Source organism: Apus apus, chromosome 21 (genome assembly GCF_020740795.1).
Source record: "Apus apus isolate bApuApu2 chromosome 21, bApuApu2.pri.cur, whole genome shotgun sequence".
Lineage (NCBI taxonomy): Eukaryota > Metazoa > Chordata > Aves > Apodiformes > Apodidae > Apus > Apus apus.
Genome location: NC_067302.1, coordinates 3609834 through 3745113, shown reverse-complemented (window position 1 = coordinate 3745113; position 135280 = coordinate 3609834). Strand labels below are relative to the sequence as shown.

Sequence of the window (135280 nt, the reverse complement as noted above, 5' to 3'; positions counted from 1 at the left end):
TATGTAATGAATACCAGGGTGGATTTCTCTCGGTTGTTGACCTCTTCCTTCCTCTGGCTGGGTGGAAAAATCTGTTTGGAGCTGCCTGCAGCAGAGTGCCACTGCTGGTGGCCAGGGACTCTGCCAGGCACCACTGATGTACCTTAGATAAGGCTCCAGGGAGACCTTGGAGCACCTTCCAGGGCCTGAAGGGGCTCCAGGAAAGCTGGGGAGGGACTTGGGACAAGGGCAGGGAGGGAGAGGACAAGGGGGGATGGATTAAAACTGGCAGAGGGGAGATGGAGGTTGGACATGAGGAGGAAATTCTTGGGTGTGAGGGTGGTGAGAGCCTGGCCCAGGTTGCCCAGGGAAGCTGTGGCTGCCCCATCCCTGGCAGTGTTGAAGGGCAGGTTGGATGGGGCTTGGAGCAGCCTGGGCTGGTGGGAGGTGTCCCTGCCCATGCAGGGGGTTGGATCTAGATGATCTTTAAGCTCCCTTCCAACCCAAACCAGTCTGTGATATATATATATACACATATTTACATATATATACACACACACATATATTTACAACATACAACCATAGTCTGTCCTTAAAAAAAACAAATCTGTAGAAGATAAAAAAATGAGGCAAAACACTCATCCCTGTGCAGAAAATGGGTGACAGAGAAATCTCTGAGCTGCCAGCATGACTTCACCATCATGTGCTGGGGGGGGGGGGGGGATCTGCCTTTCTCCTATTAATCTCTATTTCCAGCCAATTATTTTTAGCGTGGTTCTACCTTCCCCAGAACTCCCAGATGCTCCACCACCCTCCATCCCTTCCATGCTCCCTGATTTTTGCCCTTGCACTAAATCTCTGCCTGCTGGAGTTTTTCCCACGCTGCAATCCCAACCAGGAGGTGATTCCCTGAGCTGGGGGGGGGAGTTTGGTGCTAATAGCAGCTTACAGGTCTCAGCCAGGAGAAGAGGCACATTATCCCTCCCCAGCTTTCAATTAATAGTATGAAATGCACAGCTTGGGCTTAAATCCCTAGATATTTTTCCTCCCCCCTGTCCCTGGTGATTATTTGCAAATCAGCTTTTGACCTGATTAGAGCAGAACCTACTTAAAGGAATTGCAGGGAAAGACCTTTTAAAAAATTAATGATAATCAACTCCATGAAACCAGTAAAAGCCCAAATCATTCCCAGCTCTTCCATCTGATGGTTCCTCCTCACCTTTTGGTCTGGAGAGGGTTATGGTCTCATCACACTCTGTGTTCCTGCAGTCTCCTTAGCTGGAACATGACATCCATCCCAATTCACAGGTTTATTCTCCTTTTCCTACTGGATTGGGGAGGCTGGTGCAGCTGGTGAGGACGGGGGGAAACTGGTGCAAGGGCAGGGATTGGGGTCCCAGGTCCTCTCACAGCTCACTGCAAATCATTCCACATTTGGTGAAATAAGGATACCCACCTGCTCCAGGTGCCCAGGGCAGGACACAATTGGGATTTCACAGGATGGGGAAAGGTGGTTGGGGTCTCCCAGGGCAGTTGGGGTCTCCCAGGGCAGCTGGGGCTGGTCGCCCCCCTTCACGGGGAGGGCAGCTGTGGCCACATCTGGGAGCCAGCAGTAAGAGCAGCTCCCCAGGGTGATGCTGGAGGGAGATGCCATGCCTGTCTCAGGAGAAAGACTAGAAATCAAGGACAAACTAACCAGAGGGTTCCCAGACTGCTGGTGGCCACAACACAGCTCTGGGATTGTCACCACGGGGGAGCAACCAACACCTCCTGCATCCAGCTGAGTCCCTGGAACGTGGTTATGGGTGATGTCTCTGAGGGTAAATCCTCACCCAGTGACTTCTGGAGCAGCTCCTACAAGACAGAACTAGTCCCCAGCCTGCCAGGGTCCCCCAGAGCTGTGGGGTGCAGCAAGCCCTGTCCCCAAGCCACAGACCTGGCTGTGCTGGCACCACGTATCCAGGTTCACCCCCTGGATGGCCAAGGCTGCTCCAGCCACCAGCTCAGGAGCCTCCCACACCATCCAGCCACCATCCTGGCTTGGTTTTGTGGGGGTTCCAGCCCACGAGCCTTCCCCTGTGCCCTGCAGAGACACAGGAGCCCTGTGCCACCCCCAGAAAGCTCTGGGTGACAGTGTCACCAAGCTGCTCACACGTGGTGGGGACAGCAACAAAGTCCTGCTGGAGGATCCTGGGCCTGGTTGGGGGCCTGACTTTTGGGGAGAAGAGCCAGGCCACCTGCAGCACAAGGTGAAGGCTGATCCTTTGGGAACATCCCTGCCCTGGGAACACCCCCCGGGCCTGGGGGGTGCTTTACATAACCCAGCTCCATCCTGGCAGCAGTGCCCTTACATAAACAGCACCAACACTCGGTGGCTTTTCTGGGATTATTTTGTTACAGACTTTCTGGGAAAAATGAAATGAATGTGGCATGTTAATACCTAAGCCCAGCTCCTCTCCTCTGCTCCTCTCCCTGGTTTATGCCCCCCCCCCCGGACAGGTCTGGTGAAGCAGGATGGCAGGAGGCCAGGGAGGGTGGCAGGGGGACAAGCAAAATGGCACCAAGAGGCTGGTGTGGGAATGATGGAGGGGACAGTGTGTGTGGGGACACAGGGATGGTGGGAGGGTGATGGGGGGGCGGGGGTGTGGGTTGGGAGGGCACAGGGGTGACAGAGAGGGGACAGGGAGGGTGTGAGGGGGACAGAGAGGGGACAGGGAAGGCACAGGAGTGACAGGGACGGTGCAGGGGGTGATGGAGAGGGGACAGGGAGGGTGTGAGGGGTGATGGAGAGGGGACAGGGAGGGTGTGAGGGGGACAGGGAAGGTGTGAGGGGTGATGGAGAGGGGACAGGGAGGGTGTGAGGGGGACAGGGAAGGTGGTGAGGGGTGATGGAGAGGGGACAGGGAGGGTGTGAGGGGTGATGGAGAGGGGACAGGGAGGGTGGAGGGGGGACAGGGTGTGAGGGGTGATGGAGAGGGGACAGGGAGGGTGTGAGGGGTGATGGAGAGGGGACAGGGAGGGTGTGAGGGGTGATGGAGAGGGACAGGGAGGGTGTGAGGGGTGATGGAGAGGGGACAGGGAGGGTGTGAGGGGTGATGGAGAGGGGACAGGGCGGGTGTGAGGGGGACAGGGAAGGTGTGAGGGGTGATGGAGGGGGACAGGGAGGGTTGTGAGGGGGACAGGGAGGGTGTGAGGGGTGATGGAGAGGGGACAGGGAGGGTGTGAGGGGTGATGGAGAGGGGACAGGGAGGGTGTGAGGGGGACAGGGAGGGGGAGACAGGAAAGGGAAAAGAGTAATGAAGGGGGGACAGGAACAGGGCGAGGGTGATGGGGAGGGGACAGGGGTGATGTGAGGGTGATACAGAGGGGAGAGGGTGAGGACGGTAAGGGGGGGACAGAGGTGGTGCAGGGGTGATGGGGAGGGGGCAAGGAAAGTTCTGAGGGTGACAGAGGCAGGGACAGGGTGAGAGGAGCAGAGACAGGGGAAAGAGGGACGGGGAAGGCGAGGGCGATGGTACCTGAAGGGTCCCCAGGTTCAGGATCCAGGGATCGTGAGGCCACCGAGGAGTCCCGGAGCCTTCGGGCACCAGAGGGCACTGCGGGACCCGCTGCGGGACCCGCCCCGACCGGCGGCACCGGCGGGAGAACCGGGACCCCCTTCCCACCCCGGCGACGTGTCCCCTCACCCTGGGGTCCCCATCCAAGCCAGACCTCCCCCCTCAGCACCTCCCCTTCCTCCCTCCCCCGTAATCCTTTCCTCCTGAGACAAACCCCCCTCCCCAGCTCCCATTTCACGCCCTCTCCCCCCTCCAGCCTTCACTCCTTCAAGAAGCCGTCACGGCCCCAATTAACCCCAGGAGGTGGGAATTGCCCCCTTGACCCCTGATTTGCCTCCTGGGACAGCTGAGCCCAGCCTGGGCTGCCCCCCCCCCAGCTTTTCGGGGGGGCTGGAAGTCACTGCACCAACATTTGGCCTCTTCCTGCCCCACAGCCAGGGCAGCTGGTGACCCTGGGGGTGTCTGCAGGGGCTGGGGGGGTGACACAGGGCTGGCCCCCCCACCTGGCCACGCTTTGGGCTTCTTTTTTAATGGGTATTTGCAGCTTCCATCCCTATCAGCACCCCCAGGATAGACACCTGTGACGAGAAATCCCCCCTTTTTCAGTTTCATCCCCCCCCACGCCTGCCCAGAACCCCCACTGAGAGTCAGCAGCCCCCCCAGACCCGGGGGGGCAGGGTTTGCAGCCCCCTGGGTGAGCAGTGCTTGGGGGGGGGATATGCTGCCCAGGAAATCGGGGTGACTAAGGCACCTCCCCACCATCTTCCCCTGCCCCAGCACCCCCAGCCTGACACAACCTGTCCCCTCGTGCCCCCATCCAGGGTCTTGCCCTGGCTCCCGTGGGTTTCCAGGCTGTGGGAGCCTGTTCCTGCTGCCTGTCCTGCCCTTCCCTCACTGTGCTAAGAGCCTCTTGGTCCACTTCTCTCTCCCTCCTAAAGCTGGTTAAGTCACTGATCTGGTTAAAGCTCAGCAAACGGGTTGTTTTGCCCTGGGAATTAATGTGCCTAATTCTTGGCTTACTCCTGATTCCCAGCCCAGGAATCCCCAGGAATCCCCCTGCCCATGCAGGGATGGGCACAGTCCCACCCCACACCTTCTCCTTGCTCTGCTCCTGGCACAGGGAGGGGGTTCTGGGCAAATCCCCCCCCCAATCTCAGCCCCAGGGGAGGTGTGACAGCGTGGGGCATGGGCAGGGGGGTGCCAGGAGCAGCCCTGGCAACAAGATGCAGCTGGAGATGGGTCAGGGGTGATTTGGACCAGGTTCTGAAGCCACACCATGGGGTCCATCCAAACCTGGAGGAGACTGGCAGGTCCTCTCTCTTAGGGTCCTGTCCCCTCGTCCCCTCTCTCGGGGGTCTTGTCCCCTTGTTCCCTCTCTCAGGGCCCTGATCCCTTCTCCTCTCTCTCAGGGTCCTGTCCCCTGCACCCCACTCCTCTGGGACAAGGCTCAGCTCTGGTGTCCCCCCCTCCTTGGCACGGCTGCCCCATGGAGCCCCCCCCTCAGACTTCTGGGTGGAGAAGAGCTGCAGAACCTGGCTTGTTCAGCCTCACCCTCCTCCCCACACCCCTTCCAAATGTTTGGATGTTGGGAAAGGTTTTCTGCAGGCGTTTGAACCTCCTTTTTAAGGGAACCATTTAAGGGAAAGGGGATAATTAACCCTGCAGGCTCAGGGCTCTGGTTTCTCAGGGCCTTGCTCCTTCCAGAAAGCCTGGGCTGACAGAGGTCGTTGGGCAATGGCCAGGCCTGTCCAAATTGGGATTTTTCAGGGTTCCAATATCTCTGCATCCCCCTCAGGCTTGGCTGGAGCATCCCCCAGCCTCCCCTGGCAGAGCCAAGTCTCTGTTTTTAGCCCTGGCTGCCCCTAATCCCATCCCACGCCTCCTCCTGCAGCCGCCTCCTTCCCAAAGCCCCCAGGTGCTCCATGGCACCCGAGCTGGCTCCAGCATCTTCTCCAAGCCCTGTGCCTTCAACAGAGAGGATTTATCCCCTTGGGAGCCGATCCTAAACATCCCAGGATCTGCACCAGGCCCTTTCCCTCGTTTTCCTGCACCCCCAGGAGCCAAATCCCCAGGGAAAGGTGACAGAGAGGGGAGGGTGTCCCCAAAATAGCTCCAGAATGTGTGCAGCAAGGTCCATGGGGATGGTTTCACCATGCTCAGTGTCCCACCTCACAGAGGGGTGGGAACAGACCCCCCCTGCAACCCCGAATCAAAAGATATTCAATATATATGTCTTTATATATCAAATAAAATTGCTTCTATCTAGATATTAAACCCAGTCCCTGCAGCAGGGACAGGCAGAGGCAGTGGGGGGTGGTTGGGGGGGGGATGGGGTGGCAGCTCCAGCCCCACATGTTTCCTTCCCCTGTCCATCCTCATCAATCCCAGTGACACAGCCCTGGAATCTGATCCTGCTTCATTAAGGGATTTCAAAAGCCTAATTACCAAAAGCAGCAGTTCTTCCCTTCAGCCCCACCCCGGAGGTCCCCGGGCTCTGCACCCTGGGGTGGCCACGGGGATCTCCTGAGATTGTGGTGGCATCATCCTTAAATGGGTGAGTTTGGGGTTTTGGAGTTCCCTGCCAGAGGCTGTGGGGGGGGAGCAGAGGTTTTCACCTGCCCATCCCAGTTCCCACTCCATTTTCAGCTGCTGAGACTCTGGGAAGTGGGGATTTAAGGGGAAAAGAGGAAGAGAGGGAGGGAAGGAGGGAGGGATGGATGGGTGGATGGATGGATGGATGGATGGATGGATGGATGGATGGATGGAAGAAGGAAGGAAGGAGGAGATGAAAGGAAGAAAGGAGGGATGGAAGGAAGAAGGGAGGAAAGGAGGGAGGGATGGAAGGAGGAAGTAAGAAGGAAAGAAGGTAGAGGAAAGAAAAGCATCCCAGATCTCTTCCTTCTCCCCTCTCTCCCCTGCTGGCAGGGCTGGAGGACCCCCAGCCCCACCAAGATCCCACCATGGCTGGACCAGGAGCCCCTCGGCTGGGAAGAACCCCAGGGCAGGGTGCTGTGTCCCCAGCCCCCATGGGACACCTGGCCCCGTGTGCCGTGGAGCCCCAGAGATGTCCCAGAGAGCCGGGGGGTTGTCCCTGTGCCTGCCCGTGTCCCTGGCACCCGGACCCAGAGATGTCCTGGGGGGTTTGTCCCAGCTCCCCCCCGTGTCCCTGGCAGGGACACCCAGAGATGTCCCGGGGGGGGTTGTCCCAGCTCCCCCCAGTGTCCCTGGCACCCAGACCCAGAGATGTCCCGGGGGGTTTGTCCCAGCTCCCCCCCATGTCCCTGGCATGGAGACCCAGAGATGTCCCGGGGGGTTTGTCCCAGCTCCCACCCGTGTCCCTGGCAGGGACACCCAGAGATGTCCCGGGGGGTTTGTCCCAGCTCCCCCCCGTGTCCCTGGCAGGGACACCCAGAGATGTCCCGGGGGGTTTGTCCCAGCTCCCCCCCATGTCCCTGGCATGGAGACCCAGAGATGTCCCGGGGGGTTTGTCCCAGCTCCCACCCGTGTCCCTGGCAGGGACACCCAGAGATGTCCCGGGGGGTTTGTCCCAGCTCCCCCCCGCGGTCCCGTCGGGGCTGACGCCGGGACTAAATCTGTCGGTGACAGGCAGGAAAGGAATCCCTGGAGAGGAGCCAGACACACGCTCCTCTCGGCTCTGCCGGGCTCCTGGCCTCTTATGGAGAGGAGCAGGAGGGCAGAGGGGCCGGGAGCAGCTCCCGTTATGGAGAAGCCCTGGGGAAGCCCTGGCTCCAACAGGAACCCGGTGGGGCCCCGGTGACCTCCCTGGCAGGACACAGAAAGGGGGAGACACACACACACACAACGTGCTTGGGACATCCATGGGGACAGCCCTGGGATCTGGCTCACAGCTGCCTGGCCAGGAGGGGACAGGGGATGGGGGTTCCCCCAGGAGATGCACTGGGTACCCCCGGCTTCCAGGCAGGTGCCAGGGACACTGGGAGCTCACTGGGCACAGGTAGAGGGACTTTTTTGGCCATAAAACACACAGAAATGGAAAATCCAGCAGGGTTGACACCTTCACAGTACAGCTGGTGCCTCCTGGAGAGGAGGAGGAGGAAGAGGAGGAGAAGGAGGAGGAGGAGGAAGAGCATTTGGGACTTGGCTGGAAGAAGCCAGGCCACTGACCTGGCCTCACCCCAGGGTTTCCCTGCTCCTAAGACCCAGTTAGTGGTGCCCCTGGGTGCTGGGGGCTCAGCCACCCTCTGCCACGAGCAGAAGGAGCTGGTGGGTGGGCACAGGGTGCTGGGTGCCACTGGGTGCCCAGCTGGTCAGGGCTGGTGTTTCAGCCTTCACCTTTTGCACGGGCTCCTTCCCTCATTCCTCCCTGGTGCCCAGCAGGATTTTCCAGAGCTACCCAGGAAGGCTGCCCTTTTAGACTCATGGAATCCTTTTGGTTGGAAAAGACCTTTAGGATCACCAAGTCCAACCCTTCCCCCAGCCCTGCCCAGGCCACCACTGCCCCGTGTCCCTCAGCACCATCTCCAGGGCTCTGAAACCCCTCCAGGGATGGGGACTCCACCTCCCCTGGGCTGTTCCAGACCCTGACAACCCTTGCCAGGAAGAAATTGTTCCCAAGATCCCACCTCAACCTCCCCTGGTGCCACCTGAGGACATTTCCTCTAAGTCCCATCATTTGTTCCTTGGATGAAGAGACCAACCCCCCTGTCTCCAACCTCCTTCCAGGCATTGGAAGAGAGGGAGAAGGTCTCCCCTCAACCTCCATTTCTCACCTCCTCTTTGAGCAAACCCCCAGAGCACAAAGAGCTTCCAAACCTGGGGGGGGCTCAGCACAGTGACAGGTCAGGACCTGACTGAACCCCCTCCTCCATGGAGCAACTCCTTCCTGGGGAACCTCTCTTGGGATCTGGGGCACCAAAAGCTCCTGCTCTTTCCCACATGTGACTGAGCTGTGCAAATATTTGCTTTGGATAGTGGTGCCTTGTCCCAAGTCCCTCAGCCAAGGCCAGTCCTGGCAAGAACGTGGCTCACACCAGGCACTGAGGACAGATCCTGCTCAGATCCCTCACCAGGATCTTCATGGAAGGGAAACAACCAGCCCGGATCTGTCCCTCTGCTCCTGGGATGCTCCCTGGGGACTTGGCACCTTCCTTGGAGCAGGGTGGTGAGCTGTCAGCTCAGCCTGTGGGCTCTGCTGAGGTGACCTTCCTCTTCCAGCCCCTCCTTGGCTACCCCCACAGCTGGGAATTCACCACGGAAGGGGCCAGTGGGGCTGGAGGGGAGGTTGGAACCCCATCCTGCAGCACCCTGGGGTGCAGGGCACGTGGGAGAGGCACCTGGGGTGCTCAGGGCTATTGAACGAGCCCCCCCAAAATCCCAGGGATAAGGGAAGAACCCTGGGAAGCCACTTGAAGGTCTGGGAGGGACATCCCAAACCTTTTGTGCTCTTTTTTCAACCCCCTGGTTTTGTGCTCCTGGAAACCCAGGGTTTTCCTTGGGGGGGGGGAGTTGGCAGCAGGAGCCAGGCAGGGCTTGGGGGATTTCAGGGCAGGAATTTGGGGCAGGGGCCAGGGTGGTGGTGGCATTTTTGGCTCTGCCTGCAGTCCCCAGCCCTGGCCTCTGCCAGCCCTGGGCGTCTGGGACACTGGCCTTTGTTTCAGAGAATAAAGTTAGTGCTGTTACTCAGCCCGTCGCTATTCCAGCAATTCCTGCCTCCAATTCCTGCCTCCACTTTCGCTGAGCACCAGCAGCACCAGCAGCACCAGCAGCACCAGCAGCTCCAGCAGCACCAGCAGCACCAGCAGCACCAGCAGCACCAGCAGCTCCAGCAGCAGCAGCAGCAGGAGGGAAACATTCCTGCCTGGGGGCTGCCAAGAAAAATACCCCCCCAGAGAGGGACCCAAAGGGATGGGGACCAGCAGCCCTGTGGGGGTGGTGGTGGTGGCAGGGAATGGCAGTGGGAGCCTGGATCCCTTGGGATGAGGGTGGCAGCCTGGCTGGGGTTTGGTGCCACCCCATTCCCAGCAGGAACTGATCCCACCAGCACCACGGGTGGCTCGTGGTCCCCCGGGGGTCACCAGGTGGTGAGCAGGGGACACAGGGACAAGGGGTGTCACCTCCAGGGCGTTATCAACGTTATCACCCAGTGCCACCTGCTTCCCTGGGAAGTTTTGCCCACGCCACCGGGGCTCCCTGGGTGTTTTCCCTGCTCTTCACCTTGTGGTGGGGTCCCTCTGTCCCCAGGAACCTGCCACGTCCTGGTGCTGCTCCCCAGCTGTCACCTGGAGTGGAAGAAGGTGGCTGCCCCAAGAACCTCCCAACTCTCCGGGGGTTAAATCAAAACCACCTTTGAGTGAAAACTGTGGTCTCTGCCAGCTCCCAGGGCTGGCTACCAACTGGCTGCCTGTGGCTACCAGGAACTGCAGGCAGGGGCTTGGCAGGGCTGGAGGCAACGCTGGGCTTGAGGCAGGGTGGGAGTTGCAGGGAAGTCGTAGCCTGGTTTTGCTGGGAATGAGGATGCAGGAGCTTTGGGGTGTTGGAGGCTGCCAGGCCTGGGGGGCTCAGCCACAGGCTGTGGCAGCTCCTCCTTCAGTTCCTGCCTGGTGGGAGGATGGATGGAGGGAGGGATGGATGGATGGATGGATGGATGGATGGATGGATGGATGGATGGATGGATGGAGGGATGGATGGATGGATGGAGGGATGGATGGATGGAGGGATGGAGGGAGGCTGGAAAGAGAAGCCCACCAGCTGTGGGTGGCAGCAGCCCCCTCCTCCTGCCCCTATCACTTCCCCAAGGGAAGTTCTGGTGAGAGATTCAGGTCCTGCCCACACTGCTCTGGGGCTGTAGGACACATGGAGCTTGGTGAGAGCCAAGGGTGGGTCCTGCTCCATGTTTTTTTTGGGAATTGTCCTCTCCCCTCCTCTCCCTCCCAGCCCAGGGGGATGCTGGCATTGCATCCTCACCCCCTCCTCTGCAAAACCCCAGAGAACAGGAAACATCCCCCCATGCATGGTCTAAAAACCACAGAAAAGCCTCTTGAGCACCAAAACCCAACAGTTTTGATGGAATAATAGAATCATGGGATGGTTTGGGATGGAAGAGACCTTAAAGATCAGCCAGTCCCAACCCCCCTGCATGGGCAGGGACACCTCCCACCAGCCCAGGTTGCTCCAAGCCCCATCCAACCTGCCCTTCAACACTGCCAGGGATGGGGCAGCCACAGCTTCCCTGGGCACCCTGGACCAGGCTCTCACCACCAGCTTTTCAAAATACTTCCCTAATCTTTCCAGCTGGGCGAGGCCTGAGCAGGGGCAGCTCACCTGGGGCTCCGTGCTACGATTCCCAACCCGGGAACAAAGGGAGGTGGAGGTTGGGAACGTCCCTTCCCAGCCCCGGGGACATTAAACAAACCCCAGGAGCCCATTCTCCCTTTGTCAGCCCTGCAGGTCACCCAAGGTTTGATCTACAACCCGGGTTGATCTACAGCCCAGTTTGATCAACAGCCCAGCAAGGCAGATGGAAAAATTCCCAGTGAGGATTTTGGATCAGGTCCTTGCCCTTTTCTTCTGGCCTGGGAGTTACCAGCAAAGCTCCTTGGGGAGGAGAAACCCCCAAAGTCCCTGCCCATCCTTTCAAACCCCTCAGGCTTGGGTTGTGTTCTCCCTGTCCTCCCTCTTCCCAAAAGGTTTTCAGCCCTTCCTACATCTAAGAACCTACATTTGAATTTTGCCTGTTGAACCACAGCTGAAAGCCTGGAAACATCCCAAATTTAAACCAAGCTGCTCCGTGGGCTCCTGAGGTGACAACCCCGTGAGTCCCCAGCACCCACCCTGCTTCCTGCCCTGGCTTTTTAAGCCAGATTTCCTCACTGCCAAAACGCAGTCACTGGAGAAGAACTCGGAGGGTTTTGGGGAGAAAACTCCCCAGCCCGGGAGTCTGGATGAGTTTGGGATGTGCAGGAACCAATTTTTTGGTGGGAAACGGCTTAAATTGGGCTCTTCATCCTTCCTGATGGATCTGCCTGGCTGAGGGGGTGGTGGGATGTCTCATTTCTTCTAAGACACTGTTGCCCAGGGAAGCTGTGGCTGCCCCATCCCTGGCAGTGTTGAAGGGCAGGTTGGATGGGGCTTGGAGCAACCTGGGCTGGTGGGAGGTGTCCCTGCCCATGCAGGGGGGTGGGACTGGGTGATCTTGAAGGTTCCTCCAACCCAAACCAGTCTGGGATTCTGTGGTGGGATTCTATGAAGCTCAACCAGTCACCACCAGGGAGATGCAGGGCTGGCATCCCAGGGAGGCTGAAAAAACACCTCAAAACTGGGGGTGGTGGGAAGGCTGGAGGGCCACGGTGACAACACCAGTGAGGGACCACGGAGCACGTGTCCTTCTCTCCTGGGAGCTGCACTGCCAGGGAGCTCAGGGGACTGTCAATGTGCCCTCCCAGTCTGGGCAGCCTTTGGAGGTTGGGCTGGTGCTGCTGGCCCAGCTCGTGCTCAGCAGGTGCTGAACAAGGTGAGTAAGAACATCCTCACCATCATCTCACGTCAGGGGTGACCTAATCCTGGGAGGGGCCAGGTCTCCTCACCCTCCCATGAATGCCCAGGGGACTGGAGATGGTTGGCACTGCTAAAAGCAATAATTGCCCCCTAGTCATTTGGTTGATGACTTGTTTGATCCAGGCCTGACGTCCAACCTCAACCCATCCACCCTGAGGCCATCCTGGCTGGGGCAGCTGAGCCAGGAGACACCACAGGGACACGTTCTGTTTTCCACCTGGCTCCCAGCTGGGTAGACGTGGTCAATCCTGTGCCAAAACCAAGCCCCATCTCTCTGCCACCCCTCCCATTCCTTATCTCCAAGCATTTTGTCCTCTCTCTTTCTTCAGTCCTGGTGGTGGGGAGAATCACAGGATCCCAGACTGGTTTGGGTTGGAAGGGACCTTAAAGATCATCCAGTCCCACCCCCTGCATGGGCAGGGACACCTCCCACCAGCCCAGGTTGCTCCAAGCCCCATCCAACCTGCCCTTCAACACTGCCAGGGATGGGGCAGCCACAGCTTCCCTGGGCAACCTGGGCCAGGCTCTCACCACCCTCACACTCAAGAATTTCCTCCTCATGTCCAACCTCCATCTCCCCTCTGCCAGTTTTAATCCATCCCCCTTGTCCTCTCCCTCCCTGCCCTTGTCCCAAGCCCCTCCCCAGCTTTCCTGGAGCCCCTTCAGGCACTGGAAGCTGCTCTAAGGTCTCCCTGGAGCCTTCTCTTCTCCAGACTCGATGATCTTCAAGGTCTCCTGCAACCAAAACAATTCTGTGATCATACTTTTTGGGACCAATTCCTCCTGAGCCTTGGAAAAACCCTCTGGGAAGGGAGATGCCACCAGGATGACACCCTGGATGCTCAGCCTTTGCCATCAGAGGACGAAGGGACCATCTAGGGCTTCAGGGGAGGAGGAGCAGGGCTGGAAACTGGCTCAACTCGTTACACTGGTGATATTTGAGAAGGGTGGTTAGTAAGTGGCATGTTCACATTCTGTCCAGGCTTTCAGGAATGCATCCAGGATCCATTAGGGGAGCATCATTAGGTGACTCAGGCCGGGGACATGCGGATTTATCCGGGATTTCAAGCCCAAGCCACCTGTAATTGCTTCTCAGGAGAGGGATGCTTAAAGTAATCAGCTGTTCCAACCATGCCCCTGGCTCCAGGGGGGGAAGGGAGAAGGGCTGGAGGGGTGTCCTGCACCCAACCCCTCCCTGGCTGACAAGGGGGGAAAAAAATACAGGGCAGGAAAGTGCCCCAGGGATGGAGCTGCTTGGTGGCTTCTCCTTTGAAGTCAGGGTGACACTGGGCCTGCTGAGCTGGGGTGATAGGGGAGAGATAAGGAGGGTAAATAAACCCTGGTGGCAGCAGAGGGCAAGGATCAAGCACCCCCGTGCCATGGATCCCAAAGAGGAACGTCCCCATCCCTGGTAAGGAACCTCCTGGGCAGGGAGGAGGGGTGGGGACAACCCTGCCAAGGGGAGGGGTGACACCAGGGAAGAGCAAGGGGAGCTCCTGGGGGGGACACGGGTGGTGTCCCGGCAGGGGAGGGAGAGCAGGCACCCCCCCCCAGCCTCCCCCAGCTGCAAAACCTCCAGCCCACCTCCAGAGCTTCTCCTGGAAACACCATCCTTTCCCTCGGCACGTCCAGAGGGAGCTGCTGTGGGTTGGGGGGACAAGGACACCCCCTCCCTGGTGCATCCCCCAGCTGGGTCCTGCGACACCTCCAGGCTGCAGATTGAGCTTAAACTTAGTTTTCTCCCTCCTTTCCTAACAAAACACCACTTGGCAATAGGTCTCGGTCCTCTCCAGGTGATCTCAGTCCTCTCCAGGTGATTTCCATCAAATTTGGCAGAACCATCAGGTTTCCACAAGCCAAACCAGTAACCAGATGTGAGGATCCACCCCAAGGGAGCGACCACAGCTCCCAGCAACTCAGCACAGACATGGATCTCTCCAGCTCCACCAGAGCTGGAGCTGCTGGAAAAGGAGAAGGAGGGAAGAGCAGGAGCCTGGCAAGGAGCAGAAGCCCACAGGGGGGTTTTGGGGGGAGCTGGATTGCTCTCCTAGGCAGAGCAGCATGAGCTGATGGCTCAGGAGGGAAGGGAACATCATGGAGGGGTGATGGGTGCAAGTTACTCCTGGGGAGGTCCCAGCTGGACAGCAGAGGAGAAATTTGCACTATGAGAACAACTGGACATTGGAATAATCTCCTCAGGGAAGAATCCCAGGCTGGATTGGGTTGGAAGGGACCTGAAAGATCACCCAGTCCCAACCCCCTGCATGGGCAGGGACACCTCCCACCAGCCCAGGTTGCTCCAAGCCCCATCCAACCTGCCCTTCAACACTGCCAGGGATGGGGCAGCCACAGCTTCCCTGGGCAACCTGGGCCAGGCTCTCACCACCCTCACAGCCAAGAATTCCCTCCTCATGTCCAACCTCCATCTCTCCTTCCAGTTTTAATCCATCCCCCTTGTCCTCTCCCTCCCTGCCCTTGTCCCAAGCCCCTCCCCAGCTTTCCTGGAGCCCCTTCAGGTACTTTTCTCACATTCTGAAGATTCAAGACCAATTCCTCCCACTTCAGTGATTCTGGAGCTGGGCCAAATGTCCTTCCAGGAGAAAAAGCTGCTGCAGGCAGGTCTGCAGATGCAAATCCTGCCCGACAAGCCTGGGAAATGACCCAGGAGGATTTCTGGAGGCACCTCAAGGCATCCATCACCCACCAGCCCTCTGCAGAGGTGCTGCAGGACACACGCCACCCCCCCCCCCACAGGCTGCAGTTCTCCAAAAACAGGGACTTGCTGGGACAGAACCACAGCCACCCCACCACCCATCCTCCCTGGGAGCCAAGCTCTGGGGCCAAGGCTGAGAGAAGCTCTCAGGCCCCCCAAGACAACCACCACCAGAGACCAAATCTCATCCCCTGGCTACTCAAGCACCTCCTGACTCATCCCTCACCCTCCACCCCATGAGAAAAAAGGGCTCCAGGCTGGGAGAAAAAATATGTGGAGGGTTTGTTGTTGTTGTTTTGTTTTGGTTTTTAATTTATTTGACAATTAACAAAAGAGGGATCCCAATCTGGGCTGTAAACATTGAGAGCTCCTTTCTGATCCCAACTAGTACTTTCCACCAACATCCTTTTGTACAGCCTGATCCTCTCCAACAATGAGCAGCCAACTCTGTCAGGGCTTTTGCTGCTCTGCTCAGGGTCACAAATCCAGAGGCAGCTTTAATCCCAGCAACACCCCCAGGCAAGAGCCCCCCCTGGCACCCAGGAGCCCCCCCTGGCACCCAGGAGCCCCCCCCTGGCACCCAGGAGCCTGCTGACCAAGGGAGCAGATGCTGGAGAGCTGCTCCTACAAGGGAGGGAGGAATTTTGGGGCAGGGAGAGGTTGGTGTCCCATCCCACTGCCACCAGGTTCAAGGAGAACCTGGCTCTGCAAGACCCAAGTCCTGCCCTGGGAGGTGACAAGGACAAGGTGACAGCAAGAGAAGAGTGTCCCATCCCCCTGCCACCAGGTTCAGGGAGAAACTGGCTTCACAAGGGCCAAGTCCTACCCAGGGAGGTGACAGGGACAAGGTGACAGCAAGAGGGGAGTGTCCCATCCCCCCTGCCACCAGGTTCAGGGAGAAACTGGCTCTGCAAGACCCGAGTCCAACCCAGGGAACTGACAAAGTGACAGCAAGAAGAGTGTCCCATCCTGCTGCCTCCAGGTTCAGGGAGAAAGGAACTCCACAAGAGCCAAGTTCCACCCAAGGAGGTGACAGGGACATGGTGCCAACAAGAGGACAGTGTCTCATCCCTCTGCCACCAGGTCAGTGAAAGATTCTCTGAAGGAGCCAAGTCCTACCCAGGGAGGTGACAGGGACACTGTGAGTGAGGAGTGTCCCATCCTGCTGCCACCAACCTCAGGGGGAAATCAGCTCCACGTGAGCCAAATCCTACCCAGGGAGGTGGCAGGGACACTGTGCCAGCCCAGCAAGAACCACCCAGACCTGTTGGCAGAGGGAAGCTTGGCCCCAGCCTGTAAAAAGCTGTGAAGCTGCAGAGCCAGCATGTTTGTCCCCAGGAGGGACTGGCACCTTGTCACCTCAGCTGGGACACTGGCACCAGAACGACCCAGATCTCAACAAGGGGAAGTGAAACTTCATCTTGGGTGGGAGGGTGGCCAGCTGGGGACAGCACCCAGCTTCCCACAGGGATCTGGCCAGAGCAGCAGCAGATCCAAGGGGGTTTTTTTGGGAGCTAAGCCTTCCAGAGCTCCTCACCCTCCCCTTGCCAGGAGGAGCTGCTCTGCTGGGGGGGCAGTTACCAGGGATGAGCAAACCTGAATCACCCAAACAACCTTCTGAGACCCAAGCCATGGAAAGCCAGCAGGCAGCCTCCCCATCCTGTCCCCAGAAGGGACCTCAGGGCACCATGACACCAGGCAGGCTGCCACATCAGGCCGCCCCCAGGAACCTGAGGAGCCACCAGGAGAAGGGAAGATGCACAACCTTAGAAACTTCCCTCAGCCTCCCCAGGGAGCAGCCAGCAGCTTCCCAAGCTCCAGAGCTGCTTTTGGCCAAGTCCAGAACCAAGACAGACCCCAGGCTTGAGACAGACAGACCCCCCCCCAGGGCCCAGAACCCAAGACAGAGAGACCCCCAGACCCAAGACAGAGAGACAGACAGATCCCCAGACCCAAGACAGACCCCAGACCCAAGACCAACAGACCCCCAGACCGAGAGACCCCCAGACAGACCCCCCCCCACAGGGCCCAGAACCCAAGACAAACTGACCCCCAGACAGACCCCCCCCCGACCCAAGATAGACCCCCAGACCCCAAGACAGACAGACCCTCCCAGATTCCAAAACCCAAGACACAGGCCCCAGTCTCCAAAGTTCCTCCAGCTGGTTTGGAACCTGGTTCTTGGTGGGCAGCAGGATCAACCATCTCAACACCAGAAGCCAAGAAGGAAAACCCAACCAGTTGGAATACACTGTATTTATTTGTAACAGATTCTAAAGAATCTAGTGAGTCTATGTCAAGCCCATTGCATGACAAGTGATACAGGTGTAGGAACAAAAAAAAAATAAGACATTTAAAACAAAATCAAGTGCCATTCAAGCTACTGGAATCTTCCAATTGCCCCCCTGGGGGGAGGCAGCACAGGATCACTGCAAGGTCTAGGAAAATTCAGATCCAACCCATTCACAAGAGTCCCACCACACACACTCTGGAAAGCAAAAAAGTGCAACTGCAACAGAAGTTGGCCTGAAGGAACCTCTTTGTTGGACACTTGGTAAGGGAAGGAGGGGACCTGGGTGGCTGTGGGCAGAGGGGGAGCAGTCTGGGGAGAAACATGCTACAGGTTTTGGGTCATCTGGAGTTGAAAGTGGAAGGCAAAAAAAAAAAAATCCAAGAGTTTTCTCTTGAAGGTGGAATAATTGGGATGTCAACCAAAAAAAAAAATCAGCCCTCAAACCACTTGCTCTGGGAAAGCTCAAGCTCCCACCACAGGGATGAGGATCTGGGATGGGGCAGAACCTTGTCTGTGAAGACATAAATGTGTCCTCCAAGCAGTTAAACCTGCAACAGCTCCCTGGTTAGTGACACTTCTGCAGCTCTGACTGGACAGGGGGCAAAGCTGGACCAGTTTCCAAGGGGGTTAAACTCATGTTAAGTGCAAGAGCCCCCCCAAATGGCTCCCTCCCCACCCTCTTCACCCCCTTCTCCACATCACCCCTAGCCCAAAAAAGGGAGCCATCTGGCTAGACACATTCCAAGGATCTAGTCTTTATTAGATCATTCCATCTGCCCAGCTCATACAGTTTTGTCACCAAAAAAAAAACACAACAACCAACCCCAACAACAATGGGAAAAAAAAACCCCCAACAAAACAACACCCCAACTTTAAGAAACTCAAGATATCTCAGCCTGGGTGGAAGCACCATGAAGCCACAGTGTTCCCAGAGCAGCATCCCTAGGGAATACCTGCTTGCCCACCCACCTCTCCATCCATGGGTAAATCTCAGATGGTTTTTCCCCACCCCCCCCCCTACCCCCCTTTTCCCAAAAATAAATAAAACTGGGCATGACAATCCAGGCATCCCCATGGAAAATAAAACACACACAATCACTTTGTGCTCCAGACACCTGACAACTTCAAAGCCACATCTGACTAAGAGAGACAAACCCTCCAAACAAAGAGAGGGTTTGTTTAGAGAAGACCATTTTTTTTCCTCAGGCCAACTGACTCGTGCACAAACCACCCTCTCCCTTTTGTGTCCCCCCCCAACTCATCCCACCTCCAAGCTCCATTTCTAGCTAGAGGATGAATTTCAAATGCTACCAGTGGCTCACGTGTGGAATTACAGAGCTGGGTTGGGAAGAGAGGACCTGCCCAAGGGGAAAAATCTCCACTGGAAAAGGTCTGTGGATCTCCTAGAAGGACACAGGCCCACGTCACAGCAAGAGCTGGAGATCATCTAGTTGCTTTGTGCTTCAAAGGACAAGCCTCACCTTCCCAGATAGCCTGGCTGGCCTCTGCCTTGGTGCATGAAAACCACACTGCATGCCAAAAAAAAAACTAAAAGGGGAAAAAAAAAAAGCAGCATTTCAAATTCCTCTAGAAAATCCAGGATGAGGTTGGGCCTGGGGCAGGTTCCCAGCCAGATCTCCTGCCTCATTTCTGGTCACATTTTGGCACTGCAGACCTGGGAGCTCCAGTAAATTCACCCGTTAGGTCCCTCACAAAGCTCTGCACAGCATTATACCATGCACAACCCCCCCCAAAAAAACAAACCCAACCTCCCCCAGCCCCCACTTTGTAGGCATTGATACATCCAAGCCCCCCTCCCCATTTCAGCAACTCCACCTGGACAACCCTTTGCTCCAGCCAGTCCCTCAGGGGCAGCAAAGCCATGCCAGAAAAAAACCAACAACCCCCCCAACCCCCTCAGTGACACAAACCCCAGTTTCAACCAGGTCCTAGAAACGATCTCATGACTCTGCTCCCCCTTCCCCAACACTGTTTGGTTCCCCCTTCCCACCCCCCCCACAACAACATCCCCACCTCAAGCTCTGGGGATGTCAACCCCTGCAGAAAATAATAGATCTATCTATCAGGTTTACAGTACAGTTGTGTTTATCTTGTTACAGGCACTTAAACAGGATTCTTTGGTCCTTCAAAGGAATCAGCATCAGCCACTCTGGCTTCTAGCTTCAGAAACCACAAGTCTGCACACCCCCCCAACACCTCCCCCACTGAAAAACATGAATGAAACCACCCCCAAAAACTGGGCTCCATGGCAGGGCAGCTCGACCTCCCTGGAACTCCAGCCTCCCCTCACACCCCTCCCCAACCCCCTCCCCAATTCCAGAAGCCATCGAGTCTTTCCCCCCCCCCCCACCCCACCAACATCTGGGTCATCTCCTCGCCACGTGTCCCATCACAGTGTACAGCAGCCAGGGCCTTGTCCCACCAACCTTGGGGGACAAGACAAGAGTCCAGGACATTTCCTCTTGTTGCCATTTCTAGGGAGGCTGGTTGTTCTTTTCATTTGGGTTGGTTTTTTTTTGTGGGTTTTTTCTTTTTGGGGGGGAGGGGGGTTTGTCTGTGGTTCCCCCTCCCCTTCCAACCACCCTCCCCAAGGCAACAAATACCTTGGGGGACAGACCCTGAAGTTTGTCCTGGCTCAGTTACAGGGAAGCCACGTTGGGTAGGACTGATTGCAAGGCAGGAAGGGCTGCACGTGGGTGATGTAGTAGTTGAAGTTGATCTCGCTGACGTAAGGAGCTGGCTGGTAGTAACAGGTCACGTTTGTGATGGTGGGGATGATGTTCTGCTCAGCCAGGACCCTCACAGCCAGCATGGCAATGAGGTTCAGGGTCTGCCTCCTCTCGTGTCCCATCAGGCAGACCGTGCTCTCATTGACCACCCTGTGGAGGGTCATCAAATAGTCATATCTTTTGCTCTCCATCCCGACAAAGTGGCTCTGGAGGTAACACTCCAGCTTCCTCTGCTGCTCCCCGATGTCCGAGAAGTCTATGAAGAACCTGGAGCACATGTACCTCTGGAGTGCCTTCATATCCACTTCTGACTTGGGCTTAAAGCCCCTCACCAAGAGGTTGCAGTACTTCAGGAGCCCCCCCCCACGGATCTCCTCGGGGTTCCTGGTGGCGATCACCCTGTTCCTCAGGTGCTCCATGGCCTCCTCAAAGTCCCCGTACATGCTCTCCCCGGTGACACTGGGGTGGAAGTTCTCAGCCATAGGGTTCTCTGAACACTCCCCAAAGAGCAGAAGGGAATCCAGGATGATCTGGAAGGAGTCCACGCTGAACTCAAACTGCCTCCGGAGGGAGTCCACGAATTTGAGCTCCACGTTCTTCCCACTGTTGTTGGAGAGGGAGATGAGGCTCCAGCGGTCGGTCTCGTTGCAAACCTTCACCAGCTTCTGCACGTAGGCCTCCTTCAGAGTCATGGGGGTGATCTTGTCTTTGTTGACCCCTTCTGGGAGGAAATCCAGCAGACAATCCATCACCACGTCTTTCACCAGCTGGAAAACATCTTCAGTCTTCAGATCAACCCCAAAGATGAGGTCCAGGTCTTTGTAACCCAAGCCACTGTCTTGGTGCAGAACGTGACTGGCTGCTGAGCCATTCAACCTGACATTGTGGACCTGGATTCCTTTCTTCTCCAGGCGACTACGGACAACCTGGGACACAAAGAGAGTTGGTGAGAAGCAGGGAAGGGTCCTTGGAGCAGCCCAGCTCCGGCAGGATCCGCTCCTCGTGCTTACGTGGGTCACTCGGGTGCAGGAGAGTGAAATAAAAAGCTACTCCCTCAGAAACAGGTCACTTTGGGAAGCACCCAGAGCCCTGCCAGCAGCTGGGGTGATTCTCCTGAACTCATTCCCTTGGATCAGAGCTTTCCCTGTGCAGGAGCAGCTGGTTCTGCTCCCAGGATCTCTCTGCCCTCCCTTTCCTTCCCCAGAAACGAGCTTTTCCCAACCTATTCCCTGGGGCGGCCCCTTCACCCCCCCATGGCTCCAACTGCCTCAAGAAGGTCTCCAAACCATCCCTGCTGATTTCACCAGGGTGGCTCCCTCCTTCCAGCCCTCCCCTTGGCCTGTCAAGATTCATTAAAACCAAATCAAGCTGCCAGAACCTCTCCAGAGCCCCAGCCAGGCGTGGATACGAGTTCATGTCCTAACTAGTAAAGTGCATCCCAACAATTTCCAGTGTGTCAGAGCTTGGTGCTGCCCTTGGCTTCCTATCAAGCACAAGAGGCAGCTTTCATCTCTGGGGTGTTACTCCAGTGATTTGAATGCTGCCTGCTCAGTCCTGGCACACCCACCCAGCCCTCCAAAGCTTTTGTTCATTTGAGAGGAGCTGAATCACTTGCCTGATTACTTAACAGGCAGGAGAAGGTTGAAATCACCCCCCAAGACCACACAAATCAATTCTGCTGGACACCAGCTTATCATTTAACTGAGCTCACAGAAAGTTCACACCTGCCACCAGCAGCTCTTCCCACCTCTCTCATCCCAGCAGGCTCATGAGTCCCAACCTGCTCACCCAGCACTTGAAAGAGCCAAAGCTGGGGGGGCAAATGGACAAGTTATGTCACTAGAAGCCAGTCTGACCAGGCTAGTCATCCCCACAAGGTTCTCCTAATTTGAGAGGCCCCAACAAGAATTCAAAACCTCATCAGAGGGGTTGAAGCCCCAATGGGTTGACGTGGCCCTGAGCAGACAGTTGGGGGGGGGCACACACACTGGAGCAGCTCCAGTAAAACTGCCCCAACATCAGTTTTGTTTAGAAAAACCAATCCATAAAGGTGAAGGACTCCAGCATGCAGGTCACAGACCTCTTGGTGACCAAGCTAAGAGGCCACATAAGCCACCTCCTGCTGCCCTGGCAAACAGAAGACCCCTTGGTACAAACCAGTGAGTGTTTTTTTTACACGAGTTAAATCCCACCACGCAGCTTCTCTGCTGGTGTTCCCCCTCTTCCCCCCTGACAGGAGCCACCACTGCTCAGGCTAGAAGCATGTCCAGGCTCCTGGCCAACTGAATGGTGACAGTCACAGGTCAGATGACAGCTCACCAGCCAGCCACCCCCCATCAGAAGCCCCATGTCCCCACCAGCACAGCCATGCCCACCACAAAGCCAGTTGTTTCCAGAGGCAGACAAGCCCAAACCTGGATTTCTTCCTCAAAGCAGACACAAGGTGATTTCCACCACCCCCCCACTCCCCACTATAAAATAAGGACCAGGCAGTGATCCAGGGAGCTCCTGGTGTGGTTGCTGCCAGCTGACAAGTCACCAGAGCCACTCACCCCAGGCACAGTTCCAGGGTGACTCGTGAAGAGTTTAGTGCTCTTAAGCTTAGAGAGAGGCAAGATGTAGGTCACAAAAGTGTCAGATCCAGAGCTAGGACCAGTGCCTGGAGAAGATCTCCCTCCAGGTTAATTCCCCACCCCCAAAGAACAATGATTTAACCCATTTCTGGCCACAGCTCAGGACCTGCAGCACTTCAGACCCAGAAGCTTCAGGTTGATCCAAGCTCCTGAGATCCACCAGAGCTCCCCCACAGCTCTGCCCACACCCACAGAAAAAAGGGGGAAACTGGGTTTTCTTCCCAACTGCTCCAATCAGCCTTGTCCCAGATTACCTCCAAAAAAAGGCTCCAACCTGCCAAGAGCCTTCCCACTTCCCCCAGGACAGCAACCTTCAGCCTACCAGCCCCAACCTGCAGCCAATGGGTCCAGGAATGTGGGTTGTTGTGGTTTTTTTCCCCCCCCCAGAGGGTTGGATATTTCCAGGGTTAGGCAGCTGCTGACCTGCTTCCCAAAACAGCTCCTCACGTTCCCTGTGGTTGGGATAATTGAGTCTGACAGGGAACAAACCCTGCCTGAGCCCTGACCTGCTGCTTCCCACCTCCCACAACAACCAAGAAGGAGTAAGAAAAAGAACCAACTGCCTTTTAGGTTACTGGCTTCTGATTACTCAGCCCCCCCCAAAAAAAAAAATACAGGGTCTGGGGAGAATTACAACCCTCAAACATTCCACGTTTGAAGTTCCTGGTGGCAACATCCTTCTTTCCCCTACAGCTCAGCCCCCAAAACTGCTGCAGCTCCGTGGGATCAAACAGGAAAATCTGGTGGAATATCTGATGCTTGCACAACCCAAGGGCAGTGTCCTGACAGCAGCTCTTCCCCTCAAGCCCCAGCAGCCCAAATTTAACACCTTCTACCCCCACAACAAGATGCAGCAGGAACTCGAGGAACTTCAAACCCAGCCAACCCCCAAGTCTCTTTCAAATGGCACCCTCCCATTTTTTTTCAAAAGCTCCCACTGAACCATTTCTCAAGCAGCTGAGGCTTCAAAAATAAAAATCAAATAACTAAATCCCAGGGATTAGTTTATTGTGAAAGCCAGGTTGGTTTTTAGCTTGGTGAACAGCCTGTTTAATTAGAAGCCAACATGCCCGATTTTACATTTGATGAGTCATGACTGAGGAATGAAGTTGCCTCCCAAACATGAATATGCAGCAGCTTATTCGAGCTACATTGTTAGCTTAATATTCAACGCAATTATGACTTTTTCTGGTTCAACTAACAGGAACTCCTGAAGGAGGCAGGCTCTGGAGGATGCAGCCAGGGGGACAAGAAGCAAAGGACACTGACATTTGAGCTGGCATTTAAATGAATCGCTGCCTCTGCCAACATGTCCACCGGCAGCACCAAACCATTTGGCGGCAGCAAAATGCCCCCCAAAAATGCCCCTTTTGCTTCGCCCCCCCCCCCCTCATCCCCCAGCTTTTGGGGGACCGGATCAACACCAAAGGAGGAGGAAGAGGGGGGGGGATCCAAGCGGGATCCGAGGCACCAGCTGCAGGGGTCGGGCATGGATTTTTAACCCACGGGATTTCCCTGGATGGGGGGTTTTCAGGAGGGTCCTTTGCACACCCGACAGGCACACGCGGTATTTCCGTGCTCCGGCTGTCAGCAGAGCAGGGGGGCACAGGGCAAGCACCCCCCGCCCGGACAGGCACCCCCCAGCCCCACCGAGACCCCCAGGAAGGGGAAGCAGGACCAGCACCCCAAGACAACGGGATCCACACCCCCTCGCCAGCCTCTAAGCACCCCCAGAGCCCCCCAAGGGTCCCACAACCGGGAACTGTGCCCCGAACCCAGCGCGGGGGGGGGGGGGGGAAGCCGAGTGTGCCCGGGCAGGGGGGGGTGGGGGCGGCTCGGGGCCCGGTTCCCGCCGTCTCAGCACTTTTTCTCTTCTCCCTGACCCCCCCGGGAACGGGGCAGAGTCCAACACGAGGCGGCGGAGCGAGGCCGGTGCCTCCAACCCCCCCCCCCCAAAAAAAACCCAAACAAACCAACAACCCCGGGGGGGTTTCCTGAGCTGCCTTCCCGGCCCGACCCCGACCCCTCCACCAGCCCCAGCCCGGGGGGAGGGGGCTCACCTGGACGATGGTGCGGGGCCTGACGGAGAGCGTGGGGAAGTTCCCGCGGCCGTGGATGGGCACGGCCTCGCCCAGGATCTGGTCCAGCCGCTGCACCTGCTCCCAGCTCAGGACGCTGAACCGGCCTCCGTCCTGCTCCGAGGAGCCCGCAACGGGCCCCCCCGTCCCCGCCAGCATCTCCCTCCCTCCCCCAGCCCAGCCCCCGCCGGAAGAGGAGCCCGAGGTACCCGGAAACAGCCCGGAGGGGAAAAAAAAATAATAAAAACGGAGGGGGGAAGAAAAAAAAAAAAAAAGCAGTTTGGGGAGGGGGGAAAGGGGAGTGGTGCGGAGGGGGGGAGGCGCGGTGGGTGCCCGGGGACGCTGCGAGGATCCTCCCGCTCCGCTCCCCGCCCGCCCGCTCCGCTCCGCGCCCCGCGCCGCCGCAGCCTTATATAGCCCCCCCCGCGCTCCCATTGGTCCGCCCCGCCGCCAATCCCCGCCCGGCCCCGCCGCCGCTCTCATTGGCTGAAAGGGAAAGTCGGGAGCCAATCAGAGGGAAAAGAGGCGGGGAGAAAGGGAGGGGGTTGGCAAAGGGGGAAGCCACGCCCCTCCGGCGCGTGCGGGAATCCCGGCGCTGATTGGTCGGGGCCGGGCGCGCGTGACGGGGACACCCCATTGATAAGTCCCCATTCATGCCCGGTTGGTGCTTTATTGATACCCCGCTCGTGCCTCGGGGACGCCCCATTCGTGCCCCATTGATGCTCCCTTGAGACCCCATCGGTGCCCCTTCCACGCACCTTTGGTACCTTCTCCACGCACCTTTGATGTGCCCCGGGCCTCGGCGCCCCACTGATGCCCCAAGGTCTGATGTCCCATTGTCACCCCATGGTCTGATACCCTCCTGATCCCCTGGTGCCCCATCCACACCCCTCTCATACCCAACCCGTGCCCCTTCGATGCCCTGTGCCTTGCTGCCCCATTGCTGCCCCATTGCTGCCCCATTGCTGCCCCATTGCTGCCCCATTGCTGCCCCCTGCACTGACACCCTATTGAGGCCCCAGCATCTAATCCACCGTTGATACCCCAAGGCCTGATGCCCCACTGATGCCCCATGGCCTGGCACCCCATAGTCCAACGCCCTCCCTCAGCCTGATGCCCCCCAATCCACGCCCCCCCTCCCCAGCAGTGTCACCCCACCACACCTACCAGCTCCGGCACCCGAGGCACGGGGTGACACCCCCGAGTGATGGACTCCCGCGCTTCTAGAGGTGAACCCCTGGAGCTCCCAGCCCCGCCAGCTCAGTCACCCCCAAATCCCACCCCGTGGCCCCGCTGCCGGCTGAGCCCCCGCCCCCTCCCCGGGCTGAGCCGCCGCCTCCTCCCCAGGCCATCCGTGTTCCCGGCCACCAGCCGCTCATTTCCTTTCATCCCAACAATTCCCATCATTTTAAAGACCTCATTATCTGCGGCATTTAACCCTGCAGACGTTTCCAGGAGGTGTCTCCCTGCCCAGCCGGTGCCCGATGCCCCACGGACACGACTCCACGCTCTGAAGCTGCAGCTCCCTCTCCTATTTCCCCCCATTCCTGCTTGGATCTGGGATCCATCCTTAAAAGCCACGAACTCTGTCTGGGACCGATCCAGCCCCGATTTATTTGTATACCCCTGAAGACCTCCCCCTAACTCGGGATGTTCTACCTCGGGGAGGTTGTTGCAGAGCTGCAAAGTCTGTCTCCGAGGCCAAGACTTGGTGGGAGCAGGTTGTGGTTGTCCCCTCCCACATCCCAAGGGTCTGCTGCTGGAAGCTGGAGCTGCCTCTGGAAAATCAGTGATGGGTGGGCTTGGGTTTTGGAGGGGGAAAGGGGGAGAGAAGGTACTGGAGTGTCCCTGAGCCCTGGACCACACCAAAGTCCTCCCCATCCCGTGATCCACCAACAGCCTGAGGGGTCCCCGTGGGGGCTGGAGTCCCCTCACTAGGGGGACACTCCATGTGGGGGACACTCCTCCTGCTGGGAGATTTCAGTCTCTGGAGGAACTGCTTGGCTCCATGAGGAACCTCCATCGGGATTCGAGGCCACTCCTGGTTACACCACACGAGGCTCCAACTCAAGGAGCAGGAGGAGGGGAGCTCTGCCAGAAAGTGGTTTTTTCCAAGGAACTTGATAAAAAAAAAACAAACCCCAATCAGGCAGTTGCCTCTTGTTGCAAAACTCCTTCGATCCTATCAGCAAAAGTGCTGGATCAGGAAGAGTTTCCCAAGAAGCTGAGAGGAGCCAAACGGCTTCAGGAATCAGGATCCACCCCACTAACCTGTCCTGGGGGTCCGGGGTGATTCGGGTGCAGGAGGAAGGGCCGGATGGGTGCTGAGCACCCCAGGGCAGGGCCCTCTGGGACATCCCCCCCAGCCATGACAGCCCTGGTGATGGGGCAGGATGCGGCCACGGAGCTGATGGGATGGATGAGGTGCTGCAGATCCTTGAGGGATGAGCTGGTGGGCAGGTGAGGAGCCAGGAGAAACACGCTGGTGCTGAGAGGGCCAGGGGTGCTGAGAGGGCCAGGGGTGCTGAGGGCCCTGGAGAAAACAATGGCTCATTAAAAAGAGCTGACGAGCTCCAGCCCGACTGGCTGAGCAGCTCCTTAATATCCATCACCAAAAGATTATCCCCAAGAGCCACCAGCTTGAAGCCGGAGCCGGGAACGGCACCGAGACCATTTCCTCCCAGCTCAGCAAGGACCAGCCCGGGTTTTATTCGTTTGTGTTGCTGGTAATTAAGGAATAATCATCATCTCAGGGTGAAACGCGGGCGGATCCGGCCTCCCAGGTGATGGCACGAAGGTTGAGAAGACCCTTTGGGGTGTGAGGGGCTGGGTAGGGGGATGGGGCCGTCTCATCCCATGGATCTGGGCTAGGTAACATCCCGGTTCTGCCCCGGGGGGACATCGGCTGCCGGGAAATCATCCAGGGAGGAGCTGGGATGTGCCCCGACCTGTGGAGGAATGGGGCAGCCCACTGCCAGGGGCCTGGAGAGGGGCAGGGGGAGAGGGGAGGAGGGGGAGAGCCCTGATCTCAGTGGAGCCCCCCGGGGTGTTGGGGACCCTTTTGCATTCCTGAGCACCCATCCCGGGCTGCCCAGTTGGGGGGGGCGGGGAGGGGGAGAGTGGGCAGGGGAAAGGGGCTGGAGGAGCTGGGAAGTGAGAGCCCGGCCTGGAGGAACAGAAAGGGGACCCCCTGACCCTGGTGGGACCGGCTCTGTGTGTGTCCCCCCGCCCTTAAATAGGGTGTGGGTCAACTCCCTGAGCCAGCAAGAGGGACCAAACCCTCCTCCTGGAGCCACCAACGTCACCCAGCGTGGCCCCAGGGAGCAGCAACGATTCCCGGCAGGGTGGGGACATTCCTGCTGTTCTGTCCCGCACCAGCCGCCCCCGGCACCGCCACCCCGCACAGCCCAGCCCTGCCAGGCTGCTCCCGGGCACAGCCCGCCTGTCCCCATGCCGGTGGCAGCTGTCCCCGGGCACGCACCGGCCACCTCTGCCCACGCTTGGGATGTCCCCACGCAGACACGAGCTGTCCCCATCTGCCACCCCCACGCACAGGTGCTGTTGCCCCCCATACCCGTGCGGCTGTCCCCCAGCAATGCCGGGGGACTCCTCCACAGCCACCGGAGGTGCCACCACTGTCCCCAGATGCTCACTGCCAGGACACCCGTGTCCCCCGGGGCTGTCCCACCAGCTGGCTCCGTGACCCTCAGCGGCCACAGCTGGTGTCACAGGCAGCGTGGCCACACGGTGAACACCCACCCGTGCTCGCTGCCTGGCTCGAGGAGTGTCACAGCTCTCCCCGTGTCACCAGCCAGGACCCCCAGCCCCTGCCCACACCCCCGGTTGCCATCTGGAATGAACGACAAGCGATGACACCAGGACCACCTTGGAGGCTCTGAGATGAAAGGGAGGGCAGGGTGTCATTAGTGCGGGTGACACAGAGCTGGGGAATGGCACTTGTCACCTCTCCCAGCTGCTGCAAAATGCTGCCCGGGGAGCGCGGGGGGGACACGGCACCTCCGAGGCACTGGGAGGGGGACACGACACAGACACATCTCCAGAGCAGGGCAGGGACCGAGCTGTCCCCTGCCGGGATGTCCCCCTGCTCGGCATCGCCCCCAACGTTCCTCTTGGGAATTCCGGGACGCGTCCCGGGGCGCCTCTTGGAGCCCGGAGCCGGTGACACCGGGGGTGACTTCACGGCCCTTCCCGAGGGGTCTCGGTCCTGCCCTTGGCTGCTTCCTCATGGATCACACAGAGGGAAACTGAGGCACGGGGCAGCCCAGCCACTGGCTGGGCCAGTTCCCTGCAGCTTCAGAGGCAGCAGCTCCTCATTCCCCGGGATGGGGGCAATGGAAGGGGGATAAACACCTCGGCACACGCGTGTGCAGGGACGTGATTGTCCCACTCAGAGTCCCTCTGTCCTCCCTGTCCTTGGCACCACTGCCACAGCCCTGCCAGGCTTCGGGAGGGAGTGGGAGGAGCTGGGGGGGCTGAGGGGGGGAAGTGGGGCACAAGGGGGGCTGCACATGGGGAAAAGGCATCACCCCCGGAACCGTGGGGCTGGGGGCACATGCCGGGACCCCCCCACACTGTGTGTGCTTTGGTGGTTGCTCAGCAGTGACAGCCCGTCCCTGCGAGGGGGGTCATTAGTCCTCCCTCATTAAAAAAGCTTACTCACCCCTTGGACAGAAAACAGGAATATCCTGGAAATTCCTGGGTTTGGGGAGTTGGTCCAAGGGGTGACCCACGGCAGGAGGAGGGTGGCCTCACGTGGGGTGGGGAAGATGCCATGGGGTCCCTGCTCCTGCCTTCCCCTCTGTGCCCGGGGTGGGCAACCATCACCCGGCTTCTGGGCTGCAGCCAGCACCTCTGGGTGCTCCCACCCTGAGGGCTGGGGTGGCAAAAGCTGCTCTTTTGGCTCCTCAGCTGGAGCCAAGGGCTGGATTTACCCATTCCTGCCAAACCCTCCTGCTTTGGGGTCCACCCCCCCCCATCCACCTCTGCCCCGGGGATCAGGCACCTTGAACCCTGTGTGGGGTGCAAGGATGGGACCCACCAAGCCAGCACCACCGTGGGCTCCGTGGCATCACCTGCCCCACGGCATCACCTGCCCCATGGCATTGCCTGCCCCATGGCATTGCCTGCCCCATGGAATTGCCTGCCCCACGGCATTGCCTGCCCCACAGCATCCCCTGCCCCTTGGCATCACCTTCCTCATGGCATCACCCACCCCACGGCAACACCCTCTGCCTCATCCTGCCCAGGGACCCTTCAGCATGGAGGGGGTGACCCCAGGGGTGCACTGGCCGGGCCAAACCCCAGCCCGGGGCCACAGGGGACCCTGAACTCCAGGTCTTTGGAGCAGGGGTGTCACACCAGCCTCGCTGGGCCTGCAGGATTGGGGGGGGGGGGTGTGAGTCGCAGCCCCCCCTGAATCACACCTTTCATTGGCAACCATCAACCACCTTCCCACGGCAGGTGCCCCAAAACGAGGAGCTCCGGCCACCCTGGGGCACCCAGAGCCCTTGGGGTCTCGGGGGGTGCGGGGTGAGAAGGCACAAGCGCTGCTGGGGCTGGGAAGGTCTTTCCCGGGGGATTCTCCTCACCCGGACGCCTCTTCCCTCTCTCCAGCTGCGGGACGCGGGTGGGAACGGGATCTTCCTGAGGGTTCAGCCCCAGCTCCTGGGGAAATCCGGGGGGGGGGGGGGGGGGAGCGGGAGCAATCACAGGGCTCACATGTCCCCAAACCTCCTTCCCTGGGGTTGGGGCAATTAACCCCCCAAAAGCCCCAGGGCAGCGCAGCCGGGCAGCAGGGACAGGCAGCAGAGGGGACGATGCAGCAGGCTCTGGGTGGGCAGAGCTGCCCGGGACACCCCCCCCCGGCACCTCGGGATGGTGATGGAGCCATTTGGGATCGCGTGGAAGGACCTGCCTTTGTCTTCTTCTCCTGGACAGGGAGAAATCAGCGCCCCCCTCCCCAGCACCCCAGCTCAGCCCCGGGGAGGGGGGTGGGAGCTCTGCTCAGTCTCCAGCTTTCCCAAAGCTGGGAACGGCTTAAAAAACCCTTTCCCGGCCGGGATTCCCTGTCTCCTGAAGGTGGGAAGGGACAAACCCTCCATCGTGACAACGACGGGGTCAAGCTCTCACAGCCACCTCATTCATCGGGGACAGGCAGGAGCAGGAGCCTGAAAAGGCAGGAAAAAAAAACCTTCCCCTCCCCCCAACTAAAAAGTCACATTAATTTATTAGAATATTCATGATAAAAACCAAGATTCTCTTTACACGTGGTTTTGGTTGTCGGCTGTGTTGTAGTGTGGGGGTTTTTGTTGTTGTTTTTCTTTTCTCTGTTTGGTTTTTTTTGTTTGGTTGGTTGGTTGTTTTTTTTGTTTGTTTTTATACAAGAGAATTTTTCATTGCTTTGTTGGTTTTTTTCCTCCTGGAAAGAGAGCAGGGGGGGGCAAGGCAGGCGCAGGCAGCGACGTGGGTTCTCACCCCAGTGTGACACCAGTCCCCTGGGGTCCCAGTTGGGACACGGAGCAGGTGGGAGTGCAGGGTGGGTGCCCCCCCCCCCCCCCAAGGCAGTGGGGCTGGGGGACACACGTGTGGCAAGGCACAGCACGGGGAGGGGGGGGCAAGCAACCCGGGCTCCCCGGGGAGGGGGTGACACCCACCCCGCAGCGTGGGGGAGGCAGCACCCCTGGTGAAGGGTGGTGGGTGCTGGTGGGTGGCACGTGGGGGACGAAGGTGACAGGCTCAAGGAGGATGCAGGACACCCTGAGCCCACCAGGGTATGTCCTGAAGTGCCTCATCTATGTGGTTTTTAAAAACCTCCAGGGCTGGTGACCCCACCAGCTCCCCAGGCAGGCTGTGCCAGGGCCTGACCCCTCTTCCAGTAAAGAGATTCTTTCCAGTATCCAGTCTAAACCTCCCCTGGCACAACTTGAGGCCATTTCCTCTGGTCTTATCCTTATTTACTTGAGAGAACAGGCCAACACCCACCTCCCTACAACCTCCTTCCAGCCTCCTTCTCCACACCAAACAATCCCAGGTCACCGCAACACCCAACGCTCCCTCCCAGCCAAACCAGCACCCCCAGCTGTTCCCCTCCTGCCAACCTCCCACCCCCCATGTGTCCCCACGCTGGGTGAACTGGTCCCCAGCTCTTCCCCAGCTCCTCTTGGTGGCAGAGAGAGCAAAATAATCCCCCCCTCAGGTAGCAAATACTCCCCCTGCACGACCCCCCCCCACGGAGCCCGGACGCCGTCTTTGGTTAAGGAGCAGCCAGTGCCCCTGGCTGGGGTGAGGGGCTGGCAGAGGGTCCCCATGGGGACAGGTGACAGCAATTCCAGGAGGGATGGAGAGGCCCAGGCTTGCAGGGCCACTCAAAGCGAGGGGGGACCCAGCTCCCCCCTTGCATGGCTATAGGATATTTGTTTAACAAGACCTGGCGTGGAATGCAGGGCCAGAGGTGAAGTTCCCGGAGGGCCCACGGGGATGTGGCCAAGGCTGGGGCAGCAACATGAGCCCGAGGTGCTGGATGAGGTGGTGGGTGCAGAGCCTGGCTCCCCTCTTCCCCTCCCTCCACTCTGGAGCAAGGTGAGAGGACAGGGAAGATGCAGCCTCCACGGACACCCCCGGCTCCCAGGCCAGAGCCCACTTTGCCCCTCGCAGGTCCTGAGTGGGTGGGCAACCTCTGGGACTGTCCCCCAGAGAGGGGCTGGGAGGCACCTGCAGATCCCAGTGCCAGGTGGTAAATGGTCCATCACTCCCCAGGCCACCAGGACTGAAGGGCATGGTGCATCCCAGGGGTGGGGGGGCTCCTTCCCTGCTCCTCGGGGCGAGCAGAGCCGTCCTGGCAATCCCAGTCCATCCAGGACGGGCTCCCCTTCCCAAACCCTGGTGTGTAGTGCCAGAGGAAACCAAACGAATAAAAAGGAGAAGAAAGAAAGAGAGAGAAAGGGCATGGAGCGTGGGGGGAGGCTGGGCAGGTCGCTGCTATTGCCCCTTGGGGATGAAGGGTTCCCCCTCCTCCGGCTCCGGCCGCGGCCCCGGGTCGCTCAGGCACCGCAGCATCCGCTGGTTGCTGGGACTGTCACTGGTCCCCGGGGTGAAGACATCGTCGGTACCAGGGGAGGAAGGCTCCTTCACCCGCATCACCAGCCCCTCCTCGTCCTCCTCGGGTGAGGGTGGGAGGCCACCACAGCCCTTGGGCTCCTCGTTCACCAGGTCCATGGACTCGGGGGACTGCGGGGAGGCCGGGTCGATGGTGATGATGGGCAGGTTCTCTGAGTCCGCCTTGGGTTCATAGGCCAGGGGGTCTGGGGGGGGAAGAGAGGGGTCAGAAGGGCCCAACTCATGCAACCAGGAACAAACTGGGTCAGGCTAACCCAGGGAAGAGAAGCAGGGGGTCTCAGGAACCCCCAGCTGATGCCCCCCAAATGTTCGGGGCCTGGGTTCACTCCCTCTCTGATTTTTCCAAGCCTGCTGTTTAATCAGAGAATCCCAGACTGGTTTGGGTTGGAGGAACCTTAAAGATCATTAGGATCCAGGACACCTCCCACCAGCCCAGGTTGCTCCAAGCCCCATCCAACCTGCCCTTCAACACTGCCAGGGATGGGGCAGCCACAGCTTCCCTGGGCAGCCTGGGCCAGGCTCTCCCCACCCTCACACTGAAGGATTTCCTTTCCTCCTCATGTCCAACCTCAATCTCTCCTCTTCCACTTTAATCCCTTTTTCCGGTTTCCACACCCCGCCTGCAGCCGCTCCAGCCAGCCCAGCCCTGCTTCCCGGCTCCCTCTGCTGATGAACCACCGGCTCGGCAGGACACAGCAGCGCCCTGACAGCCTCACACTGTCCCCAGGGCAGGGCAGGACACACGGGAGAGGAGGAACCAACGCTGGCTGGAGAAGACGCCACTCCAGGGGCAGGTCTGGAGGCTGAGCGCTCCTGGTCATCTCCTCCATCTCCATCTTCACCTCCCTCCTCCTGGGACTTGGCTGCAGTGCAGGCAGGGCAGTGGGATGGGGACAGTTGGGGCTGGAGGAGCTGAGGGGGTGCAGGACAACACGACCTCGAGTGTCTCAGCACCAAAGTGCTGCTGATGACCAGCTTGGTCCCACCTACCTGAGCCAATGCGAGCCCGGGACATGGTGGGAGAATCCAGCTTGTGAGCAGGAACGGTCAGGTAGTTGTTCATCTGGAACGGGAGCACAGGGATCGTCTCTTGTTGGGAGGGGCTTGGGAGAAATGGGGCAGGGGAGGCAGGGACCTGACTCCAGGTCATGGGGATGAGCGGGAAGCAGCAGTGGGACGCAGGGAACTCGTGTGTCCATCCTCCCAGCCCTGCTGCAAGGACTCCCAGCCCGTCCTCGGGGCCGGGACTCTCCAGGTGCCCCACTGAACCTCAGCCCCCTCCCCACACAGGACACTGCTGTCCTTCCCAGGTTGGGAACCCCTCCTTCACCCCCCCCCAATCCTCCCCGGCCCACGGCAGCATCCCTGCTCCAGCATCCCCTTGACACCTTCTGTTCCAGCTGCCGGGCCTTCTGCCTCCGCAGGAGCATCTGGTTCCAGGCTTCCTCGTAGGGGTCGGCCACAAGTGTGTGCCTGTTGTAGGATCTCAGCTGGAAGAAGGTCCCAAGAAAAGGAGATGGGTTAAAACCAAACCAAAACCACACCAAAAGGCAAAGGAACGTCAGGGCAGCCTTTCCCTTGGAGATGGATGGAACGGCCACCAGTGGGCAGAGCACAGCCAGGCAAGCTGGTGGCTCGTCCCTCGTGTGCTACCACGGGATGCCTGATGTGGACACAGCAAGGGTTTAAACTCTGGGTTAAGCCACCAACCAAGCCAGCCTGCCACTCAGCACCATCTCAGCACCATCCCAGCAGGAAAAGCCTCCTGGGGAGGGAAAGCCAGACCAGGAACATGAGAATCAGCCTGACCAGGAACACGAGGAACAGCTGGGGGTGAAGGGCCCAGCTGGCCCTGTGAACTTCTGGTTAGAAGTGGTCCTGGCCACCCCCAGGGAACGGGGGGTGGTGGGACAACCTCACCCTCTGCCTGGTTTTCTGCAGGTTGTTGCGAAGGATCTTCCGGATCTCCTCCTCCTTGTCCTTGGACAGGGCTGGAAGGATGCGCTCCACAGGGAGGGCCTTGGGGTTGATGTTCCTGCGTGGACAGACAGGATTCAGAGGGACACCACCAGGGCCACGGCAGGACCAAAGGCTTGCTTGCCCAGTGGCGACCAGCAGGGAGCACCCAACCTGGGGCTCCTCGGTGGCCACGGCCAGGGAACTCACTGGATGGAGACGGTGGAGACGGCGGAGGGGATCTTGCCAATGCCCCCGCTCTCCACCAGCTCGATGGCCTGCTTCATCTCCATCTTGTGGTAGAAGGCGATGAGCTGGGGCTCCTTGGAGCGCTCCCCGGCGATCAGGCACTTCTTCACATACTTCTTGTTGAAGCGATTCAGCCTTCCCAGGGGCGAGGGGAGAGGAGGAGCAGGGACACTTCAGACCTGTCCCTGCTCAGCACCCGCTCCCTGCTCCCCACCCCTGGCCCAGGCCAGCAGAAGATGGGTCAATTCCCACCCGCACAGGTCAGGCCAGACCTTCCCCAATTCCCTCCCAAGGCTGGCAGCCTCCAAAACACCCAGCAGCTGCTTGCATCTATCATGGATGGTCCTGAGCTCCTGCAGGGCCGGCCACCAGCAGCTCCCACACTGCTGTGGGTGTGTTGGAGGTGGCACGGAGAAGGGGTGCAACCCAACCCAGGGCTGGAATCCATCACGAGGAGCTGTTACAGCCCAAGGAAAAGCCTGGCACAGGGCTGGAAAAACCTGCCAGGTAGTGATTCAAACCCTCCCCCAGGTCACCAAAGCTCCAGACTCACTTGTCCTTCCAGTGGTGGTGCCCGTAGTGCCCACAGATATCCTCAATCCCCGTCAGAAGGTGATCCAAGAACTGGAAGAGAAGGTCCAGGCTATAAGCAGCTCACAGGACCACTGCCCACCCCCCTCCCCACCCAGGCTGACACAGGGGAGAGGGCACTTGGGGGGTTGAGGGGGCAACACCAGGGCTGTGGGTCCAGGAGGGGCCTCAGGAGGGCAGCAAGGTCCTACACAACCGGGGTTCTGCTGCTCTACCAGGCACAGGGGAGGGCTGGGTCGGAGCGGGCACTGGACACACAGAAGGGGGCGAGGCCTCGTTCTGCCCCCCCTTACCTTGGGCCCGGATTTAGGGGCAGGTCCCGCTCTGTGCACCCTCCCGGGGACAGCGGTGGAGGTGGCAGAAGCAGAGAGAGCAGAGAGCTACGGCCGGGTGTGGTGGTTACCTGCGTGTGGATCTCTTCGTTGATGGAACGTTTTGTCTCTTGCTTCTTCTTCACGGCCAGCAGGTCCACCAAGGGCCGGATGGTCATGCCCTAGGGAACGGGGAGGGGGGGGTCAGAGGTCCCCTCAAAGCAGAGAGGGGTGGGTTTGGCACAGACAAAGCCCAGGGCTCCCCACTGCTGGTGTCACCTGGCAGCCTCTGGAGATGTTGGAGAAGGGGGACAGTGACAGGGCCAGGGATGGAAGATGGGGACACGCTCCTCACTCTCCACGCACACATTTAGACTGCATCTTGGGAACTATTTCTTCCTGGAAAGGGTTGTCAGGCCCTGGCCCAGGCTGCCCAAGGCAGGGGAGGAGTCCCCATCCCTGGAGGGGTTCCCAAGCCGTGTAGATGTGGTGCTGAGGGACATGGGGCAGTGGTGGCCTTGGCAGGGCTGGGGGAACACTTGGACTGGATGATCTTAAAGGCCTTTTCCAACCAAAATGATTCCACGACTCGATGCATCTCACTAAATAACCCTCTTTTCTGTCACCACCTGCATCCCACCAACCTGCACAAAGACTGTGAAGAAGATGACGGTGATGATGGCTGTGAGGAACATGTCCCTCATCCCAAAGTGCCTGTAGTCCAGGAGGTAGCAGAGGGAGAAGGCGATGGCTCCTCGCAGGCCCCCGTAGGCGATGATGAACTGGTCCTTGGGTGTCAGCTTCACAATTCGGAACTTGTTGATGAACCAGGTGAGGACCAGGACTCCTGGGGGAGCAGGGCAGGGCCTCGTGTGAACGGACAGTGAAGGATGCCCTCCAGCCCTGAAAGTCCTCCCCAGGAGCCCAGCTTGCAGTGTCAACCCCTCAGGGCCATGGGCACAGGTGGGTGGTGTCCTGCTCGCTCATCCCAACACCCCTCACCAGCTCCACCCCATGTTTAGCACAAACTCGGCCTCATCTCCCCACAAGGCCAACCACCAGCAAGGTTGATGCCCGTGGTGGAGCACCCAGTCAACTCCAGTCTCCCCAGCAAGGCAAACTTGGGCCTTGTGGCCCCCAGAGTTGCCCAGGACCATCCCCAGGGACTTTGCCACCACACTGACACCTCACCTAAGACTCTGGCGATGAGGCAGAAGAGCAGCGTGCTGATGACAAAGGTCCAGTTCCAGTAGTGGTGGCCAGCCACGGTGGAGACACCCAGGAAGATGAAGATGAGGGTCTCGCTCACACTGCTCCACATCTTCAGGAAATACTTGATGGTGGTGTGGGACTTGTGGGAGATGTTGGCTTCCACGTAGGGCCGCATGACCACGCCGGAGGCGATGAGCCTACGGGCAAGGTCAGGGCACTCAGCAGCCATGGGGACACGGGGACAGCCCCAACCCCTGGGCCTGCAGCAGGTTTGTGCTCTGGTACCAAACCTCAGGCTTGTGAGACACCAACAGTTATTCAGGGCCCCCAGAGAAGGCAACACGAGGTTTCTCCTTCCCCCTGGAGGGCAGGAGTGAGCACCAGGGCCAGGCAACACAAGACCAGGTCACTTTGAGCGCTCAGCAGATCCCACTGACCAGGACAACAAGCTGCCAGTGCCCTGAGATCTGTGGGACAACCCAAGGGAGTCACTTCCCTCACCTGCCTCCCTACGTCTCCCAGCCTAAAGCCACCTCTGGCCCTCACTGGGCACGTCCTGGCCGTGCTGGGCCAGCCAGAGGGCTGTGGTGGCCACCAGAGCAAATCCTCCAGATGGTCTTGGGGACAAGGAGAGTGGGGGGGATCTCCAACCCAGCCGTGCCCCAACTCACGCCATGATGCCCGAGAGGTGGAAGAGCTCAGCAGAGAGGTAGGCCATGTAGCTGTAGAGGAAGACGAAGAGGGGCTCGATGACCCTGATGTGGGAGGTGAAGCGGGAGGTGAAGGCAGTGATCACCCCGTAAATGACCCCCACGAAGACACCGCCCAGGGACACCACGAAGAAGCTGAAGAAGCCGAGGAGGATGTCGATGATGGTCACCTGCTCGAAGGTGGCAAACTCCTCGAAGAGGTGGTAGAGGACCTGGGAGGGAGGAGGGAGAGAGGGGGGTTGAAACTGCACTGCTGGCTGGAGGAGACCTGCTCAGGGACCATCCCAGGGGAGCAGAAGAAAAAGGAGCCAGGGCTCATAGGCTGGACTTGATGATCTTAAAGGTCTTCTCCAGCCTTGGTGATTCTGTGGGAGGTGCCAAGACCCACAGGGACCAGCTCCCTGTCCTCTGTGGCTCATGGTGCCATCGAGATGTGTCTGGGACAGCTCTGCTCCCAGCCCCAACTACCATCCCAGGAGGTGATTAGGTCAAGGTCTGAACCAGCCAGAGACTGTTCCTGGTTCCCAACAAGAAGGTCAGGACAGATCCAGGCTGGGAGATGTTGCATGGAGAGAAAAAGCCAAACATCTGCTCAGAGAACAGCCCAAGCCTTTCATGCAGCTTTGGGCAACCTCACAGGAGGAGCCAACCCCGGGCTGTGTCACCTTCTCCCACCTCCAGACACATGTACTGGAGAGACCTTCAAGCCACGTCAGGATGGGAAATGGGCTTCAGGGAACCCTGCAGGGATGGCAGCACCTGTGGGCAGTGAGGTGCCACCTCCAGCCTGCCAGGTCCTGGGACAGCAGGAGACAAAAGCATTCCCTAGGGATGGGAATGAGGACACAGGCCCTGCAGGGAGCCCCTCTGGTTAAACGGGGGGAGAAGAGCCTGAGAAAAGTTCTGTGGTGGGACAGCATGTTCCTCCTCAGGCTCTGCAGCACGCTGAGCTGCCAGCTCCGCAGTGGACAGCTGGGATGTGGGAGAAGAGCCAGGAAAAAGAGATGGGTTGGAAGAAATGGTAGAGGTCAGCTCTGCAGAGGAGAGGAGGCCGTGCTGACAGCCAGCACCTGGAACACAGATGTCCTCTGGAAATGGCATGCTCCCAGAATGGGGTGGCCTGGCCCCTCCTAAAGGTTCCATTTTGAAGCTGCTGCTCAAAGACGGGGGCTGAGGGGTGAGCCGGGTGGGACTCCAGCCCCGTGGCTCTGCCCTTGTCACAGCTGGCCATGCCCTGTCCTCCCACCTCCTCGGTGCTGCAGCTGGGGGGGCACAGTGGGGAAGACCACGTGAGGAAGGAGACAGGAGGGAGCAGCAGCTCTGGCAGCACTGCCTGACCCAGCCCCTCCACGCTCCTTCCCTGGTGGGACAGGCCACGAGCAGGAGGGCAGAACTTCCTCCAGGAGAGCAGATTCCCAGGAAACTGAGGCACTGGCCACAGTCCTGCTCTCCAGCCTGAGGTGACATCTGGCTGGACACGTGCTCCTGCCCTCCCCAAACTGCCCAGTAAAACATGTCCCCCTGCAGTGCCTGGAGTCACTGTTTTGAGCTTCTGCACCTGAGGATGGTGAGGAGCAAGCGGAGCTGCTGCAGCTTGGCTGGCAGGAGGCCCACGGGGCTGGATGCACAGCTGCCAACCTTGGGGCCACCACCCCGAGATGCTCCAACCCCTTGGTTGATCCCTCCCCCAACACCCACTTACCACCGTGACGGCGTCGTTCAGAAGGGACTCCCCGAAGACCAAGATGTGGAGCAGCTCGTTGATGTGGATCTCCTCAAAAACAGCCAGAACAGCCACCGGGTCCACGGCCGAGATGATGCTGCCAAACAGCAGGTTGGCCAAGAGGCCAATGTGGTTCAGGCCAGGGCCACCCAGCTGGCACACGGCGTACATCAAGCCACCCAAGAAGAAGGCATTCCAGAGGGTCCCCACCACGGCGAAGATGAGGATGGTGCCCAAGTTCTCGGTGAATTGGCGTAAAGGGAGGAAGTAGCCAGCATCCAAGATGATGGGTGGGAGGAGGAAGAGGAAGAAGATGTCTGAATTGAGGATGGGAGGCTTTTCACCCACCCCTTTGATGAGCCCCCCGACCAACAGGCCCACCACGATGAGCAGGCAGCTCTCGGGGACAATGCTGGACACTGAAGGGATCACGTGGAAGCCTGGGGAGGAGGAAGACAGAGCAAGACATGGATTAGCTGTGCAACTGGTGGATGTTCTCTGCAGGAGGACACACCTGAGAGAGCCAGGGGGCAGTTCTCAGCCCTCCCTGCACTCCTCAGGAACATTTGCTCATTGTGTGCCTCAGTTTCCCCTCCTAACCCTCTTCTTCCCCACGCTCCCAAGCTGTGAAGTGGGAAGTGCAGCTTCCCCAGGCCCACGTATCACAGAGTCATGGAATGGTTGGGGTTGGAAGGGACCTTAAAGATCATCTAGATCCAACCCCCTGCATGGGCAGGGACACCTCCCACCAGCCCAGGCTGCTCCAAGCCCCATCCAACCTGCCCTTCAACACTGCCAGGGATGGGGCAGCCACAGCTTCCCTGGGCAGTCTATTCCAACACCCCCAACTCTCCCAGCCTGTCTCCAGAGCAGAGCTGCTCCAGCCCTTGGATCATCTCTGTGGCCTCTGGACTCTCTCCAGGAGCTCCATGTCCTTCCTGTGTTGGGGCTCCAGAGCTGGACACAGCTCTCCAGGGGGTATCCCCAGAGCAGAGCAGAGGGGACAATCCCCTCCCTTGACCTTCTGGCCACACTTCTTTTGATGCAGCCCCGGACCCGGTTGACACAACATCCCTTGACCTCAGGCCAGAAGATAACAACACATCCCAGCCCACCAGGCACCAGCCACCCTCAGGGTGTCTCAGGGGACCCCCAGGCCCCCGTGACAACCACCTGCAGCACAGGCAGCTCTCAGCACGAGCTGTTGGTGGCTCCAGCTCCTCCCACGGCAGCTGCTCGTCCCCGTGGGCGCTGGCACTTCCCTCCCGTCAGACGGAGCCTGCCCACCCAGGCACACCCTGTGCCAGGCACTGGCAGCAGCACCAGCACGTTGCCCACCCCTGGGTGTCCCCTATGGAGAGGACAGGGAGGGGACCTGGTGCTCAGCAGGTTTGAGGATGATACTGGAGCTTCAGGAACAAGCTGGGAGGTTTCCTAAGCCTGGTTGCAGCAACTCCTACCTTCCCCGAGCTGCTCCAGGGGCACAGAGTGGGGCAGGACACAACCTTGGGGTGCTGGGCTATTCCTGGGGGTGCAAGGTATGAAGGAACATGACCCTAAAGACAGATCCCTGAGCCAGCTGGGACCTGCTGGGGTGACATCCATCCCCCACCCCCAGCTCCAGCAACGTGGGCATCTCCCTGCCACGTCGGGCAGGCAGCACGATGCCAACTGAAGCTTCAGCCAACACACCCACCCCCACAGAAGGGTTTTGGGTTCCCTGGATCCTTTCCCAGGTTTTATAATTATTATTTTGAAGCACGACACATTTGTTCCTTGGCAAGGGAAGAGCTTTAAAACAAGGAACCCTGCCTTGGCATCCCATGTTCCTCCGTTCCTTCCGGCCGGGCGGCTGTGCCATCTTTTCATCATTTCACAACAGATGAAAAAGAACCCACCCCTCTGGGATGAGCCACCACCCTGCTGGTGAGCTGAACCCCCCTGCCCCCCCTCACCCAGCCTGCAGGGACCACATCTGTGCCCTGGTGCTGGCTCATCCCTCCTCCACCTGCGTGGCCGAGAGGAGAAGGCGCCGCACGAGCTCCGATGGGAAAAGCAGTCGCTTCCACAACCAGTCCCCAAGGATGGACAGTGAGCCAGCTACCAGCCCCGGGCACAGCTCCCCAAGGGCAGGATTAGACTTGAAATTGTTACCTGAGCTGTGGGTGCTGCCTCTGGTGTGGGGGAGCCCAGCCCTGCTGAGGCTGGAGGATTCATCACACCCAAGGCCCATTCCGGCAGCACCTGGGTGGCTCTGGTGGGTCCCGGGTGCTGGGGAAAGGAGCCTGGTTTGTATCTTGGCTTTGCCACAGCAACACCAACCTCTGAGCAAACCACCCCGTGGCCCCCAGGCACCAGGGGAAGCCAGGAGGAGATGGGAAGCATCCAAGTTTTCTCCCAGTATCCAGGACCGCCCGGGGCTGGATGTGCTTCCTGATTTACCCCCATGGGATTTTTCTTCTCTCTCTGATCCCTCCCTGGAGCCCAGATGAGCTCTTGAGCATCCCAAGGCAGCCCTGGAACGGAGCTCCCCATCAGAGCAGAGGTGGAAAAAAGCTTCAAGAAGACTTATGGTAGAAAGAAGCTGTGGCTGCCCCATCCCTGGCAGTGTTGAAGGGCAGGTTGGATGGGGCTTGGAGCAACCTGGGCTGGTGGGAGGTGTCCCTGCCCATGCAGGGGGTTGGGACTGGGTTAACTTTAAGGTCCCTTCCAACCCAAACCAGTCTGGGATTCTCTGATTCTATGACAAACCCTTTTCCTAGCCCAGCTCATGCAAATACTGGGAATAACTGGCCCTTCCAGCACAGAGGGAAACTGTCCATCTCAGCGTGTACCAGCCCTGGCTGGAACCAGGTTTAAAGCCACCCAAGCAGCAAGAAGCCAGCAGCAAAAGCAGTTTTTGCTCACTAAGTATGTTCAATCATGAATAAAACACAAACACTGACAATTACTCAGCTCTCCCTCCTTCCCCACAGGCCCCAGGATCCCATTAAACTGGAACGCTCGCGTGCTGATGTGAATTCAGTGTTTTAGAGCCTTTTTGTAGGGCCCTAAAAATACACTCACATGGGCTGCATGTTAATTATGCCTTTGATTTCACTGTATCTCAGGCATTTTTTTGCTCCCTGCTTTCCCTGCTCTGTATTTTTAGAGCACTCAAAAGCTCCCCAGTTCCGAACTGGTGCTGGGATCCTGCTCTGGGGTGGGGGGATTAATGGGAAGAAATGTTCTCACCACGGGGGTGATGCCAGGCAGGGGTGAACCAGCCTGAGCCCAGTTTCATACCTGAATTTCTCTCCCAGAGGATGAGGGAGGCTGTGGCAGGATGATGAGGATAAAAGTATGAATCATGGGATGGTTTGGGTTGGAAGGGACCTGCAAGATCCTCTAGATCCAACCCCCCCAAGCGTGGGCAGGGACACCTCCCACCAGACCAGGTTGCTCAGATCACAGGCCAAGGGCACATCCAGGGGAATAAGTCTTGACAAGAGACTTAATAATATTAATAAGCCTTAATAACCCCTTAACAGCCCCCCTGTTCCTGGCTGCCTTGGTAAAGGGTGATTTGCACACCTTGGCTGTGCCACCCACCTGCCCGGGCACCTCCTGGTGCCACCCCCTGTCCCCAGACCTGGTGGCCCTGCTGCAAACTGGGACCGAATCCTCTGCCACCACAGAGCTGGGATGAGGAGGGAGGCAGGGTGGGCACAGCAAGACCCAAAATGCTCCTTCATTTTTTGCTCTGCACGTGCTTTTTTGTGGCAGGAGAAGAGCAGCGCCCGAGAGGTCTCCCTGGCCAGGAGGGCTCCAGATGCTCGGGACGGAGCCAGGAGCACTGATGGAGAGACAGGGATTGCACCAGGAATCCCAGCCTCCCAGCAGGCTGCTGCCAGGACACCCTGCACAAACAAGTGTCACGGGAGCAGAGGGGACAAGGCAGGGTGGTGCCCACCACCTCTGCACCCAGAGGAGGAGCAGGGACGCGCAGGAACAGGCAGGCGAGCACACGCAGCAGCTCTTCCCCTCCCTGGGTTTTCTGATGGTTTTCTTGAAGCCCACCCAGAGGGAAGTTCCCCAAAACCCCGTTTTCCTGGTTTTCCATCCCCAACCCACCAGCAGGAGGCACCCACAGCCACCTGAGCTTCTTCCTCTGGAAAACAAACTCCATGGGAGCAGCTCCTCGACCAGCGGCCCCGAAACCACGAGAAGCCAGAGCAGTTGAACAAGCAGCAACCCTGGGAGGTTGAACAAACAAGGAAAAGGAACTCCACAAGTTAATGAAACTGGTTCCTTGACCACATCAAGCATGCCAGCCTGTTTGTGGCCCAGCAAGGCCAACGGTGGGAGCACTCTCTGGTGGTCAGCTCTGCTGTGGGTTACAGCAGAAAGGAGCTGGGGTCTCTCTTTCCAGTCTTAACTGCACTTGAAGGACAGAAGGAAATCACAATCCATCAAACTGAAGAGTTTTGGGGCAAGGAAAACCTTTGCAAGGCCCTGCCTGTGCTGCAAAATTTTGCTCTGCAGCTCCTGAGCACTGACTGTCTCCACTTCAGTGCCAGGACACTGCACGGGGCCATCTCCATCCAGAAGCAGGAGGCAAGACCAGGAATTTTCCTCCAGCACCAAGAACCACTGGTACCTGTGGGATTTTGCAGCCAGGCAGGTGATTTTTTTCTCCCCTTGGGGCTTTTATTTCAGAGGCTGGGGAAGCTGAACAAAGATGTTTGAGCACAACCAACCACCTTCAGCCTTGGCAAGGACCTGTTCTCACCCCAGCAAACACGAGGTCCCTCATTTCAGCTGCTAAAGGTCCATCCCCATCCCACCAAGGGGGAGCTGGGCAGCTCCTCCCAAGCCCCTGGCTGCTGGTGGCTGCAGTGCCACCTAAATATTTACTCCCAACCAAAGGGTTTGGGAAAGACTCTGACCTACATGTGGGTTGTTTTTTTTTCCTCCCTGGGCTGTATCTGGGTTACTGCAGCCCCAGTGCAGGGACCTGGTATTATATAAGCTCCATCCAAAAGAGTCTGCTCCTTTGACTCAAAAACCCACCAGATCTGATCTGCCTTCATCCTCAGCCTGAGCAGGAAGAGCCTGAAGGGACAGGGAGGGAAAGGAGATGGAGGGAAGGGTGCTGGGCACCCAACCCAGCTTCCCCATGCCAGGGGAAAGCTGCTGTCAAAACCAGCTGGGTCCCACAGGAGGGTTTGCCTGAGGTGATGCTGCTTCTTGCATGGTGGCTAAAAGAGGGTGATGTCTGTGCCCTGAGCTGCTCACAGCACCCTGGAAACCTTCTCTCGAGGTCCGAAGGGGATGAGCTGCAGCTCTCAATCCCACAGCAGCCCTTGAGGAGGTTTTGGTGCTGGGAACCTACAGCAAAAGGGAGCAGGGGCAACCCCCTGCAGAGTGACAGAATCTTGGAGCCATTCCGGTTGGAAAAGACCTTTCAGATCATCAAGTCCGACCAGAACCCAACTCTACCAAGCATTAACCAACTCAAACAAAAGCAGAGCTTAAACCATGTCCCTCAGCACCACATCTACACAGCTTTAAACCATCTCCAGGGATTGGTGACCCAACCACCTCCTTGGGCAGCCTGGGCCAGTGTTTCATTACCCTTTCAGTTAATAACATTTCTTCTCATCTCCAATCTAAACCTCCCCTGGTGCAACTAGAGCTCAGCCCAAGCTGAGCCTTGGCTCAGACCAGCCTCATCCCACAGCAGAAAGTCCAAAGTACCACAGACACCATGTCCTACAGCATATGTAAGGTCCCCTCTGTCCCTGCCTGATGACATTGCCCTGTCCCACCCAGAGAAATGCCCTCCCATCACCCTGAGCACTGCAATACTGCTCCATATGGCCCAGGAGTCAAGGTCAGGCTTAGTCAGAGCTCTGGCAGCACTCCCTGAATTCACAAGACCTCTCTCAAAGCAGGGAGGAAAGAACATTTTAATAACATCTTCATCAACCACTTCAAAAGAACACTTATGATGAAGGAAAGGAGGAGAAGCCTTCACACACTTCCCTGCTCCAGGCCAGATCTGGGAGATGACTACACCTCCCAGCCTGGCTCCTACTGCAGGGACTTTCACAGAATCCCAGACTGGTTTGGGTTGGAAGGGACCTTAAAGATCATCCGGTTCCAACCCCTGCATGGGCAGGGACACCTCCCACCAGCCCAGGTTGCTCCAAGCCCCATCCAACCTGCCCTTCAACACTGCCAGGGATGGGGCAGCCACAGCTTCCCTGGCCAACCTGGGCCAGGCTCTCACCACCCTCACACCCAAGAATTTCCTCCTCATGTCCAACCTCCACCTCCCCTCTGCCAGTTTTCATCCATCCCCCTTGTCCTCTCACTCCAAGTCCTTGTAGATCTTAAACTTCATACAGATCCATCCTCCTGGAAGTCCACCTGCCACGCTGCGTTTACTGCAATCAACAAAAACCAGGGTCTTAAATCATTCCTTTAAGTGTTGAGATGTTCAGGAGCTGGAGCTGTAAGAGCTCTGTGGCCCTGAGAAATACTGGTGTTAGGAGGGGCTAGAGAAGAAATACAAGTTTAAATGTATTTATATCTATAAAATATACATTATGCCAACGCTGGCTCTGGGGACCAGCACTATGAGGTCCCACAAGCCCCCAGTGCCACCACAAGCCAGTCCCTGCAACTGGGATTGCCATGAGCCAGCACATCCTCCCCCAGCTGCCAGCTGGACTGGGCTGGGGTTAATGTTCCCTCCTTTCCCAGGAGGAAAAGAAACATGAAGGAGGAGGGAAGAAAACCCTCTTCCCACACTGGCTTGGCTTGATTTGGTGCCGGGTGAGCGGGGAGGAAGGAGGGATGGAGGAGCCAGCCTGGCAGGGAGGGCTCAGCACCTCCAGGGTTAAGTAGGATGCTCCTGAGGCTTCATCCCAGCTTCCCACGCATGGGAGAGTTGCAGGAAAGCCAGGCTGCTCCCAGGAAGATGCCTGCTCGCTGAGAGGAGGCAGGAGAAACCAGAGGGGTTACAGAAACCCCCCCATCCTGCCAGGCCTCCCCAGTTTATCAGAGCAGCAGCCCCGAGAGAGAAATCACACCATGATTATTCACCAGGGATTCAGCAGCTCTTCCAGCCCCTGGGTGAATTATTCTTTTTTCTGCAAGGAGGCAGAGGAGGGGTTAGCTTGGGTGTGGGGGTGTTGAAGCCCCCTTGGGTGATGCTTGCTGGACCCATGGGTGCTTGTTTGGGATGGGGGGGGGGGGGGGTGGCTTGGGTGGGGAGAGTGCTGGAAAAGCCCTGGGAGGAGGCAGGGGGCTGGGAAGGAGGCAGTGAGGGGAGCAGGCATGCTCAGAAGGGCTGCCCTTCTGAAGGACACTGCAGACAGCAAGGGCTGGAGGACACACACGTGGCTCAGCAGGACCAGGGCCCCTCCAAAGGCCACTTTAACCCTTCAGGACACCAGGCTGGCAGGTTCCAGGTGGGCCATACGGGGGGGGGGGGGCAGCCCCTCATGGTCACCAAACCCACCAAGCCAGCAGGGAGGGATGCAGGAGGGTGCAGACACCTTCCCACGCTCCCCGGGGGCCCATGGAGAGCCCTGACAACATGGGTGCTTTGCTGGATGAGCCACAAAGTCACCACCGTGTCACCAGCCACGGGGACAAGACATTTGCAAAGCCGTTACTCAGCACCAGCCCTTGGTTTTTTTCTCAGCTTAGAAGGAACCTCCTGGCAGGGGGGAGGGCTGGGCCAGGCTCTAGGGTCTGCAAAGCACCAAGACCACCCTGAACTGGCCTTCACACTCTGTATTTTGGGGTGAAAGAGGGCGGAGGACGTGGGGCTAAGCCCCTGGCAGGGTTAAATCCCTGGGAGAATGGCAACAAAGGGACAGAATATTTTGCAGCTGGCCCCCAGGGGAAAATCCAATCTCAGGCTCTTGGATTTTGGCTGCAGCTTCTCTCCATTTCTCCTCTTTCCTCCCAAAAAAGGCCTTGGATTTCTCTCTTCCCCCACCCACCCATCGGCCGCTGCTGCAGTTGCCCAAAGATCAGCCAAGCTTTGCTGATTGCTGGTGGCCTCCAGCACAAGCCCAGTGGGATTTTCTGGTGGCTGCTGGGAGTGTGTCTCTGTCCTGCTGTGGAACCTTCCTTGGAAAATGGAGCAGGATCCATTGAGCTGCCTGCAAAGACAGGGCACGGAGAGAGAGCTGCCTGTGCCCGGCACCAGCGCCGAGACCCGTTGTAATGGGGGAGTCTCAAGGGAAGGGGATGAAAATTGAACTTGCCAGAATGGAATTAAAGAGCTGGTGATTTACACCTAAAAATAGAGCGAGGCCACAGCTCATGTCACCCTGCACGGGGAGGAGGGAAAACCACGATACTTAAATTACATCCATCGCGTCTCGTGAGCTCCGACGTCCCCGGTTACCCTGAACTTCCAGCCCTACCAGCTCCAACCCCACTGGATCCAGCAGCTCCACCAGGATGGCTCCTGCAGGGCCCTTTAGCAGGTTTGGCTTTGCCAAATCCTCTTCTGCTTCACCAGGGAGCTGGGTTTTAACCCAGGTCCGTGTCTCCTGAGTGTTCTCCTGCTCTTTGGGCTGGTTGCAGGAGTTGAAGAGGAAATTCTTGGGTGTGAGGGTGGGGAGAGCCTGGCCCAGGTTGCCCAGGGAAGCTGTGGCTGCCCCATCCCTGGCAGTGTTGAAGGGCAGGTTGGATGGGGCTTGGAGCAACCTGGGCTGGTGGGAGGTGTCCCTGCCCATGCAGGGGGGTTGGATCTAGATGATCTTTAAGGTCCTTCCAACCCAACCCATTCCATGGTTCTATGAATTTGGGTGGGTTGGGACAACCTTTAAAAGCATCATCCAATGGCCTCAATGCTCAGAATGGAAAAGCTTGGATTCCCACCCCTCCCCAGGATGACATTTCCTGGCAAGAAGTGGGCTGCTTTGTTTATTTTATTTTTAAAGATAAAGGTACAGAAAGAGCTCCTAAGCAGCACAACTTCCTCCAGATCAAACCAAATGTTTCATTCAAGCCTCATTATTTTCTTGTCGCTAATTACGAAGAAAAGCCAAGAAGCAGGAAGGCAATTAATTGATACTGCTTTTTGTGTGACTCACTGAGTTAATGAAGACACCACCCGGGGGCCACACAGCTGGCACCCCCCTGAACCTCACCCTGGGCTTGGGCTGCAAAGCAAGCACAGGGAGAGAAGGGAAAAGCAAAACACCCAGCCCTCATTTTTGGGGATCACTCTCCTGCACCTCAGAAGGGGAGGGGGCTGTGACCAGCCTGATGCACAGGACTGGGCTTAAAATCCACCAGCATCCAGCCCCCAGACACTTCCAGTCTGCACACAGTGAGGAGTGGAACCATTTTGTCTGGTTTAAGCAGGGCACATCCACACAGGATGCAAGTGGGGAGGGGGAAAAAGGCCCCATCCCACCATCCCCGTCCCACCAAGGTCTCTCCACCCTGACAGAAGGTGCCAAGCACAGCCTGGCTCTCATTGTGCCCAACTCCCAGCCCTCAGCTGGATTGCCCAAAGTGCCCCTAGAAGTCACGTTGCTGCCACCAACAGCCATTAAGACCCGTTGCTAATTGCCAAAGGTACAGATTTGATTTTCCTGTCGTGTGACCTTACTGTGCCCCTCGCCTCCAGCCCTTGCTCCAACAGCTGGGTTCCACCTGGCAGCTGCTGAATTGCCCCTTGTTTCCTCTCTCTTTCCCCCAAACTGCAAACAAATGGCAAGTTTCCTGAGATAGGAGCCCGAGAGGTGCCTGGTACAGCCTCCAGCTCAACTCCATCTCCTGTACTCAGCCCTAACACCCACGGGGAGGCAAGTGTTGCATGTGAAGGTGACCTGCCATCACCCTGCCTGCTCTGCAGGAGATAAGAACAGCCTTGATAGCATCGGGCCAGCCCATGAGTGAGTCAAAACCTGAGAGCTGCAGAACAAAAAGCAAACACTGTCAGGTACCAGCGTGCAACAGCCTCGCTGCAGCTTAGCATCCCAGGCTGGTTTGGGTGGGAAGGGACCTTAAAGATCATCTAGATCCAACTCCCCTGCATGTGCAGGGACACCTCCCACCAGCCCAGGTTGCTCCAAGCCCCATCCAACCTGCCCTTCAACACTGCCAGGGATGGGGCAGCCTGGGCCAGGGTCTCACCACCCTCACACTCCATAATCTCCTCCTCATGTCCAACCTCCATCTCCCCTCTGCCAGCTTCAATCCATCCCCCCTTGTCCTCTCACTCCATGCTCTTATAAAAAGTCCCTCCTTGCAGACCTTGCAAGGACTCATGCAAACCAGCTTGGTCAAGCCCTCAAAGAACAGCCCGTTAGCAAAAGTGGTCAGTCCTGCTAACGCAGCATCACGGAGTCAGGGAAGAGCCCTCCCTCCCTGGGAAGGACAGACAGCTTCTCCACATCTCCGCTGCCCGGAGGGGCTGGCAGGGGGGTTGCAGCAGGGCTGCAATGTCAGACAGTTTCCCAGTTGCACCATCCTTCCCAGGAGCAGTTTGTAACCAGTTCCCACTGGTGGGCCCCAAAAAAATCCTCTGATGGGAAGGGGGGTGAGTCTGGTCACCCTGCAGCCCCCAGGCAGCTGGAGAAAGCAGACATGCACCAGCCCTTCCCACATCTCCCTGGTCCCTGGCCAACTCTGGGGAGCAAAGTCCATACCCCAGAAGAGGACAAACAGGGAATGAGCTGCAGCCAGAGCCTTCCTCCTCAGGAGGATGCTGAGAGCTGCCCATGCCCCGGGCACACAGGGGATGGATGCCAGGGCACCAGTGAGGAGGGATGCTGGTCTAGTGCTCTGCAAGGTCAAGGGGCTGAGGAGAAGGACAGCTCAGAGCTGGTCTTGGGGACACGGTTGGGCTGTTTCATGCCCAGAGCCTTTTCAAGGAGCAGACACTTAGAGCCAGTTCATGCATTTTAGCTGCTGGGATGAGCAATGCTGGTGGGGACTGGTGATAATGGGAATGGGCCCAGCGTGCTGTTGAACCAGCCATTTTGGCAGGGGAGGGTGAGCAGGTGGGTACCACTGCTCCCCACCCTGCACCCACCACCAGCACCACCCAGCTGGGAGGAGAGAGGGGGAGGAGCTGAGCCCACAGGTCCCTGCAACAGCCACGGCAGGGCAAGGACAAAACCTCTTCTGATAACTCAATGCCTGCAGCAACATCATGTAGGAATGTGCCTTAAATGATGCCAGGGCTTTGTCCTCCCCTGGGAGCTCTTGCTCAGCCCCTCCAGGGGCTGGTACCTCCACCAAGGGCTGTACCAGGCCTGGCAGGCACTGCCTGGCTCCCAAGGGATGCTGAGGTTCCAACCTTCACGCCCTGCTGAAGCAGCCCCCTCCCAGCCACGGGCTAAGAAATACCCAAGGATGATGAAGGCACGAGCTGGAAATCACAAGGTTGTTCCTGACGTGCAGGGCTGGATTGGGAGATGCAGAAAAGTCCCCAGAAGAGGAGCAGCCTGGGGAACACAACCAAAGCATCACTGCATCCTGCACCAGCTGGAGTCACCAGCCGCATGCAGATGAGCCCAGCTCCCCACTGCCCTGACAACATCCCCCCACACACAAACCCCCCCCAAAAGCAAAACGCTCCCCTTGGCAAAGGAAAAAAAAGCTCTTTTTCTCTGCTGGAAGGTGGCAGGGGAGGAGGATGCTGTGCTGCAGCCCGGGGAGCTGCAGGTGTGCTGGGAGCTGATGGCAGCTCTGCAGTGCTGCCCAGCGCGAGGGGGACCTGGACAGCCCGGGCAAGGGGAGCCCTGAATCATCCACAGGCACCCTGGCTATCAGCCTGCCAGGATGGGCGGACCCCCCCTTGCAGAAAGCTGCTGTATACACTTACAAACAAGCTGTTTACACAGAGCAAGAGAACTCCCAACGATAAGGAGAGATGTGCTCCGTGGGGCCCAAGCCAGGCGCAGCGCGGGCTCGCTCCGCCAGCTCAATGCTGGGGGCAGGAGCTGCTCCTTTTCTCCCCTCCAAAGGGGTTTTATCCCTCTCTATTCCCAAGCAGCCAGCACAGGACAGGCCAGGGAAGCTCTCTGAGATCTCTGCACGCTCCAACACCCAGTGTTCCCTGCAGCTCTGCAAACCAGGCAGCAAACAGCCACACCACCCACCGCACCGCTCTGCAGACAAACAGCCAGCAGCAATTCCCCCCCAGTTCAACTTGCTGCCCTGGCCCAGAAGGTCTGGTCAGCCAAGCGAGCCAGCGACAGCCTGAGAGCTCTCTCACCCTCCCCCTTCCAGCTCTAACAATTACACTAATTAATTAAGATCAACCCAAACCCAACAGTTGGCTCTGCAGTGCTGCGTGGAGCAGCCTGCAGCAAACGCTCCTTGCGGCGCTGGTGTGGACGGCAGAGGGGAGGGGACTCATCCTGCTCCCCAGCTCGTGCTTGTTCTCGAAAGCCCCACTCCAACTTGTGCTTTCTTTCCCCTTAAGCTTAGGTTTAAGTCAAGTTTAGCTTTAAGAACCAGCCCGGCCAGGGTTCCAGCCCAACCAGCACCTCCCTGCAGAGCTGGCCTTGCCCTGGAGCACCCAAGAGTCCAGGAAACCCTCCCTAAAACAGGCAGGGAAGTGCCAGTTGCAGCTGCCCTCACAGGCAGGGCAGGGCAGGCAGGAGGGATCACTGCCTCCCTGACTCACCCCCTTCTGATTCAACTGGTGACTCCCAGGCAAGCCTGAAAAAGCCCATTCTCTTTGCTCCTCCACGTAATTCACAGCAGGACCCCTGCACCATCCCACACACAACACTGCTGAACACACCAGGGAGGACAGGGAGGATGGCATCAGTTGTCCAGGCACAGCAGGAACACACCAGGACAGCAACCCATGGACAGAGGCATTTACAAGAAACACCTGAAAACTCCTCCTTTCTTTTTCTGAGAGCAGGGAGAAGCGAAGCAGCCAAGGCATGTATCCTCATTTCACCTCCAAAGCACTCCCAAGAAATTAACAGATCAATTGGGAGTCTTTTACAGAGCTGGTATTAATTTCCTTTCAGCTGTAAAAAGGCAATGAGAGAGAACAAGAAAAAAAAACACCAAACCCAACAAAACATTAAATGGACTTGCCCAAGTCCCCAGGTGAATGGTGTTAGAGCTGGAGTGAGAACCCAGCAGTTCCTCATTTCCACTCCTGTGTTGAGATAATGCTTCTCCTTCCAATCAGGAGAAAAGTCAAGGACACTCTTCAAGAAAAGCAGATCTCAGGACAGACCTAATTGTTCTTAAAGACTGAGAAACCTGTGGAGCTCTGGCCTGTCACCCAACAGGTGCAGCATTTTCAACAGGGAGGATTCCAATTGGACTCCAGAAGAAAAGATGCTTACCCTGAGAACAGTCAGACGCTGGGATCATCTCCCAAGGCAAGTGGGGGATTTCCTCACCTTGGACAGTTTTGGGACACAGCTGCACAGGGTGCTGGGCCACCTCGTTGAAACTGTGTTATTGCCTAGAAAGATTGGAGAGATGATCTTTGATGTCCCTTCCAACCTGGCATTCCATGAGCCTATGAAAACACGGAGCCAACAGAAGGTGCTGCTGGAGCAAGGAGTGATGACTTGGGAAGCTTCAAGGCTTGGTTCCATCCCACCTGGAAGGAACCTCTCCCAGACCCAGCTGTGAGCAGAGCAGCAATCCTCCACCTCTCTCCAGAGCTGCCCCATGATCAGGTGCTGCAAACCTCAACGTCCTCCTCTGGAGGAGCTTTGAGGGTTTGGCTCTACATGCCAAGCTGGCTATAAAAGGTGTCTGGTGACTTCAGGGTACTCCAGTAACCCTGATCTCCACTGACTGGGTGACTACATTCCTCTAAGGGATACAAGGCCACTCCCAAACCACAGGCTGAGATTAGCAAACCTGTTTAAGGCCTTCAGGCTCCACATGCAGTTTTTCTAAGGTGGGAACACGTGAACCTTTACCAGCAGCTGGGATTCAGCCAGCAGGAGCTGGGCACACTGGTACGGGGACAGACTGCCATGCAAGCTTCTGCTGCTGTTGCTCCAAGACCCATTTGGACTCTTCTCCACCATCTCTGGATGGGTGCATCCCACAGCCAAACCAGCAAGGCTGGGCTCTTCCTGCCAACTGAGTTTTCTGCAGGGTAACAACATCTTCATCTGGGTTTGAAAAGCGTCAGGACCATGAGAGCAGCTGGACTTGAGCATTTTGAGGAGACCTGATATAAGAAGGTCTAGAAAAACTGCTCGTGGTTCAGGGAAGGGGCTAAATACAATGGCCAACCAGCCACACTCTCCCCAGATGGCTCCAGAGGCTGCAAGGAACACTGGATGCCATGGATTGCTGGGCTAGGAGGGGTCAGCACAGCAGGTCTGCCTCCAGCTGGGGGATTTCTGCACCCCCCTGAATCACTCGCTGCAGGGAGCAGAGCTAAAGCTCCTGCTCTTTAATGCAGAGATTGAGCAGCTCTGGAACAGGAAGCACTGGAGACGTGAAGAGGTGGTACCTGCTCACCCCAAATAAGGCTGTGGTGGCTCTCCCAGCTCCTTGCCCTCAACCACATGGTGCAGCATTTAGAAGGTGGCTCCTGGTGGCCCTGGGAGCCTGGGGAGGAGTAAAACCTGAGCCAGGCCAAGGTGGCCATGGACAAACTCCCCAGGCAGGGCCATGCCAATCGCCCTTCCCAGGAAGGGCAGATTTCCTACCGGGAACACGGGCAGGAAAGACAAACAAAAGCTTTTCAGGAAATAACCTGTTGGTCTCCACTCGGGACTGGAGGGAGGAGGTAACTGCAATTAGCACTGATTACTACCGGGCTTTGCAAGGCCAGACAAAGCAGCAGCACTCACAGCACACGCCAGCAGCGGGTCGAGAGCCAAAGGTGAGCACCCTGTCCCCCTCACCTCTTCCCCAGCTTTTGGCAGGAGCTGCCAGCTTGTGGAAACATCTTTGGATGAGCCCAACCTGGTGACACTTGGGGGGCTGGAGAGCTGTCCCCATCAGACTCCATTTCAGCCCTCCAGTCCTCCCCTTCCCCAGCCATTTCACACCCAGCCAAGCTAACAGAAGTGCTCTGGGAAGCAGATGCTCTCTGCTCCATGCAGCACTTCACAGACAGGAGAAGAGCCCACACGTTGCAAAATGCAGCCCCCAGGGACTGAGGCTGCCGTGGGAAAAGCACTCCCAAGGGAAACTGAGGCACTGGCAGGGCTGGATCCACCTGCTCTTCTCTTGTAAAGACCTGTGAATGCTCGAGTCTGGGCTCAGTTCCACCAGGTGGGGGGTTAGATATTAGAAAAAACTTCACTGAAAGGGTGATGAAACACTGGCCCAGGCTGCCCAGGGGGGTGGCTGGATCCCTATCCCAGGAGGTGGTTGGATCCCCATCTCAGGAGGTGTTGGAGAGACGTGTAGATGTGATGCTGAGGGAGATGGTTGACACACTGCACTTGGTAGAGTTGGGTTAATGGTTGGTAGAATTGGGTTCTGGTTGATCTGAAAGGTCTTTACCAACCAGAAGGGTTCTGTGATCCTGTGAGTTTGTGCCTGTGGCATTTGTGCTGCTCACATTTCCAGCAGCAGGGTGAGAAGCTGCCTCCTCTCCAAACACATCATGAAGATTCAGCGTGTCGTGACTCCGCAAGGCAGGGTAATGCCAAGCACTGAAAAAACTCCAACAAACCTGCTGCAAAAAGGAGCCTGCTTCTGCAAACGTGCCTCTGCAGGCTTGGGAGAGAGAGAGAGGGGAATTATTTCCCTACCAGCACTCTCTATCAAGTGGAATTTAAGAGCTGTCCCTCGGGGTTGATTTTATTACGACTTTCTGGAGACAAAGGCCATTGATGCTGTGACGTTTATGAGTCACTCCTGGGCAACCCAAGGAAAGGCATTTGTTCTCTTCTGATTACAAAAAGTACTCTGCATTCTCCAACTTTCCACTCAGGGATCTCCAGACATCACCCCAACTTCAAACGAGCCTTTTGGTCACTTCTGTCCCCATCAAATCCATCCTGTGCGTGGGTCAAGCTGGCTTGGGAAGGAACCTGAAGCCATGGGGTGATGTACCATCAAAGATGACACAACACCAAAGGTGATACAACACCAAATCTGTTCTCATTGCTCCACTCCAAGCCAGGATCAATCTTTGTTCTTGCCTTTTCTGAGAAACTCACAGCAGTCTGTGTGTGCACACCTGCCCGCAGAGCTTTGAGTTTCATTTCTTCCTTCCCAAGCAGCAACATGAGTGTTCTACTGCCCAAAGAAAGAGCAGCAGAAGAAAACATGACAAGACAGCCATCCCTCAATTAACACACAACTGGAAGACGATGGGAAATTAGAGACATAAGCAAGATCTCAAACACCATGTAGAACAGATGGTGATTGTACAACTGGCCTAAGGCGATGTATTGGCCGGCGCAGAGAGGACCAAGCATCAATAGTTGGTCCAAGTCAAACCATCACCACAACTTCCTAGCTCCTCTGCTGCTCCCTTTGAAGCTGGCCAGCCCAGACTTCACAACACTGAGGCTGTGATCAAAGCTCCAGCAGCAGCTTTGAGCCCTGAGGGGTGAGAAGAAACCACGGGCGCCGCAGGTAGCCCAGCAGAGCCAGGGGAGAGATGAACCCAGCTCCCTCTGCTCAGCCAGCCTGTGTTTTCACAGAGTATTCCAGGTGGATTTCGGTTTTTATTTGAACAAATTAAGCCTTGGGGACCCGAAAGAGTAAGAATAAAAAGGATTTAAATGTTTACGAGGCAGCTGCAGTAATTCAGCTGCATGATTGCTTGCTTTGGAAGTACCCGCAGCTCCAACGATGCTCTAGGAAAGGACCAAGTCCTGCACGACCCTGGGACAGGTTTTACCTCCCCCATCATCTCCACAGTCTACAGCCACAACCCAGGACTTGCAAGAGAGAAAAGGGAAAGGATTATGTTAATGAAATGCTCTTTTGCAAGCCTAATGAGCTTCTGGTTTAACAAGAGCCATCGAGATGTTTGTCTCTCTTCTGGCTCCCTTCCCTTGGTGCCACAGGCTTACCCAAACAACAACCCTCTTCCCTTCCCTCCACCACCTCCTGGTTTCCCCTTCTCCCACCTGTAATTCTCAACCCCCACAGGACTCTCTTTAGCCACACTAATTGCAGGGCAAACCTCCTCATTTTTCACCTCACTAATTCTCAAAGGGACTCCAGCCCCTCTGGGTGTCCTGGAGGAGCCACACTTGAGTGCCTGGGCTATTTGGGATGGAGGACATGACCCAAAAAGGCCAAATATCAGCACGTTCTGCTCCTACCCCACAAACCACCCCAGCTCTGTTGGAGGTCTCAGGGAAGGTGAGAAGGCTTTATGGTGTGTCCCAGAAAGCCAAACCAGCACCTGTCTGGGCTCTGGGCATTGCAGGACTCAGCAAGTCGACACCCACATCCCAAATTCCACCCACAGACTGTCCAGGAAACCAGCCCATCCCTGACTTCCAGCACCGGGTGTCCAAACCTTCCTTAATAAATGGGATGAAACAAAAGCTTCAATTTCTGAGTGGCCTCAAGGTCCAGAGAGCAGAACTGGGCACTGCTGCAGGTGGCAGGGTCACTGTGGGGGGCAAAGTTGCAAACTGAGGGTAATTCTGCTTTAATGGCCATGGGCCTCACCAGGGAGGTATGGGCTGTCACGACAGACAGGTCCAGCTTTTCTCACTCCATCACCATCCTGTATTTCCCAGCATGAACTTTTCACTCTTCCAGCCCTAATTAACCTAATGGCTTCTTTCTCAGATCCAAGGAGGGAACAGTTTGGATGTTTTTTTCCTCAGACACCAGGAACGGGTAGGCCAGGGAGGTAAAAAAAAATGCTTTGGCTGTTCTTTCTGAGATGGTAAAGCAGAGAGAAAGGGAAACCACAGCTTGTTTTTGGCTCATTCCTCCACAAGGAAGCAGGAATGCAACAAGTCTGCATTTGGAGAAGGTGTTGAAATTCATTATCATGACAATTTACACTTTTGCAGCCCCGGCTGCATCAGGATTTCAAAATCCTTTCCTGAGAGCTCTTCATCAAGCCTTAACTCTCCTACAGAACAGCCACCAGCTCATGGATCCAGAAGGGGGAATGGTCTGGGGTGCCCTCAGCCCACCCACCACCTCGATGTCTGCAGCTCACATGTCAAATGAGCTGGGACAGGTTTTAAGATAAACGTTGTTCCCTCTGACTCAGCCAGGGAATCCTCAACCAGTCCCAGATGAAAGGGCCCAGGAAAGCTCTGGCAGCTTTTCCCACCAGCCAAGCTTTGCTGATGGCTGTCCCTGGAGAAGCCAGGCTGACACAGCCCTGCGTGGCACCCAGGAGAAGCCAACCTCGTGGTGGCAGGAGGGGACCAGAGACAACCCCCAGCACACTCATCCCGTACTTCCAACACGATGACGAAGGCTGGGGTGACATGTTTCTTTGCTGTCCCCTCTCCAAGCCTTGCAGGTGGCCCTGGTGTCCTCAGGCTGGAGGCTTTGCTCTGGGCTGTTTCTGCTATGTCTGGCAAGAAACAGGTCTCAGGAATTTGGTCTCAAGATCCAGCTCCTGCATCCTGTGCCACCACCACAAGAGGTTTCCTACCCTGCTCGTCACCCTCGCCCAAACAAATCCTCAAGTCCCTCGACTCACAGGTCTCTCTGACACCTCTGGGGTGGCTCCTCCGAGCGCCCTGGTTTCAGGGGAGGGACGTGGGCTGCTAAAAGCATTTGAAAAGCACCCAGGTGTTTCAGCACCCAAATCTCAATGCCAACGTGCAGCTGCCAGCCTCTAAAAATCTTTATCTGGCAACTCTGAAACCGTCCCTTGCTCCTTGGAGCGCGGGGGCCACCCTGTTGTGTCCAGAGGCTCCACAACCCCACTTGCATCTGTCACGTTTTGCTCCTCTCTTCCCAGCTCCTATCACCAGCCTGCAGGCAGCAGGAAATTCCCTAATCTTGTTCCTCCCCAGACACCAGCAGCGATGGGGACGGGCGGCGGGGGCCAAAGGCAAGAGCTGCCACCGGAGCCTGGCGCTGGGATGCCCCGTGCCTGGTCATCCTGTGTCAACAAACAACACCCCCCCCAAAAAAAAAAACAAACCAACAGCAGCAGCGTGTCCCCACACAACACACCACTCCCTGTGGCTTCGGGTTCCCTTCCTGCTCACTTAGCACAGACTCTTCCCCCCCCAGCTGGCTTTACACCAGCCCAAGCAGCACACAGGTGCTGGTTTTTCTGCAAGGGCACTGGCTGCTGTCAGACAGTCTGGAGGGGGGGGGGACACCCCCAGACACCAACCCTGACCCAGACAGATGAAAAAGCTGAGTGCTGGGAAGGGGGAAGAAGAGACAGAGCAATGACTCAGTGATGGCTACAGGCTCCAGCCCTGAGCGGAGCATGGGATCAGGCAGGGAGCTGGTGTCTACTGGGCATCAGAGAGCTCAGCTGTGGGGCAGTGCCTTGCAGGGACCCTCCCCAGCCATCTCCGTGGGAAATCAAGTCCCTGCTAAGCACCTGAGATGCAGGGAGGGGTGGCTGGGATACTCCAAGGAGCTTGGGAAGGTCTCAGATGCTGTTGAGCAGTTTGGTACAGACAGTCCCACAGACAGACAGCAGGGCATGGGTCACAGAAACACAGAATTCCCTTGGCTCTCCAGCCAAGACCTTCAAGATCACCGAGTAAAACCATTAACCCAACACTGACAAGTCCTTACCTAAACCATATCCCTCAGTACTGTGTCTAAACAAATCTTAAATCCATCCAGGGATGGTGACTCCACCACTGCCCTGGGCAGCCTCGGCCTGACAACCCTTTGGTGAAGAAATTCTTCCCAACATCCAAACTAAACCTCCCCATGGCAACTTGAGGCCATTCCCTCTTGTCCTATCCCTTGTTCCTTGGAGAAGAGACTGATCTGGCTCCAACCTCCTCTCAGGCAGCTGTAGAATGAAAGGTCTCCCCTCAGCCTCCTTTTCTCCAGGCTGGACACCCCCAGCTTCTCCTTGGAAGACTTGTGCTCCAGACCCTTCTCTGGACACACTCACTAGCTCAGTCCTTTCTGCAGTAGGAGACCCAAAACCGAACACAGCAAGATCACCTCCCTGCTCCTGCTGGCCACACTATTCCTCAGTTGAAGGCAGCTCCCAGTACTGGGTGGAAATACGACTGCTGTGCTTTGCTGCTCCAGAAAGCAGGGCTGGGATGTGCTTTGGAGACACGGGTGACCCCAGCTCTTCTCCAAGGTGGGTAAATAAAGCTCTGACCACCAGGCCCTGGCCCATGTCTGCACAGCCAGCAAAGGGCCTGCCAACCACACTCGGGTATTTACATTCCTGACTCACTCCCTCCCTTTGCCCTGGAATGGAAACGTATTTACAGTAGAACCTGAATTCCCCTCGACGTCTCCTGAAGCTCCGTGAACCAAAAGGTCAGTCCTCAGAGACAGGAAACTCCCCAGCCCTTCCCTACAACTCCTTGGGCACAGCATGAAGGAAATCCTTACAACATCCTTACAAAACCTTGGAGATGGGCACGGAGGGCTTCTGATTTGGATGTCTGGTGAAGGCCTGACCTTCTGCAGCAATGCAACAAGTTGAGACAAAAGCTGCTTCCAACCCTCAGCAGCAAAGGCTTCTCTACTTTTCCAGCCAAAGTCAAACCATCACCAGGTGTGGTCTGCATGGTGCTGGTGGGGCTTTGGGAAGGTGTGGCTGTAGCTGCCCCTCACCCCTTCTTCTCCTACACAGTCTTAAAATACCACCTGAGTATTAAGTAAAGCAGCCAGCACCTGTCTTCCCCTTCTCTGTGGGGATTAGCCAAGCAGGAACAGCCCATGGCTGCAGGATGCACTGGGGTGACATGTCCTTCTGACCCAGAAAGGGTCAGAATCACCCCTGTCAAGTGGTGAATCTTCCAGGAACCAACCTCCTCTGAGTCATTTTACAAACCCTGCACCAAGAGGGGAAGGGCTCAGCTCACACTTTCGATTCCCCCAGCAAACTCAGTCAGTGCTGCTGGAGAGAGGATCAATCACCTCAGAGGGACACATTTAAGCCTGAAGTGTCTGAGGTGAAACCGAGCGACAGGACAAGGGTCAGGTTGCATCTCCTGGCCCAGAGTAAAGCCCTGGATGCACGTCTGAGCTCCTCTGCGTGGTCACCCAGATGACACCCAGAAATCATTCACGGGGTTGGAGACTCTCCCTTTGGCACCAGATGACACCCAGAAATCATTCACGGGGTTGGAGATTCTCCCTTTGGCAGCAACACGTGGCTCAACCACCAGCCCCAACCCAGCAAAGGGGCATCCTGGGCTGGAGGAGGAGCCAGGGAAGGGAAGTCAGGAGGTGCCAAGCTGTGAGGCAAAGCCTACGCTGCAGGAATTCCCTCTCTTGGAGAAAAGATGTTTGTCCTCTGCACCTCGGGGGTTTGCAGGGTCACCCCGATGCATCAGTAAGTGCACACTAACAGGAGAGGGGGAGAGAGGAAGTGTTGGAGGTTCCTGCTCTGCTCATCATTCCCTTTCCCCTTTACATGGAAGCAGGATGCTCCAGACCCCGCTGGGTTTAGGAAGCTGGAGCTGTGTGTGTCTCATCCTGCCATCAGGGGCTGAGCTGCACAGGCTGCACCTGCTTGTGTAAGAGCTATCTCTGGGTGGAAAAAAATACCCAGCACATTTTGCTGCTCTTGTACAATCTCCTCTGCTCCAGGGCGGGGCTGATGGGCTGGTTATTTAGACACTGAGCAGTGGGATACTTTTGCAGCTCGTGAACAGGGAGAGCCTGAATATTCAGCTGTACCAGCAACTTGGGAACTACAGACATGACCAAGCATCCTTATCCCCTCACTCTGGTGCAGCTTCAAAACCCCAGAGAGGAGGCCAAGGCCAAGGATGCCCCAGGCCCGCTCTGCTGTCCAAGCCCCTGTTGGAGGTGTAGGTACGATTTTGGCACAATCAGCATCCCCGGAGCTCTGCAGATCACCTGCCTTCCTCCAAGGACCCTTGCCAAACTTGCAAGGCAGCACCTCCCAAAATCCACCCCATGCAACGCGCAGCCTTGCATAACCCTCCTGGCGGCGGGGCTCAGCTCCCCGCCAGAAACCACCTTCCCTGCAGCACCAGCGAGCCCCGACTTCAGCAAGGGCAGCAGAAACAGCTTCGAGCAGTGACCCAGTGACTGAGGGTGCTGGTGGGAGGGGGACAAGCAGCAGGCAGCCACGTCCCCCCCGTGTCCCCCCAACCATCCAGCTCCCCGGGGAGCCCCTTCCCCTGCCCATTCTGGTGCTTTCCAGCGGCGGTTCCTCCAAGCCCGCCTGGAGCAGGGACGCAGGCCAGCGTTAGCCCCTCCTTTCTCCTCCAGCTTCCGCACAGATACTTCTGATTTCATCACTCTTTGCTCTCCGAGGCAGGAGGACTGCAAAGGCAGTGCAATAGCTCCGGACAGCTACCAGAGGTCACTTAACATGCACCCCGGGTGAGCCCTGGGAAGAAGATCTCGCTGCGTTGCCTCCGGGGGAGGCACCTTCTAATGAAACCTGCCTTCAATCAGGCAAAAAAGCTGGGAAGGGATAAATCCCATGGATCCCATCTGGTTCTGCTCTGCTCTGCTCTGCCTGCTTGCCTCCCAGACAGGCAGGAAGCCTCAGGACTGTAGTGTTTGCACTTCTGTGCCTACATGTAAATAAAACACCCAGGAGGGATTGGGAAAATGGGGCTTCACCTGCCCACGCACGCTCAGAGCAGGCTGGGAAGGGGATGAATTATTTTCAGGAAAAGCTGGGTAGGGAGGATCTGAGCTCCTGGGGGGGCTCTCAGACCCCTCCAGGCCAGGCCAGGGCACAGTTTCCAGCAGTCACCAGCTCAAACAAGCTCCCGAAGCAAGACTTCAATCAGCAAGCCAGAGCGCTCCATGAGGAGCGCTGCCCTCGGCGTTATTAAATCGCTGGTGGTAACTGAGGAGGAAAATGAAGGAGAGGCAGAGCTCCCCTCCCATCACTCACTCCACAGCAGGAAGAGGCAAACATTTCACCTGCCCCCCCTTGGCTTCATCACCACCAACGGGACCATGGCCAGGTTGACCTCAGCACTGCTGGAGGCCAGGGCGGGTATGCACGGAGCAGTTACATCCCAACACACATTTTGGGGTAATTTGGATGGTATTGATCCAGCTGCTGAAGTTTGGGAAACACTTGGCCAACAATGCTGCTTTCCCAGAGCGGGTCAACACAGTGGGTGACTTTTCCCAGCCCTATGGATGCTCCTTATCCGTAAGGCAGGAATCATCCGGACGCTTTGCAGCAGAGGCAGCTGCACACCCCGGGTTGCTGGGGAGGGGGAGGAAGGGGAGGCTGAAGCACTGGGAGATATATCTAAGTGACTTCTCCAAGGTTACAAAAGGGGTCTGTGGTTGAGAGAGGAAGCAAAGAAACAAACCAGATGCTTCCTGCTCGAGTGCCAGGGGGAGGAAAGCAAAGCTGGTCCAGGCAGGGGATGGGGAGCATCTTCAGCCCCACTCCTGGACAGGGAGAGGAGTAAAGCTGGGGGGCTGCTGCCCAACCTGCCAGGCCTACGGCAGGGCAGGGACCCAAGGTCGTGGGGAGAGCAGAGCCCACCCCTGCCCCAGGCTGCGTGGGGGGTTTGTACAGGATGCGCAGGGGAATTGGCCCCGGGATGCCTGGGGAGTCCCACCCTGGGACGCTCCAGGGGGCTCGTCCTTGGGATGCTGAGGGGATGCTCGGGGGGGATGCTCGGGAGTGCCTGTCCCACTCAGCTGGGGGGTCCTGCCCCGGGATCCTCAGGGGGTCCCTCCTGGGGATGCTCAGGACACCTGCCCCATGACGCCGGGGATCCCTCCCCGGGCTGTCAAGGGTCCTTCTCCGCCGCCCTTCCCGGGCCCCCGCCGCAACGCCGCCCACCTACCCAGCTTCATCAGGCAGGCCAGCAGGATCCAGAGGGAGATCTCGAAGGGGGTGCGGACATGCTCGTAGTCGATCCCCAGGACGGGGAAGGGTTTGCGGGGCTTGGCGTGCCCCTCCTCCGAGCCGTTCGCCGCTTGCTTGTTGAGCGGCTGGATCTCCTGGGCGGAGGCGGGGGGCGCGGGGGTGAAGCCCCCGATGGCAGCCCCCGGGAGCGGGGCCGGTTGTCCCAGCGGGCGGTCGGAGGCCTGCAAGCCCTGACCGGGCAGCAGCGGCCCCAGCAGCAGCAGGGCCCAGGGCAGGGCTCGCAGGGCCGCGGCGCCCATGGCGGCGGGGGGGCTCGGGGCGGGGGGCTCGGGGCGGGCGGCGGGGCCCGCCGGGCGGCGCGGGGCTGGAGCCGCCCCGCCGACAGCCGGAGCGGAGCTGGGGCGGCCGCGGAGCCCGGGGAACATCCCACCGGGCGGCCGGGGGAGGAGGCAGGGGCGGAGGCAGCGCCGGCGGCGGGAGGAGGAAGAGGAGGGCGGTGGGGCCGGGAGGATGGGGAGAGCGGGGAGGGTTGGGGGGCTGCGGGGAGTTGGGGGGGGGGGGGGCGACACGGGAGGGTAAGGGGGCTGGAGGTGGGGGCTGCTGGCAGAGAGGGGGGTTAAAGGGTCTGGACGTGGGGGGTGTGGAAGGATTGGGGGGCCCAGGGAGTGTGGGGGGGGAATAGGGGCTCAGGGAGGGTGGGGGGTGCGGAGACGGAGGGATAAGGGGTCCGGAGGGAGAAGAGGGTCGCTGGGAGGATTGGGGGTCCAGGGAGAGGAGGGAGGATAAGGGGTCCCGGGGACAGGGGAGTGGGTGCTGGAAGGGCGAGGGCAAAGGGGGTGCAGGGACATGGGGTGCGTAGGGAAGGGGTGCAGTGCAAAGGGGGGTAGGGGGTGCTAGTGGGAGAGGGGGTGCATGGCAAAGGGGGTGCTTGGAGGAGGGGGTGCGGTGCAAATGGGGGAGGGGGGTGTTGCTAGTGGAAGATGGGGTGTCATGCAGAGCTGGGGGTGCAGCACGGGAGTGGGAGCTGCTACTGGAAGATGGGGTGCCCTTCGGGGTGGGGTGCTGCTACGGAGTGGCGGGGGGGGGGGACAAGAAAGGAGGGGTGCTGGAGCTGGGGGTGCTGGGGCATGAGGGGTGCGGGGCAGAGGGGTGCAAGGAGTCAAGAGGGCAACAAATAGGGAAGGAAACAGGAACTGTGGCCCGGCCTGGCTGCTGGAGGTGCCTTGGAGTGAGGGCAGGACTACACCGTGCCCAGCAGCCTGGGGTGGCAGGGACACTGTGGGTGCACAGCCCAGGGGGGGCTGGCAGAGCAGCCACCTGCCTCTTGTGTGTTTGCTGCTTGGAGGGGGCAGCGTGGTCTGCTGAGCCCCAGCAGGGAGGCAGCGCTGCGGGGAGAGCCCCGGGGCGGTGGGACCTGTGAAGGGCCAGGCCTGGTGGGCACTGGCAGTGGTTCTGGACCAACACGGTGCTGTCAGCCCATCTGTGCTGCTTGTGCCCTTCGTCCCAGTCACCAGTGTAGTCTTGAGTCACCAGGAAATCTGATAAGGCTCTAATAAAACCACTCGAGTAGTGTGTGTGTGTGTAGGGGGGTGTTGCTGGGCACCGTGGGACTGGGCTCAGCCAACCTGATTTCTTGGCTCTGCTACCAACTTCCTGAGTGTCACGTGCCTGTGACCGGAGCCACCGACACCAGCGGGAATTTTGAAGTGATTTATTAACTCCACTTTAGGGGCAAACCCTCCCTTATTGGTGAAGATGCAGCCCCTCATCCTTGGGGGCACTCGGGAGCGGGGAAAACATGGGTGCCTTGAGGGGACACATGGAACTCCAGCTTTGGAGGTGACACTTGCTGGTTTGCACGAGTTATGTTCATGTTTGAAGGTGGCATCAGCACTCAGGAAATGTTTTCAGGGAACGCTGCCCTTCGTCCTCCTGGCAGGCAGGAGGTGGAAGCTGCCTGGTGGAAATCATCAACAACAATGTGACCCATCCATTAAAATGAATCATCAGCCCGAGCAGGAACCAACTAGGTGTGTCAAATCCTCTCTTCCTCTTGGTTTTGTTCCAGATAATCCAATTAATATGTTTTAACAATTAAGGAAGGAATCCTGAGTGTTTCTGGTTTGGAAAGGCATTAGTCAGATCTGAGTGAGAAGCCTGGTCCTGGGTGACAGGGAAGGTGTTGGGGAAGTGTTTGGGTTGAAGCAGGACCACGTGCTGGCAGCTGGCAGGCAGCTAGAGATGTGCTGAGGAGAAAACACCAGGGCTGGTGCTGCTTGACAGCTGTTCTGAGGAGCTCAAACTGGTGTGATGCTTCCTTGAAATAACTGGGTCAAGTTTTTCCATCTCCTGGATCAATCAGCCCCTGTGGTGGGAAGGAGTTGGGGTTGTTCAGCCTGGAGAAGAGAAGGCTCCAGGGAGACCTTAGAGCACCTTCCAGTGCCTGAAGGGGCTCCAGGAAAGCTGGGGAGGGGCTTGGGACAAGGGCAGGGAGGGAGAGGACAAGGGGGATGGATTAAAACTGGCAGAGGGGAGATGGAGGTTGGACATGAGGAGGAAATTCTTGGGTGTGAGGGTGGTGAGAGCCTGGCCCAGGTTGCCCAGGGAAGCTGTGGCTGCCCCATCCCTGGCAGTGTTGAAGGGCAGGTTGGATGGGGCTTGGAGCAGCCTGGGCTGGTGGGAGGTGTCCCTGCCCATGCAGGGGGTTGGGACTAGATAACCTCTAAGGTCCTTTCCAACTCAAACCATTCCATGATCCTATGATAATGACTATGTTTGGCAGTGGGGGATGCAGCATCAAATGAAGGTCTTGCTGCTTCATACTTGTTCCCAGCCTGCCTAGCTGGGTGGTGGACAGGGGCCTTACAAACTACTCGACTCCGTGAAGGATTCTGGTTGGCACCAAGTCTTGACAAAGCAGAAAGATATTCCCACTTCTTAGAATCATAGAATCCCAGACTGGTTTGAGTTGGTTGCTCCAAGCCCCATCCAACCTGCCCTTGAACACTTGCTGGGATTGTGCAACCAGAGCTTCTCTGGGCAACCTGAATTCTTCCAGACTGGGAGACAAAGCCCTGAAGACATCCAAATAAATCCACATTCCCCAGTTAATCCATCAGCACTGCAGCACTGACAGTGGCAAACACCCCATCAGGGCCCTGGGGCCTGAGATGCCTTGGGGCTTTCTCCAGTTATTTGTGTCTCCTGTGTTGGGAGAGCAGTGCAGTCTCCTCCAGCCTTGCCTGCTCTGATTCTTGGAACTTGCACTCACCCTCACACTGGGAGAGTAATTAAGATTAAGCTGCTTAGCCTGCAAGGGGAGAGCAACACAAGCACATGAAGGGACAGATGGAGCTTTAAAAATGTCCCATCAAGCAAATTACGTAAGTTATAATACACCAGAGCTTATCCTGTTGCATCTCAGAGAGCAAAATCAGACCTAGGTTCATCATTCCTTGGCACCTGGAAATCCCACCTCCAGCCCAGTAGGTAACATTTAATTTTCCTGGGCATGTTCTGGTTTTTTTTTTTACATTGAGCTGTTTTTTTCACACTGAATTGTCTTTTTTTTCCCCATGTGTAGCACAGATTGAGGCCCAAATAGGAGGCACCTATTGACTGAAAACATTAAAAATGCTTTTTGTGTGACTTCAGTTGTTTTCCCTCAAACACTGTAAGAAGCTGATTTTATTCCTTGCTGCCTGTACCTTTCTTTGGACTGAAAACCAAAATCCATCAGGATACTCTCCAAGGTGGTGTTTAATCTGGGTGCTGGGAGGGGAATGCCTTGTTTACATTTCTCCAAGAGGGGAAGCTGAGGTTGGACATGAGGAGGAGATTCTGGAGTGTGAGGGTGGTGAGAGCCTGGCCCAGGTTGCCCAGGGAAGCTGTGGCTGCCCCATCCCTGGCAGTGTTGAAGGGCAGGTTGGATGGGGCTTGGAGCAACCTGGGCTGGTGGGAGGTGTCCCTGCCCATGCAGGGGGTTGGATCTAGATGATCTTTAAGGTCCCTTGAACCCAAACCATCCCATGATTCTATTAATTCCCTTTTGAGACTGCAGTGGGAAACTTCAGCTCTGACAGGCAGCACCAGCAAGTACCCCCAGGTCCTCCTCAGCTTCAGCCACTGTTCTGAAAAAAGTAATTTAAGCTCCTGTGCCCCAATTTCCTCTATATCTGCAAGTAAAACTTCCACATCAAGGGCATCCAAAGCCTGCCTAATTTTCTGTGTGTAGCTTTAGTTCCCCACGAGGACAGCATCTGAGAAAAGAAGATAAAACCCTGTTGTAAGGATGATAGTGATGGACCCTTGTTATTTGTTGAATTAAAAGAGTCTGGACAGCTACAGAGGCAACAATTAACAATTATCTTCTGTAAAGAACTTTTGACAACAGCTGAATAAGTGAATGGGTTATGAGATGAGGCCAAATCATTGCAGTACATGGTTGCTGTGTCCTTTGTGAGTCTGGAGGTGTAGGGAAGAGTCCTCACACTTCCATGTCACATCTGATTTAAGGGGCTTTCTGCTGCTTCTGGTAACACAGAGCAAGCAAGTAGCAATTTTCTTCTGTTGTGCAGCTGGGATTATTTGGAGCTGTGGAATTAAGTCCTAAATGAACATTTCAACTGTTCATTACACTTTTATTAATAGATTTCAGAACGTCGAAGTGTGGAATTAAATTACAGAGTGATGAATTAATAACTTTTGATTTATTTTACAAACACTTCCCCCTTTTACGAGAGGGTGTATTAAGATAATTAGGACTAGTGGAGATGCCAGCCTTGCCTTCACCTCCAGCTCTGGCAGCAGTGTCCCCAAGGGCTGCTGAAAGGAGAAGGGTTTTGGAAACACTGCCACCCCCTGGTTCTTTCCACAGGTTTGTTTTATGTTGCAAAAAAAAAACCTCCAAAGAAACAAAAAAACGCCCTGAAACATAAGCCTAACTTTGTGCTACCTGGAGGAACTGCACGCTTCTCTTCTGGGAACTGCTGGTGGACAAGACTGAACCTCGGTGGGGTTGGTTTTTTCCACTGGGTCTCGGTCACCCCCCGCTGCCTGTGGGGAGCCTGTGTCATCAGCTGCCTGTGGAGGCAGCAGCCCGGCTGCTCCCCGCCGGCTGGGGCGGCTGCCGCCTGCCCACCAGCGCAGGGCCGTGGAAAAGCGGCTGCGAAGGCCAAACCTGCCGGGCCCCCTCTGAGGGCGAGGGGCGGCCCCGGGCCTGCTGCGAGCTGAGGGGGTGCAGGCCCAGCGAGGCCTGGCTTAAGCAGCCCCCGGGTTTAGTGAAGGATGAAGGAGGGAGTGGAGGGGGGGACCAGCCGCTCCGGAGGGCAGGGGGCTGCGGCCGGGCCCTGAGGCCGCGGCGGAGGCCGCGCTGCTCGGCGGCCATTGCTCCCTCCTCTCACTACAACTCCCAGCAGCCCCTTCGCGGCGCCCGCGCTCCCGCCTCCCCGAGCCCTCCCCCCCGCGGAGCGTTCCGCCTTTCCCATTGGCTCAGAGAGCTGTCAATCACCGGCCGGCGCTGGCCGGCAGGGCAAGCCGGGGTCGTATTCTCGAAAGCCGCTTACGCCGTTGACGCGGGGCCGCGCGGGCTGCGGGGCCGGGCGGGCTGCGGCGCCGGGGAGGGCGGTGGCGCAGTTGGCGTGGCGCATGCGCAGAGCGGCGCGGGGCGGGAGGTGGCGGGGGGTGCTGGTGAGCCCCGGACAGCTGAGGGGGTAAACAGGGCAGGGGGGCACGGCCGGGGCCTAGGCCGGCCCGCACCTCAGGGCCCTCCCGGAGCCCCGGGGACGGTGCCCGCCACCTGCGGGATCCCTCCTGGCTTCCCCTCCCCCTTCCTCCTCTCGGTCCCGCTCTCCCCCCCCGCATGGATGGAGCCTCGCAACTTCCAGTGCCCGCTGCGCCCGGGAGGCCTGACAGGTAACGGTCCCGCCCGCGCCGCCCCTCCCTCCTGTCAGCTGGGCCCCCCGTGCCCCCTTCCCTCGCGGCTATCCCCCTCTCCCGTCAGGTTTTCTCCCCATATCCCCTGCTATCCCTTTCTTTCCTGTTGGTTACACCCCCACCTGCCCCCCAGGCCCTGTCAGGTGCCCTTCTTCCTCCCCCCTGCTTTATCTCCCTGCCAGACATTCTCCCCACCTCTTAGCAAGGAGCCTGACCTCATCCCTCTTAGGAAGCCCTTCTTTATCCAGCCTCATTCCCCATTTTCCTCAGCCCTTCTGCCTGCCCTGTCCCTCTAACCAAGCCCCTGCATCCTCTGGTTGGTATCTACCCCCCTGCTGGATTCAGCCCCTGCCTTTTGACTTCTCTTTCCCCTCTCCCAGAGCTGGCACTGCCCTGTCCTCACTTTCCTTTCCCCTTTCCTAAAGGCTGACTCTGCCCTGCTCCCCTTTCCCTCTCTAAACCCTTCACCTGAAACTTTCCCCTGCCCCAGTGGGTGTCTTGCAGCCCCTTTCCTTGGGGAGGTGATGAGCCATTCCTCCTCTGCCTCTTTCTGCTGGCTAAACTCCTTCCTGGGGCTGCTGGGCCATGTGGGTCTTGGCCTCAGGCTGGTACTTGTGCTGGGTTGAGGTGTCTTGCATCTTCCCTCTCTTCCTGTGAAGGGCCGTGTCAGCTGGAGGATGAAAGGGAGAGGTAGGATACCAGCTGAGAGGGCTGCTGCCTGAGCTGTGACACCATGTGGGCCAGCATCTCAGGGCATATCAAAGTTTCCCTGGCACTATTGTCCTCTTGTGCTGGGTCTGTCAGGTCTCAGCTCCTTTCTCTGTGGTTGGCTGGCTCCCTGTTCTGAGCCATCTGCCCTGGGGAGTGACTGCTGCTCCTGGCAACTCCTTCAGCTGTAGCACAACCTTCTTTTTACGAGGTGTCTGCTGCTAGTCAGGTTGTTTCTTCTTGTTTCTCTATGTTTGTTTAAAAAAAAGCAACCCACACCTATCTATATTTTAGTGTGATCTGTGACCTCAGATCTCAGACCTTGACTTTCCCTACCTCGGAAAGTCAAGGTGAAGAGGAGAGAAGAAAAGAAGTTGTCAGGCTAAAGAAACCTGCTGAGTTTGGTTCAAAGGGGTGTTAGGATGGGTGAAGGAATTTGTAGATGCTTAAGGGAAGGGTCACAGGAATCCTCCTTTGGGATGAGTCTGATATCCTCAAGGCTTGTAGTGTGCAGAGCTCTGCTTTTGTTAATGACCTTGAGTGTGGAGACTGAGAAACTTGGGTGCATCCGAACTGTTAGGAGTGGAATTGCTGATTTAACCACTGCTGGTTTGAGTCCTGCTGCACTGTGGAGTTACCTGGTGTTGATGGAGCTTTTCTGAAGGGGGGTGGTCCCCTGGTTTGGACTTTGAAGCCCCCATCTGCAGGGCACTTGTCTGTGTTTAACTGCATGTGTAGGTGAGATTTGGGGGTGTCTGTAGATGGTTCTGTGAGGGAAAACATCTTCCAGCAAAGGAACAACCTCCCAAATCCTGGCTGCATTGGGACTGTTCAGTATTAAAACTACTTAATTGTCTGTATAATCAATGTCAAGGCTTTGTTTCCAGATTTAGAGCAAGTGTTTCAAGAAAATTAGAAGATCCAGCTGGGGAAAGCCAGAGGATCTTGATACTCCTCATGCCCTGAAGCACCTTTCCAAAGCAGACTTTTCCAGGAGCTTAAGGAGCTCTTAAGTTCCTGTCAGTGTAAATACAGCCTAGCAGCTTTGGAGCCCACAGCCTGCAGGAATCTGTGGCTTGTTAATTTTTGACTGCAGATTTAAAGACCAAGTGTTGCCAAAGTTCTTTTTCTGCCTCTGGAGCTTTGCCTTGCAGGAGCAGCAGGGTCCATGAGTGAGCTGCAGGTGGGGTGGTCCTCTTTATGCTTCAGGGTGTAGTTTGAGAACAGGCTGTTATGGCAGATGAGGTGAGAGCTATGAGTAGATTCCAGGTTTCTAGTCCTGTCTGGAGTGTTCCAGGCAAGTTTGGAACAGGGAGGGATGAGGGAAGTTTGTCTTTGCTTGGAATTGAGAGCAGAGATGCTCTTGAAAGATGATGGAGGAACATGGACAAGGGGGGATGGATTAAAGCTGGAAGACGGGAGATGGAGGTTGGACATGAGGAGGAAACTCTTGGGTGTGAGGGTGGTGAGAGCCTGGCCCAGATTGCCCAGGGAAGCTGTGGCTGCCCCATCCCTGGCAGTGTTGAAGGGCAGGTTGGATGGGGCTTGGAGCAACCTGGGCTGGTGGGAGGTGTCCCTGCCCATGCAGGGGGTTGGGACTGGATGATCTTTAATATCCCTTTCAACCCAAACCAGTCTGGGGTTCTGGGATTCTATGATTCTGTGCTCCAGTGTCATCTAATAAATGACCAAAGAAGGTCCTGATGGTCTCTTAGGTGTAGCCAAAGTGCTTGTGGGGTCATCACTGGTCTCAACAGTACAGATCTATCCTAAATTGTCCCTTGTCACTGGGATTCAATTCCTCTCATTTCATCCAGAGTTGGTTGTGCAAGTTTAGCTGAAAGCCAAAGAACTGCACAAATGGTTTAGGAAACAATATCTCTAAAAGAGAAGAGAATTTGCACAGTGGTTTTGCTGAAACAAAAAAACAACCCCAGAGGTTTTTGCTGCAAGAGGAACATCCTGTACCAACTGACTTAGTAACAAATGGACAGACTCTTTGAAGGGGCTTCATGATTGGAAGCCTTTAGCTAAGAAATCAGAGGTGCAGTTTATTCTTCTCTGTTTTATATATATATATATTTCCAGGAGGTCTACAAAGCCATGAGGGGTTTATGCTTCATGCCAGTGTTGGTTTCTGACATCATAAGAGCCTGTTGATTTCCATGTACAGTGGTTTGGTCACTATAATCTTAGGGTTTCTTAACTTGGTTCTTCTTTCATAGTAGGAGCTCTTCATGGATTAACTCAAGAACTAGGAAAGTGTTGCATCCATGGTGAATGTGACCTGGGATTGTGACCACTGGTGGCTCATGGACACAATCTGACCTGGAATGAGAATCTGGCACTTCTTGTTTGGAATTCCACACTAATTTAAGGTTGTCAAAGCCTTGCAGCTGTGGTTTCTTCCTGCTGAATACCTGTTGAGCAACAAATAGTGGCATCATGAAAGCAAGGAAGGCTCTTGGAGTCTTCTTGGCCAAGCATTTACATCCATCCTGGGAGCACTTGACATGATTTGTCAAACCAAGTCCTGTCTGGGCAAGAGAGAGACCTTGGTCTTGTGCATTCCCGTTTGGCTGCTTCTTTTTTTTCCAAGCCTGCCCTTTATTTTTAATTGTGAGATGCTAGAAAGCCTGGATCAGCATCCCAGGAGACACTGGACAATTTGTCCCCTTAGCCTTGGATGCTGGTGTTAGGATGTTTAAAGTCAGTTTTGCCTCAGTGTGTTTTGTTTTAAATTCTGCCTTGTTCTTGTCAACCAAAGGGCAGATTTTGTGGATGGTTTTCTTGATGATTTTGTGGATCTTTTAAGAAATCAATTTGATCCCTTTTTGGAAACCTGCTGAGCTACAATCTGTTGGGAATGCCTCTGAGTTACTGCAGCTGAAAATGGCCCATCCAGAGAGCTGGGAAGAGCTGGGAAGCTCCACAACCCACCTGTTAGCCCAAAGAACACTCACAGAGGCAGCAAGCTCCTGGCTATTGCTGTGCTGCCCCTGGCAGTGTGTTTCAGAGTTCCAGAAGGTGTAAATGCTGTGGTGGAGGACATTCTCTTAGATAACAAAGGAATTCCAGCCTCTCTTAAGGAGTGGTAGGTTTGGGATTGGATGTTCATTCCCTCTGAGCATCCTGCTCAGACAGTCGAAGTGTGGGTTTCTGGTGTGTTAGTGGGTTTGTAGTTAGTGATAGAATCCCAGGCTGGTTTGGGTTGGAAGGGACCTTTGAAGATCATCTAGTTCCAACCCCCTGCATGGACAGGATACCCCCAACTAAGCCTGACTTCTTGGTGTGGGTTATTTCTGTCTGTAGAGTACAGGAGATCTATCTTCTCATGAACATGCATTTATTTGTGTGTGTCTTCCAGGGCATTTGGTGCCCCTTTTTGCTAGATAGGAGTTGAATAAAAAGGACCTGTTTAGAAATTAGCCATGACTAGAGGTAGGAAATCCAACCAAAATTCTTCCAGGGGTCTTAAAGAGAGCAGTGGGACATTTGTCAGTCAGGAGGTGACTGCCTGCACAGCTCTGGCATGGGATGGGGTCCTAAGATCAGGAGAAAACTAAACTGCTCTTCAAGAGGAAGGCAAGGCAGGGAAGAGGGAGGATAAGCCAGATGCTGCTTGGAGAGGGGGCACTGCAGACAGAGTCTGGGCATATTGTAGGGAAGCACTAAGAGGAGTGGGAAGCTGCAGACAAGATGGAGATCTGCTGGAATGTTGTCCCTCTTGTGTCTCCAGGGTGTGCTTTGGATTAATGGATAGTTCACTGCTCTGCAAAAATTTTTTGACTGTCATCAGTCACTGGTCACAGTTTTGTGCAGAAGTGAGGTGGGGTGGGAGGTGTTTCATAGGGCTGGGTGGAGGAGGAGGAAGAGGAGGGGAGCATCAGGATAGAATCTCAGAGGTGAGAAGGTAGTGGGGTTTGTCCTCACCCAAGGACTGAGCTGCTGAGGTGTTGCAGGGCCATGGAAGGTGTCTCTGCTGTGCTGCAGCTACAGGTGGAGAAAACACTGCTGTATCCTGGAGGGTTTGTTTAAGAAGGGCAGTCTGTGGGGATGCAGCCTAGGAGAAGGGCAGGTGGAGACTTGTTTGCTGGGAAGGTGTCTGGAGAAACTGGAGGAGAGAGATCACAGCTACTGTTCATCCTGCAGGTTTAGTCTGTCCAAACTTGAAGCTGCTTTTTGAGTTAACAATCCCCATCTCTGATTGCAGAGCTTAGGAGCAAAGTGTCTGGAAACCACATCCACGTGGTTTCCAGCTTATTTATCCCAACTGGCACGTGTCTGTAGAGCTGGCCTTGGGCACAGGTAGTGATGGGTCTGTCCTGGTTTCCTGTGTTTGCCTCTGAGCTGCAGACTCAGCACCATCAACCTGCCCTGCTGCCAAGGGGCTTTGCTGCGGGAGCCCATGTCCTTCATACAATGGGATGGTTTGGGTTGGGAGGGACCTTAAAGATCATCTAGATCCAACCCCTGCATGGACAGGGACACCTCCCACCAGCCCAGGTTGCTCCAAGCCCCATCCAACCTGCCCTTCAACACTGCCAGGGCTGGGGCAGCCACAGCTTCCCTGGGCAACCTGGGCCAGGGTCTCACCACCCTCACACTGAAGGATTTCCTCCTCATGTCCAACCTCCATCTCCCCTCTGCCAGTTTTCATCCATCCCCCTTGTCCTCTCTCTCCCTGCCCTTGTCCCAAGTCCCTCCCCAGCTTTCCTGGAGCCCCTTCAGGCCCTGGAAGGTGCTCTGAGGTCTCCCTGGAACCTTCTATTCTCCAGGCTGAACACCCCAACTCTCTCAAGTCTCAACTCTTCCCTGTGGGTTGTGTTGGAGAGACCCCATGGCTACCCTAAAAATCCTCCCTAGGAGCCCACTGCAAGAAAATGCACATTTCAGTTTGTTTGGATGACATTTCTTACACATCTGCAGCTCTAAGGACACTTTTGTGTCCACCACAGAGCTGCACGGAGGAGCCAGCTCTGTTAGGAAAGCCATCTGAACTTCCACATTGGACAAACTCCACTTCCTGTGAAAACACCTGATTTTTTGGTACTTTCTGCCCATGGAGAAATACACTTACAGGTTTTAAGAGCAAATGAAGGTGAAACCCAGAGCTCTGGGGTGCAGTAGAGCTGCACAGCCCTGATGTGGCTCACGGTGGAAACCCTCATTTTGCAGCAGCCTGAGGGATGAAGTGGTGGAGAATCAGGCAGGGTTGGTCAGAACTTCTGCCTGACCTCAGCCGAGTTATTTGTTGCTGCATTTCTGTGAAATGTCCTTGTTTCAATGAATCAGCATTTCCTCATTCAAAAGAGGGCTTGTTGGAAAATGTTGGCTTGTTCTGCTGGTAGAAGCTCTTGAAGAGGATTTCAAACTGTCAGGTTACATAGGACAAAATGGGGTTTAATTGTTTGTTTTTTTTAAGAGAACTGTAGAAATATCAAAATGGGACAGCACAAGACCTAGGGTGTGTAAATCATAGAATCCCAGGCTGGTTTGGGTTGGAAGGGACCTTAAAGATCATCCAGATCCAACCCCTGCATGGGCAGGGACACCTCCCACCAGCCCAGGTTGGTCCAAGCCCCATCCAACCTGCCCTTCAACACTGCCAGGGATGGGGCAGCCACAGCTTCCCTGGGCAACCTGGGCCAGGCTCTCACCACCCTCACACTCAAGAGTTTCCTCCTCATGTCCAACCTCCATCTCCCCTCTTCCAGTTTTAATCCATCCCCCCTTGTCCTCTCCCTCCCTGCCCTTGTCCCAAGCCCCTCCCCAGCTTTCTGAGGATAAATGCCCTTCTTTTATCCCTGGGCACTGTTTGCACAATATGCAAAGTGGCAGTTCCAAAGAATAGTTCAGGCTGCAGGGGGTCTCTGGAGGTCTCTAATCCAAACAGCCTGGTGCAAAACAAGTTGAATTAGGTCATTTTGTTCAGGATCTCATCCAATCAAGTTCTGGTTGTATCCAAGGATGGAAACCCCACAGCCTTTCTGGATCCCATTTTAATGCTTGACCCCTTCACAGCTAAAATGTAACATGTAAGTGGAGAAAGAAAAATCAGGTGGCCAATACTTCATGGCAAGGAATGGCCTGATGTGTTCATGTGCTTGCCTTTGCTTCCTCACTCCTCTGTCCTGCAGGTAATTAAATGCCCTTGGTGAGGACTGTGGCTCTGTTGGCATGCTTGGATCCACAGCAACTCTTCCAATAGCTCCTTTTTGTCTGCCCCATTGCAAGAAGATGGCAAAAGCAAACATCACCAGAGACATCATCCACAGGCAGATCAAGGTAGGTGTGAACCAAGTGTTCCCTGGTGCTGGGTGGAGCAGAGATGGAGAATCTGTGTTCCTGCTGGATTGGGAAACACTCCTGGTGCTGCCTGTACTTCGCAAAAGATCTCTGCTACTTACCTGTTGATAATCTGTGTAAGAAGCTTAAGAGAACAGACTCAAAGGGCCTACCAGTGGCCTTAATGAAGAGCTGGGATGAAGTGTGGCACAGCAGAGCAGGTCTCCCTAGCGGGAGCACACCAGGCTAGTTAGACAGCAGCTCTGTTCCTTTTGAGGGCCACGTTGAAGAGAGAAATCCAGCTCCTTGTGTTTGGGCCCCATGAAGGACCCTTAGCTGGCTCCCCTCATGAGTTTTGTCTGCTTCTTTGTGTTCCCTTCGTGTGATCTTGCCATCAAAGGTGTTTTCTGACTGCAGCAAAGCTAATGATCTCTGTCTCAGTCTCTTTCTGTCGCTTCTTTTTCTTGAAAGAGTGATGTGTTGCTGCCTTTGTGTGGGGAAAAACTGCCACGGAGGTGGGATCACTCATCTGAGGGCTGCATTTGTGAAATACCTCTTAACGTGAAAGGACTAACTGCAGCAGACACAATAGGCAATTATTCCTTGGACTCGAGGGCTTTAAATCATTTGCAGCTTTCCTGGGAATCAGCATTCACCAAAGTGGTCTGTTAGTGGCCAGAATAAGGAACTAGGAGCTTGAATGTTCACTTCACAGTTTGGCCTCAAACTTTGTATTATGATTTAATACATGTGCAAAGATTTATTTTGCTGCTCTAACAAAGAAGGGATGGGACTGTGGTTAGAGCCTTAGCCTGGGACTTTTTCACACTGTCTGGTCTGCTAGACTTTCATGTGTGACCTTGGGAAGGTTGCTCAGTCTGACAGCTCCTTGGAAAAGCAATGTCCTACTGCACAGACCTAGCACAATCATGGAATGGTTTGGGTTGGAAGGAACCTTAAAGGTCATCTAGATCCAACCCCCCTGCATGGGCAGGGACACCTCCCACCAGCCCAGGTTGCTCCAAGCCCCATCCAACCTGCCCTTCAACACTGCCAGGGCTGGGGCAGCCACAGCTTCCCTGGGCAACCTGGGCCAGGCTCTCACCACCCTCACACCCAAGAATTCCCTCCTCATGTCCAACCTCCATCTCCCCTCTTCCAGCTTGAATTCCTCACCATTCCTTCCAGTTTCCTCACAATTTCCACTGCATTAGCAAGACAATTAGAACTCCAGCCCCTTGCACTGGGCCTAGCAGTGTTTTGGGAATGCTATCCATGAAAATATGTCACGTTTGTAATGGAAGTTACTACAAAGGGCCCATTTTGCTTTGTTTTTCCTCCAGTTCCCTTCTAGCCGTCTCCATTTTGGTTTTAAACAGCCTTTGTTGTGTGGAGTTCATTACTTCACACTGGTCTGCAGAGCTGTAACTCAGCACACTGGCTCTTTGTGTCTGCTCTGCAAACACTAACATGTTCCCAGTGTCATTTCTGACATTAATCTTCTCATTAATACTTGGTGATAATGAAGGTTTACGTTGTCTTTGCCCGACTGCAGGGTGGCGTGGGGCGGGACCCAGGCTGGATCAGGTTCTAGGAAGGAATCTCCTTGGTCATTAGATGTTCCACCCAAAATCTGACTTGCATTCCCTTTTCTCCATGTCTGCCTCTGCAGTTGGCCCTTTTTCATCGAGGCCATCTGCTGATACATCTGTGAACCCTGTCAGATCACAGGGGAAACAACTGTCCTGCTTTTCTTCACCTTCATTTGTACTGACGCAGTTCTGTGGCAGCTGTTCCCTTCCCTGCGGAACACGCTGTGCTGTGGTGCTGCAGCTACATCTCCTACTCCACTTCTGATGAAGTAAGCCATCCCAAAAGGATTCTGTCCAGTTACAGCCCCCAATTCTTTGCCCTGGGTTGGTGGTACTGCTTCAGGATGGATTCTGTGTGATGGCAGAGCTCTCCTAAGCAGCTGTGGTCTGGTGCTGGAGTCCTCAGGAATGAGTTCCTTCTAAAATACTTCCCAGTGAGGGTGGTGAGAGCCTGGCCCAGGTTGCCCAGGGAAGCTGTGGCTGCCCCATCCCTGGCAGTGTTGAAGGGCAGGTTGGATGGGGCTTGGAGCAACCTGGGCTGGTGGGAGGTGTCCCTGCCCATGCAGGGGGTTGGGACTGGATGATTTTTAAGGTGCCTTCCAACCCAAACCATTCTATGATTCTATGAAATCCTTTCCAAGGGATAATGACAGGCATTCCCAACCTCTTCTGGATCTTCTGCTTCTGGCCCAAAGTAGGCAATGTCTTCTCTCTTAGTGTAGTTCTTTCAAACCTCATTTTGGCTGTTCAGCTTGAGCCTGACAATTAGATAAACATCATTTTAACCCAATTCAGGGGCAGAGATGACAAACCTGTCAACCTGGAGATGGTGCAAGCGATGTCTCTAGGACAGGTACCTGTTGATATGGAAACCCCAATACCTGGCAAGGTCCCTGCTTGATTTTTAAAGGTCTTGACTATTCTCTTAAAGGAAAAAAAAAAGAAAAGAGACTGTTTTGTTTGCTGGAGTCAGCTTGGTGCTTGTTTGCTTCCTGCAGGAGAGGGGTGCTCTGGGCTTCGAGCGACACTATCATGTCACTGATCCCTTCATCCGACGCCTGGGCCTGGAAGCAGAATTGCAGGTAATTGAGCAGTGTTTAAAGAGCCAGCTGAGCTTGCAGCAGAAAGGACAGCATGGGGGAGCATGTGGAATTCTCTCTTGGATGGCATAGATACTGATTTAGTCCCCTAAACTGTATTAGAGCCAGGAATAGCTCAGTGAGATCCTGTGTGAGCTTCTGTGTTACCTAATGCACCTGCAAGAGAGCATTTCAGGGGTGTGGGTCAGCTCATCCCAGCAGTGGTGGCTGAAGAAGGTGACTGTCACCTGCTCAAGACACTCAGCTGATGCTGAAAAGTGTGATTTGTTGCCTAAAAAAACCATGGTTGTATTACAGCCTGACCCAGCTTCAAAAGATCTTGAGATTGTCTTGGTTTGGGGGAGGAAAAGATTTGTTTGTCCCCCTTTTCAGTCCCATCTCCCCCATCAAATCCTACTCTGTGCTCCCTTGGTCTTTCCTGTTGCAGTTGTTGGTTAATTTGGATGAAGATGGATGATACAGTCACCCAGCAGCAAGGTGCTTCAAAAAGAGCTCTCAAAAGTGCATTTTCCCTGTGTTCCCAGAGAACCTGTACATGTAATTTGTCAGCTTAGCCACAGGCTTTGGAAGCAAAGTCACCTTCCTACCTGTGCAGCAGGATTTCATCTGTAGCCTGTGAGGCTAAACTGCCACTTTATTCAACACTTCATTTTGATTTTTTATTATTTGCTTCATTTTGCCTTTTCTACCCCAACTGCTAGAGCATGTCTTGTCTTTTCTGGAGGTGCCTAACTGCCATGTGGGTGGGGTTTTTATTTTGCAGGGTTGGAAGGAAAAGAAAAACCTGCTTGTGTTGGAACAAGTTGTTATGTGTGGGGAGCTAAGTGTGTCCTTGCCTGAGAACAGCTCAGTTTGATAAGTCTGAAGTTTGTGTTAACAGCATCTTCCCCCCTTTTTTTTTTTTCTTCACCCCTCAGGGTCACTCTGGGTGTGTCAACTGTCTGGAATGGAATGAAAAAGGAGAGTAAGTATTTAGGTTGATTTGGGGGATCAACAGTTTGATAACCCCAGGTTCTCCCAGGAGCAGGATGGGGGGGTCATTTTATAAGGAGCTGCTCCCCATTCCTAGTCAAGTGGAGCTGGAGCTCCCAAGTTTTGAACTGTGATAGAGCTCAAGTTTCAAAAGCAGCTTTATTTTGTTCAATATATCTGGATATTATTAGAAATGCCCCTTTAGAGAGTTCAGAAGGGAAATGGTCAGACTAAGAAGTGGAGATTGAAGGCTGCTTCTCTTCTCCTAAGTGGTATTATGGATTATCATGGATCTTTAGGATTTGACCAGCTGCTACTGACATTTCCCCACCCCCTTCTCCATGCTGTTAAAAGCATCTGCTGGGGGACAAATAGATAAGGGAGGGAGGGGGTTAACCCCTCCCTGCAATTCTAGAGGGAAACTCAACATCAGAGCATTTCCACTAAGCAAGTGGAATAAAGAAAATCCACATGAGAAATTACTGGATGGAAGGAAGAGCATATATTTCTTGACATGCCTCTTCCAAGATTCAAAGTCTGCTGTCTGATACTCTTCAGAATTATTTACCACTGCAAATTTCATGCACTTGAAAGAGATCTGGCTACAAGGAAATGAGTTTAAAAGAGCTGGTAGTTGCAGATGTCAAATTCTTTGCCTTCCAGTGCAGATACATGTGCAAGGCAAGCAGCTCCCTGCAATGCCACCAACCACACCCTGCGCTTCAGCAGCAATCTGGGAATCACTAAGTGAGCACTGGCTTGGGAATGCTTGGGCACATCCAAAGTCCAGGAATGAATGCCTTGGCTTGGGAATGATGTGGAGCAGTTAATTCAGCCAGGCTGATGAGGAAGATGGAGGCCCTGTGTGTTATTGTTGACCAAGTGCTCCTATTGTTTTTCCCTTCTCCATCTGAGCCTGTGGCGAGTTGGTTCAATGAGCTAAACCAACACAACCCACTGGCTTTATTTTGCATGGAGTTGATCTTTGGCTGGTTTAGCTCCCTGAACTGGCTGAATGGATTGGCCCAGGGGGAGCAACAGGAACACAGAGCTGAGAAAAGAGAGAGGAAGTGGGCTTGGTAGAGCTGAATTAACTTCAGGGCCGTCTGTGGTCAAACCGCTCTAAGGAATTGGTCACAGCTTAGAACAGAAGAATAAATGCTGCATATTTCTCTTCTGTTTCTTTTAGTTTGTTGGCCTCTGGCTCTGATGACCAACATACCATTGTCTGGGATCCTCTGCACCACAAGAAACTGCTTTCTATGCACACAGGACATACTGCAAACATCTTTTCTGTCAAGGTATAGATGGTTAGAAGGAATGAACAGTTACCAAAATCAGCAACCTAAGCAGCAGGAGAATAGATGCTTGTTGGGAAACATTTCCCTGCAAGTGATTTCCCACCTCAATAATGTTAGGGGGGGAAAAATGGCATTAAATCAAATTCCTGCACTTCTAAGTTTATGCAACTCCCATCTCATTCTCTCTGTAAATTCAAAGGAATTGGTTGTACCAAATTGGGACATGTGGTGAGGAGACTGTTTTGGGTGGCTCTTTGGTGGGCACACTGGTGTGTGTATGTGTGTCACATGGGTAGAAACATGGACCATCCCATGTTTCTGCAGCTTGTTTTGGGGACAGCTCAGTGCTGTTGTGTGTGAGCAGCCCCAGCACTTCCCCACTGTGAGTGCCAAATCTGTGTCCCACAGTTCTTGCCGCACTCGGGGGATCGGATCCTCATCACAGGAGCTGCAGATTCCAAGGTGCACGTCCATGACTTGACTGTCAAGGAGACCATCCACATGTTTGGAGATCACACCAACAGAGTTAAGAGGATTGCCACGGCTCCCATGTGGCCCAACACCTTCTGGAGTGCAGCAGAAGATGGGCTAATCAGGTACAGAACTCCAGTTCTGCCCCAAAATTAATTGGATTAGGATCCAATCCCATGCACAGATCTGAAGACAGGCTGCCTCTCTACTAAAGAGCTTAAGTTAATCTCTCCTTTTCCTGAAAATGGAAGGATTCATCTTAAAATGTAGACTCCTCTGATAGATATTCTCTCCAACTCCTCTGGTTTACTCCACTGAAAAGGGAGACCAGGAAAAGAGCAGCCATGGCAAATGGGAAGGAGATAAAACACTGAGCAATGTTTCCCTCCAGAGTCACTGGGACTCTTAAAGGAGCAATGTTACTAGAGGAGTCTGTTCCACTATGAGCTACTGGTTGTGAGATCGTGGCTTGGAGTTTAATTTGGGACTTAAATAAATGTCTGCACATTGTAGAGCTGGTTTTGATGGTTATCCTGATATTTAGGTCTGGTGTGTATTGAGTTGAGATGCTGCCAGGGGCACAAATCACTTGTTAATGTTGTTATCATAAAATAGAATGGTTTGAGTTAGAAGAAACCTTAAAGATCATCTAGATCCAACCCCCTGCATGGGCAGGGACACCTCCCACCAGCCCAGGTTGCTCCAAGCCCCATCCAACCTGCCCTTCAACACTGCCAGGGATGGGGCAGCCACAGCTTCCCTGGGCAACCTGGGCCAGGCTCTCACCACCCTCACACCCAAGAATTTCCTCCTCATGTCCAACCTCCATCTCCCCTCTGCCAGTTTTAATCCATCCCCCTTGTCCTCTCCCTCCCTGCCCTTGTCCCAAGCCCCTCCCCAGCTTTCCTGGAGCCCCTTCAGGCCCTGGAAGGTGCTCTGAGGTCTCCCTGGAGCCTTCTCTTCTCCAGGCTGAACAACCCCAACTCTCCCAGCCTGTCTTCATAGGAAAGCTACTCCAGCCCAAGCCAGATAATTAAGCATAGGTCACCACCAAGCAGCACAAATGAGCTGCTTTACTTTCAGTTTGGCCACCATGGAGAACCAACCCCTCTGTAGATCTGCCCCTGATGTCTAGTGACAGGAGTGGCCTGAGTCCCTCTTCCCTCTGCAGGCAGTACGACCTGCGGGAGAACAGCAAACGCTCCGAGGTGCTGATCGACCTGACCGAGTACTGCGGGCAGCTGGTGGAGGCCAAGTGCCTGACAGTCAATCCCCAGGACAACAACTACCTGGCAGTGGGGGCAAGTGGGCCCTTCGTGAGGCTCTATGACATCCGCATGATCCACAACCACCGGTACTGGCCGCTGGCTTTTCTGGGGAGACGGGAGCAGCACGAGAGCTGCTGAGAGGCTCTGGTGGGAAGGGGGAGTCATGGTGATCAGGTGCTCACCTGGGTTTTACCCAGTCTTTGCTATCACCCACAGTCATAGAATCATGGGATGGTTTGGGTTCAAGGGACCTTCAAGATCATCAGGATCCAACCCCCTGCATGGGCAGGGACACCTCCCACCAGCCCAGGCTGCTCCAAGCCCCATCCAACCTGCCCTTCAACACTGCCAGGGATGGGGCAGCCACAGCTTCCCTGGGCAACCTGTTTCAGTTACACAGAATCACAGAGTGGTGGGGTTGGAAGGGACCTCTGGAGGTCATCTCCTCCAACCCACCTGCCAGAGCAGGATCCCCTAGAGCAGATCCCACAGGAACAAATCCAGATGGGTTGGGAATGTCTCCAGAGGAGACTCCACAACTTCCCTGGGCAGCCTGTGCCAGGGCTCTGCTGCTCTGACAGTAAAGAAGTTTTTCCTTATGTTTAACTTAAACTCCTATGCTCCAGTTTGTTCCCATTGTCCCTAGTCCTGCCACTGGACTCTTCAGAAAAGACACATCCAGTCACAGGCCCAATTTCATGCCCAAACTTCTTTTGGCTAGAATTTATTTCATGCAAATTGGAGCTGGCTTGCAAGTTTCCCTTTTCCATCTGTGTGAGTGCACTGGGGTGGTGTGAGGCAGGCTCGTGCCTGTAAGGCTGTCTAGACACCAGGCTTTGCCCTCATGTGTGAACAAGAAGTGTAAATCAGGCTCCCAGCAGTTGGGTGCTGTGATTCTGAGCTTGATCTTCTTCCTGGCTAGGAAAAGCATGAAGCAGAGTCCTTCAGCTGGAGTGCACACGTTCTGTGACCGCCAGAAGCCCCTCCCAGATGGTGCAGCACAGTACTACGTGGCAGGTATTGGGCTGGGGGGGTGACTGATGGGACTTGAACTTAATGCCTGAAGAAGCAGAGCTCTACTCACCACCAAGAAACCACTGCTTGGAGGAGTTCTGTGATCCTGGGGTGTTCCATGGAATTGCAGTTCATTTCACTTGTGTGAATTCTTGCTGATGTTACCTGCCCCCTTCCCATGATTTGGCAGTGGTGGTTGTTGCTGAGCTGGCCTTGCTGCTTCTTGCCTAGCAGATATATCTTTTTGTCACTTTGATTGGAAAGTCAAGGACTGGATAACCTGGGAGCTGGAGGTTTTCTCCTGGAAGTGCTGCCAGCAAAGCTGCTGTTTCAAACCTTTTTGGCACAGAAGTGCCTTGTCTTCATCCTGCAGATGAAGAGTCAGTGATGCAGTATCTGGGCCATCTAAACTACATTCTTTTCCAGTGCTCATTATTTACTCTGTGGGTTTTTTGCCCCAAATGCCTGTTGTTGTTTTTTTTAAAGTATCTTAGACCAGCATGTTCAGCAGACTAGTTCTGACAGTCGTGCTTCTGATGAGACCCACTAGAGGATTTCTTAGGTCCCCTGAATTGGTCATGCAACACATCTGCTGTCTGAAGCAGAAGAACCTGTGTGTGAGCTGAATATTGAGGAGCTTTGGTTTGGTTGTGCTGAGGGCTTTATTAAGGGAACCTGATTAGAGGGCTGAAGATGGAGGAATTTGTTTGCAGATGGCCACAAATCACAGAAGCCAAATCCATAGGGAATCCCTACAACTGAGATTGCTGAGTTCAGCAAAGTTTCTTGTTGGCAAGCTTGTTACCATCCAGTCTTCCCTTCATATGGAGATGGCCATGCAGAATTGATACCTAGAACTTGTGGCAAGGCAGTTCTGCAGATCTGCAGGTTGTGGTGGCTGGTGGCAGGATTCAATAAAGAGCAGTAGAAACTGGAGAATCCCTGAGGTGCAGGAACTTCATGACGTGGCTCTCCTAACAACCTCTTGTGAAAGGCAGCAGCTGAGGTGGGACAAGGACAACAGGTACTAGTTACACTGATCTATGTGGACCTCTTCTCTCCACAGGGCACCTTCCAGTGAAGCTTCCAGACTACAACAACAGGCTGAGGGTGCTGGTGGCCACATATGTCACCTTCAGCCCTGATGGCACAGAGCTCTTAGTCAACATGGGAGGGGAACAGGTAAGAAGGCAGCTAAAGCTTGGCAGAAAGCTTCACATTCAGTTGTGTTTGGGTCACCTCACACCATGGGCAGTCTTGAAAACATGTATAGCAACTTCTCTGTGTAATATGATTGATTTTAAACTCCTTTTTGATTCATCCAGGCTCAATTCTTGGTATTAAGGTTTTCTTTGTTATGTTCCCACTGATCAAACTTGAACCACATTCTGCTTTTTGCTCCTCTAGAAGAGAAAAAAAAACAACCCACAAGAGTTCTGGAACTGACCTTTGCTGACCTAGAAAAGATTTCATAACTTATTCTTGAAACATCTTACTGCTTCTGTAATGGAATGGAGTGAATAAGGGACTTGCAGAAGCCAAGGCCTTCACCTGGAATATTGATTGCTTTAATTTTAAGTGCTGGATGATATTCATGGATCTTTTGTAAAGCCTATCAGGGAAATGAGAAAATCCTCCTGACAGCATTAATCAGCATGGATTAAGCAGGACCTTTGCTCATGAGCAGGTTTCTCTGTGGTTGTCCTTTACAGGTCTCTCTCTCACATGTGCACTTATTCCCTTGAAGAGAAGGTGCTGAGGTAGATGAGTGGTAGGGCTGAGCTGGGCTGGCAGTTCCTGTACCAATACACTTCTAAATTAGGGCTTCACAGGCTGCTTTACAAGTTTCCCAGGAAATCCTAATTTCATTTTAGAGAGACTTTTTTTTTTGCCTTGGTTTAGTGTAACCCCTCTTTTCTGGCCATACATGCTTGAGTTCTTCACGATCAGTGTGTGAATTAAATAGTTAAAATATCTAAGTGGAGTTGAAGATTTTTTAACAGGTTGGTTTGTGGTCAGGTCACTTTTTAAGTTCTGGAGGTGAGGAGAGGGCTTTCTACCTCTTGAGTAAGACAAAGGCTCCTGTTTCTCAACATCATTCCTTCTGAACCCCTTGCTGGAACAGAACACACCACTGGAGCTGGTGTCATCCTCTGTATACCCATCTAATAAACAAGACTCCCAGTCTGAAAATTGGAAATAGAATCATAGATCACAGAATCACAGAATGCCAGGTTGGAAGGGACCTCAAGGATCATCTGTTCTGACCTTTGTAGTTACTACTGTAGTTTATACAAGATGCCCCAGCACCCTGAAAATACAGCAAAATATAAATATATAAAAATAGCAAAATATAAATGTGAAACCAAATACCCATCTAGCCCTGTTTTAGTTCTGTGACTTTGATGTTTCCCTGACTTCTTTTACCTCATTCTCTTTCTTCATCCCTTAGGTCTATTTGTTTGATCTGACATACAAACAGCGACCGTACACTTTTCTCCTCCCCAAGAAGTGCCACACCTCAGGGGGTGAGTATGAGGCTGTCAGCAAAGTGGGTGGAAGCCAGAGTGAAACCACATGCTGCACAACTCTCAGTGTGGGCAGGAACTGGGAGAATGAAGCAGGGCATTGGCTGTTCCTGCAGTGCAATTCATAGCCCGAGTTCTAAAAGCCCTTCTCAGGGTGGCAAAATGTGTGTGTGGAGGGGAGAGGGGAGCTGTGAGATTTGGGGGGGTATGCAGGAGCTAAGGGGAGTGCTTAGAGCTGGGCACAAAGGATAAAGTGGACTGTGTGGTGTGGTTGAGGTGCTGGTATCCTGCCCCCAACTAAGGGGGAAAACTTGGGATCATAGGATCATGGAATGGTTTGGGTTGGAAGGGACTTTAGAGATCATCCAGATCCAACCCCCTGCATGGGCAGGGACACCTCCCACCAGCCCAGGTTGCTCCAAGCCCCATCCAACCTGCCCTTCAACACTGCCAGGGATGGGGCAGCCACAGCTTCCCTGGGCAACCTGGGCCAGGCTCTCACCACCCTCACACCCAAGAATTTCCTCCTCATGTCCAACCTCCATCTCCCCTCTGCCAGTTTTAATCCATCCCCCCTCATCCCATCACTCCAAGCCCTTCAGCTTTGTGGACAGGTGTGGAAATGCTGTATTGCTTCTGTTTCTTTAAACTTATTAGTAAAATGTTGACTACCTCTGTTACCCCCTTGAACCCCCATTAGGAAGGAGACAGAACAATCTCTTCCCTAGTCTAAGAATCTGGCCTGGCACTAATATTCCTCTTGGTGCTGAGATAGTTGAATCAAAAACTCTTATTTGACAAGTAAGTAAATCCAAAAGCCTTTTTATTCCTGGCCCTGTTCCTTCCAGGGCCTGTTGGTGCACAGATACTGCAGGATGGCTAGAACACTGTTCCCCAGGCAGAGGCTGACTTATCAGGGAGTGTTCCCTGCTCAGCCCCTTCCCTGTTCTCAGAGCACTCTGGCAGAGTTTGATCTGTGTACTCAGCTCGCCTTAGGCCTTAATCTAAGACTCACATCCTGGTAGCAAATCCATGCCCTGCCTTTCTCCTCTGTCTGGAAGGTATGTGGGTGATCCAGACTGGGGTGACTGCTGAGGTCAGGCTCTCAGTGGCAGGACAGTGTTTGAACAGGCTCCCAGGAGTGTGATTGCTGCAAACACTCCACCCTCTTGGGCACAGAAAGTTCAGCAGAGGTACAAAGGCTGAACTTCATGTGCACGCATGTCTCTGCACACTGAAACCTCTGAGAAGTTCTGCAGACTGGTTGGACAGTGTCCTCAGATTCCCAACCTGTGAAATGACCTCAGGAGCCCCTCCCAGCTGCAACAGAAATGCAGTTTGTAAAAAATTAAGCTAAATATTTTCTATAGAAATGACAGGTTACCTTCAGAGGATCACTTCTAACAGCTCCTTGAGAGGTAGGGTAAGAAAAGAACAAAAGAAAGCATCTGGAATTCCTTTAGTGGATTCCTCCAGTGGTTCCCCTCATCCTCCTTGTTCTGTTAAATGTTCAACAACTCCACTCTCTGATTCTTTATCTGAGCAAATCTAAAATACAAAGTTAGATTAGACATGAGGAGGAAATTCTTGGCTGTGAGGGTGGTGAGATCCTGGCCCAGGTTGCCCAGGGAAGCTGTGGCTGCCCCATCCCTGGCAGTGTTGAAGGGCAGGTTGGATGGGGCTTGGAGCAACCTGGGCTGGTGGGAGGTGTCCCTGCCCATGCAGGGGGGTGGGACTGGATGATCTTGAAGGTCCCTTCCAACCCAAACCATTCTGCAGATTATGCAGTTTTAAAGGTCAGGCTTCTGCTGATCACTCAGGTACTCCAGTTATGGCCTAGACTCAGTCTGAAGGCATTTCAGTTCAAGCTCCTTCATTCTGTGTGGAACTGGTTTTCTGTTCTAGAGCTGTGATGGGAAGGAGATTCTGGAGTAAATGTAAGAAGGCAAATCCAGTCCAGGTGGCTCTAGGAGGTGGGGGTGGAATCAGGGAAGTTTTATTTCTCCTCTGAATGGGGCTGTTCTCTGCTGTCAATGGCTCTGCTGTCAGTTAACCCCCTGAAGCTTCAGATTCTTAGTTTGTAAAATCTACCCTGATACTTAGCATGGCTGTGTGTTGTTTTTATTTTCCAAACCAGAAGTGCAGAATGGCAAGACCTCCACCAATGGAGTGTCCAATGGCATCCACCTCCACAGCAACGGCTTCCGCCTGGCTGAGGGGAGAGCACACGTGAGGTAAGGGGACAGCTCTGCCTCCAGGAAAGCTCCACAGCTTTGTTCTCCTTCTCTTCCTCTTGCCAGGGTTGGGTGCTGCTAAATCTTAGTTGTCCTGGGTGGTTGTTACTCCCTGGCCTACAGGAACCATGTCCTGCTAGAAGGGAGAGGATGTCAGGTCCAAAGAGCCTTGCTTCTCTTCACCACTTTTTTGGTCACCCTCCTGCTGCCAACTGAACAGAAGCAGCCAAAGTGGTTTGATGACAATGACACTGGTGTCATTGCTCCTGCAGCCTCTGTATGAGCTGGGAATGGATGGAGACTCCTCTTGTTCCTGCTGCTTGCTTCCTTTAAGAGCCAAATGCAGTTGGGGCCAAGCAGGAGCAGACATGAAGCACATCTTGCTGCCTTGTTTTTCCTCCAGCTGATGAAACATGGTTAAAAGTCAAGCCAAAGTTGCTTAATACCATATATGGGTAGTCTAGGTTCCACCAAAGTCACTTTGTTGAGTGTTTTCAGCTTGTTTCCTCTAGATGGCCCCTCCATCACAGCAGCAGAGATGTGGCTGGAATTTTGGGTTGCTGAGCAGGGGACCTTGGGAACTCAGATGCTTGGTTTCCTTCTGAATTTGCATTCTGTTGCACATTGCTAAAAAAGGGTTGGAAATGTTGTTTATGCAGTCAGAGCAAAGATGTATTGGTGAAGATTGAGGGATTAGATGTTTGAAATACCCACTGTTCAATGGCGAGTGTTTGTCTGTGTAGAAAGGAAAAGATGGAAATGGTCAAATGATGGTCAGAAAGAAAAGTCAGGTGGTTCAGGGACTGTTCTGCCTTTTTCTGCAACTTTTGGTATTAGCTAATGCTTTCTGGGGCTTGCTAATCTAGAACAAAAACACTCAAGGTCTGTAGCTCCCAACATAAGAAGGATATGGAGCTCCTGGAGAGAGTCCAAAGGAGGCCATGAAGGTGATCTGAGAGCTGGAGCAGCTCTGCTCTGGAGACAGGCTGGGAGAGCTGGGGTGTTCAGCCTGGAGAAGAGAAGGCTCCAGGGAGACCTTAGAGCACCTTCCAGTGCCTGAAGGGGCTCCAGGAAAGCTGGGGAGGGACTTGGGACAAGGGCAGGGAGGGAGAGGACGAGGGGGGATGGATTAAAACTGGAAGAGATTGGACATGAGGAGGAGATTCTTGGGTGTGAGGGTGGTGAGAACCTGGCCCAGGTTGCCCAGGGAAGCTGTGGCTGCCCCATCCCTGGGAGTGTTGAAGGGCAGGTTGGATGGGGCTTGGAGCAACCTGGGCTGGTGGGAGGTGTCCCTGCCCATGCAGGGGGGTGGGTTGGATCTGGATGATCTTTAAAGTTCCTTCCAACCCAAACCAGTCTGGAATTCTGGGATTCTACAAATGGAAGTTAACAGCCTTAGCCTGTGGAACCTACCTGTGCTTCTCTTCTTCCCCTTCAGTCCCCAGGTGGAGTTACCTCCCTATCTGGAGAGAATCAAGCAGCAAGCCAACGAGGCCTTTGCTTGCCAGCTGTGGACCCAAGCCATCCAGCTGTACAGCAAGGCAGTGCAGAAGGCCCCCAACAATGCCATGCTCTACGGGAACAGGGCCGCCGCCTACATGAAGCGCAAGTGGTAAGGAAGCAGGGGATGCCAGGGAATTCAGTGCCACAGGGAGTGCTGGTGCCTGGTTTCTGACTGTCACAGACACCTTGTTGCCCACTGGGAAGCACCTGACTTCCCTGGGTGTGGAGCAGCTTTGGGGTTGTTGGGTGAAACCAGAAGTGGTCACCTCTGGCACAGAACAAAGGGATTTCGTGTGCTGGAGAAGTTCTGGCCACAGGTCCCACACAGCAGAGCTGATACAGCTCATCAGTTTGCTCACTGGCATGCTGAGTAACCACAGAGTCATGGAATAGCTTTGGTTGGAAAAGACCTTTAAGATCACAAAGTCCAACCGTTCCCCCAGCCCTGCCAAGGCCACCACTGCCCCATGTCCCTCAGCACCACATCTACAGGGCTTTGAAACTCCTCCAGAGATGGGGACTCCACCCCTGTCCTGGGCTGTTCCAGGGCCTGACAACCCTTGCCGTGAAGAAGTAGTTCCCAAAATCCAATCTAAACCTCCCCTGGCACAACTGGAGGCTGTTTCCTCTTGTTTTTTCCTTTTTAAAAAGAAACCCAAACTCCACTTTTGAGTGACAGGAGCATCTCAAAGGGTGTTTGTGTTTCTTTGGCTGTTTCTGACCTGCATTAGAGTATGTCTCTAAATCTGCTCTTGTGAGGTGAGCTAATGGTTACTGGGCTTTATAATTTCATGTCTCATGATATAAAGTTGTAGGACTACCTGGAGTTGCTTTAGTTGCTGTTTTACCCAATTAACTAGTACTGCAGATAGTCAAATATGACCTGGTGGTTCCTGTGTTGCTAACCCACATTCCCCTTGACTGGAAACAAGCCTCACTGAGGGATCTGGGGGGGTGGCAACTGGTGCCTTAGAGTCTGGAGGAGGTTCTGTCTTGATTTTTGCAAAAAAGTGCCATGAGGCTCTGCAGTAGGTAATGTCTTCTCTGACCAATAACCAGAACAGCATCTGCAAGATACAGCTGAGCTATTTTAGTGTCTGTCCCCTTGAGCAGAGTAAGCCTGAGGAGCATGACTTGCCATTAACATATTTAAAATAGCTGTGGTCCTTCATCTACATTTTGCTTTATGAGGATATCCTTCTCCTCTCCCTGCTGAAATCCTCAGGATGAATTCTCCCATCTTCTTGCCAAGATCAAGAGCAGCCAACTGTTGTTGGGACTGTTGGTAACTGGCCTACTGGCTGTTTTGCAAGAGCAGAGATTTGGGAGCTGCCTCAAAGGGACCTCAGTGTTCAGAGGGAGAAGAACAATAGGTTGGGGTAAAGGAATGGGGGGTGGAAGCTGAGTGCTGATCTCACCAATGACATTTTCCTTATAGGAATCATTTCTCCCAAAGGATGTTGGCAGATCTGAACCTTTTCTGTGTGGCAGAGCTTTGCTTCAGGTCTTTGGTAGCAGGAAGATGTGCAAATCCACGCCCAGTGGGTTTCTGTGGCCTGCAATGATCAGAGTCTAAATGGTGCTGAGCTCGTTTCTTCTCAGGTGCAGAAGAGACTGGGGCACTTTTCTGCTAGGAGCAGCTACTGGTGTGTGGCAGGAGGTGGCTGGGATGTCTCTGAGGAGGGTGAAGCACTTGGACAGTGACCCACACTCTGCCTCTAAGGTGTCCCTCATGTTTGGAGCAGGAACATCTCTAGGCCACTCTGAAGGTCTTGCTTTGGCCTCATTCACTGAATAACAGAGAGAGCTGGAAAAAAGGAAGGTCTGTAATTTCCTAATCTCCCCTTGCTCATCTTCCTGAAGATGCTGCTCATATTCTGCAGCACTTCTCAGGCTCTCCTTTTAAAATTTGCTCATGAGAGCCAACTGCATTGCTCTTGGATTGTTTCTAGCAGCCTGTGTTGACAAAACTCAGCTGGTTTCTAGTTAGAGCATTTTTGCACAAACCTGGAACAATGGGAGAAGTCAGTTCCTGCTTTACATCCCAACATATACATGTTCCCACCAGTCTGGTGGGCTCTCTGACACTGGTAGTTGAAGGTTGAAGGATTTGTGAGGGTGGCAAAGTAGCCAGATCAGCTCTGAAAATGCAAGACACCCATCTCATCATAACAGGTAACTTGCATCTCTCTTTCTTTGAGGAAAAGTGGCCTGATGCTGTGTGTCCAGCCTCCTGGATTAACACAAAGTGCTGCAAAGACAATCCTCCAGAACCAGGTTGCTTCTGTTCTGCTGCAGATCTCCTGGACAGGGCACTCCACCTTCTGCACTCTGCTCACCAACTGTTGGCTGTGGGCAATTCCCACCTACATGGGAGGGAGGAACAGGAGGAATGGTTGGCAGAACATGCTTGTGGCATGGAATAAGCACTGCTTAGCATGGAACCCCAAGATTTGGATCTCCCTTTAATGAGTAGAGACATAGGAGGACCTCCTCACTGACCAAGGCTCCATGGGATCTAAAATGGTCACCCTGTGGAAGGCACAGGGCAATTCACTCCCTATCTCTGGGGACTGTTTCAGACTTTGCAGGTGCTGTGCATGTAGGTTTCAGATGTGAAACATCATCATTATTATTGTTCTTAGCCATCACATGGAGACTTGGCACTCTTAAGACAGGGGGATTGGAACTAGATGATCTTGAAGTCTCCTCCAGCCCAAACCATTCTGTGATTCTGTGACAGGTTGTGGTGCCTCTGACCAAATCAGGCTTGATGCTGGTGCACCAGGCATGTCAGCCTTGGCTGAATCTCAGCCTCTGTCAGGCTGAGCTGAAGACCAGCACACAAGGCTCCTCAAGTCTCTCCTGCTTCCAAAATGGTGTTAAACTGAAAGAGGGGAGATTCAGGTTAGACATCAGGAAGAAATTCTTCACGATGAGGGCAGGAAGGTGCTGGAATAGGCTGCCCAGGGAAGCTGTGGCTGCCCCATCCCTGGCAGTGTTGAAGGGCAGGTTGGATGGGGCTTGGAGCAGCCTGGGCTGGTGGGAGGTGTCCCTGCCCATGCAGGGGGTTGGATCTACATAATCTTTAAGGTCCCTTCCAACCCAAACCGTCCATGATTCTATGATTGCTCCCACAGCCATGGAGCTCAGGGAAAACAAGTCTAGTCTCCAGTAACTGTAAACAGGCTATAAGTACCCATTGTGATACCGCTTTGCTGCGATACTTATTTTTAAAACTTCAAGGGTTTTTCCTTCTAAAGGTGATGAAAAAAACCTGCCGCTTTAGATGTTTTGTTCAGCAGGGCTGTGGATTGTGGTGGTTCTGTAGCTCCTTGAGGCTCCAAATGTTTGTGGGCCGGGCAGCGTGCTGCCACACTGTGCCTCCACACAGGGGCACGCTTGAGCTGCCGAGCTGCCAGGAGGGCTCGCCTCGCAGGAGAGGCCTTGTGTCTGCTTGGCCAGAGGGTTTGTGCATCCTCCATCTTCAAAGGACTTCCCGAAATGTGTTGGATCAGGGAGCCCTGCTCTGGTGGATTTAAAATGGCAGGTCAAGACTCGCTGGGCTTCCCGGTGCGGTCACGTTGCAGGGCTGCCTGCCTAGGGCAGGTGCAGTCAAGGAGCTGGGCTTGGTCAGATGGTGCCCCCGGGAAACAGCAAATGCTGTTTGTGCTTGAGCTTGGGGGGTGTCTGCTCACCTAGAGGGAGCTGGAACCAACACACTTGGAAGTGAAATGAGGGCTGGGAAACAGCAGTGGGAAATGCATCCTGTTTCTGCTTGAGCTGGCTAATCCACGCCTGCCTTTCCTTCAGGGACGGGGACCATTACGATGCTTTAAGAGACTGCTTGAAGGCCATCTCCTTGAATCCATGCCACCTGAAGGCCCACTTCCGTCTTGCCCGTTGTCTCTTTGAACTCAAGTACGTGGCAGAAGCTCTGGAATGTCTGGATGACTTTAAAGGGAAGTTCCCAGAACAAGCACATAGCAGTGCCTGCGATGCCCTGGACAGGGACATCAACGCAGCCCTTTTCTCCAAGAGCGATAACGGTGAGTCCTGGTGTTCCCTGGGGAGTTCTTCAAGGTTAGACTCAAATCTTAACGATTGGACAAGGAATTTTCTCCTTCACCTGCTCCTCTGAAGTAAAGCTCCAACTTCTGAGATTGATTGTTGCCATGCACAAAAACTGGCCTGAGCTTGTTCTTCCCTTGTGCCTGGTCCTGGTTTGCTCTTGAGCCAGAGTGTGATGATCTGGAGGGAAACTCTTCCTTCTAAGCCCTGCTCCCCTCTGGAATTGTCCATAACTCTTCCCTAAAGCTGTTGGGGGGGTCTCCTGGAATGCTTTGTTTGCTGAGAACATGCTCCTCCTCAGCTTGTGATGAGGGAAACCTGTTGTTTTTCCAGCTGAAGACAAGAAAGGAGGTGGCCCCATCCGGCTGCGAGCCCCGGGCCGCAAGGATTCCATCTCGGAGGACGAGATGGTGCTGAGGGAGCGCAGCTACGACTACAAGTTCCGATATTGTGGCCACTGTAACACTACTACAGACATCAAAGAGGCCAATTTCTTTGGCAGGTACGTTGGCAGAGGGTGCTAGGGATGCAGGAGAGGAGTGTGAGCAGCAGCAGGATGCTCTCTGCCATCACACCCAGCCTCGTGTGACTGTTCCTAAAGTGACACTTGACGCTGGCTTGCGGGATTGAAAAAGCTGATGGAAACTCTCCTGGTGTGGCTGCATGGACAGCTGGGTCAGGAGCAGATCCACAGAGGACCTGGTTGGGCTAGTGTTTAAAAAAAAAAGCCATTTGGGATTGAAAACATGAATCCTGGGGATGGAGGGAGCCAGCACAGAAAGCTGTATCTGGATCCCTAAGCCTGAGGGGTGGCAGCCTGCTGGTGATAGAAGCCAGCTGAGATTCTCATGGCTGCTAGAGACTAGTTGTGGCTCTGAGCTGTGCTCTCCAGCCTCTGCTCCTCTCACCCTAACAATGCAATTCTCATGGCTGCTAGAGACTAGTTGTGGCTCTGAGCTGTGCTCTCCAGCCTCTGCTCCTCTCACCCTAGCAATGCACAGTACATAGTCAGCGGGTCAGACGATGGCTCCTTCTTCATCTGGGAGAAAGAAACCACCAACCTCGTTAGAGTGCTGCAGGGAGATGAGTCCATTGTGAATTGTCTCCAGCCCCATCCCAGTTACTGCTTCCTGGCCACCAGTGGCATTGACCCCGTCGTAAGACTGTGGAACCCTAGGCCAGAGGTAAGAGCTGCAGGAAAAGGCTGTCTTGTCGTGGTGTGTCTTTCCTGCTGGGATCTCTCAAGAGTTCAGCAGAATCACAGAATTGTCACGGTTGGAAATTACCTCTAAGGTCACTGTGTCCAACCATCAACCCCTGCACCTCCAAAAAAACCCCACCAACACACCACAAAAAACACCACCCACCAGGGCATGTCCTGAAGTGCCTCACCTACGTGGTTTTTAAATACCTCCAGGGATGGTGACTCCACCACCTCCCTGGGCAACCCATTCCAGTGTCTGACTGCTCTTCTGGTAAAGAAATTCTTCCCAATATCCAGTCTAAAGCTCCCCTGGCACAACTTGAGGCCATTTCCTCTGGTCTTACCCTTATTTACTTGGGAGAAGAGGCAAACACCCACCTCTCTGCAACCTCCTTTCAGACAGTTGTAGAGAGCAATTAGGTCTCCCCTCAGCCTCCTCTTCTCCAAACTTAACAATCCCAATTCCCTCAGCCTCTCTTCACAGGACTTGTTTCTCCAGCCCCTTCACCAGCTTGGTTGCCCTTCTCTGAACTCACTCCAGCACCTCACAGAATCCCAGACCTTAAAGGTCAGCCAGTCCAACCCCCTGCATGGGCCAGGACACCTCAATGTCCTTCTTGTCATGAGGGCCCCAAAACTGAGCACAGCACTCGAGGTGCAGCCTCACCGCGATCACTTCCCTACTGCTGCTGGCCACACTATTCCTGATGCAGGCCAGGATGCTGTTGGCCTTCTTGGTCACCTGGGCACCCTGCTGGCTCACGTTCAGCTGGGTATCAGTCACCACCCTCAGGTCCTTTTCTGCCAGGCAGCTCTCCAGCCACTCCTCCCCAAGCCTGTAGTGGTGCCTGGGGTTGTTGTGACCAAAATGCAGGACCCGGCACTTGGCCTTGTTAAACCTCATGCCACTGACCTTGGCCCATCGATCCAGCCTGTCCAGATCCCTGAGGGGCAGGAACAGCCCCTCTGGTCCTAGCCCTGCCTTGCTGAGCTCTCTCCCTTCTTGTCCTGCAGAGTGAAACACTCAATGGCCGCGTGGTCGTGGACATGGAAGGTGCTTCCCAAGCCAACCAGCGCCGGATGAACGCGGACCCGCTGGAGGTGATGTTGCTGAACATGGGGTACAGGATTACAGGACTGACCAGTGGTGGGGCTGGAGGCTCAGATGATGAAGACAGCTCAGAGGGGCAAGTCCAATGCCGGCCCAGCTAAAACAGAACTGCCTCTCCTTCCTCTAGTTGTTTGGCTGAAAGGGAACCTAGTTTCCTTGGTCCAGAACTTTCTCTGATGAATGGCTGCACTGTTTCGCACTATGCACAGAGCAGGACAAGCTGGCAGGGGCAGGAGCAACCATCTCTAAACCATCACCACCACCTCCTCCTTCTCCCGTCACGCTCCCGAGCAGCATGGCAGTGCAGTCTGGGGTTTGCCTTTAGTGGAATTTAGTCCCAAAAGGGGTCTTTGAGTTGTCTGTAAGCAGTGTAAGGTGGTGATTTTTTTTTCCCAGAGCTGCTGTATGATCTGGTACAGGGGGACGTTGCATTTGCAGAGGGGGGTTGTTAAATTCCTGAATAAAACACAAACCTAGGGCAGGGTTTATGGAATGAATTTCACTGCAGTGATCTCGGTCTTAGAAGCTGGATTCTGCTTTTGTGCTGCTTAGTGGCCCCTGGTTTAGGGTTGTTGGCCACGAAACACCTGCTTTGACCCATAACATTTTTCTTCTGGCTTCCATCTCTTAACACGTTGTCATCAGATGTAGCAATGTTCTATTATGGACTGGATATTACCTGTCTTGTCCCTGGGCATCTGTCTTAGTTGATCAATCAGTGAAGGCATCAAGTATTTGCAGCTCAATGGGGCAGGATGTGCTTGCCCACCTCTGATACTTTCTTCTGTGGTCTGTGGACCCGTGGAGAAAGGTGACAGTGATGGGAGCAGGTTTGGTCAGAGGCCTGGGATTCATGTAGCTAAAGCTGCTGAGGAGAGGGGCTGGTAACAGCACTTTTCCAGAGCTTCTCTCTCTCTCTCTCTGTTGCCCAAACTGTGTGTAGCTCTGTTCACCTTCTCCTCTCCACCTGTGCTGGAGCTGGGAACCTTGCCACCGTGGAGCTGTTGCAGCTCAAGTTTTGAGCTCTTAAACAGCCACATTTCTGTGCAGTCAGCTGCTCTGTCTCAGCCAAGGCGGCCTCCTCCACCTCCTTGGTGCAGCATCTGATGGATTAGTGGCCCTCTCAGGAACCCTCCTTCCTCTTCCTGCTCTCCACACGCTGATTCCAGCTGCACAGGAGCACACCTGGAAAGGCAGCACTGAACTTCCATCCCTCCCCCTCTCCTGTAACCCCCCAGCCCATGGTTTTCCCTCTGGCAGTGGCCAAACACTAAACAGCAAGTAGATCTTACACAGCTGTGCTACAACCGACTCCAAAGAGGTTGGTGGGTTTTTTTCTAGGACTATCAACTAAGACCAAAGATCCCCTGGAGATCTTGAACTGCCCTGTGCTGTCTTGTATCTCTAACTGCTGAAGGTCTGGACATGCTGGCATGGGTCCCAGGGGTGTGAGATGCGTGTCTGGGAGCACATGTGTACGTGTGTGTGCTGCATCAGGGCTGTTCTTCCATGTGGTGCAATCCCTGGTCTTCCTGCTTTGGAAAGATGAGAGGCCTCCCTTTCCTCCTCTGGCTGCCAGGCGTTGGTGAGAGAGGCTGCTCAGTGCTGGCTGATCAAGGGAACTGGCTTCCTCTGCCTTCCAGAACAGTCTGTGCAAGAGCCCTGTGCAGGGAGGGAGGGAGGTCACAGAGGCTGACAGCCAGCAGTGTCCCTCCAAGGACACAGTTCCCTGCATGGAGAGATCCCCCGTGCCCCCCTGGCCGTGGTGGTGGAGCTAACTGGGACCTCTTCCCCTCACACCAAGATCACCCTCTGCTCTCACAGCTGGGTGACACCAAGCCTTAGCAAACCCCAGTCTTGCGGGAGCACGTCCCTCACTGCTCTGAAACATCTGGTTGTCCTGGTGCTCAGTTGGCCTGGGGTGGCAGATTCCTTTCCTCCTGCTGAAGCAGAGCTCTCCTGGGACATGTTGGCTCCTTTTCAGGCAGCAGCAGCAGCACAGCAGACACAACTGCTTGCTCAGTTTACCTCTTTGGTTGTGTACCAGCTCCCCAAGTGGACCCCAGCCCTCAATGCTCTTCAAAACCCAGAGGCAACAGAAAATCCTTCTCACTTGGGTGGCTTTTTGACATGCTCTGGCCTTTTCTTTTGCTTAAGGCTTTTCTACTACGTGCATCCTCTTCCCTCCCCCCCCTTCCCTTCTCCTCCCACTCAAACTTTTTTTTTTTCAGCTTTCAGTAGACAAATGTCTGCAGACTTTGATTTTTTAAACTGAGAGACTGAGATGGAAAGCTCTGAAGAGAACAGACCTCTCCCTCCCCATTCACCTTTTTGCTGTGGCAGCTATTTATTGTTTTGTGTCGGGGTTGTTTTTTTTTACCTTGGTGAGACAGTGCAGCTCTTTTACCTGCCAGTTGCAGTGAGAAAGCTGCACAATTCCCTGCCTCTGCAGTGGGTTGCTTTTTTTCTAATGGCTGCTTTGGTTAAAAAAAAAAAAAAAGATAACTAATAATGGGTGAGAAGGGGATAGAAAAAAACCCAACAACCACCTTTCTGCCTCTGGCCCCTTTTCTCCTCGTGGTGGGCAGATCACCTGCTTGTTAATGAGGAATTTGTATTTATTGGTGAAGAGAAAAAACAAAAAACATGCTGGGGAAGTAGGGAGAAGATGTTGCTTTATTGACCTCTGCTGTTTACTTCAACCCCCTCTTTGGGAAAGCTTCTTCCTGCTCTTTCTGGTTAACTCTTTCTACCCTGGGATGTGCAGGGATGCCTCCTTTATTTTTGTGTTCTGGCAATGGGCTCTCCTTTAGGAGACTCTCCTAGTGTTGCAGTGACCATTGCTTCTTGCTTTTTTCAAGTCCTAAAGATGATCATCTCATGAACTTTGCCCCTGCAGTTGTAGAAGTAACACACAAGCCTTACTGCCCTCATTAGAAGGAGCAGAAAACTTGTTTCTCTGGTCTCTGGAAGAGGAAAAAAAAGGGTTAAGCAATTAAACAAGTCTTTGTTCTAGTTCTTTCTTGGTCTCATTTTGTTTGGGGGATTGTTCTGGCTTTGTTCTACCTTTGTCCTCTGTGGAGGTGGACAAGGGTGGGTGGAGGGTGCCCTGGTTGGGCTGGGTGGTTTCTGTTCAGCATGGAGAGTAGAGACTCCAGGGAATTTGAGTGGGAAGGGGGCTGGGGAGCCTGAAACATGGCTCAGAAGCTGTGGTGGCTACTGAGTTAGTGCTGAGGCTTGTTTATCCAGGTGTGGGAGCTCTGGTTTGTCAGTGGAGTGGGGGCTGGGGCTGTGTTGAGGACACCTCCAGCTGGGTTTGGAGATAGGGCTGCAGACCTTGGGGTGAGGATCAGCCTGGGGTGAGGATCAGCCTGGGGTGAGGATCAGCCTGGGGCTCACTGGGGAAGAGAGAAGTGATGAACACATCTTACAGAGCTGGCTGGTGCTGTAATGGAGTTAGTTCCTTCCTCTGAGTCAGGGTGTGTGAGGGTGGGGGGTAAAATGGATAAAATCCTCTTTGAGTCCCCACTGAACCCGAGTTAGAGGTGAGCAGGGAGGGGGGACAAAAAGCTGGGTAGGGAAAACGAGCCCATCCTTGCCTTTTAGCTCTTCCTAAAGAGTCTCCTGCCCTGAGAAGCAGAGCCCTGGTGACACAGGCTGTGAGGCAGAGCCAGGGTCACCTGCCAGAGTCACCATGTCCCTGAGTGATCCTTGGAGCTGTTCCACTGTCAGGAACAACACACTTCTTGCCTTAAAGTGACTCACCCTCAGTCAGGGACACCAACATTCAGCCCCAGAAATGATCCCTTGCTACAGGGTATCCCAAACTCCTTTTTTCCCCTCTGGGCTCCTGCTGCAGAAGCCCCCAAACACTTTTCCCACCCTTCCAAGCTGCAGAAAGCCAGCCCTTAAGGAAGAGTTGGAAAACCAATCTGCAATTTTTTTTTTTGCTGTTTTCAGAATCTGTTTGAACTCTTTTTCTTAAAAAAAAAAAAAAAAAAAAAAGGAAAAAAAAAAAGAAGACAATTCCTGTTGGGCACCTTTCAGCTGAAGGTCTTTGGAGGCCTCTTCACTTTGAATCCTGTCTGATCAAAAATGATCCCTTGAAAAGACAGCTCTGCTCTGACAAAGCAATGTGCATCCATAGCTGGAATTGGCAATCAGCTAATTAGGTCAGATCTTGGGACTGAAATGGTTGGACAAAGAGGAGGGAAAACTGAGGGATCAAATGGTGGGTGGGAATAGCTAGAAGGAGCCAGAAAAAAATGAGTTGGAGTTGTAATTTGGGGTAAGGGAATGGGGTTGAAAAGGGAGAGGACTGACATGCTCTGGGATGTGGGGAGAGGAAGAGTCATTTGTCTCTGATGTCACTGTTTGCAGAGCCAGGAGCAAGTCAGCAAAGGGCTCAAGATGGCTCCTGGCTGAGCAAAATGGGAGCAGGATGGCAGAAAACTGCCTGCTCTTTGTTGCAGGGAGGAATTTGGTCCTCTGAGTGGTGTGCTCCTTGTAGCTTGTTCAGGCCTTGCTGCTGCAGGAGACTGCTGGGGAACTGGCAAGGAGAGCAGGTGGATTCCAGAGCTGGGGAACCATCCTGCCCTGCACTTGGAGCTCTTCCATCTTGTGCTCCTTGTCCCTGAGACACTGGTGGCTTTTCCTTTAAACAGCAGAGTTGCCCTGTGGGATTGGCTGTGTGGATTGGAGAGGGAGAGAGAAGGAAACGCAGCTTTCAAGTGCCAGGGAAGCAGAAAAGCCCTGAAGGTTAAAGCTGAGGGGTGCAAGTGGCTGAGGGATGAGCTTCTGGGGTGGGGGGGCAGAGCCTGTGGATGTTCCTGCTCCTGCCCCCTGTTCCTGCTCCCTGTTCCTGCTCCCCTGAGCAGCACCAACATCCAGAGAGAGGAGAGTGACTCCTCTGGCTCAGAATGGGCCATCAGAGGCTGTCAGCTTGCAGCAGGCACAGAGCACAGGGAAGGGAGAGCAGAGAGGCAGAACAACCCACCCCAGCAGCACCTCCAGGGCGGGGGAAGGACGCCTTGGTGTGTCCTCCATCAGCCTGTGCCTCGGTGACATTTTAAAAGAGTCCCCAGCACGCTGTGCTGCCTCGGCTGTCAATGTCAGGAGGGGGAGGGGAACTCTTCCTTGAGTGGTTTGGTTCTGCCAGTCCCTGGAATGTTTGAGCTGTCACAACAGGGAAGGTTCCCAAGGAACAGGAGCTGGCTGGGTGCCTGCTTCTTTCAGGCTCAGAGAGGAGCCCAGGTAGAAAGGGGAGGGAACTGAATCCCTTCCAGGCTGAGCTCCTGTGGTAGCCATGGACAGACCCAAACTGGTGTGTGTGGGCTGGGCTGGTCCTTTCCCAGAGCAGATGGGCTCTCCTCTCAGAAGGTCTCCTTGTCTCCAGGGTTCGAGTGATGTCCTGGCACCTGCAGTGAGCAGGCAAAGATCCTTGTCCTGAGGATGTTTTGGGCTGATGGGAGGGAGGTAGAGCTGCCATGGGAGAGAGGAGCCATCAGTGGAAGGTGCTGGCAGGAGCAGGAGTGAAACCTTTTGTTTCTCATCAAACGAGAGGTTGCAAAACAGCATTCCTGCTCTGTACATTGATCCAGTATTGTCAGCAGGCAGGAGAGCTGCAAGAAGAAGCCCAGCCTTTAATTTTATGCATGGAAAACTTCTTACCTGCTCCCCCCCCCTCCTCTCCCTGCAGTTTCTTTTCCAACTGCAGCTATTTTTCCCTGCTGACTTCAGGTGTTTTGTATTCTGCTTAGATCAATAGCAGTAGAACAGCAGCAGCTTTCCAGTTGTCACCAGGAAGACCCTGCTGTCAGCTACAGCTCACCCCTTTGCTGCCAGTGCAGAGCTGGGGCTGGAGAGCCTGACAAACACAAAGCAAAGCTGTGCAGCCCTGGAGTATTGATTTATTGTTATATTTTTTAATCCAGCCTGGGGGGGGAAAAAAAATCCCCACCAACAACCCAGTGTTCTTCCCGTGCTCCAGCACCCGGGGTTGCCTTCCCGTTCAGGAGGGAATAAAGCTGTTGGAAATGCCCCTATCCAGGTGGGAAGGGAGGGGGGGGGATGCAGGGAGCTGTGTCCTGCTGGGGTTGTCACACTGTCCTTGCTGCCTGGCTCTGCCAGGGGAGCTGGTCCCTGGTGATAATGCTGCTTAGCAGCCTCCCAGGCAAGAGCTGGAAGAACAAATCCTCTGCCTAATCCCCGAGACGTGCCAGGCCCACGTTCACTGCTGTGAACATTGGCCCCTCTTCCTAGATTTGTAACCATCTCTGATGTTTCTCTCAGGCTGGAACAAACCAAACCTATTTGTTTCTTCGTGGAACAAAAGAAGTGTTCACAGAAACACGTCCAACCTGGGTCTGCATCTTCCATCCCAAGCTAGGAGGTGTCTGTTGGAAACCCAAGCACCAAGGGGGTGGCTTTGCTCTCCAGGGTGTCAGTCTTTCTTCAGATGTCTCTTTTTTTTTTGTGGGACTGTTTTGGGAGTTCCCAGCAGATCCTGAGGAGTGTGGTCATGGTGAGATGTTGCCCACGCTCTGCAGGAGCACCTTGGTGGATGGTTCTGCTGCCATCCCAGTGCCTGGGAAGCAGCTAGGACACTCAGGCCTGTCCTAAACTATGGTCTAGACTAGGAAATGGGGTGGGATGGGTGATGATCTCTTGAAGGTTTGGTAGAGGTGAGGAAACACAGTCTGCAGCTGATTGCTGAGCTAGTTGTGTCAAAGCCTGGGGCCTTGTAGAGAAGTTCATGTGTCTGGAGGGTGGTTGGGCCAACAATTCCTCCTGCCTCCTGCAGCTCCACACTGCTGGCCCCTCTGAGGTGCCTCTGCTGCAGGTGGAGGTTTCCCATTTCTTGGGCTTTCAAGCTGGAAGTCTAAAACCCAGTGGGGTGTGAGGGCTGTTCTGTCCCCAGAGCAGGGAGAAAGTGGGTCAGTGTGGGAGGCTGGATTTGGCCTCCTTCTTGAGTGGGGTGGTGGGAAGCAGAAGGTGTAGGGGTAGGTCTTGGATGAAGGAGAGAGATTTCAGGAGGGAAGGTGGAAGTTGGTGACGACTGATAAGAATGTTGCTCTGGCAATTAACAGGGTTTGCTAATTAGAAAGCCAGCACCTTCTGTGAGCAGGGTGCTGGGCTTGGCAGTGCTGGAGCTCCGAGGGAGGAAGAACCTGACCAAGGAGGGAGGAGAAATCCCACCTTGGAAGGGGCCAAGACTGTTTTATTAGCAAGACCCCTTGGCATTGTGCTGTGTGACACCACAACCTGTGCTGGGGACCTCGGGAAGTGCAGCTCAAGGTCTCTGTGTGAGGAGGAAACCAGCAGCTTCCAAGGAAAACACGGAAGGAGGTGGAGAGGCTGGATGTTGGGCAGAACATCCCCGGGCTGGGGCAAGGAACGTCCTCCCTGTTCTTCCCACGAGTCCAGTGAGTTGTCACTCTTGTGTTTTGCTCAGCGTGTCGTGGCGGGTGGAAACCTGGAATAAAACGTGATTTTCTCCTTCAGCTTCCTCGTGCAGTTTGAATTGAAACTTCCCAATAAAGCAAGTGTTATTTTTCTAACCCGATGCTCTCTGTAAGTGCTGTCCCTCCCCCCTGCAGTCCCTTGGCCTCCTCCTCTCTCACGGGAGGTTTGGTCTGGTGGTTGTTCCCTCTTGTTGTGTTTTCCTGAGGGGGGTGGGGGGGTTCTGCTCCCCGGGGGATGAGCCAGCTTTCCATCTCTGGAAGGGAGGAGGTCACAGACGAGGTTCCTCTGGTCCACCTGCATCAGGTGGGGTGTGAGAGGGGGAAGGAACCAGCCTGGGGGGGGGGGGAGCTGGGAAACACCCCCGGGCCCTTCTGCAGCGCCCGGGGGGGGGGGAGCACCGAGCGAAGCTCTCGGGGTGAGCTGGGGGGCTCGGGGTGAGCTGCGGGGCTCGGGGTGAGCTGGGGGGCTCGGGGTGAGCTGGGGGGCCCTGCCCGCCCGGCCCCGCAGCGGGGGAAGGGGCTCAGGGCCGGGGAAGGGGCTCAGGGCCCGGGACGGGGCTCAGGGCCCGGGGGCGGTGCCCGCCCGTTCTCACTTCCTGGTTACCAACCGTACCCGGAAGCGGCCGCCGATCTCCAGGAAGTGACGCAGCGGCGGGTCCGGGGAGCGGGGGGGGAGGCCCCCGGTGATGGCGGAAGCGGAGGCCAAGATGAAGCAGTTCAATGGCGGCGGGGCAGGGCTGGACGCCGAGCGGGGCCGGTTCCCCTACTGCGTGGTGTGGACCCCGATCCCCGTCCTGACGTGAGGGCGGCCCCGGGGGGGGCGGGCGGGGGGTCCCGGGGGGGGCGGCGGGGCCTGGGCCGGGGCCTGGGCCTGGGCCTGGGCCGCGCTGCCGGGGCAGGGCCGGGGCCTGCGGGGGTTGCTCCCTGCGGAGCTGGCGGGGAGCCCGGCCCTCTCCGGGGCAGGCAAACCGGGGGGGGTGGGACGGGCTGCCCCGGGGTGCTGGGGCTCCTCCAGGGGTGCGGGGCTCGGGGGCAGGAGCCTCCTCTCCCCGCAGCCGGGGAAAGCTTTGGCGTGAAGGGGCTTGTCTGTGCAGGAGCGGATCCAGGGAAGCCGGGGGAGGCTTGTGGTGGCTGTGGAGCAGAGGGGGAGCTCAGCTGCTGCCTCCGGGAGCGCCTCTGCGCTGCCCCGCGGAGGAGTTAAAAGTGGGTTCGTCTTCCCTGCTCCGCAGCTGAGTTTTCCTCCGGTGTGGGAAAACGAAAAGCTGGCTTGGGGGGGGAGTGTGGGAACGCAAAGGCTGGTTTTGATGCCTTCCCCGTCCCGGTTCAGTCAGGTGAGAACGTTCCTGAGCCAGAGGCAGGGAGGAGACGTGGTGTGTCCGTGCTGGGCAGGAGCAGGACCTGGCACTTCCCTCTTGCTGCTGCCTGGAGGCCTCCAAGCTTCGGTTTTTTACCTCTTTTCCTTAAAATTCCCGCCTCAGGAGGATTTTCCAAAGCTTTTAACCTTCTTATCCCCTGCTGGGATTGATGAAGAGAGCTGCCAAAGCCACTGGGCATCCAGGTGTGGGTTGTTCCCAGGGGCATCTTCCTGTTGATTTTGGTTTTGCAGCAGAAATGTTGGTGTTGTTATTTGGCAGAATCTCTTGTTAGGTGGATAATTCCTGCATTTCCTCCCTCTGACCTTTCCCTGTCATCATGTGGAGGTTTGGAAGCTGGTCAGGGCTGAGAGGAGACACTAAAATTCAAGGCCTCAAGAGCAAATGTTGAAAAGCTGCTGCTTCACAGGAGGGGAGCTTGAGGTGGGACATGAGGAGGAAATTCTTGGGTGTGAGGGTGGTGAGAGCCTGGCCCAGGTTGCCCAGGGAAGCTGTGGCTGCCCCATCCCTGGCAGTGTTGAAGGGCAGGTTGGATGGGGCTTGGAGCAGCCTGGGCTGGTGGGAGGTGTCCCTGCCTGTGCAGGGGGTTGGAACTGGGTGATCTTTAAGGTTCTTCCAACCCAAACCATCCCACGATTCTCTAGCTCTGAAAGTCTTATCCTGACCCTTGGCTTGTTGCTTCCATAGGTGGCTTTTCCCCATCATTGGCCACATGGGCATCTGCACATCCACTGGGGTCATCCGGGACTTTGCAGGACCATATTTTGTATCAGTAAGTAGGTGATGGATCCAGGTGCTTTAGCAGAACCTGTCTAGGCTCTGCATCCCACCTTCCCTGTGGGGTCTTCTGAGCCATCCCCTGGTTGGTTTTTTGCAGCTCCAAGTCTGGCCAAATAATGGCTTAGATGTTTTGGAAGATCTGCCCAGTGGGAGATTGTCTGGTGGGTAAGATAGGTAGTGGTTAGTGGGGTTGGGTGAGCAGAAGGGATAAAATCTTATAGTCCAGGCTCTTAACTGGGAATTTTAGACCTAAATCCTCTTTAATTCTGAAGATAGAAGCAGCTTTCCAGCTTCTTCAGCACATCAGGTATGTGCCAGTCTTCTGCACTGCTTGATGGGCTGGTGGGTTTTCAAAGTAAGGGAGTTTTAACTTGGGATCATTAATCCTATTACTAGATTGAGACACTTAACAGCTTGGAATTAACAAGGTATTAATAGGAGGGGGAAGGGTGGAACCACAGCAAAAATAGGGAACAAGGTGCATCTGCCATAGAACTGGGTGGTGTCACCCTGTGTAAAAGTATGAATAAATAAAGGAAAAATGTATCAATGTAAAAAATAGAGAGTTGGGGTGTTCAGCCTGGAGAAGAGAAGGTTCCAGGGAGACCTTAGAGCACCTTCCAGGGCCTGAAGGGGCTCCAGGAAAGCTGGGGAGGGACTTGGGACAAGGGCAGGGAGGGAGAGGACAAGGGGGATGGATTAAAACTGGCAGAGGGGAGATGGAGGTTGGAGATGAGGAGGGAATTCTTGGGTGTGAGGGTGGTGAGAGCCTGGCCCAGGTTGCCCAGGGAAGCTGTGGCTGCCCCATCCCTGGCAGTGTTGAAGGGCAGGTTGGATGGGGCTTGGAGCAGCCTGGGCTGGTGGGAGGTGTCCCTGCCCGTGCAGGGGGTTGGGACTGGATGATCTTTAAGGTCCCTTCCAACCCAAACCAGTCTGGGATTCCATTAATATCTCTCAGGTTTATCCTCCTGAGACATCTTTCTGTTTTTTTGTAGGAAGACAACATGGCATTTGGGAAGCCAGTGAAGTAAGTGTCCTGGTTAGTTGTTATTAAGCTGCCCACCTGACCTGCAGATCTCCTACAATTCCTGGAGACACACGTGCTGGGCTGTTGCTTTGCTTGTTGTTCAGGTGCCCTAAGTCAAGTAAATATTGAGCAAATGCTGCTCTGCTAACGACCTGTCAGCCCTCCCAGCCTGTTCACTGCTTTCTTGGGGGGAGGAGGAGAGATTTTTGTGTCTGTCAGAGCAGGTTTATGTTCTGCATGGCCTGAAGGTTCCACATCAGGGGCTGGGAAAGCAGTTGAGGGGTTTCTCAGTGTCCCCAAGGTCTGTGGGGTCTCTCTTGGGGGAGCAGCAGTTTCTCTGCTGCTGAAAAGCTCAGCTCCGGAGGGGGTGGATTTCTCCTAAGTCCTTTCAGCATCATCCTGCTGGGAAAGAGCAAGAAGTGGTAAAGGTGCAGCAGTAATAGGGGTCTGTTCTCATCCTTCTAGGTACTGGAAACTGGATCCCAGCAAAGTCTACTCCACTGGTCCCAACGCCTGGGACACGGCCGTGCACGACGCCTCGGAGGAGTACAAGCACCGCATGGTAGAGCTGCAGGGCTGCCCCCAGGGATCTCCCATTCCATGGGATCCCAGGCTGCTTTGGGTGGGAAGGGACCTTAAAGATCATCCAGTCCCAACCCCCTGCATGGGCAGGGACACCTCCCACAAGCCCAGGTTGCTCCAAGCCCCATCCAACCTGCCCTTCAACACTGCCAGGGATGGGGCAGCCACAGCTTCCCTGGGCAACCTGGGCCAGGCTCTCACCACCCTCACACACAAGAATTTCCTCCTCATGTCCAACCTCCATCTCCCCTCTGCCAGTTTTAATCCATCCCCCTTGTTCTCTCCCTCCCTGCCCTTGTCCCAAGCCCCTCCCCAGCTTTCCTGGAGCCCCTTCAGGCCCTGGAAGGTGTTCCAAGGTCTCCCTCGAGCCCCCTGGATCCTTGCTGCAGGAGTTGGACCTGTGGTTCTGCACCAGCACAGAGCTGAGGAGCCTCAGGGACAGGATTTCTAATCGTTGGCCCTTTTTTTTTCCCTCTTCCAGCACAACCTTTGCTGTGATAACTGCCATTCCCACGTGGCTCTGGCCTTAAATTTGATGAGATATGATAACAGCACCTCCTGGAACATGGTGAAACTCTGCTTCTTCTCCCTCCTCTATGGGAAGTATGTAAGGTGAGCTGAGGAGCAGTCTGGATTCAGCAGGAATAGAACCAGGGGTCCTTACTGGGTTGCACTGGATGCTGCTCCCCAAAATACTGTGTCTGGCAGCTCATTTGGGGTGCCTGGAAATTGGGAAATGCTCACTAGAGCAAATCTCCCTCCATGTTGGCTTTTGGCTGGGGGAGGTCAGAACATAAGGTCACAGGATGGCTTGTCTCCAAGGATTACTGGTTTCTTTTCCCTCTCTTGAGTGTTGTTTACATAAAAACTAGTCAGATTTCCCACTGGTGGGGAACTTCCAGCTGGGGTGGAGAGGGAAACCCTGAGCTCTCCTTACTGGGAAGGGCACTTTATCTCCATTTCAGCTCCTTGTGGAGGGAGAGGAGATTCTGCAAGGACTTCCCTACATAAAGCTTTTGAGTTGCTCCACTTCTGGTGGGTCTTCTCTGTCCTGGAGGAGCTTCTCCACCAGCTTTTAGGCAAGTGTAGTCCCTGCTGCAGTGATTAAATACACCAACACTGACTAATGAGGCCTGTGGTAACGTGGTTTCATGTTTTTGTGGTCTCCTCTCACTGATTCTGTTTGTGCAGCTATGAGACATCCTCATCTTTCTCCTGAATTTAAGCTGGAAGGGGAGTCCAGCCCTATTGTTGATGATCAAGTTCTTTGTGGACCTGATTTAGTCTCAGTTTCCCACACCTGACTCTCCAGGCTGTGCTGTGTGGCCGCGATAGGAGAACCAGGAGGCTGTTTGTCTCCCTCTGATTTCTCCAGCTATCCTCCCATCCTCCTCTCCCTTTTGGCTGTCCCTGCTGATCTCCCCACATTTAAACCCTCCTCTTTTTCTTGCAGCCTAGGAGGGTTTGTGAAGACTTGGCTTCCCTTTCTCCTCTTCCTGGGGGTGATTGTGACCATCGTGCTGACGCTCCATCTGCGGTGATGGCAGCTGGGAACTCCCCATTCCATGGGCACAGGAAGGATGAAACTCTTGACTGATCCAGCTTTGGTGGAAGCATGGGACTCTGGGAGGTGTTTTCCAGGGAAGATGGCAACTCCACTTCCATTTATTTTATTTATTTTTTTAATTTCCTGGAACTGGTTTCTTCTCCTGTTTTGGTTCCTTTGATGGTGTCTCCCTGTGGTGGGATCCTGAAGCCTCCTGCTCTCTCCCTTTCTGCAAGGTGGTAGGTAGGAACACAGGAAAGGAGAGATGTGGGCACCTTTCCTTCCAGGGCCAAGGAAAGCTGCAAGGCAAAACCTGCCTCAGGACCACAAGCAGATAACACCTGGTAAGGTTCTCTCTGATCACCTGGTGTCCTCCTCTTGGCAGACTCCACCAGAGGCTTCCTCAAATTTCCTGAGTCTCCAAGAAGTTGTTGTTATTGTTTCCCTGCTGCACGACCCTCCTGTTCCACATGTTTCCAGGTGGAGCCATGAGGTTCCTCCAGGGGCTGTGGGGTGCCTTGGCACTCCCTGCTGGTGTCCCCAGAAGTGACAGGAAGGTGTTGATGGCGGGATGCTCCTCTGAGGAGACACGCAGAGGGACGCTCTGCAGCAGGACAAACCCATCTGGTCCTGCTGGTGAGCCCAGAAAGGCAGGAAAGTTGATCCAACTGGCTTGGGTGGGTGGCTCGTGGCAGTCTGCATGCTCCCATCACCTGCTGCAGAGCTGGGTGGCTGCTCCTCAGTCCCTTTTAGCTTGTGCCAGACAAAATGCAGCTTCTCCTGCTTCTCCTCGTGCTCTGAATAGCTGAAACTGTTGTTAGACTTCTCAAGAGCCACTTCAGCTTCCCTTTGATCCCCAGTGCTTTGTGTGTGGCAGCACACCTGAGCCTGCAGAGGTGGCAGGTCCGTGTTTTCTGGGAGAGAAGGTTGAGGGTAGGGTTTGAAAGCACCTGTGAGAGCAGCCTCTGAGACCTGAGCTTGGTGGGGGCCATCAGAGATGAAAAGAAAAGGTGAAGGGACTGGAAAGTGTCTGTGTTCTGGTTGGGCTTTGCTCACTGGGGCACTGCTGGCTCTGGGATGGTGATCAAGAAGGTCTGTTGGCTCCTTTGATGTGCTTTGAAGAGCACACCTGGGGCAAAAGTGCTTTGCAGGGCTGGCTTTGATGTGAGAAATGGGGGGCTGGGGGCCCTTCCTGAGCCCTGAAAGGAGTTGGTTGTTCTGGAGTGCTGGGCAGGCAGTGAACCTGGACGTGATCCAGAGCCTCCTTCAGGGTGAGAGGTCCAGGCTGGTGTTGGCCAAGGCCCTGGCCTGCAGATGCTGCTTTCTGTAGGGCTGTAGTCCAGGTGGCTTTTTATGAAGAAGTGTGGCTGGAGGGTTTTTGTGCAGTTGAGCAGATCCCCTCCCGCTGCAGATGGAAGGAGAAAAGCTCTTCCACTCCTGCCTGGAAAGGCCAGATCTTTGCTCCACAACCTGATAGATTCCAACCTCAAGGAGTGTTTATGGCCAGCAAGAAAGCTCTTCCCCACTGCCTTCCATCCCTGGGGCTTCCTCTGGTGGGGAAGCCCTGACCCTCAGACCTGTCCCTGTGTGTGCCTCCTCATCTGCTTCCACCCCCTGACCCCCCAAGCCACATGGGAGTTTTGGGGGCTCCTGTTGGGCCTCTCAAGATCTGCCTTTTCCTCAGTCACTTTTAAAGAACCCCTGAAACCTCTCCCTTCTCCCTGGCATCCAGCTGGTTCCCTGGTGCTGGCTCTTCAGGGCTGGGTGGGGATGTTCAGACCTCAGTGCCCCTCCCAGCCCGCCTGGAGCTGAAGCAGTCACTGGTGTCTGCTGTGTTCAGAGGGTGCTGGGCCTTGGGGCTGCTCAGAAAGCCAACATCTTGATCAAAGAGAGCCTCATGATGAAAAAAAGATGTTGTCTGACCAAGATGGGGCCTCCACCCAGCCCACCCCACTGGCTGCCCTGCCCTGGGACTGGAATTCTGTGCCTGCTTTTCATTTAAACGGGATTTCTCAGAGTGACCTGCCAAAGATGTGCTCGGAGTCCCTGGCCCCAGGGCTGAAGCCAACCTGTCTTCTGCAGTAGCAATAATCCAGAGGCTCTTGGGCCTGTCTCACACCTTGGTTCCATGTTTTATGGATTATCTAGACACGTGTTGCCAAAGCTCAGACTTCCAGATGTTTGGAAGGCTGGGAGCGGGGCTGCTGGCCACAGTTCCCACCCCTGGCACTTCCAGAAACCTGTCGAGTGCCATTCCCCACTGTGGAAATCCTTCTCCTTTTACTCCTAAGGCTTTTTTTTCCCCAGCTCTGGGTTTTGACTGGACTTTTCCAGCAGCCAGGGTCCCCCTCAGCCCGTGGCAGCTCTGGCTGCAGGGAGGGAGGGAGGGCAGCGCTGCGCCCCAATCCCGCTTCCAGGAATGGAAATGGATGGATCCAGGGCTTCTGAGGGAAACACAGCTAATGGGAGAGCAAGGCTGAGGTACCTCAGAGCCTGCCTATCCCTGCTGGAATCACAGAACGGGCTCTGCCCTCCCTGCAGGTGCTGGGAAGGGTGGGTGGGCAAGGTGGATTTCCTGGTTCCCTCCCAGGAGCGTGGGATTCCCCGGCAGCTGGGTGGGGAGTGGGCTGCTTCCTCCTGCTGTGGGGAGTGGGAGAACTGTCCTCTCCTTGCAGCTTCCTTCATCTCACGACCAGCTTCTTCCCAGTGCCCCATCCACCCTATCCTTTGCCTTCCAGGTGCCAGTTTTACTCTCCTTCCCCCTCGGAGGCCAAGGCCTCCATCCCCTCATCTCCTACTCCCCTGATCTCTCTGGGGCACTGGATGACTTTGTAAATATTTAAAACTCTGCTTCTGTGGTTTCATAATCCTGATGGTAGAGGAAATAAACTTATTTCTGTGGATGTCACCAAGTGCCACATCTCTTGTAGCCAAGGCTCTTTCATCCTTCCAGTTGGGAGTGGGGTTGATATTCCCTGCTGAGCTCCAGCCCCTGCCCTGACACATCATGTCTGGGAGCTGAAGGTCCCATGTCTTTTGCTTATGAATTTGCCTCTTATTTTATGAACTTGCCTTTTATCTTATGAACTTGCCTTTGATATGATGAGCTTACCCTTTTTTTGCTGCTCTAGGGGGAAAACTCCCAGCCCTGGTTTCCGTCCCCCTTGTTGGGAAGAGAGGTTTGGGGGGCAGGAGGAACCCAACTGCCACAGCACAAGGAGGGTTGGTGGGCTTTAATGCCAGGTCTTGAAGCCAGGGAGGGTCTTTGGGAGGAGAAGGGGCTTTGCCTGCTCGTGCCCTTGGCTGATCCTGAGCCTCTGCCTGGCCTGGGGTGGGGGGGGAGCAGAGTTCTCTGGGGTGGAGGAGGATTTTTCAGATGAGCCCCATCTTGCAGGTTTAATCTCCTTTAGCTGTGAACAGTTTCTCTGAAGTCTCCAAAACCTCCATTTTCTCGGGAGCCTGGGTACACCCAGCCCCTTTTCCCTGCCAGGCCTGAGCCTCCCATATTCCATTTCCCTGGATGATGTGTGGGGCCAGGGCTGCCAGGAGGAGCAGAGAAGAATGGGAAGAGCCAGCCTTGTTTTCCCTTCTCCCAGCAGGATCCAGCTGCCTGAACTGGGAGCCTGTTGGGTCTGCTGGCAGGATTGCTACTGCAGCAGCTGCTTTGCTGTTCCAGCTGCCATCCAGAGGCCAAAGTTGTGCCTTGGGGGGAGGAGGAGATGAGCCTTAAAATAAGGCTGTGCACAAGGCTGGGGGCTGTGAGGGTTCAGCCAGCTTCTAGAGCACCACCTGGATCCTCTCCTGGTGGCTCCTCCATCCAAACCACACTGATCCTGCAGCAATTCCAGCCCCTGCTTCAGCTCCAGGGGGATGGCAGGAAGACCTGAGGGGTTTTTATCCTGGTCCTGGAGCAGAAGGTGAGGATGGAGAACCCCCCAGGAACACTCTGTGCCCCTTGTCCATGTCCTCTGTTCTGCTGCAACCATCTCCGAGTCTCTGTTGGCTTCCCAAGCTTTGGCAGGATGTTTCTAACCCACTTCTGCTGCCCAGGGAACTGCAGGGAATCTGGCTGGAGGTGTGTGGGAGCTGAGCCACACTGCTTGGATTCCTGGGGGTTGGGGATTACAGGGAAGCAGCCAGTCTGGATGTGCTGAGATAGTCACACTTGGGTGCCCAGGGTGCTCACAGCTCCTTGGCCACCACAGGAGCTTGGGCTGTGCTAACCCTGCTCCTCTCCTTTGTCTCTCCTACCTCTCAGCCCAGCCCCAGGAGGGACAGAGGGTGCTGGAAGCCAGGGAGGCTGCAAAGCAGAGGGGCAGGATCCATCCCAATTTGCCCAATGGCCTGAACTGGAAGGGTTGTCAGGCCCTGGAACAGCCCAGGGCGGGTGGAGTCCCCATCCCTGGAGGGGTTTCCAAGCCCTGGAGATGGTGCTGAGGGACATGGGGCAGGGGTGGCCTGGGCAGGGCTGGGGGAAGGATTGGACTGGATGACCTTAAAGGTATTTTCCCACCAAAATGATGCCATGATTCCAGGATGCTGGGGTCCACCCCTGTGGGAGCTGGGGGTGTGAGACCCCCTCTGGTCTGCAGGGATGTGTGTGTCCTGCAGCTCTTGCTTGTGGGGGGGATTTATCACCTGCATCTGCCACCCATGTGGACTCCAAAGCCCTGCCCTCCCCTCCAGGGGCTAGAGAAGGGACCCCCATCCTTCCCACCCTTCTCCCCACCACCACACTCCCCTCAGCACCTCCTGACCTGTGGGGCTGAGCTCTGGGGCTGCCCCACAACCCCAATCCCTCTGGAGATGCTGTTTGCATGGAGCTCAGCCTCCCTTGCCCTCAATGTCCCCAGTCCTGGGTGCTCTTGACCAGTGGTCCCACAGGTGCTGCCCACCCTGCTGAGATGCTGCCACTGCTCCTGTGCATGTTCCCTGCCTCAGTTTCCCCCCAGCAAAGCCGGGCTTGCCTGAACCTCCTGAAGAACAAGTCCTGTTGGGGGGATAGCAGGGCTGGGGAGCAGGACAGGACTTGCCCCTCATTCCCTCTTCCTCCCAAGCACCCAGGGCAGAAATGAGGCAGAACCTGTTCTGTGCACCCGTGGGGATGCTGCCAGCACCTGGCACCCAGCACCCGGGGAACAGGATCAGGGTTTGGTCCTTCAGATGCTGCCCTTGGGAGGTGTTTGGAGCCAGGCTGCAGGCCATGGTGCCTGCCTGGCTCCCTCTGCAAGGAGAAGTGTCCCCAAGGGCTGAGCCAGCACCTCACTGGCCTCGTGCTGGTGACCAGGGTGCTCCTGGTGTCACCAGGATGACACAGCCCCCAGTCAGGGTCACCCCGGGCTGAGGGAGGCACTGAGGGAGGCTCAGCCCCATGGGCACTGTCCTGTAGTTGTAACTGAGACCCAGCAAACTCGCTGCCCCTCCGGGTCACCAGGGGTGGGCACACAGGGCAGGATGTGACCCAGTGCTCCCCGTGTCTCCAGCCATGGGGCTGGGCTCTGTCTGTGCCCTGATCAAGGCTCCCTCAAGCCACCTGCCCCACTGAGCAAGTCAGGTTCCACACATCCCTCTCTCCACCCATCCCTCTCTCCCTCCATCCCTCCATCTCCAGAGGTCCAGGAGCCGGGGATGGATCCTGCCCCGTCCTTTCCTATCCCAGCCTTGCTCCATCAACACCCCCCGCTGGTGTTGCTGCTCCACAGGACCCGGGACGCAGAGCAAGGGCTCGGTGCCCACCCTGGGTGACCCGCAGCTGAGCCAGCAGCAGCCCCTGGGGGGACACAACAGTCCTCCAGCCACCGTGTCCCCTGCAGAGACCCGGCCACTCCAGAGCACCCAGGGGAGGGACCTTCTCCATCTGGGGCCTCTCCCCGCCCAGCGAGGGGAGGGAAGGGGGGGAGGGCGGACAGACAGACAGACGGAGCCGTTGTTACATCTCATTTCCTTCGAAACCACCCCAAAAAGAATCCCCTTTTCATCTGGCCCTGTGCTTTGCTGCCCCTGCACCCCCCTGAGACCCGCCCCCCCCCCCGAAAGCTGGGCTGGGAAGAAGGTCGGGAGCCGGCAGGGAACCTGATCCCGCCCTCCCAATCAAGGGAAACTGAGGCACAGGCCCCAGCTGTGCTGCATTTGGGTGAGGTTTACCCTGCCCAGGGATCTCCGGCCTGATCCTGCGTGGGGCTGAGCACCCAGCGTGGGCCTGGGTGGGCGGGAACCCCTCCGGAGCCAGGTGGGATTGTGCTGGGCAGGGTGGGGGCTGGGGGGGGTGGGAGTAGCTATGGGGTGGGGCTTTGGGGTCCCCGTGGGATGGGGGATGTGGGGGTGGAGGGGGCAGGAGCTGATCCCATGGGATGGGAACCAGGGGGATGTTCTGTGGGATGGAGACCCCGGAGACCCCACACTGGGCTTTTGGGGTGGGTTGAGGGCTACAGGGAGTGCGGGGAGGGCCGATTTGCTGCCCCACCCCCGTACCCAGCAGAGACCAGTCTCCCCAGTGCCACATTCTGCCCCGTGAGCCCCCCCAAAACCCCCCTGGGTGGGACTAAGGGAAGGGGTGGGGGGTGTGTGTGTGTCTCCCACCCCATCCCCGTGTCCACACCCTTGTCTTCTAACTTGGGGTCCGAGGTGCTTCCCCTCCACACCCACCCCTGCCCGGGCTGCCTAACACCTCCCAATTCAGCCCAGTTCAGCCCAGTTCAGTCCCGTCCAGCGGGTGTTACTGGTTCCAGTCCCTGCTTTCCTGCCGCCGGGGCCAGGAGGCGGTTGCTCCCCTGCGGTTGACTCAGCTCTGGGCCACCAGCACCCAAGGGTGGGGACCGGGGGACACCTGCGGCCACCACCAGGGTCCTAGTGGGGTGCTGGGGGTGGGACAAGCCACTGCGACCACCCCCCCACCCCCCAACGCCCAGCCCTGGGCAGGTAAGTGGGGCTGATCCCACCCACCCACTGGCTGCGGGGCTGCAGCAGCACCCTGGGGTGGGGGGTTGGGTTCTCCCCCCCCCCCTTTTTTTTTTTGGGGGGGGTGTTGGAGCCCTCCCCTGCCCACTCTGCTCCACACCGAGGAGGGATGGGATGGGGGGCTCCGGGGGTTTTGGGGTAATTTTTATGGTCCCCACGCTGTGCCCTTGGGCGGTGTGGGGAGGGTCTGGGGGGGCTGGACGGGGTCTGAGGCCACGGGGATGGGGTTGTGGGGACCCTGGTGCTGGGGGAGGGGGGTGGTTTTGTGCTGGGGAGGGGGAGGCCCTGGGTTGGGGAGGGGCTGCCCGTCCCCAGGGGACTGGGGGGGCCCAGGGAGGACTGAGCTTGGGTCCATTTTGGGGTGGGGGGAGCTTCATGCCGTCCGTGTGTCTCCCCCCCAACCCCCAAGGCTGCAGAAAAAAGGGAGACGTGCACCCCGTCTTTCCCCCCCCCCCCAAGTTGTGGTTGTCTGGGGAGGTTTAACTGGTTTGACTGGTCTCCCGTGCAGGGCGGGGGGCCGTGTGCCCAGCACCGTTTTTGGAGCGGGACGTGGGTGCTTCCCGACACCCCCCCCCCCGCCCCCCGCCCCAGCACCAACCACCGGGGTCCCTGCAGGGACCGGGGAACGGCGACAGCTCCTGGGTGACCTTTGCGGGTACCGGCCGTGTCCCGGGGTGCGGGGGGGACACCCCCGTGTGCCCCCGGGGAGCAGGACACCAGCGGGCTGCTGCGGGGGGGCAGCGGCAGCAGCGTTCCGGTACGTGTCCCCTGAGACCCTCCCCCCCCCCCCCCCCCCCCCCAAACCTGGATGGGTGCTGGTGGGTGTCACAGGGTCCCCGCTCCTTGGGGGACAGGGTGCTGGTGTGGGGGCTGAGTCCAGAGGGTCCCTGATGTGTGATGTAGGGGATCACTGGTGCTGGGTTTGGGGGGGTGGTCCGTGCAGGGTTGGCACCCAGTTCACACACGCACACACCCCCACCCCGGCTGGCACTGGTGTGCTTAGGTCCTGGGCAGGGGTCTGGTTTGAGGCCAGTGCCCCCCCCCCTGGGGAGGGGCTGGGGACAGGGCCACCCCTGGGGCAGGGACAGAGTGACACTCTGGGCTGGGACAAGACCCTCTGTAGGGCTGGGACAGGGGCACCCGTGGGGCAGAGTCACTTTCAGGGCTGGGGACAAGGCCCCTTGTGTCTGAGCCCCCCAGCTGTGCTGGTGCCCAGATCCCAGGGGGGTGATGGGGGGGCTGGGGAGGTCGAGGAGGGGGGGGGCGGTGGCGGCAGGACTGACCCTGCCCCAGTGCTGCTGCAATTTCCTGCCCTCAGCAGCGTTTCCCCAACAGCAGGGCTGGGAAGGGCCGTGCTGAGGCAACGCTGGGCAGTGGGGCAAGAGCCCTCAGCCCTGTGATGAGCTGTGTGCGGTCTCAGCCCAGTTTGGTCTCAGCCCAGCTGGGTCTCAGCCCATCGTGGGGTGCAGCCGAGCCCCATTTTTTTGCCACCCGTCTGGGTGGCCCTGGCACCTGGTGGAACCCGTGGGAAAGCAGGCATGGGCAGAGCTGGTCCTGAGCAAACACTCTGCACAAACACGGGCTGTGGGCAGGATCCCGGGAGCGGGCAGGATCCTGGCAGCAGGCAGGGCTGGCCCTGGCATGGGGCCGGCAGCTGGGCCTGGCAGCAGGAGGAGCAGGCAGGACCTTCCTCAGCCTCCCTGGGGGATTCCCACGCTCCCTTGGCACCCTTGGCATCTTCCCACCCCTCTCTTTGTCCCCGTTGGGGGTTCTGGGGATGTTTTTGGGGTGCAATGCAGGGTGTGTGGGGGGGTGTACGTTGAGTTCCCGCCCCATCTCTTTGCAGAGGGGTCAAGATGATTCCCACCCCAGGGGGTCCTGGGGGTGTTTTGGGGTGCAATGTGGGGTAGGGGAGTTCCGTGCTGAGCTCCCACCCCATCTCCTTGCAGAGAGGTCAGGATGATTCCCACCCCAAAGCGTCCCCGAGGTCCTTCTCCAGATGCTGGCATCGCTGGTGCATGCCCGGCACGCTGAGCCCCCCCGGACTCAGCCCCCCGTGTCTCGGCACCCCCCTGGGCCGGCAGATCGGGGTGTCCCTGCCCTGTCCCCCCACCCCACCATGGCGCTGGAGCTGGTGACCGAGGCGCTGCTGGACCTGAGCTTCCTGACGGAGGAGGAGCGGGTCTCCATCGCCGAGGTGCTGCGCCGCGACTGGCAGCTCCGCCGCCGCGAGGAGGGACGGATCAGGTGAGGGGGGGGATGTCCCTGCCCGGGGTCACCCTCGGGGACAGGGTGAACCTCCCCTGAGAGCAGCTGTACCCCCTGAGGACATGGCAGTGAGCCTGGGGTCCCCTCTTCCCTTGGGGACAGAGCAGCCAGCCTGCAAGGTGGGGGGGATGTCCCCGGGGGGTGTCCCCCGGGGACGGGGGCAACCACTGAGCCCAGCCATGGTGAAGCCCCGTGGTGGGTGACACCAGGAAGGGGCGGGGAGGTCTCCAAGCCCCCTGGGTGAGATGGTGGTCGGTGTCCCCAAGGCCAGTCCTGGTGGTTCCATCAGCCGCTCGGGAAGGGTGATGGGGACAGCGGCGCCGGGGCTCGATGGCAGCGCGGGGGTGGGAGGGGGGGGACACAGGGGTGGGAAGAGACCCAAGGACGTACCCCCCCCCCACCCCCAGCAAGCTCCGCAAGTCGGTGTCGGACCCGGCTCGGCTGAGGGTCCTCACCGGGGACTGGTTCTGCGACGCCCGCGCCCGGCGGCACCGGCACCACTTGGGCTCCGACCTCGTCCGCGCCTCCATCCGCCGCAGGAGGCGGCCCCGGGGTAGGTGGTGACAGGGACTCTTTGGGGAGGGGGCAGTGGGGGTCAGGGCTCAGCCCACTGAGGTCCCCCGTGTTCCCCAGGAGCGGGGGACACGGAGCGTGGCCCCAGCCTGGGCGAGCTGGAGGCCATTGGTGAGCCCCTGGTGGAGGAGAAGGAGGATGAGGATGGTGTGGAGCTGGAGGAGAGGTGAGGGGGTGGTTTGGGGAGTGGGGTGTCACCCCATGGGTGCCCCAGGGCTGGTGGCATCTCTTAGCCGTCCCCTCGGGGGAGTGGCAGAGCCCTGGGATGGCAGAGAGGGGGGGCTGGAGTTGGGGAGGGGGAGAAGAACTCATGGGAAGGGGATGGCACATCCTGAGCTCTGTTGTCTTGGTGTCTGTCCCCACGTCTGTCCACTCTCCTGGTGTCTGCCATCCCAGTGTCTGCCCACCATCCCGGGGGGGTTCCTGTGGCTCTGCTGGGCCCCCCCGCTCCATAAATAGCTGCAGGGCTGGGAGGGGAACAACGAGCTCATTAGCCTGATGAATTGTTGTGAGGCACTAATGAGGGTCCCTTCTTGCAGCCCCCCCTCGGAGCCGGTGACTGCGGAGCCCCAGGTGGGTGCCCGGTGGGGGGTCCCGAGGCCCCGGTGATGGGCTGGGTCGGTGGGGGAGCCCTGTGCCTGGGTCACCCTGACTGCAGGGGACACGGAGCAGCAGTGTCACCCCAGGAGGGGCTGCTGCTGGGGCCAGCCTTGTGTGTAGCTGTGTAAAGAGGGGTGTGGGGAGTAATGGGGGACATCCTGGATGACATCCCCGTCCCCAAGGACCCTGAGGGGCCGGACTGAGGGGAGCAGGTGCTGAGAGGAGCAGGTGGGGAGAGGAAGCTGCCTGGGGGTGCCCGTTTTCACCCTGTCCCACATGTGCCGACTCGCAGCCCAGCCCCACAGCCCCAGCTCCGGAGGGGACCCCGGTGTCACAGCCCCTGGAGCCGGGTGACATCCTGGAGAGGGAGCAGGACATCCCAGCACATCCAGGTAACCGTGATGGGGGGGGTCAGTGCTGTTGAGGTCTGGAGGGGTTGGAGCCCCCCAGCACTGCTCTCCTGCCTCTTCCCAACACCCCTGCCCCCATCACAGGCCCCCAGCCCTCGATGGCTCAATGCTCTTGCACACACCCCCCCCCCACCTCCTCTCTGTCCCTGCTGCTTCGGGACCCCCCACCCACCCTGTGTCCTTGCAGGTGGCACAGCAGGTGGGAACCCCTTCGGCACCTCCAGCACCGAGGATGAGGAGGATGAGCCTGACACTGCACAGAGCAGCCCCAGTGCTGGGCAGGTGGGAGGGGTAACTGGGGGGGGAGGGGGGTTGTATGGGGTTGAAGGGGGTGTTTATGGGGTTTTGGGGACTCTGTGGCACTGGGAGGGCTGTTTGGGGGGACTGTATGGGGCTGGGGGGGGGTTAGAGGGGCTGGAGGGGACTGTGTGGGGCTGGAGGGCAATATATGGGGTTGGGGGGGCTGTATGGGGTTCGGGGGGGTGTTTATAGGGTTTTGGGGGCTTTATGGAGATTTGTGGGGCTGAGAGAGATGTCTAGGGCTCTATGGGAGTTTTGGGGGGCTATATGGAGTTGGGGGAGGGGCTGTATGGGAGTGATGGGGGCTGTCTGGGAACTGGGAGGGGCTGACTGGGACACGCAGAGGCAACATGACGCTGCCTGTGCCCAAGCACTGGGCATTTCCTGGGAGCCCTTGGGTGCCTGCACTGAGGATGAGGGTCTGGGAGGGGGTGCTCACCCTTCTCTGCTTTGCATTTCCAGAGGCCAGGGACCCCCCAAAACGATCAGGCAGCCCCAGGCCGGGTTTCCCCACCAAATGGCCATGCACCCCCAAGCAGCCTCCTGACCACCAGCTCCTCCATCTCCAGCCTCAGCTCCTCCACGGTACAGGGCTGGGTGTGTGTGTGTGTGGGGGGTGTTGGATTTGGGGGGGGTCACCTCTCTGTTCCCCCACCCTGACCGTGTCCCCACAGCTGAGTGGCAGCCTGATGAGCCTGTACAGTGAGGGGGAGCTGGGCAGCGTGGCCGTGAGGGGCTGCGTCCAGTTCTCCCTCCGCTACGACCCGGCCAAGAAGGAGCTGCAGGTCCACGTGCTGCGGTGCAGGGAACTGGCTGAGGCCAAGAAGCAGCGGTCGGACCCGTGAGTGCCCCTACCCTGAGTGGTGATGCCCACCGTGGTGACCATCAGATCCACCTCACAGGGGTCTTTTTGGTTCCAGGTACATCAAGACGTACCTGCTGCCCGATAAGTCCAACCGCAGCAAGCGCAAGACCACGGTGCGGAAGAGGAGCTTGGATCCCATCTTCAATGAGACCCTCAAGGTTTTTTTTGGGGTGGTTTTGGAGCACTCAAGGGCAGGTGGTTGGTGGGGGTGGGGGGGTGGATAACCTCACCCTGTTCCTGTCCCCTCCCTGCCAGTACAAGCTGGAGAAGAGGGACCTGCAGGGCCGGACCCTGAATCTCTCCGTGTGGCACCACGACAGCCTGGGCAGGAACCTCTTCCTGGGGGAGGTGGAGATTGCACTGGGCACCTGGGACTGGGCCAACACACGCCCCGAGTGGTTCAGCCTCCAGCCCCGGGTGAGTCCCCAGTCCCTCCCCCAGCTCCCCCTGCCATCCAAAGCCTCCCCTGACACCCCCCAACTCCCCGTATCCTCCCCAGATGCCCATCTCCTCAGATGGCCTCACCAGCCGGGGCAACCTCAACTTGGCATTGAAGTTCATCCCTGCTGGCTCAGAAGGTGAGAGGTATGGGTGGGCACCCAGATTTGTAGGGGCGGGGGGGGGGGGGGGGAGGAGGGCCCAGCCTGGTAGGCTGCCCCTGACCCCTCTCACCCACAGGTGGGGGGCTGCCACCCACGGGCGAGCTCCACATCTGGGTGAAGGATGCTCAGAGCCTCATCCCCTTGCAGAGCGGCACCGTGGACGCCTTCGTGCAGTGGTAAGAGGGGGGACAGCATCCTGGAGGGGCTGGGGAGATGGGGGGGGGGGGGTCCCCACCCTCACCCCCCTGTCACCCACCCCCCCCCCCCAGCTACGTGCTGCCAGATGACAGCAAGGCCAGCAGGCAGAAGACACGGGTGGTGAAGAGGAGCCTCAACCCCCTCTTTAACCACACCATGGTCTACGATGGCTTCCAAGCCAAGGACCTGGCCGAGGCCTGTGCCGAGTTCACCCTCTGGCACCACGAAGCCTTTTCCAAGCGCCAGCTGGGGGGCATCCGCCTCAGCCTGGGCACAGGTCAGGTGTGGGGAACCCCGGGGGGGTGTTCCCAGGCTGGTGGTGGTGGGGGGGGGGTTTGTGTGACAACGCTGGTCTCTCCCCAGGGAGCAGCTACGGGCTCCCCGTGGGCTGGATGGACTCGACGGCGGAGGAGCGGGGGGTCTGGGGGCAGCTGCTCCAGCAGCCCGGGCACTGGGTGGAAGCTCTGCTGCCCCTACGGACCAACCTGGTCCCTCGGGCATAGCCCCCACTGCCCCTTTCCCCCCACACACATCCCCCCCCCACCCAGCTCCATGGACCACCCGGTGTCAGTGGAACGGCAGGAGGTGAGGGGGACACCCCCCCATCCCCCAAAGCTGAGCCTGGAGAATCACTGTGCGGGGCTGGGGTCTGTGCCCCCCCCAACCCCCCCTTTCAGCAGCAATGAAGTGGCACCGTCGGGCGCAGTTGCAGGATGTTTTATTGCCCTGGTTCTTACCGGAGAGCACCGGGACTGCCCCGTTCCTACCCTCTCCCCCGCCCACCAGCAGACCCCCCCGCACCGGGGCTGCCCCATTCCCTCCCCAGTTTCGCCCCCCCCCACCCCCGCAGAGCTCCCTCCCGGGGCCGGTTCACACCAGGATGGTCCATCCCCCTCCCCGGGCCCCTTCCCGGGCTGCCCCACACCGGGGCTGCCCCACACCGGGCTGCACTCCCCCCCCCAGGGCACCGGGCACTGTTTCTGAGGGGTGAAGGGCAGGGCCCCCCCGGGAGGAGACGAATCTGCCCCCCCCCCCAGCTCCTGCCGGTTGCAAAGAGCCGGTTGTGAAACGGGGCTGAGGGGAAGGGGAAGGAAAAGGGGGGGTCGGTGCCCCCTCCGTGCACGCGTCGCAGCTGAACTAAGGGCCCCGACGTTGCCCGGGGTGGAGGGGGGGGCAGAAGCCAAGAGAGGCCGGGGCAGACAAGCCCACCGTGCAGGCAGGAGTGGGGGGTGACATCCCCAGGAGAGGAGAGGACAAGGTCTTGTTGCTCCATCCTCCAGTGTGGCATCGCCTCTCCCCATACTGGTTTCCCCTCCCCTGGTCACTGGCAGGACTGGAGTCACTGGGGCCAGGACACAGCCATGTCCCCAGCTGCAGGCACAGGGTTTGCAACCAAAATGTCCTACGGGGGGGGGGTGAACACAACATAAATTCCCCCAGGTGGGCTCTGGGGTGGTGACAGGTGATGGGTGACAATGACACAGACACCAGGAAGAGGAGGAAAAATCCTTTATTGGGGCTCTGCCCCCGCCCCCCCCCCTCTCCCCCCCCCCCCCATTGGCTCAGGCTCTGCCCAGTGTGGGGCTGGGGGCTCGGCTAGCACGGGACCACCCCCCTGCCCCCCACATCCTCTGACCCCCTGGGGTGCCCTGGGCTCCTGGCAAGTGATCCCAAGGCTGGGAATCAGGGCTGGATGGGATCCCCAAGCTCAGCTGCCCCCTCCACCCTGCTCTGCCCCCCACCCAGGGAGCAGCTGGTGCTGGGGACAGGGCTCAGACCCGGGTGACATGTCCCACCCCGGTGTCCCCTGAGGCAGAAAGGACAGCCCGGGGCAGAGCCACCTTTGCATAGTTGTGGTGTGGGCAGGGGCCCTGTGGCTGGGAAGGGGGGTGTGGGGGGGTCCCAGTCTGGCACTGGGCAGGGACACCAGCACTGGGCAGGGACACTGGCAGCTCTGGCTTCTTCTCTGCCTTCCCCCGGGGGGGCCCGAGGGCAGTGTCCCCCCCAGGCCTGGGCGTGCAGTGGCCTCAGATCCTGGTGCAGCAGACAGAGAAGAGCACGTAGCAGCAACGGCCTGGGGGGGCTGTGCCCTGGGGGGGGGGGTGTGGGGAGTAGGGAATGGGGGCAGGGGTGCCCCAGTGCCCACCCCCCCCGCCCCTGCACTCACATGGGTGGCAATGCCCTGGGGAAGGGTTGGGAGTTGGGTAGGAATGATGGCAGGGGAGGGATGGGAGGGGGGCCGGGCACAGGCATGCCCCCCCCCCACACTCCCTGAACCCCCCTCCAAGCTTCACGCCCCCTCCCCAAACACAAGACAGACACCACCTGGCAGAGTTTAATTGGGGCAGCTTGAACTACAAGTCTCACCCCACAGCACACAGCACACACCCCCCTCCCCAAAATAACACACAGAAGATGGGGCGGGGGGGGGGGGGGGAGCACAGCTAAGGACTGTCCCCCGCCCCCCAAACCCCACAGCAACACAGAGGCACAGCAAAAGCACAAAGCACACAGCAAGGCCCTGGCTCTGCTCCCCTGGTGGGCACGGAGGGGCTGGGGGGGACAGCAGCTGAGGGGGGGGGCTGGGGAGGGTCAGAGCAGGGGCCTGGGTGCTCCAGCCAAAATGCTGAAGGGAACAGCCCCCTAGAGCCCAAAGGGGAAAGAGGGGACCCACAGCCCCCCACCACTCCCCCTCTCTGAGGTGAGCCCCAAGGCTGTGGGGAGGCAGTGGGGCCGGGGGTGAAGTGGGGGTGTAGGAGGCAGGGGGGGGGGCTGCTGGGTGGTCTCTAATTGGGGCCAGAGTTAAAGAGATGGAAAGGGGGGGGCTTCACCCCTGCTCTCACAGGGTTGGGGGGGTGGGGGGGGCTGGGGACACCTCGGGTGGCAGAAGGGGCACAGAAGTGCCCAGGGGCTGTGCATCAGCCCCTCCAGGGGCTCTGTGCATGAAATGGGGGGGTGAGGAGGAGGGACACCCCCGTCTCTTCCACCACAAAAGATTCCCAGGCAAACAGCAAACAAGCTGGGGAAAAAAACCTCTTCATGCAAACCAGGAGAGATGGGTCAGGACATCCACCCCCACCTCTCCCCCCATCCTGGGGAGGTGCAAGGGAAGGGTGAAGCTCTGGGGGTGCGGAGGGGCAGCCCCCTCCCCAGCACCACCAGCACCTACTGGTTGTCCTCTCTGGCAGCGTGCAAGGAAAGAGAGAGGGGGCACGGCCCCCCCCCCCAGCATTAGACATGGTGCCCCATGGGGCATCAGGGGAGGGGGGGAGAAGAGCAACAGGCCCCCACTTGGCTCAGCTTGGAGTGATGGATTTGGGGGGGCGGTCCCATGGGGCTCGGAGCCAGGATCTGGCCAGGCAGCAACAGACATGGGCAGGACAACCAGACACCAGCCAGGGGACAGGCAGGGCTGGGGACAGGCTCCCTCCATCTCCCAATTCCCCCCCCCGCCCCCCCAAAATGAGGACAAAGGGGCACAAAGAGCCACAAGAGACAAGACTCAGTGGCAGGACAGGACACGGCCAGACGGGTCACGGAGCCCCACGCACCAGGGCTGAGCCCCCAGGTTGGTCTTCAAGGGTGGGCCAACCCCCTGGGTGTCCCCTCCAATCCCCCTCCCGGCCAGGGGTGCAAGGGCTTTACTCACAGCGTTTGGTAGGTGCTGTCCTTCGACTTGATGAACTTGATGATGAAGAAGACCACGGCCTGGACGCTCAGCACCAGCACGATGCCCCCGATGAAGCTGGCGGTGTCAAAGCCAGGGGGGTGAAATTCGGGGCTGCCCGTTAAGGGGGCGCTGGTGGTGGTCCCTAAAGGCAGGGGGAAACATGGGGAAGGGGGTATGGGTGCTGTTGGTACCCTTGGGATACTGAGAGCCCAACCAAGGAGAAAGGATGTGAGGTCTGCGCGTGGCCCCGGCACCTGCAGGGGGCTGGGATGTCCCCATGGACACGGGGATGCAGGGATGGGCTCAGCCCCTTCCCGTGCCAAGGGAGCCGCGGGATCGGAGCCAGCAGGGAGAGGATGAAAGGATCCCAGTGGGATGAATAATTCAGAGGGCTCCGGGCTCCGGTTACCGGCCGTAATGAGCCCAAGGCTCTCCAGTTCCCGCTCCCTGGAAGAGGTTCCTGCTCCTCTCCCAGCCCCTGCTCCAACCCACTTCCCAGCAAGGATGGCAGCAGGGCTGGTTCTGGGAGGACTGCAGAGTGTTAGGACACCCCCCCTCCCCAGCTCCATCCTGGCATCCCACAGCAGCATTCCTGGGGGCAGAGGGGGGGGACAGGGACCGAGCTGTGACCCCGGGGGTGGCACTGGCCAAGACTGATGCTTCATGTGTGGAACCTCAAGGTGGCTTTGCTCATCCCTCCCAGGGGGGTGGGAAACACAGAGGGAAGCAGCTTGTCCCATCGCACTGGGCAGTGTCCCCTGGGGCACCTGGACCCCCCCCATCCCACCCCCACTCACTCGGGGCGTGTGTCACTGGCTTCTTGCTATGGGGATGTGGAGGCTCTTCCGTCGGGGACTTCAGTGCTGCTGGAGGCAGGGACAGAGGGAAGGAGGAACAGGGTTATCAGGGGACATCCCCGTGCACCCCCCCACCCCACATCCCTGTCCCAGGGGTGGGATTTCATCCCCACAGCCCCAGCACCCATGGCAGTACCTCTGTCCCCAAGGCTGCTGGGTCCAGGGGGGAGCTGCTGGGGTCTGGGGGAGGACCCCTCTGGAGAGGACCTCTCTGGGGGGATGGATGTTACCTGGACACAGGGTACTGGTGTTGTAGAGCTCACAGGTCTCTCGTGCTGCTGCCCCTCTCTGCAAGCAGGTCCCTGTCTCTGTGGGAAGAGAGAGACAGGTTTTCTCAAGGGATCCCCCAGCAAACCAGCCCGTGGGGGCACCCGGTGCAGCCGATGGCATTTGTGCCTGTGGGGGCACCTGAGGGCTTGGGATGGTGAGGACCTGTTCCTCAATCTCCACGTGGGAATGGGAGCAGCACACTGCAGAATCCCACACCCCTTCTCGTGGGGCTGACAGGGACCCCCTGTCCATCCCCCATCCCAAGGACCTGGCACCCAAGGGTGCTGAGCTGCTGGCACCATCCCAGGGAAGGCTGGTGACAGGTGGGAGCCCCTTGCTGTGCCCCCCCACCCCCACGGTTGAGCCCCCTCACCTGGCTCCTCGGGGGTCCCGCAGCCCACCCAGATGCAGCCGCTGGTGTTGTGTGGGGCAGTGCTGGCCGTGCACGTCTCACAGGACCTCAGCTCACTGCACCCCCCTGCCAAAACCGGGGAGGGGGGGGGTGGCAAAGGGTGAGGACCGGGCCAGCACCCCTCACCCCCCCCATCAGCCGAGGTAGGGGCTGGCCCTTCTGCCCCACGGAGGAAGATTTCTCAGTGGGAGGGATGAAGGCACCACTCACAGACCCATCCCTCTGGCTGCAGGTGAGTTTGTAGCATCATCAGCTCCCCACAGAGGGGACACCCCACAGCTCCCAGCACCCACAGCCACCTGGGACACCCAGGGCTCACCCCATCACCCCCAGCCACCCCAGCCCAGAATCTTTTGGTGGGGGTTTCAAAGAGACGTGGCAGCAACACCAGGCTGGCTGCTCCCTGAAACCCAGGGAGGTTTATTTAAGCATCACCCCCCACTCTGCTCACCCAGACCCCCTGTCCCCCATCACCTCAGCAATGCTGTTGAGTCACTTGGGTGTTTGTGGAGCTGCTTTGCCACGAGCTCTCCCCCTTCCCCCCCCCTCATCATTAATTTACAGTGATGACTGTCAGCGAGGGAGGCTGCAGCAGGAGCCATGGCCGGGCCCTGCCTCAACCTCACTGCATCCCATGCCTGCTTTGCCCCACCCCGGGAGCCATTCCCCACCCTGGGAATGCTTTCAGACCCCCCTAGGGGACAAACAACCTCCCCATGGGGCTGGGGGTTTGCGACTCCCTGAGACTGACCCAGCTTGGCTTTGCCACCCCATCCCCACCAGCAGCACCTTCCAGAGGGGTTCCCACCACGCCTCCCCTTGGGATGGACAACTTGAGGACCCCATCCCCCCGGCTTTTAGGGTCCTCCTGGCTACCTGGACCCTGCACGCTTGAAAGAAGCAGCTCTTCCCTCCTCTCAATTCCCCCCTCGGGGCCCTTCCCTCTTCCCAGTTCCCTCCCCACCAGCAAAAGGGGGCAACTGGTGGCGTGGGATGCAGCGGCCCCATTGCCATGGCTACGGCGTGGTGGGCACACAGCCGCGCCCCCCCCCCCCTCCCTCTACCCCCCCCCCCAGCATTTCGAGACCTGCCGGGAACCAATGGGAAAGTAGGACTTTGTTCGCAAGGGTTTCAGGCAGGTTTATAATTTCAGTTATTTTTATCGCAGCAGGAGCAGGAACAGACGTCGGAGCTTCAGCGTTGTCAACTCCCTCTCCTGTCGTCAGGTGGAAAGGGGGGGGAGAGGGGAATAAAAAGGGGGGTAACAGCAGCCCCCATCCCGATAGATGCTCTGGGAACATGTGTAGGTCCCGGCGGGACACGTCGGGGTGGAAATGTCCCCCCGGAGAGGCCGGGGGGGGGGAGGGTGGGGGTGGGAGAAGGGGAACAAACGCAGCCGGGTTTGCATAATTAACGCCCGGAGTTGCAGGGACCCGGAGCGGGAGGGTCCCAAAAAACTGTCCCAACCCATGAGACCCCGCCCCGCTCTTCGGAGAGGAGGTCGGACCTTGCACCCCGCTTGTCCCGCGGGGGTGCGGGGCACCCCTCCTGGCCCTGGGGGAGCAGGAGCAGGAGCTGGAGCAGAGGCAGGAGCAGGGACCCCCCGAAGCGGGCCCAGCCGGGGGAAGGAGGCTCCCCAGGCCCAGCGGGGGTGCGAAACCCCCCGAAAAAAGACACTCCTCCCCCCAAAAAAAGAAAAAAGTTCAGCTGCCCCAAAGCTGCAAACTCCCTTCACCCCCCTGCCCCTCCTGCCCTGGCCGTACCTGCGCGGGTGGGCGCGCACAGGAGCGCGCACAGGAGCGCGCAGAGCATCGCCCCGGCAAACGGCGGGGCCATGGCCCGGCCCGGCCCGGCTTGGCCCGGCTCAGCTCAGCCGGGCTCGGCTCGTCCCGGCCCGGTCCCGGTGGGAAGGGTTCGGCCGCGGAGCTCCCGGGAGAGCGGAGCGGAGCCGCGGGCACATGCGCGCCCGCGGGAGGCGGCCCCGGGGGGGCGGGAAGAGGCGGCCCCGCCTCGTCCCGCCCCCCCCTCGGGGGTCCGGCCCATGTTGGGGCTGGGGGGGGGGCACTCTGGAGGTGCACCCACCGACCCACCCCCCCGCGCTCTGCCGTGGGAAGATGGCTCGGGGGGCTCCGGAGCACCGGGAGGTGCACCCGCGGCACCCACTGCCCTGCGCACCCGGTGCTAACTGCACACCCTGTGCACTGCACTCACTGCACACCCTGCACTCACTGCACACCCTGCACTCACTGCACACTGCCTGTGCACTGCACTCACTGCACACCCTGTGCACTGCACTCACTGCACACCCTGCACTCACTGCACACCCTGTGCACTGCACTCACTGCACTCACTGCACACCCTGTGCACTGCACTCACTGCACTCACTGCACTCACCGCACGCGCTGCCTGCGCTCCGCACGCTGCACCCACTGCGCGCACAGCACAGTGCCTGGGCACTGCACACGCACACACACACACACACACACAAACCCCCGTTCATCCCCGCCAGCAGCTCCCGCAGATCCAGCCCCGACCCCCGCGGGGTCCCGCTCCCTCCCGGCGGGGCCAGGTTGCTGGGGAAGGTCCGAGAAGTCCCGAACTTCCAGAAACCGGTGGGTGGGTCTCGGGGGTGCTCACGCTCCCTCTTCCTCCCCCCAGAGGCCGGGGGGGCTCCCTGCCCAGCCGCCTTTCCCGCAGCCCCCCGAGCCGGGCCAGGCCTTCCCGCTTGTCCCGGCGATTAATTATTTAGGTCCGCGCGGGAAAGCAGAAGGGGGGGTGTGGGGGGGTGGGATGCGCACCCCCGCCTATGCGGGGGAGGACCCATCTTCACACCCACCCCAGGCCTCCCCCTCCGCACACCGCGCCCAGGGTGCCAAGCGGAGCCCCCAGACCTCTGCAATGGGGGTGGGAAAGACGGGGGGGCGTGTGGGGGGGTCGGGCACCCCCTCCTCTGCAGCTCCGTCCTGCGCGGGCTGCGCAAGGACGTGGCGGGGGGGGGGCAAGGGGAGGGAATCCCGGGAACGACGTGGGCAGGGGGGGGTGTGACCGGTGGGATGGGGGGGGGGGAGAGAAGTGGGATGGGAGCTTGGGGGGGGTGGGGGGGGGGTGGTTTTTTTTATGAATGGGCCGCTCCATCCCCGGTGTGATTACTATGCGGCGCTCGCGCTGCCTGGCGGGGCGCTGATTGGCTGCGGGGCCGCATTGACGTCACAGCGGGGAGAACGGGGCTCGGGGGGGGGGCGGTGGGAGTGGGGGGGGGTCTATGGTGAGTCACCCCCCACCCCCCCTCCATACATCCCCCCAGCATCATCCCCCCCACCTCCCCGGCGGGGTTCGGTCACTATAACTCGGCGGAGCACATGGCAGCGGGACCCCAGCCGGGGAGACCCGCGCAGGTGAGTGCCTGGCACCTCGGGGGGGGGGGGGACACGGACACCGGGGGGGGACATGGACACCGAGGGTGGGGTGCACGGACAGCGGCTGAGGGGACAGGGACACCGAGAGAGAGGGACGGGGACATGGGGAAGGAGCGTGGCACGGGTACCGGGATGTCGTGCATGGACAGCGGAGGGGGACGCGGATACCGGGGTGGGAATGGGGACACCGGGGGAGGGGGGGAAACGGATGCTGGGGGATAGGCATGGGCACCGGGCAGGGGGACACCGGGAAGGGGGGGTGAGGCCCCTTGGGCAGCACTGTGGGAAGGTGGAGGTACCCCGGGTACCCCGGGAGGGGCAGAGCCTCAAGGCAAAGGGGGATCCCCTCGGTTGGAGGGGTGGGGGGAGCATGGTGAGGCGGGTGGGCGGCTTCCCCCCCACCCCAGGGATGCTGGTCCTGGGTTAGGGCCACCCCCTGCCCGGGGTCTCATCAGTTTGGTCCCAAAGCCTTCGCGGGGGGGGGCGCAGGGAAGATTGCTGGGATTTATCCCCAAAAATCATGTAGTGTCCAAACCCCCCGGCAATTAGCAGAGGCAGGAGGGGGCTGAGTGGGGGTTGTTCCCTCCCCCCTCCAATTTTTATTCCCAAATTTATTTTTCTTTCCCTGCAAAAGAATTAAAACCAAACCCTGTTGGTCCAGAAAAAAAAATGCCCTTGGAGCCCCCCCCCCCCCCACTGCTCTGCCCCCACCTCCCAGAGACAACTTTTGAGGGGAGTGGGGGGGAGACAGGACTGTCCCTGACTGGCTGGCACAGGGAGGGCTCAGGGGGGGTCCCTGCCAGGTGCAGTGGGTGCTGAGGGGGCTGCTCTGGGCTTCAGCAGGTCAGTCTCCAGCACCATGATCGAGGAAGAGCCCCCCAGCTCCAGCCAAGGCCAGTTTGCTGCCCGGAATGGCACCAGCAGCTCCTTGGACCTAGAATCTGTGGTACAACCCTTGGTCTTGAACCCGTGGGACGTTGTCCTCTGCATCTCTGGCACCATCATCTCCTGTGAGAACGCCATCGTGGTGGTGCTCATCTTCTACACCCCAGCTTTCCGGGCTCCAATGTTCCTCCTCATCGGCAGTTTGGCCACCGCTGACCTCCTGGCTGGTTTGGGTTTGATCCTGCATTTTGCCTTTGTCTATTTCATCCCATCAGAGGTGGTCAGGCTGCTGACAGTGGGGCTCCTGGTCACCTCCTTCACCGCCAGCATCAGCAGCTTGTTGACCATCACCATCGACCGCTACTTGTCCCTCTACAACGCCCTGACCTACTACTCGAAGAGGACGGTCACCAGGACTTACATCATGTTGGTCCTCACCTGGGGAGGCTCCATCTGCCTCGGGCTCTTGCCCATCATGGGCTGGAACTGCCTGAAGGAGCCCTCCTCCTGCAGCGTTGTCAAACCCTTGATGAAGAACCACCTCATCATTCTCTCCGTCTCCTTCTTCATGATCTTCACCGCGATGCTCCAGCTTTATGTGCAGATCTGTAAGATCATCTGCAGGCACGCCCACCAGATCGCCCTCCAGAGACATTTCCTGGCCACTTCCCACTACGACACCACCCGGAAAGGCATTGCCACCCTGGCCCTCATCTTGGGCACCTTTGCTTCCTGCTGGCTGCCCTTTGCCATTTACTGTCTCCTGGGGGACAACAGCTACCCAGCCCTCTACACCTACGTCACCCTCCTCCCGGCCACCTACAACTCCATGATCAATCCTGTCATTTATGCCTTCAGGAACCAGGAGATCCAGAAGGTGCTGTGTGCCCTGTGCTGTGGGTGCTTCTCCTCCACCAGCCCCTTCCGCTCCCACTCCCCCAGTGACGTCTGACACGTGTGTCCCCCCCACCCCCTCTGCACCTTCCACTTACCAACTGCTTGAAGGATTTCCTTTTCTCCTTGATTTTTCTCCCCCTCCCCTTTTCATTCCCAGAGACTCAGGAAGTCTTGGAATCGAGCAGCTTTTCTCAGCCCCATCCTTTGGTGCACAGCCCCCTTCTCTATTTTTCCACTTTTTGAATGCACAGGAGAGAAAAAAAAAAAAAATCCATATTTTTTATCCATAATATAATCTATATTTATGCCTGAGGGCAAGAGAGGAAGGGAGAGATCCTCATATTTTCTTTACAAGTATTTATGATGCTTTATTTTTTTAAGGGGGAGGGAAGGGATGCCAGGAACGTTCTCTCTCCCCTCTTACTTTTTTTTTTACAGCCTCATTATTGACCTCAGATAATTAAAAGATATATATTTTGTACGTTTGGGGAAAGCGGGAGGGGGGGAGAACTGGGGAGGACTTGCTGGAGGAGGAAGGACTCAAACCTCCACCCATCTCCCAGCCATCCAGCCGTTTATTTATGATTTCTTTAATTATTATTGGATGTGATGTCCCTGCCTTCAGCCCAGCGCCGGGACTTGCTGCCCTCTAGTGCTCGCTGCCTTCGGGGCTCCGCACCCCCAAACCCCCAGCAGCTCCGGGGGAGGGGGGGGGTCCCCTGGGTGCTGCCCCCTCCTCTTACGGCACCCAGAGCTGCTCCCCCACCCCGCCAAAGCCTTTCTTTGCACTGGGACTGGATTTGCACATTTGGGGGGGGGGCGGATGGGGATGTGAAGGGAGCCCCTCCGTGGGGTGCTGCAGGGATATGGGGGCCGGGGGGGGAGGGGGGGCGGGGGTTGCTTCTTGTTTACAACCACGGGGATGGAAATAAAATGAATTTGTGATATGAAGTGTTGTCTGATGCTGGGGAGGGGACTGGGATGGTGTTTCCTGCTGTGGGGGGCGGGGGGGGTGGGGAGAGCAGGTTGAGGTTCCCCCAGTCCAGGCAGGACCACCTTTCTCCCCGCTCCGTTTCCCTGCGGCTGGGTAAGAAATCCCAAGCGACAGCGCGTCCCCCACCCTTCAGATCCTGTTAGCAGGAGCCGGCCCCGGGGGTGGGGGGAGCGGCACCGGGGGGGGGGAGGAAAGCTCTGGCCATCCTCATCCTCATCCTCATCCTCACAGCATCCATCACGACAAGGTCACCACCAGATGCCTGCACCCCAGCCCCTCTGTCGGGGGGACACACACACACAGGACCCCTGCACCGAGGTGCCCTCAGCCAGGGTCTGCAGCGCCCGGGGCCGCCGGCACTCAGCACTCGTCAAGCTTAATGATGGCAAAGCTAATTAGGGCAACTGGTCCTCTCCAGTAGAAGGGCTCTGCGACCCCAGAGCCACCCCCCCACTCCCCCCAGCCCCCCCCCACCCTGCTCAGCCCGGCCAGGGAGCAGCAGGTTTCTTCCAGGCACTTGCGCATCCGTGGGGATGTGGCAGAGCCCGGGGCTGAGGAGCAGCCGGAGCCGGTGGTGCGGGATGCGTGCGGGTCCCCGGGGCTCGGCTTCACCTCGGGGACCTGGTGGGCAGCCCCCAGGGTTGGTGCTGTTCATTGTAAAGGAAAGAAAGAAGGTTTGTTTTCCTCCGCTCCTCAGCCCAGCCGAGGGCTGCAGAGGGGTTAACAGCGGGGGGAGGTGGGGCTGAAGGACCCCCCAGGCCAACGGCTCCTGCTCTGCGCCGGGGCTGGGGAGTTTGGGGCTCCCCTTGGCCCCATTGAGGTGCAAAGCCCAGGAGAGGCTTTCTCAGGAGAGACCTGTTGTGCCCTGGTGTGAGCTGAGGACCCTTCACTTCCCCCAGCAGTGACAAATCCCATAATTCCCAGCCCTGCTGTATTCCCGGGGAAGTTTCTACCTGGTTGTTTTTATATCAACGTTGTACAGCAACTTAAACAGCTTTTCTCTCCCTTGTGCTTCCCCTGCTGATACCTTCAGAGGCAGCAGCTGCAGCCTCTTCACTCCTCCAGGGTCGCCAAGCCTGGCTGGTCCTTCTTCCTCCCTGGGGTCCCTGTCACCTCCCCTGGGGACAGGGTGACACGGTGGGGTTTGCTGCAGGCTGTGCAGGCACGGGGCATAAAGGCAGCACCACGCCAGGTCTGCTGGGACCTTCCTTGGGCTCCCACCCACCATGGCCACCAGCAGGGTGGGCACAGGGCTGCAGCCCCCAGCTCCTGGCTGGGTTGTGCTGGAGCTGATGGGCTTCCCAAATTAATCCAGGAGGGAGACAACAGGGCTCAGGAGCTGGGGGGTGGGGAGCCCACAGCAACACCCCAGTGTTAAAAACCATCTTAACCCAGCTACCTTGCCCCACCCCATGCCAAGGGCTGCCTGTCCCCAGCTCCCCAGCAATTTGGGGTGCCCTTGTACCCATCACTGCAGGTCCCTTGAGAAGTTCATCCCATGCAGCTCCATCCCCTGCTGCCACCAGACACCAAAGTGGCTGTCACTCAACACGTGGCTTCCCTGTCTGCTGCTTCCCAGCTGGGAAAGGTGCCTTTTGGCTCCTACCTGTGTCCAGTTCCCTCCTGCCGGGATGGATGAGGAACGCCGAGGCTGATTGTTCTCCTGCTGCTCCAACTGGTGAATCTGGAGACGGAGCAG

The 135280-nt window shown here is 56.7% G+C and overlaps 7 protein-coding genes and 1 long non-coding RNA gene across 13 annotated transcripts; 5 read left to right on the top strand and 3 right to left on the bottom strand.

Moving 5' to 3' along the window:
• Positions 1-19456: 19456 nt before the first annotated feature.
• On the bottom strand, positions 19457-24697 carry TENT5B (terminal nucleotidyltransferase 5B). Its single transcript, XM_051638285.1, has 2 exons — positions 24521-24697; positions 19457-20753 (listed from the first exon to the last, which is right to left on the bottom strand). The coding sequence occupies exons 1-2, from the start codon at positions 24695-24697 to the stop codon at positions 19734-19736; spliced, it is 1197 nt and encodes a 398-aa protein (XP_051494245.1). The 3' UTR covers positions 19457-19733.
• A 7809-nt stretch (positions 24698-32506) lies between these two features.
• Positions 32507-63669, bottom strand: SLC9A1 (solute carrier family 9 member A1). The gene is made up of 12 exons (XM_051637799.1): positions 63315-63669; positions 39406-39866; positions 37665-37915; positions 36973-37190; positions 36426-36628; positions 35874-35963; positions 35433-35503; positions 34841-35014; positions 34595-34709; positions 34063-34164; positions 33665-33737; positions 32507-32859 (listed from the first exon to the last, which is right to left on the bottom strand). Exons 1-12 carry the CDS (start codon positions 63634-63636, stop codon positions 32537-32539), a joined length of 2403 nt encoding a protein of 800 aa, XP_051493759.1. The 5' UTR covers positions 63637-63669; the 3' UTR covers positions 32507-32536.
• On the top strand, positions 46783-47734 carry LOC127393139 (uncharacterized). Its single transcript, XR_007891396.1, has 2 exons — positions 46783-46886; positions 47398-47734. It is a non-coding gene; the product is annotated as an uncharacterized LOC127393139 (long non-coding RNA).
• Positions 63670-69029: 5360 nt separating the features above from the next.
• Positions 69030-99651, top strand: WDTC1 (WD and tetratricopeptide repeats 1). The gene is made up of 16 exons (XM_051637813.1): positions 69030-69250; positions 76120-76267; positions 78858-78941; positions 79877-79923; positions 81121-81232; positions 81641-81828; positions 82875-83057; positions 83894-83988; positions 85052-85167; positions 86438-86513; positions 88651-88747; positions 90186-90359; positions 94064-94299; positions 94655-94823; positions 95313-95505; positions 96540-99651. Exons 2-16 carry the CDS (start codon positions 76160-76162, stop codon positions 96735-96737), a joined length of 2076 nt encoding a protein of 691 aa, XP_051493773.1. The 5' UTR covers positions 69030-69250; positions 76120-76159; the 3' UTR covers positions 96738-99651.
• Positions 99652-104771: 5120 nt separating this feature from the next.
• TMEM222 (transmembrane protein 222) lies at positions 104772-112327 on the top strand. 2 transcript variants are annotated; one of them, XM_051637913.1, is made up of 7 exons: positions 104772-104898; positions 105427-105657; positions 106160-106244; positions 107248-107279; positions 107745-107841; positions 108343-108473; positions 109315-112327. In XM_051637913.1, the coding sequence occupies exons 1-7, from the start codon at positions 104786-104788 to the stop codon at positions 109400-109402; spliced, it is 777 nt and encodes a 258-aa protein (XP_051493873.1). In that variant the 5' UTR covers positions 104772-104785; the 3' UTR covers positions 109403-112327. The 2 variants fall into 2 exon arrangements, with proteins under 2 accessions (XP_051493873.1, XP_051493874.1); XM_051637914.1 differs by lacking the exon at positions 105427-105657.
• Positions 112328-118363: 6036 nt separating this feature from the next.
• Positions 118364-122697, top strand: SYTL1 (synaptotagmin like 1). Its single transcript, XM_051637937.1, has 14 exons — positions 118364-118611; positions 119040-119185; positions 119266-119371; positions 119745-119778; positions 120098-120197; positions 120403-120497; positions 120978-121100; positions 121190-121356; positions 121436-121538; positions 121636-121797; positions 121880-121958; positions 122059-122158; positions 122252-122457; positions 122544-122697. Exons 1-14 carry the CDS (start codon positions 118364-118366, stop codon positions 122681-122683), a joined length of 1809 nt encoding a protein of 602 aa, XP_051493897.1. The 3' UTR covers positions 122684-122697.
• Positions 122698-123674: 977 nt separating this feature from the next.
• On the bottom strand, positions 123675-129369 carry CD164L2 (CD164 molecule like 2). Of its 4 annotated transcripts, none has more exons than XM_051637898.1 (7): positions 129153-129369; positions 128477-128605; positions 127351-127455; positions 126938-127015; positions 126648-126716; positions 125830-125992; positions 123675-124270 (listed from the first exon to the last, which is right to left on the bottom strand). In XM_051637898.1, exons 1-7 carry the CDS (start codon positions 129223-129225, stop codon positions 123889-123891), a joined length of 999 nt encoding a protein of 332 aa, XP_051493858.1. In that variant the 5' UTR covers positions 129226-129369; the 3' UTR covers positions 123675-123888. The 4 variants fall into 4 exon arrangements, with proteins under 4 accessions (XP_051493858.1, XP_051493859.1, XP_051493860.1 ...); XM_051637899.1 differs by having other exon boundaries at positions 126648-126713; XM_051637901.1 differs by having other exon boundaries at positions 124116-124214.
• Positions 129370-130702: 1333 nt separating this feature from the next.
• Positions 130703-133012, top strand: GPR3 (G protein-coupled receptor 3). 2 transcript variants are annotated; one of them, XM_051637902.1, is made up of 2 exons: positions 130703-130784; positions 131649-133012. In XM_051637902.1, the coding sequence occupies exon 2, from the start codon at positions 131665-131667 to the stop codon at positions 132640-132642; it is 978 nt and encodes a 325-aa protein (XP_051493862.1). In that variant the 5' UTR covers positions 130703-130784; positions 131649-131664; the 3' UTR covers positions 132643-133012. The 2 variants fall into 2 exon arrangements, with proteins under 2 accessions (XP_051493862.1, XP_051493864.1); XM_051637904.1 differs by having other exon boundaries at positions 131646-133012.
• The last annotated feature ends 2268 nt before the right edge of the window (positions 133013-135280 follow it).

Excerpts from the sequence above, each read along its gene's own strand:
- TENT5B (XM_051638285.1), bottom strand. The coding sequence starts at position 24,697 with ATGCTGGCGGGGACGGGGGGGCCCGTTGCGGGCTCCTCGGAGCAGGAC. Across the intron at positions 20,754-24,520 it reads GGCCCCGCACCATCGTCCAG|GTTGTCCGTAGTCGCCTGGA; the intron begins GTGAGCCCCCTC and ends TTTGTGTCCCAG.
- SLC9A1 (XM_051637799.1), bottom strand. The coding sequence starts at position 63,636 with ATGGGCGCCGCGGCCCTGCGAGCCCTGCCCTGGGCCCTGCTGCTGCTG. Across the intron at positions 37,191-37,664 it reads CACCTCTCGGGCATCATGGC|GCTCATCGCCTCCGGCGTGG; the intron begins GTGAGTTGGGGC and ends CCTTGCCCGTAG. Across the intron at positions 35,504-35,873 it reads ACGAAGAGATCCACACGCAG|TTCTTGGATCACCTTCTGAC; the intron begins GTAACCACCACA and ends CTTCTCTTCCAG.
- WDTC1 (XM_051637813.1), top strand. The coding sequence starts at position 76,160 with ATGCTTGGATCCACAGCAACTCTTCCAATAGCTCCTTTTTGTCTGCCC. Across the intron at positions 85,168-86,437 it reads TCAACATGGGAGGGGAACAG|GTCTATTTGTTTGATCTGAC; the intron begins GTAAGAAGGCAG and ends TTCATCCCTTAG. Across the intron at positions 94,300-94,654 it reads TTTCTCCAAGAGCGATAACG|CTGAAGACAAGAAAGGAGGT; the intron begins GTGAGTCCTGGT and ends TTGTTTTTCCAG.
- TMEM222 (XM_051637913.1), top strand. The coding sequence starts at position 104,786 with ATGGCGGAAGCGGAGGCCAAGATGAAGCAGTTCAATGGCGGCGGGGCA. Across the intron at positions 104,899-105,426 it reads ACCCCGATCCCCGTCCTGAC|TCAGGTGAGAACGTTCCTGA; the intron begins GTGAGGGCGGCC and ends GTCCCGGTTCAG. Across the intron at positions 108,474-109,314 it reads CTCTATGGGAAGTATGTAAG|CCTAGGAGGGTTTGTGAAGA; the intron begins GTGAGCTGAGGA and ends TTTTTCTTGCAG.
- SYTL1 (XM_051637937.1), top strand. The coding sequence starts at position 118,364 with ATGCTGGCATCGCTGGTGCATGCCCGGCACGCTGAGCCCCCCCGGACT. Across the intron at positions 121,959-122,058 it reads CATCCCTGCTGGCTCAGAAG|GTGGGGGGCTGCCACCCACG; the intron begins GTGAGAGGTATG and ends TCTCACCCACAG. Across the intron at positions 122,458-122,543 it reads CCGCCTCAGCCTGGGCACAG|GGAGCAGCTACGGGCTCCCC; the intron begins GTCAGGTGTGGG and ends GTCTCTCCCCAG.
- CD164L2 (XM_051637898.1), bottom strand. The coding sequence starts at position 129,225 with ATGGCCCCGCCGTTTGCCGGGGCGATGCTCTGCGCGCTCCTGTGCGCG. Across the intron at positions 127,456-128,476 it reads TTCCCATTGGTTCCCGGCAG|GGGGGTGCAGTGAGCTGAGG; the intron begins GTCTCGAAATGC and ends CGGTTTTGGCAG. Across the intron at positions 125,993-126,647 it reads GCCAGTGACACACGCCCCGA|GGACCACCACCAGCGCCCCC; the intron begins GTGAGTGGGGGT and ends CCCTGCCTTTAG.
- GPR3 (XM_051637902.1), top strand. The coding sequence starts at position 131,665 with ATGATCGAGGAAGAGCCCCCCAGCTCCAGCCAAGGCCAGTTTGCTGCC.